The sequence below is a fragment of the Tursiops truncatus genome, chromosome 10, assembly GCF_011762595.2.
Source record: "Tursiops truncatus isolate mTurTru1 chromosome 10, mTurTru1.mat.Y, whole genome shotgun sequence".
NCBI lineage: Eukaryota > Metazoa > Chordata > Mammalia > Artiodactyla > Delphinidae > Tursiops > Tursiops truncatus.
The window spans coordinates 14,356,468-14,481,419 of NC_047043.1; the positions used below are offsets into that span (position 1 = coordinate 14,356,468).

The 124,952-nt window shown below is 38.7% G+C and overlaps 1 long non-coding RNA gene and 1 pseudogene across 1 annotated transcript; both read right to left on the bottom strand.

Moving 5' to 3' along the window:
* Positions 1 to 335: 335 nt before the first annotated feature.
* LOC141279689 (uncharacterized) lies at positions 336 to 89,722 on the bottom strand. The gene is made up of 4 exons (XR_012334354.1): positions 89,632 to 89,722; positions 12,737 to 12,811; positions 5,309 to 5,383; positions 336 to 360 (listed from the first exon to the last, which is right to left on the bottom strand). It is a non-coding gene; the product is annotated as an uncharacterized lncRNA (long non-coding RNA).
* LOC109551563 (dnaJ homolog subfamily A member 1 pseudogene) lies at positions 67,184 to 68,482 on the bottom strand (annotated as a pseudogene).
* Positions 89,723 to 124,952: the final 35,230 nt, after the last annotated feature.

Here is a 124,952-nt window from a genome sequence, read left to right on the forward strand (position 1 = left end):
CCCAGGAAATGTTATTTTGAGGAAACGATTAGGGGGTGAACTGCCAAATAAACCATGGCTGGGGAAACTTCGGTGAAAAGACTGGCAGTGAACAGTAAATGTATTTAATTGCAGATTGAAATACAAAGCAAAAGAGGAGAAACTCAAGGGGTAAAGTCTAAAAGCAGCGGAGGTGGTTAGGACTCACAGTATCTTTGAAGGGGCCGAACCTTGATTGGAAGTGAGATACTCTCTTCATTATGCAAAAGGTTGAAGGAAAAGCTAATTAGATGCAGGAAGATGGTCTCTGTGTTCTCTGTGAAGCAAAAGTCAAGTCCATACACTGAAAGTAGACGCCTAGTACTGGGATAAAGCTTAGTCCTGTAAGAGAAAACAAAAACAAAAACAAAACAAAATTGTTTGGGATAGAGTGGGAGATCAAGGTTCCAAAGAATCACAGTAGAAATACGTATAAGAAGAGTTTGCTGTTTAAGGAAAACTTACAATGCGTCTGTTAAAGTGAACTATTTGTCATGAGGTGCTTACATTTATTTTTTCTGTAAATTGAATGTTGAATAGTATACAGAAGTTCAGGACAGACTTTTATATAATTTTGTAGCTGCAGATATACTACTTTGCTTGTTTCTTATGCAAATCCATTCACTTAGTTTCATTGTTCTACTATATTTTGACACACTGAGGGTAAGGAGTATCTTCCCTATTGTACTCAGTCCAGTACTCTGCTCTCTTCAGGTGTTTATTCAATAAGATTTGATAAATTAGTAAATGAAACACACCTATATTATTCTGTTCTGCCTAATATTTATTTTCTAACAGTCATTCCTAAGGATTCACATGAAATAATTCTTACTTTTATTTATTTATTTATTTATTTTTTAAGATCTCTTTTTTTAAAAAAATAATTAATTAATTTATGGCTGTGTTGGGTCTTCGTTTCTGTGTGAGGGCTTTCTCTAGTTGTGGCAAGCGGGGGCCACTCTTCATCGCAGTGTGCGGGCCTCTCACTATCGTGGCCTCTCTTGTTGCGGAGCACAGGCTCCAGACGCACAGGCTCAGTAGTTGTGGCTCATGGGCCCAGTTGCTCTGCGGCATGTGGGATTTTCCCAGACCAGGGCTCGAACCCATGTCCCCTGTATTGGCAGGCAGATTCTCAACCACTGCGCCACCAGGGAAGCCCCAATTCTTACTTTTAATAGTCACTTAATTTTCAGGCTCTGAGATAGTAAAATACAAACTTGAAATTCCTGGTGATGCTTAGAATAAAAATTACAATGAAATTTATAAGTGCTAAACTATACATTTCTGACTTAAGCCAAGGTATAATATGTGTCTTAATAACTCTCATCCAGAAAGTCCAGTGAATTTTTTAATAAAATAAAAAGCCATATATGAAAGTGTGTATGGAAGACTGTTCATAAGTCATGCTCTAGATGGGCCAGCCAGGTAAGTATTCAATAGCAGATATGAATTTAAAAGGCAACTTGGCTAGTCATTTTAAGATGGTTAAAAAATCAGGCACATAGAACTGTAGGACTGTATTAGCCAAGGATGAAATTCTCTGGGAGCTTTAAATGAAATTTGAATTGTTTGCTTATTGATATGGCCAAAATAATATTTCCAAGGCTTCCTTACCAGTTCCCTACTGACTCAGAAAGAATTTTCCAGAGCTATTCTCTCAATCTAATTGCAATTCAACCAATATACACTTCACACTGTTTTCCCTACAAAATCTGAGAAGTTTACATTTGCTTTATTGTTAATTTACTGTGAAAATGTCATTATTCAAATATATCACACTGTTCAGACTGTGTTTCAAAGAGCACAAACTTTGGAACTGAAGAGCTGGGCCCCAACCTCACTGTAGTATATACTAACCATGGGACCAGGATATAACAATACCTTCTTTCTAGGATTGTTGTTAAATATGAGTAATAGTGTGATAAAACACTTAGCAGAGTGCTGGGTGCTTAGCAAGTGGATGATGAATGGTAGCTATTCTTATTCTTACTATTTCATGGCAAGAAATTTTATTAAGGTTAAAAATCTCAGAGAAACAAAACATCCACAAATCTCAAACAGCCATCTGTTTCAAGCAGCGTTCATGCTATGAAACTCTAGCTCACTGAAATGATTTGGATCCCGTCTAAAACTCACCATAATGAGATTTGGCTTGCACCAGAGAAAAGCCATTAATGACCTAATTGTCAAATCTAATGGCCTGTTTTCAGTCATGTTCTTATTTATTTCCTCTGTGGCATGTGATGCTATTGACTATTCTTATCTTCATTCATTCATTTGGATTCCTCAAAAATGCTTTCTCCTGGTTCTTCTCTTGTTTCAGACTCCTTTCTTGGGGTTAGGGTTTTGAAGGGGCCTTTTCTCTGCTTCCTGGTCTCATCTTCTGTGCACACTTCCCTTACGTTCACCAGGCAGAGTCAATACAGTTCAGCAAGGCTTTATTCGGTATTTAGTATGCACTTGCCCATCTTCCAGGTATTGGGGTCACAAGGACAACGAGATTGGAGAGGTAGAAACTCTCAGTGCTCCCTGTGTTGAATTATTTTCCTTTCTGAACGCATAGGAGGTGATGTTTTTCAGCCCTTCTCTGGAGATTGAGCCAGGTAAATAGTTCTGATCCTGAGATGTGAACGCAGTTCATGGGTTGAGGCATTTAAGAGCCAGCACGCTACTTTCTGTTTCTCTTCCCATGCTGCTGTGGCCCAGGAAATGATGTGTTGACCTGGCAGTGTCACACAGTGGAGGGAGCCTGGGCCCATGATTTCCAGGTGGAAAACATTTCTACTACCTTGCATCAGATTTTGTAGGATTGAGAAAAAAAAACTTGTACTAAGCTGCTGAAATATCAGAGTTTATTACATCCCATTTTATCCAATCCTATATTAAACCACTATAGTATGATATTCTTAGAGGAAATGGGTATATGTATATAAACAGATACTACCAATAAAATGTGCAGAGTGCCATGACGGACTAATCACAGGGTGCTTTTAGAGACTTGAGGAGGGGCAGTGAACTCATTCTGAGTGGAGGGTATTTAGGGAAGATGTGACTTCCTGGTTCTAATCCATTTCTTCCCATCCTTCCTCTCCATCCTTGGGTCCAACCTTAAGGAGATGCCAGGGGAGAGAGGGCTACGCCAGGCAGCAGTGTGCCTGGATTACTGTGATCAAGAAACCAAAGACCCAGCATCCTTTTTTCCCCTCAGCCCAGGTTCATGATGCCTGGGGATTTCTTTCAAGCTGTGATGCCTGAAAAGACCAGATAAGATGTTGAGGATACCCAGCTTCATGACTTTTTTTTACTTAGCTCTGCTCAGACCAAGGTCAGCCAGAGAACTAGCTATGTCTTAAAGCTCTCTTGAATATACACTCTTGAATTAACTCCTTTATTTGTCTTATTATTTCCATTTAGTTCCATATTTTTTGTCTGTGTTCCTAACACCCCACAAATTTCTCTCTAGATCTTCCTGTAAGGTAGAGCTAATTGGAAAACATGCTGCCTCTATTCTGTATTCATTTACATTTGATTTTTCTCATTACAATGCTGTTATTACGAGGTTTGTTTCTATTGCCAGAGAAAATGTTAGTTTAGCTCATTCTTTACCTCTACTTGGCCAGAATCCTTTTGGTATTTTGTTAATTTAAGTTTTTAAAAGTTAAAAACATGTGAGTCATTCTACAGTTATAACTTTTTTTGTTTGTTCTCATTTTCTTTCTCTCTTCTCAAGATGGGGCTGTCCTATAGCTTCTCCCGAATTTTATTAATTTAACTTCTTGATGTTCCCCTCTTCTTACATCTTGGATTTCTCCCATATTTCTCCTCTGATCAGCACCTTCCACTAAGCTGCAGGTTATGTGGGTGAGGTTGAGATGAATGTGGAGTATCTAGTATTTATCCAAGTGAACAAGAGTTAAAATATCATTCCAAACAGAGCATGGGCATGAAACACCATGGAGGTCTTAAGGGAACTGTAAATAATTCGGTACTGAGCAAGCAAATATAAAGACAGAGGTATCTTAATGTCTCATTCCTGGGTGTTGGGGTTAGTCTTGTTAAGTGTTGGCTGAGTTACAACTTAGAATTGGATCCAAAGAGTTTTTAAGTGTTGGTATATGATGTTCACGTCCAAAGCAAACAAAGATTCCAAGACTGGAACATCAATCTTAAGTCAAAGACTGTTAGAAGAAAGTCTAGATTCACCAGAAAGATTAACTATAAATGCTAAACTCAAAAGGCCATAGTGGGATCCAAGTTGAAATCCCAGAGGCAAAAATGTAGAGTCAGGAGAAGATGGCATTGGAGCGAAGTCAGGTATGGATCAATTAAGGGGGCTGAGGCCCAGAGTGAGAGTTCTAAAACCTAGTGGGTATTTATTGTTTGCCTTCATGAACTGGTGGGTTCAGAAGAGGACCATGGTGGCATCAGGTTGTGTTACAGGCCTAGGGCAGGGCAAACATGTAGGAGGTAAGGCTGGAAAGAGAGCTATAGATCATATCATGGAGAATTCTTGGCTAAGGGATCTATAACTCATAGGCCATACAGAATCAGTAAAGGGTTCTAAACAGGGATGATATATGGTGAGATTTGCATGGATGGGAGCCTTCAAGCAGCAGTGTGAGGGTTGGACTGGTGGAGCATGAGATAGGAGGCAACAGGATCCCTGATTAAGGGGCTCCTGTAGTTGTTCAGGTGAGAGAAGAGGAGGCTGACTAGGGCAGTCAGTAGGGCAGTGAGCACTGGGTTTTTCCTTAAGGTGGGCAGATTTAGAAGGTAGATTCAATAGCATCTTTGTCTTATTGTATGTGTGGTGGAGGGAAAGGGGGGCGGTCAGAGTTGGCTTGCAGATTCCTAGGTGGATGGTGGAGTCAGCAGCAGTGATAGGGAGGTTGAGGGAGGAGAAGCTTTCAAAGATGTTGATTTAGTTTGGGACATGATGTTTTTGTGGTTCTCACATATCTGGGTGCAGAGGTTAGCGATCCATTGGAACTACAAGTCAAAGCTGCAGGAAGGGAGAGCATAGAGATAATTTGGAAATCCCATCAAAGAAGGCAGACTCTCACCCTGAGAGGCAATAGAGTGAAAAGTGGGCTGAAGACCAATCCTCCGATTTTAGATTAAAGACATGAAAGCAAACACCTGGAGGAAAGAGGGAGGATGGCATCAAGGGCCAATGTGAACAGATTTGTCTTGAATAGCCGAGGAGGCACCTTTGTCCACTGAGTCTGGACAGGCCCAGATGGGAATAGGAACAGCTATAGGTGTTGGGTCAAAAGTTGAGAAAATTCACCTTCACATCTTCCTGATGGAGTAAGAGACATTGTTTTCTGCTATGCATCAGAGCAGAGGTCAGCAGACTCTTTTTCTGAAAGGACAGATAATCAATAGTTTAGACTTTGCAGGCTATCTGGTCTTTGCCACAGCTACTCAACCCTGCTATTCTAGTGGGAAAGTAGCCATAGACGTTACCTTAAATGAATTCTGTGTTCCAACAAAACTTTATTTACAAAAGAGGTAGTGGGCTAAATTTGGTCTGCGAGCCAGTTTGCTGACCCTTGTATTGGAAGGTTGAGGCTTGAAGTGAATGTTGGAATTTTGGAATAGTCTTTGTGGGAAATGAGAGTAAGTGTTGATCAGTGACAGGGAGAGCGTACAGGTGGAGCTGAGGGTCCAACTGACATGTAAAAGGATGCTGGTCCTGCCTGCATTGCTTTGCGAGCGTCTAGCAATTCTTTGTTACTTCCTGCTTTGTGATCCCAGAGTGTTGCTTACACTTCTGGCTGATCACAGATGCCTCTCCCCCTAGATTGTGGACACTTTGAGGGCCAGGTTCTTATCTCACTTACTATTGTAACAGCTTGATTCCCCTCAGTTTTCAGCTAATCATCTTATCCTTTAGTTGTAAGCATTTGCCCCTCACCTCCCTGTGACACAGGGAGAAAATTTTCCTGGACCTGAGCCGCAGTTGCCAGGCCCGTCTCACTTCATGTTGGGTCCAGCCAGCCCCGTCTTATCCTTTGAGGACTGGTGACTAATGCGGTGACTGTTAGCTGGTCAGAGAAGCTGAAGTCATGCAGCAATTATGGCTCCACACACACGCATCCACTGTTTTATCTGTTTTTCTCCCCCCCATCTTCCTGTCTTTGGAACAAAAAATTTCTCTGACTTCACATGGCCAACACAGCTGTCCAACTGGCTGCAAACACAGAAGTGAATGAAGTCAGTGAAAGGATGAGTCACTGCACAACAGTGTCATTTACACTCTCCTCCATCCCCCCGCTTCCCTGCCCCAGACTGGGATGTACTGCTTAGGAAGGAGCTCTTTGCCACATCTCCAAGGGCAATGTGCAAGGAAGAGCATTTTAGGGGAGGAAGTCACTCCCTTGGCTGAGTGGTTTGGTGGTGCTTAAATACTTTCTAGAAAAGGACAGACAACATGCAATTCACAACTCAAATCCATACAATTTAGTTATAGCTTAATAGTGTTTCCTGAGTCATGACACTGAGTGAACCTATAACCAAGGCAAGCTCACAGGAACCAATGGAAATCTTATTCCCTGCTGCTGTTGTCCATATTATTTCATGAAGCATCCTGAAAATGAGTATCCTTGCAGGGCAGAGGGCACTGCTTGATAATCTAAATTGAGGCTCTTAGTTTTTTATCATGATCAGTTGTTTTATTGGGGGTCAGTACTGGCATGGATTTAAAAGCTATGCTGAATAGTAATGTCAATGATGTTATTAATAAACAGTTTATTTTCTCACTGTGATCTCTGCCTTTCTGTTGTGTATTTCTCCCATCGTAAGGATGACGCTGTTCAGAATATGAGACGCTTAGACTGGTTGAAGTTTGTCATAGTTCTCATGTTGACTGTGTTTCCTGCTTTTCATGCCTTCAGTCAACCGGCTGTAATCATCGCCCTTGTATCTCCCTCTTTCAAAGTTCTCTTTCCTCCTCTTTGTGATGGGCCTCCCCGGGGACTGCACTTGGATTCTCAGACTGAGGAGGAGAGAGAGAGCAAGACTGAAGCTAGAGGAGCAGCTGCTGGTCCACCCAGCTGCCAAGGCTTGGCAGCAGGTTCCTGGGGAAGCAGGAGGCACCTGGTTCACACAGGCCCAGCACAGCTGGTCCAGCTTTTGACTGGCAGAGCGTGGCTTCCTTCGTCACCAAAGTGACTGGCCCTGTGATCTTGCTACAGCCTGCTGAAACCGAGAGGGATGCAGTGAAAGCAGTACACCTCAGCGGAGCAGGTGCAAGTCACATTTCACTAATGAACAATGGGCACTTTGCACTCAGGGAGGCTTTGATCTGAGCGCTAAAAAGCCCTTCTGTTGGACAGGATGTTGGCTGAGGCAGGCAGCAGTAAGAAGCATTGGGAAGGATCCTTTATCCAAGAAAGTCAGTGTAAGAGCAATCATCAAATAATACTTGCAGAGTGTTTGACTCCATTCTCCATTCTCAGAGATCTCCTTGGGATAAAGTGATGCGTTTGTGGAATTCTTTTAGTTGATTCTGTATCTGGACCATCCCGAAATGAATAAAACATTTATTCTATATTAAACTTAAGTCTGTCTTCTACCCATCAGTTTCAGTCCTGCCTTATGGGATTATATATAAAACAGTTCTATTTGAGGAAGACAGCACCCATGTGAGAGCCTCCCACATATTTGAAGAGCACTCTTAGGTCTTCCAGGAAATGTTAATAGGGCATTTTTAATAAAAATAAATTTATAAATAATAAATAAAATAAGATAAATTGCTATCTTCATGTACTAAATGGTGCATTCCTCCTTCACAGTGACCTCAAAGGCTCTAGGCAAATTTATTGTCTCTTCCTCTAAACAATCAGCAGAATTGTAGGTTTTTGTTATGTTAAAAATTTTATTTAACTCATTAATTAAGTAAGTAATTTATTTAACATCTTTATTGGAGTATAATTGCTTTACAGTGTTGTGTCAGTTTCTGCTGTATAACAAAGTGAATCAGCTATATGCATACATATATCCCCATATCCCCTCCCTCTTGCATCTCCCTCCCACCCTCCTTATCCCACCCCTCTAGGTGGTCGCAAAGCACCGAGCTGATCTCCCTGTGCTATGCAGCTGCTTCCCACTAGCTATCTATTTACATTTGGTAGTGTATATATGTCAATGTTACTCTCTCACTTCGTCCCAGCTTACCCTTCCTCCTTCCTGTGTCCTCAAGTCCGTTCTATATGTCTGCATCTTTATTCCTGTCCTGCCCCTAGGTTCATCAGAACCATTTATTTAGATTCCATATATATGTGTCAGCATACGGTATTTGTTTTCTCTTTCTGACTTACTTCACTCTGTATGACAGACTCTAGGTCCATCCACCTCACTACAAATAACTTAATTTAGTTTCTTTTTATGGCTGAGTAATATTCCATTGTATATATGTGCCACATCTTCTTTATCCATTCATCTGTTGATGGACACTTAGGTTGCTTCCATGTACTGGCTATTGTAAATAGTGCTGCAGTGAACATGGTGGTACATGACTCTTTTTGAATTATGTTTTTCTCAGGGTATATGCCCAGTAGTGGGATTGCTGGGTCATATGGTAGTTCTTTTTTTAGGTTTTTAAGGAACCTCCATACTGTTCTCCACAGTGGCTGTATCAATTTACATTCCCACCAACAGTGCAAGAGGGTTCCCTTTTCTCCACACCCTCTCCAGCATTTATTGCTTGTAGATTTTTTGATGATGGCCATTCTGACCCATGTGAGGTGATACCTCATTGTAGTTTTGATTTGCATTTCTCTAATGATTAGTGATGTTGAGCATCCTTTCATGTGCTTCTTGGCCATCTGTATGTCTTCTTTGGAGCAATGTTTATTTAGGTCTTCTGCCCATTTTTGGATTGGGTTGTTTGTTTCTTTGATATTGAGCTGCATGAGCTGCTTGTAAATTTTGGAGATTAATCCTTTGTCAGTTGCTTCATTTGCAAATATTTTCTCCCATTCTGAGAGTTGTCTTTTCACCTTGTTTATGGTTTCCTTTGCTGTGCAAAAACTTTTAAGTTTCATTAGGTCCCATTTGTTTATTTTTGTTTTTATTTCCATTTCTCGAGGAGGTGGGTCAAAAAGGATCTTGCTGTGATTTATGTCAGAGAGTATTCTGCCTGTGTTTTCCTCTAAGAGTTTGATAGTGTCTGGGCTTACATTTAGGTCTTTAATCCATTTTGAGTTTATTTTTGTGTATGGTGTTAGGAAGTGTTCTATCTTCATCTTTTAGAATTGCAGGTTTTTTAAATAATGGAAAAGATGGTAGAGATCATCTTTTCTAAGCTCTTATTTCGCAGATTGGGAAATGGAGGCTCATGGATGTGAAGTTGCATAGTAGTTCAGAGCTGAGATGAGAAAGCAAGCCAGTCCAGGTCTTGTGCCTTTTTGTCAAGTTGCCTTGGTGATGTCTGCGATCAAGTGCAGGAGTGACTGTGATTCTGTGGTAGGCAATGTGCAAATTATCCGTCCCACTCTTTAAGCACACAGGACGTTCATCGACTTACTTTCCTTTCCCCACAGCCAGGTCTCAGAGGATGACCTGATATGAGACTGTGTGAATTTCAGCTAATGTATTTCTATTCTTGTGAGTATTTGAATTCTTTCCTCTCACTTTTCATTGAGGAGTGTAGAGTGTTGGGCAAGGGATTTGAGCTTCATCAAGTAGATGAGGGAGGGGCAGTTAGGCAAAGGAAAATACCTAACTGGGCATGTGCATTTGAGAGAGGGTTATGCAGTACTGAAGCATGCAAGGAGAGGGGTAGGAGCATGGAGTAGGAAGGGATATATGAAAATCCACGGGGGAAGGTAGAGAGACATGGATTCAAAGCCTAATGTGGAAAGACTTTGAGCCACTGTGGCAGCAAGGGTCCATTGTGTCTGGGAAGGTTTTCTGTATTCCTGTTCTTAGTTAGACTCAGAACAAGTGGGAATACAGTGTTTCAGAGAGACAGACATCACTGTTTTCAAATCCTTGTTATTGCTCGTGGATCAGAAGCCTGTTTAGGTTTATCCTCTACAGCAGGTTAACCGATTCTAGTGGTAACCCTACCGGAGGGATCCCCCACCTAATATGCCTCCTCTCCTTGTCAGAACTGGCTCAGGACCCAAACAAGGTCAAACCTGGGGCAATCACACCTCTGTGATTCTACTGAACAGGGCTAAGAAAAGCAGGGACTATACTGTAGGTGTTGAAAATACTTCACATTTTCCTCTTTTTCGCCTTCTCTCACAGAACTTATCTGTCCCATGTGTCATACCCTCTGGACCTAGCTGTTTGTTAAGGAACTAATCAAATAATTTTGCAAGGAACATTAGGGTTTGCTAAAATACAATGTCATTATCAGGAAACATTTGGTATAGAAGTGGTAATGGGCAAGACAAGTGAATTTGTTGAAGAAAAAAAAGGGGGAAGATTGAGTACCAGGGTTTATGTGTGTGTGTGTGTGTGTGTGTGTGTGTGTGTGTGTGTGTGTGTTTGTGAGAGAGAGAGAGAGAGAGGGTTAGAGAGGGAGAGAGAATATGAATCAACCTGAAAAAACTATCCCCCCATAACAATCATAGTTCTAAGGCTGAGGATATATTACAGATCCCTCTACTCTATGTATGCCCCCTTAAGTACCTGTAATTCTCTTTACCACTATCAGAAAATCATTACCCTCCAATGGCCTGCTATCTGTTTAGTCTCCACTTTTGCTCAGGGGTTTCCAGAGTACTCTACTCCTCAACAACCTTATTTTTACTAATGAATTATATTTGAATCAGCAGATTGTGTTTTCCTTTTTTTGTTGGAATTTGTTATTTTGAATTCAGTTGGCATTTGCTTCCATTAAAAGAAAAGTTTTTGAGACTATATCCTTCCCCTTGCTATTTTTAACACTTGAAAATATATAGTTGAGTTGACAGTGGTGGCCCGGTTTCGCTGCTTACTTCTACTTTTGATTTGAATTCTGCTTTTTATTCAAAGTCTTCATGGTGGATTTGGGCCCTTTAAATCCGAAATGTTCTTGCTCTTTGGCCTATTGGTGGGCCACAAGCATTGCTTTCCTAGGCTCTGAGTTGATGAATGTTGATTATTTTTCTTAAGATTTTCTCAGAAAAGTTGGGAGGGTTATGAGTCGGTGTTTAGATCGTCCCACAGATTTCACTGTGCTTCCTCTTAAATTTTCCATTTCCTCTAGCATTTAACATTTACTTTGCCTGTGTCTTAAATTCTTTTGTCTCTTTCATAATTCTTTTATTATTTTTTTCTTTGCTGTGGTTGGAAAGTTTGCACCGGGGTTTCAACCTTTATGCTGATGTTTTGCAGTTTGTATTTTTTAATTGTTTTGCAATTTGTATTTTGACTTTTGTTGCAATCCCAAATTGCATAGATGCCTATTCTTGCCCTCAAGATGTAGCTTTATAAACCATTTAGGTTTGCTTGTTTACTCATTTCTTCTTCATTTTCATCCAAAAATTCTTGGGTTTGGGTGGGTGAGCAGATGGTAGTCCTCAAAAGCCTTTCTCTTCCATTTTTGACTCACTGGTCAGTTTCTCATTTGTTTTTTCCTTCAGCATGGCTCAGGTCTCCCTGCCACAGAGTGTGGGGACAATTGGAGAAGAACCTTGAAATCCATCACATGGTGAAAACAAAATTCAAGGAAGAGCATGTTTCATTTTTGTGGGGAAGTAGAGAGCAGATGGAGGGAGTTGGCGTAGAGCAAGGTCTTTTTTGCCCACCCATTGAGGTCTAGTCTCATTTTGCACACGAAATTGTTCTCAGCCTGTGGGCCTTGGAATACTTCCTCAGAAATCCCAAAGCTTTTATTGTCTGTCTCTCTCCTCTGTTAATTGGGATGGGGTCTGTATTCCATCTCCAATCAGCTTGAAATCCTTTCAGAATTAAAGATTGTCTCCCATCTCCCCAGCCTCTAGCACAGCAGAGTCTGGAATATAATTGACTGTCAATATACATTTGCTGAACAACTACGTAAATATGTTTTTTCCCCAATACCATGTATGGTAGGCATTCAGTAACTTCTGTTAACAGTTACTAATAACATTTAAAAATCACTGGCCATCTATAGCTCTACACTTTCTTGGCCGTATGAAACCTATCCATTTTTCCTTGATTATATCTAATTCTTGATTTTGTCTTTTGGAAATAAATATTAAAAAACTGGGATTGTTCAGTTTTTTGGATCAGTTTTCTCTTTTTATGAGAACAAGACTATAAGGATAGTTAGCACATTAATTATGTATTTACTAACACACTTGGCTAGGGTGAGTATTAGCTCTGAGATTGTAAAGGAGAAAGGTAGGGAGTCATCAGTTTATTTTATCTGGGCAGAGAACCATCTTACCTTTCTTTTATGTGGTTCCTACATTAATCAGTAAACCAAGCAGCTCAGTGCTAGATCTCTATTCTACTGCGTTCTGTGTAGATGCAAGAAAGGTAGTGCTTTGTTTCCTCTCTTGACGGCAGATAATTCAGGCTAGCCCAGTATTATCCTTGGCAATATAATGATTACTTGAATAGAAAATCATAATTAGATGAGTACTTTAACTGATGCTCACTAGAGATAATTGTGTGTTTAAAGCTAAAATCCAGGGGACAAAATTCAGTGCTTTTGAGCAGTTCTGTTAAAAAGGTAATACTATCCTTGTGTATAAAATGGTGGCATAGCCATTCTTCTCATATCTTAGTATACCTGCCTCTTCTTCTCATTCTCCAGCCATTCCTCTATCAAGTGTTTCTTTGATTAAAATGTGTCATCTTGGATCATCTGAAAATTAAATTGCAGATTACGTCAATAAAAATATCTGCAGAGGGCTTCCCTGGTGGCGCAGTGGTTGAGAGTCCGCCTGCGGATGCAGGGGACACGGGTTCGTGCCCCAGTTTGGGAAGATCCCACGTGCCGTGGAGCGGCTGGGCCCGTGAGCCATGGCCGCTGGGCCTGCGCGTCCGGAGCCTGTGCTCCGCAACGGGAGAGGCCACAACAGTGAGAGGCCTGCGTACCGGGAAAAAAAAAAAAAATCTGCAGAATTTGGGGTTGAAAAATAATAGAGAAATAATAACTAGATTGAATACCTGGCACATAGTGGATGATCAAAGCTATGAGCTTTATAAATGAATGTGAATGCTGACCACACAGATACAAAATGAAAGGCAGCAGTACGGGAATGTACACGCAGATCAAATTTTTTTTTTTTTTTTTTTTTTTGCGGTACGCAGGCCTCTCACTGTTAGTTTATTTTTTTGGTGGTGGTGGAGGGTGTGTTTCTCTAATTAAGTCATTTAAAAGTCAGGTGAAAAACAAACTTTTCTTTTTTTTCTAGGAAAGGAATGAATCCCTCATTCCAATATTGTGGTTATTTATTTAAACATTTTTAATGGAGTATAATTGCTTTACAATGTTGTTTTAGTTTCTTCTGTATAACAAAGTGAATCAGCGATACGTATACATATATCCCCATATCCCCTCCCTCTTGCATTTCCTCCCACCCTCCCTATCCCACCCCTCTAGGTAGTCGCAAAGCACCAAGCTGATCTCCCTGTGCTACGCGGCTGCTTCCCACTAGTTATCTGTTTTACATTTGGTAGTGTATATATGTCAGTGCTACTCTCTCACTTCATCCCAGCTTACCCTTCCCCTTCCCTGTGTCCTCAAGTCCATTCTCTACGTCTGCATCTTTATTCCTGTCCTGCCCCTAGGTTCATCAGAACCATTTTTTTTCTTTTTAGATTCCATGTATATGTGTTAGCATATGGTATTTGTTTTTCTCTTTCTGACTTACTTCACTCTGTATGACAGACTCTGGGTCCATCCACCTCACTACAAATAACTCAATTTCGTTTCTTTTTATGGTTGAGTAATATTCCATTGTATATATGTGAACACATAGGTTGCTTCCATGTCCTGGCTATTGTAAATAGTGCTGTAATGAACATTGTAATACATGACTCTTTTTGAATTGTGGTTTTCTCAAGGTATATGCCCATATATGCCATATATGCCCGTATGCCATATGCTGGGTCATATGGTAGTCCTATTTTTAGTTTGTTAAGGAACCTCCATACTGTTCTCTGTAGTGGCTGTATCAATTTACATTCCCACCAACAGTGCAAGAGGGTTCCCTTTTCTCCACACCCTCTCCAGCATTTATTGTTTGTAGATTTTTTGATGATGGCCATTCTGACTGGTGTGAGGTGATACCTCATTTTAGTTTTGATTTGCATTTCTCTAATAATTAGTGATGTTGAGCAGCTTTTCATGGGCTTCTTGGCCATCTGTATGTCTTCTTTGGGGAAATATCTATTTAGGTCTTCTGCCCATTTTTGGATTGGGTTGTTTGTTTCTTTAATATTGAGCTGCATGAGCTGTTTATATATTTTGGAGATTAATCCTTTGTCCATTGATTTGTTTGCAAATATTTTCTCCCATTCTGAGGGTTGTCTTTTTGTCTTGTTTATGGTTTCCTTTGCTGTGCCAAAGCTTTTAAGTTTCATTAGGTCCCTTTTGTTTGTTTTTGTTTTTATTTCCATTACTCTAGGAGGTGGATCAAAAAAGATCTTGCTGTGATTTATGTCAAAGAGTGTTCTTCCTATGTTTTCCTCTGAGAGTTTTATAGTGTCTTGTCTTACATTTAGATCTTTAACCCATTTTGAGTTTATTTTTGTGTATGGTGTTAGGGAGTGTTCTAATTTCATTCTTTTACATGTAGCTGTCCAGTTTTCCCAGCATCACTTATTGAAGAGGCTGTCTTTTCTCCACTGTATATTCTTGCCTCCCTTATCAAAGATAAGGTGACCATATGTGTGTGGGTTTATGTCTGGGCTTTCTATCCTGTTCCATTGATCTATATTTCTGGTTTTGTGCCAGTACCATATTGTCTTGATTACTGTAGCTTTGTAGTATAGTCTGAAGTCAGGGAGTCTGATTCCTCCAGCTCCAGTTTTTTCCCTCAAGACTGCTTTGGCTTTTGTGTCTCCATACAAATTTAAAGATTTTTTTGTTCTAGTTCCTTAAAAAATGCCATTGGTAATTTGATAGGGATTGCATTGAATCTGTAGATTGCTTTTGGTATTATAGTCGTTTTCACAATGTTGATTCTTCCAATCCAAGAACATGGTATATCTCGCCATCTGTTTGTATCATCTTTAATTTCTTTCATCAGTGTCTTATAGTTTTCTGCATACAGGTCTTTTATTCTTTGCCTATAGGTATTTTATTCTTTTTGTTGCAGTGGTAAATGGGAGTGTTTCCTTAATTTCTCTTTCAGATGTTTCATCATTAGTGTATAGGAATGCAAGAGATTTCTGTGCATTAATTTTGTATCCTGCTACTTTACCAAATTCATTGATTAGCTCTAGTAGTTTTCTGGTAGCATCTTTAGGATTCTTTATGTATAGTATCATGTCATCTGCAAACAGTGACTGTTTTACTTGTTTTCCGATTTGGATTCCCTTTATTCCTTTTTCTTCCCTGATTGCCATGGCTAAAACTTCCAGAACTGTGTTGACCAATATTGTGTTTCTTTGATTAGTGGAAGATGCTCTCATTGTCTGTCAGCTACTGGGTGTGTGCACTCAAAGTTAATCTACATCACTAAATAACAAGCATATTCTTTATAATTGTAGAGGACTAGATAGAATTATTGAGTCTTGACCTTGTGCCCTAAGGACCAAAAAAGTTACAGTCATTTAGAGATAGTTCCAGAGTTAAAGTTTCACCATTTAAAATGCCCACATCCAATTTTTTAAAGTTCACATTGGTATCATTAGCTGAGTCTTCTTGCTATGTCTCCAGAGACAGAGACAAGGCTCTTAAGCGACATTTGTCCTAATTGCCTTGTTTGTATTAACGTCCCCAGAGCTTTTAACTTGTTTGGAAAGGTTCCTTTTTCTTTGTTCTGCCTCTTGCTCTCCAAATGATTTGAACATCTGTTGCATGTGGGCTCCTTTCTGGGCCTTGCACTGTGACTTTGCTCTTAGGAGTTTTCAGCTGTGGCTACAGAACACTATAAAAATTGATAGAAAAATTTAGCCTGACTCTAAAATTACTTTTTCATGCCCACATCCCACCACTCTCTCTCAAGTGTGATGATTTTCCTGTCTATGCCCTGAGCATTCTCCTCTCCTTGTCTTTGCTCTGTGGTTAACTCTACTTAGAAGGTCTTCTCCCAGCTCCGCCTATTTAAATTTCTAACGATTCTTCAATGATCAGCTAGTAGTTCACCCTCTCTATGAAATCCTTCTGGATTCGTGCAGCTGGAGACACTGTCTCCCTTCTTCTCACTCCCATAGCTATCCCATGACTCCTCGAGGCCATCACCATATACTGCCAGTTACTCTTACTGTGCCTTGGTGTTTATCTCCCAGTATTCCTAGGCTATAAACATCTTAAGAGGGCTTCCCTGGCGGTGCAGTGGTTGAGAATCCGCCTGCCGATGCAGGGGACATGGGTTCGTGCCCCGGTCCAGGAAGATCCCACATGCCGTGGAGTGGCTAGGCCCGTGAGCCATGGCCACTGAGCCTGCGCGTCCAGAGCCTGTGCTCTGCAACGGGAGAGGCCACAACAGTGAGAGGTCTGCGTACCGCAAAAAAAAAAAAAAAAAAAAAACAGAACATCTTAAGAGGCAGAACTTTGCTTCCTTGATGGTTTCCAACCAAGGGCTGTCTCGAAGAAGTTGCTCAAAAAGTTTCATTTGTGCAAGACACAAATATACTTAGGAATAAAATGATTTTTTTACTAGACTGAATGTTTTCCCCCATTTTCAACTGGGTTTTGAAATCATATAGACACAGCCAGCTGTATAATGTAAAATAATTTTCCCCCCTTCCCAAAACACGATATGTAAACTGTCGAAATCATGAATATAAAGAAGCACAAGTATGTGTGTAGGTATGTGCCTGTGCTTTGGGGGAAACATAAGTTCAAGTTTTGGCGAACTGATTTAAAAATAACAATAACCTCATAGTGTGTGTGGCCTGTTATTTTATGCAAAGTATTTTGTGTCTTGGGAGAGGTTGTCTTGGTGTTCCCTGAAACCTGACACATATATCACACCTCTAAGCTTGGCTTCAATTCAGATTTCCTAGAGTTACAACTCTGCCCCTTATGTGCTGACTCACCACCACTGTTCACTCTTGTTAAGTTTTCTGGCACCAGCACATGTTCTGTGACTTTTTTTGTCTCCAAAGGATACATAGTCACATCAGAGAAGAACTTTCTCCAACTGCTTTCCGCTTAGTGCTGACTAATTCCAGAGTACTTTTAGAGTTGAAGAAAATGGTTCTACACTCTGAGTTAAATTTAATTGCTGTTTCATAAACTTTCTCTGAAATTCTGCTTTTCCTCTTTGGGAAATAAGGGATCTTTATGTTGCAGACTTTTTCATTTGATTCCTGAAACTTCAGTAGGGAATTTAGATATAAAGAAACAAATTCTATTCAGAAAATCCACCCACTGCATGTAATAAAGTTATTTATAACAAGAAAATTCAAAGAAACAAAGCACAGACCCTGCGCTCAAGGAATTAAAGGCATCAACAGATATTAAAAAAAATTAAAGCATGTGTTGTGTCAAAAGGAGTATAATATAGGTTTTATAAAGAAAATAGAAAACGAAGCGTTTAGTAGTCTCAGAAGAATGTTATCACAATTAGATCGTGTGTGAAAAAAATTTGGAGATAGCTTAACGAAAGTGAACATTTCTTTTGAAGGGTGATGTCAGTGGTAGTTACATTATAAGGTTATTGTATGCAATAAATGAGTTAATAGAGATAAGGCATTTGGAATACCGGCTGTCACATGTTAAGCCGTCAGTTTGTGCTATTTTCAATGATCATTTTTCATTTCTGTGAGCTATTTCAAACCTCTTTACAAATAGTTGCTATATTTCCACATTTCCCAAGCAGGGAGAACTACCTGGTAATAGTCATTCCAAGTATATAAAATATGCTACTAAGAAGGATTATGCCACTGAGAGCTATCACAGTTAAGAAAACAAAAATTCTTAAGGCTTCCTTACATGTTCACAACAATTTAAAGGAAGAAAAGTTTAGTATCAGACATGTATTCTGCACAGAACAGATGTCTGATGGACTTTCAAAGACTCACGTAAATTAAGCAGATCTTGATGATGCGCAGTACTGAACCTAACCGGTTAATTCCCAGATCCCTGTGTAAATTGCCATATAGCTTTGTGCCAGATGAATAATAACAGGAGCTGAGTCTTCTGGATTACCAGAATCAGAAGACATAAACTGAGCATGTTATTTCTTGCTATGTCAACAAAAAAACAAATTGATTACTTGTTTGATGTTGTTATGTCGGTGATAGATAATGTAGGTGCAGCCACTCACTCTCAGTTTATTTTTAATTACACAGCATGGTCAGGGTGTTACAGTGGGGAGAATTTAGCCGTGTGACCTTGAACCAGTTATTGCCAACACTGGGCATCAGCTCCGGCCTCTCAAATTGGAATGTACCTCTGCTGTTCCCTTCCTAAACTAAAATGCTGTGGCTCTAGAGGATAGAATTATACTATGGATACTATAGAAAATGGTTTACCACTCATTTGAAAGTTTCTTTTAAAAGGAATAATTTAAAGTGTGTGTAACAAAGCACAGAGCATTGCTCAATGTTGACTTGTCAAAAGATTACAATTTAGCTCTTGAAATAAACGTTTCCCAAAATAACAGCATTTGGGAAACTTTGAGCTCTTTTAGTCTTTTCACAGGAACTAAGAGGTCTTTCACATCACGAAGGCAGAATACTGAGTAACAGAAGAGACAAGAAGTCCTCAGTCTCCATCTCTCTGCCTGGGGACCCACTGGACTATTATTAGCATGGGATACAAAATAGATTTGGTAAACATTGGAAAAGTCTTGCCAAGCAGCATCTCGAAGACATATGGTCTTTTGTAAGTGCCATGATCAGTATAAACAAGCAAGATGTTCTAATTAAGAAGAAATCTTTGTAAGGCAACTTGTTCTATAACTTAGCACTGAGGTTCTGAAACAGTCAAAACTTTGGGGGTTGGGTAACCCTATTCCTTCTTCCATCCAGACTGAAACAGAGAGCTGCCATCTCTACTTTGACCACTAGAGGGAGGGCAACTACGTGGAATTACTCAGCTAAGGGGGTGGTTTCTCTAAGCGACACAGTCACCCTTGCCTCCTCAACCTGGTCTTCATAACAAATCAATCTATCATAGAAACTGATTTTCTTTGGCTTTTTGAGAGAATGGAAGTGTAGGGGGATGTGTTTTATCAGTGCATATCAGCTCCATCTTTTATATTCAGTGGGGTTATCGTATGGATATTATTTTCTTTTTATAATTTATTATATTATTATTATTATTTGGCTGTGTTGGGTCTTTGTTGCTGTGCACGGGTTTTCTCTAGTTGCAGTGAGCGGGGGCTATTCTTTGTTGAGGCGCACGGGCTTCTCATTGCGGTGGCTTCTCTTGTTGCGGAGCACGGGCTCTAGGGAGTATGGGCTTCAGTAGTTGTGGCATGTGGGCTCAGTAGTTGCGGCTTGCGGGCTCTAGAGCACAGGCTCAGTAGTTGTGGTGCACGGGCTTAGTTGCACTGTGGCATGTGGGATCTTCCCGCACCAGGGATTGAACCCGTATTCCCTGCATTGGCAGGTGGATTCTTAACCACTGCACCACCAGGGAAGTCCTGGATATTATTTTCTTATTTTTATAAACCTCACTAATAAGCTTAGTACAGAGCTGGTTGAATGATGGAGAGAGGGAATAAATGGCCATTCTTCTAATCTGCCCTGCCTTGTGCAGTGTGCCTGGATTTTCCTTTATAAGATTATCTCTTTTGAGTTAAAGAATTGATTATAATGATTTCATGGGATCGAGGTTTGACTAAAGTAACTTTGCTAATCCTCCCAACCCTAACATTCTATGATTCTGTATCTCCTCAACTGGAGTATTAACTTCTCAAGGGTAAGGAACTATGACTTAAATATAACACCTACTGCCAAGGCTGATCCCTTAACAGATGCTCACTATAACAGTTCATGATCAAAATGATTGCTAAAACTGGCTTGTTTATATGATTATTTACCATCTAGGAGCACCATAAAGAATGGGACATAGTTTTGATTCTCAAGGCATATAACTGTATCTCCTTGATATTTTTAAAATCTGTCGAAACTCAGGATGGTAGTGGTTAAACAAAATGGTCAGAAATAGTACTCCTGTTGTCCTCACTATTACCATCTTCCCCAACGTACCTATAAATCTATACCTGTCATAGGTACACATATTCCATACAACACACACACACACACACACACACACACACACACACACACACAGAGTCTCAGATTCTAAGGCAAAAATCTTTACCAAATGGCATTATGCTAGATAACAAGCAATTGTGTAAAGACTTTCTCATTCTCATAAAGCTATAGTAAGGAGTACAATAAATTTAAAAAAACTATTTATGATTCACTAGTGAGAGAGGTATTTATAGGTCTTTTATAACATCATTCAATTACAACATAAAAAAGTAGAGACTCGGAAAAAGTTTAAAGATGATAGTGGTAGTAAAAATCATCTTTCCTCTTTTTGTTGTTGTTTTGAAACAAAGGAAAAACTGATGCTGAGGAATCACACAAGTACGAGAACTCAGGTCTCTTGGCTCTGAGCCCATTCTGTTATATCCTGCAGTAGAAATATCAGTGCAAGCTGTCCCTAGCATTTAGAAGTTAATATTTCTACCAGATTGTGAAGCTAAACTGTGTAAAGACGTAGAATCTGGAAAGGAAGCTCAGTTGGAAAATATTGCTAAGGGAAAATGAACCAAGACACAAAAAGTAAGGCCTCAATAAAGAGTGTAATTTTAATAGGAAACAAAAATGCCTAAAAATAAACTATGGAATGAGAAGACTTAGTTGTTACTAATTTAGAGCTATTAGTAACAAAGATAATAGACATTAAATAAATACATGGTTTATATCCTGCTTTTGATTGAGTCACAGGAGGAACTATGAATGAGGACATAAGGATAGAACTGAGGCTGCTTTGTGCTTAATTTGACACTGCCCCTTTAATATAAAGAATGCAAAAATATCAAAACCTGCTATAGGGGCTTCCCTGGTGGCGGAGTGGTTGAGAGTCCGCCTGCCAATGCAGGGGACATGGGTTCGTGCTCCGGTCAGGGAAGATCCCACATGCCACGGAGCGGCTGGGCCCGTGAGCCGTGGCCGCTGAGCCTGCGCGTCCAGAGCCTGTGCTCCGCAACGGGAGAGGCCACAACAGTGAGAGGCCCGTGTACTGCAAACAAACAAACAAACAAAAAAAACCTGCTGTAATTATCTTAATACTAATAATAGAGTTGCTGGCTCTGTTTGGTGAGACTACAAATTCAATTAATTCCAATGCTGGTTCCAATAAGCTCTTTATGAATCTAAAGAAATTATTAACATGGCAAAGTTTGAAAGATTGAATCACAATAACAATTTCTTGCAAGATTTTTGAAGCTTTGAGCAGGTTTGCTTTCATGAAAATAACAATCTATTAACCTAATGCAGTAGAAAGAGCAAGCTGGGAAGAGAGGGAGCAAAGGGATGGGGGATAACAGGTAGGGAGGAAATAGCACGCCTCGTTCTTATTTACGCACCAAGTGAAAGTCAATGACAATGTGAGGTTTTTTTTTTTTTTTTTTTTTTACCCCAGGCTGACCCCAAGAGGATAAATTCTGTTTAGGATCTATTTTCTAAGACTAGGATATTTGACAACTGAAAAAAGCTGTGGCCTCTTTTGGGTCCATGTGTGCAACTGTAGATAAACTGGCTCCATCAGTCTGTACATTTGGCCACCAAGATTGGACAGAAGTTTTGAACTGGCATACATGGTATTGGTGGTGCTGCTGGTGGCAGCAGTGAAGAGTGCTTCTATAATCTGACAGTAAAGAAAAGAGTGAAAATAATTGTTCCAGAAAGCCCTTCAAAAAAAGATAGCAGTAAAGTCTCTACTGGTTAATTAATTGATTAATTTAGGTCTAAATATTATAGGTATCGTGGCATAATACTCCTACTTAATTAGGAATCAATACAGTCTTCAAACCAGGGATAGCTAGAGGCAAGTCTCATCTGTAGCCTGAGTCTTTATACCTTTAAAAAAGTATTTTAGGTTTTCATGCCTGAATTAAATTATTTGTCTCTTCTATTTCACAAGAAGGTATAGGGGCCAGCGTTTTCCCAGTGTCCTATTACACGGTATAAGAGTTGTGCTATCCTTGCTATAAAAATGCCTTCTGCAAGTCATATTGTCACGTTTCCGTCCCTTAGCCATTGAGGATGTTTGTGTATCACATCACCCTAGGCTGGGACAGGTTCCTTCTTGTATGAGTCTGAGCTATTTCTTCAACCACCCTGGCTGATTGACCACGTACTGATGAGGTAACTGGCCAAGTCTCTCTTTGCTGGACATGATAGCTCCCGAGGCTTCACCACCAATACTGCCAGTTTGCCACTTGTCAATTAGGTAAGCTGAGAGCCAGTGCGGCCTATCATTTTTCTGCAGGGTGACTGCTTGGCTGCTCTGCTGGCATCCCATGACTACTTTGTTCTCATGTGTAGATGCCTTGGGCTGCTTGCTCAGCATACTGGAAAGGGCTGGTCTTTCCTCCCCTAGTTAGGGACAGGATGGCAGAGCCTGCAGGCAGGGAGCTGTTAGAATGACCATTTCTTAAATACAATCAAGCCCTTTCTTTATGGTCTTTTCCTGTTTCTCTCCCCCAGGACTCCTTTCTGTATCTATCAGGGATTAAAGTGGTGCCTTAGGCACTTCAAAGTTGAAAGGAAAGTTGGAGGGGGGGGGGGCTTTTGAAAATCCTGTTGCCCCGCTCTCCACTCTGCCCAGTACTTGTGGGTTCATAGGCCTCACTTCCATCTGGTCTGGCTTTCTTCCTGGAGTGAAGTAGTCATGGGACTGGGTGGATTGGCTCAAGGGAGTGGGGAAGCTTTTTTCTTTCTTTTTTTTTTTTTTTACATTGTACTTATTTTGAGTCATTGGGAGGGGAATGGAGCTTAAAAATACCCTTTTTCCCTAGTAACATAAAAATGTTCATTATAGTAAGTTTGACTACCGATGAGAAGAGAAAATGGAAGGGGGGTAGTAAGAAAACTGACGTCTTAGGTTCTGAGCAGCAGTTAGATCGGTGTGGTCTTCCAGGCAGTGGGGTTTCTCCTGGCGTGCCTTAGCATGATCAGATTTTATCACCGCCTTTCTTTTCTGGTTCTTGGAATCAGAGAAGCGAGAGGGATGATTTCCCACATTGCCAGGTGAGTCCCCTGTTTTTATCAGGAGACATATGTGGGAGAATTTTTGGAATCTCCCGCTTATTATTGTTCTTTCAAGATCCTAAAAAGAGAAGAGGGGAGAAGTAAGAAATCAGACGGGGAAATGACTCTGGGCATCCCTAGAGGGAACCTTACCACATAAGGCTGTCCCATGAACACTGCCACCAAGAAGGTGATTTTCTCCAGATCCTGAATTTGACAGGTCCTGAACTTAAAAAGACCCCAGAATCATGACTGTTGCATATTGGAAGTGTCCAGTGGGCCAGAAGAACCTATGACACTATGCGAGCAGTCAAGAGGGAGAGAATTGAAGCAAATGTGCTCAGGTAATCTCTGAAACCCACACTTAACCAAAGGGTCACTGAGAATGACTGACTACCCAGCACCTTTCCACCTGGTCTTGAGCTAAGGCTGCTTCCAGTGAGCCAGGAAAGTAAATAACCTTGGCTTTGGGGTAGAAGAGAATTTGTCCACTTGGTCTCAGCCTGCCTTAGTGATTCCAGTGGCTAGAAGGACAGGACAGGATCTGTGAGAGAGGAAGAATGCTGAGGAGGAATGCAAGGAGTTGTTTCTGGTGATGGAGCAGCTGGCATCCTGCTCTCACTGAGATTGGCCGGCCCAGGAGGATCTTATTTACTGCACAACTGCTGCCTCCATAGTCACTGGGACAGGAGCATTGTGGGCCAGGAGAGGTGAGATGGAGCTGGAATCAATGGAATCATTGCTTTTTGCCCCAGCTTCAAATAGGAGGCTGTTGCCAGCTGCCTGTTAAGGTTGAACCAGCTGCCACCAAGAAAAGGGCCAGCCTCTCCTTCTGGTTCATCTTCAGGAGATGCACCAGCTACAGCCTGCAGGTCTCTCTCTTGGTCTTCTGCCCAGAGGGAATGGACAGGCTGCCAGGTAGGCCTTTGGGATAGTTCTCTTTATGGGAGGCCAGAGGGAGAATTTAAAAGTATGGTGGAAAAAAAAAAAAAAAAAGTATGGTGAGGGATTCAGCAAGAACAGGGTAGAAAATGAAGCTAGATTAAAAAAACAATGAGACAAGAGTCTTCTGTGGAATTATCCCCAAATCGAAGAGTTATGAAATTTATCATTTAGAGATATTGGTTAGGTGATCTCTTCCATTCAAGTAATCAAGGGAAATTAAAGCTGTTTTCCCCTTCCTCAGCCCTTATGCTTCCTGTAAGAGATTCCACTCTACCCCCTTCTTTGGATAAATACCCAGGTTTAGGGGTGAATAGTCTCTTGGATGGTAATATAAATAATACCCATTGAGGCCAACTTTCCAACAAACTGCGAGAATTAGCTGGGAGTTTCAGTTTGTTTGCAGGGAAATCTAGAAATAAACCAGGGGTGCTAGAACCAAGGTGAAATGGGCATGAGAGTGGGTGAGGCACCTATGGAGAGGAATATATGCCCTGCTTTGATTCGCCCGTTTGTTCTTGGTTCAGGAAAATACCAAGACTGGCCATTTTCAGGGACTTCTCATGAGGCACTGGTATCCTCTGTAGGTCTTTTGTAGAGTTTTCTGGCTTCTGGCACCAAGGAAACTCCTGGGAGAAGACAAGGCATAATGGATTTGTTGGCTGATTTTGTTCCCCTCGGGAGACAGGTGACTGGTTACAACATAGTGCTGACCTTTGGAGAGCTGACTTTCCATGTTGACACTTGGAGTGATTCACTGGGAGAGAAACCTTGTGGAGTCCCAGAATTTAATGGCTTTTTATTCCATTTTATTTTGTTATTCCCTTTTATTCAGCACAGCATTGGTTTTATTGGCCTGTGGCTCCAATAAAACTGTGCATCACACAGTCGTAGCACTCCCTGTTATGTGTACCTTTGGATTCCCATGTGTAAAGCCGGTCAATGCCACATAGTCTTTTCAGGGTGCACCTCTAGATTATGGCTTCTGTCCAGTTGCTTCACAAGAGAGCAGGGCAATATTGAGAGTGGTAAATATTGGGAGGCTGAGATGTTCACATCCCAGTTTGTTCTATAAAGAGCCACCACAAAATAAACCTGGCTTTGGGGGCACAAACTTTCATTCCCTAGACTCTTCTGTTTATTCCCTCCAAATCCTTTTATCTTGGTTTATGAGTCTAAATGTGATGCTAATAAGCATTCCCCTTGAAAAGCGTCTCTCACACGTTGCCATAAGAGATTGAGATCTTAGCTGATCCTTTTATTGAGAACATCTGGAAAAAAAAATATGACTTGAGTCTCTTTTCCACAGTTCTGGAGGTGAAGTAGTAGGCCCTGGTTTTTGAAATTACCAGCAGCCATAAGGGAGAACTTAGGATTTTGACAGGATAGTGGAATTGGGATTTGAAAAAGTGTAGAAATACCATTTTGAGATACTATCAACACCATAACATTTTCTGTATGTTCCAGCAGAGTCACTGGGATGGTGCTGTTGTAGACACATTGGGCATGGTTTACGGGGAAAATGTTAAGCTGTGAGGCAGTTGGTTTTTCCCTTAGATGATAAGCCAAACAGAAAATCTCAGGAAGATGAGAATACAATGGATGTTGGCATTTTAATAAGTATAGTTTTGGAAACATAATTAGAATCATGCATTTGAGAGGCAAAGATTAATTAGTGGAGTAAATGACATCATATATACATATGTAGCTTATGGCTGGCTCCAGTGCATCATGAATTGGTTAGTATGGGCTCACACATGGAATCACTTACGGCTCTTTGAGTAGGCAGAATGGAAACCTTGTATCCTGGACAACCTACTATTGACATACACCACTGGAAAGCTGGCTATCTTTCTTCCTCTACGTCTTAGAGGAAGAGAGATATGGAGGTCTTCCTCTCCATTCTCGCCCTTGCAATGTATGGTTGCAGTATTGGGTAGTAGGGATGGGGTTGAGGGTAGAAGTGGATGTCTCCCTGTTTCCCATCTTCACATATAGGCTGCTTTGAGGCTGGCTCAGTTCTTTGTAACTTCAAAACTCTGTTTTCCATCTAGGCTGAAGAAATTCCATAAAAAGTTATGTGATTCATGCAAAAGAATGAAATTGGACCCTTACCTAACACCATACACAAAAACTAACTCAAAATGAATCAAAGGCCTAAATGTAAGATCCACAGGTGTAAAACTCTTAGAAGAAAACATAGAGCCAAAGTTTTACCAGTTTGGGTTTGACAATGATTTCTGGGACATGACACCATAGGCACAGGAAACAAAAGAAAAAATAGACAAATTGGTCTTTATGGAAATCAGAAAATTTTGTGCATCAAAAGACAATGTCAACAGAGTAAAAAGGCATCCCACAGACTGGGAGAAAATATTTGCAAATCATATATCTGATAAGGGATTAATATCCAGCATATATAAAGGACTCTGAAGCTCAACAACAACAAAAAACAAACAACCCAATTCAAAAATTGGCAAAGATCTTGAACAGACATTTCTCTAAGAACGTACTCAAATGGTCAATAAGCACATGAAAAGATGCTCAACATCATTAATCATAAAGGAAATGCAAATCAAAACTACAGTGAGATACCACCTCACACCCATTAGGATGGCTGCTAACAACAATAGCAACAATAACAACAACAACAAAAATGGAAAATAAAAAGTGATGGCTAGGATATGAAGAAATTGGAACCCTTGTGCAAAGTTGGTGGGAATGTAAAATGGTACAGTTGTGGAAAACAGTATGACGATTCCTCAAAAAATTTAAAAATATGATTACCGTATGAGCTGGCAATTCCCACTTCTGGGTATATCCCCCCCCAAATTGAAAGCAAGGTCTTGAAGAGATATTTGTACACCCATGTTCATAGCAGCAGTTTTCACAATAGCTAAGATGTGGAAGCAACCTAGAGTCCATTGACAGACAAATCAACAAGTAAAATATGGTATATATTGGGTTGGCCAAAAAGTCCATTTGGGTTTTTCCATAACATCTTAAGGAAAAACCTGAACGAGTTTTACAACGTGAAGAGAGTTACGGAGATGAATGGTGGTGATGGTTGCATAACATTATGAATGTATTTAATACCACTGGAATGTACTCTTGAAAATGGGTAAGGCAGTAAATTTTATGTTATGCCTATTTTACCACAATAAAAAAATTGGAAAAAAGGTATGTGATTACTTACTATGTTGCCCTTTGTACCCTCATTGGCTTTGTATACACATTTTACATGTATACACACACATTTTTATCATAGTTGACAAAACAGTGGATTTAATAAGGTGTTAACTTGGATTTTAGAAAATCTGAGTACTGAACAATAGGTGAAGTTATGTAAATTAGTGTATATAAATGAATTAATATATAGGCATTACAATTATGTTGACAAATAGAAAGCACTGAATATGTAATATTAAGTGCCAAGACCAGAACACAGAACTATATACTGTGGTGATCTCATATCTGTAAAAATATGCAGAGAAAATAAACTTACAGGAAATATAACAAAATGTAAACAGTGGTTATCCATTGGCAGTGAGTTGAAGGTAATTTTTCTTTTCTGTAAAACACTTTCTTCATAAAACATACTCTTTCTATAATCAGAAAAAAAATTTTATAATGAAAAATAGTCATAAAGTGAGTATTTTTTGTTTAGATAACACTGGATGTAAGTGTCTCCTTTACACCTGGTCAAAGGGTTGACTGACTATACCTGAATAATATTTGAGAATCAGATTCCTGATCAAGAATATACCACTATTATGAAATACATGGTTTCTAAAGGTAAATAAGATCTGTCTTACAATATTTTGACTTCCAGTGCCTTGTGCAGGCACATAATCTGCTGTGAATTGGAGGCCTGCCAGCTTGGGCAATACAGCTTAACAAATGAGGTTTATAAGCCTTTCTTCAGTTCCTATTGGTAGCATTTTCTTACTCAGATGTAAATACCACAGCTGGTGAAGTGGCAATATTAATTAACGTTGGGAAGTAGGTTGGGGGATATGAAAGAAGAGTCACTAAAACTGTCATAAGCTTTGACTGCAGGTAAAAAGCAGGTGGAAAGGTAGATAATGCTTTTCCTCCACCCTCTGAGAGGATAGATAATATTAACTGTCAACATATAGAGGAGAAAAAAATCTTGCTTTAAGAGCTGACCATGGAGTTTCCTTTATGGGAAAGTTCCATTGTTTGGCTTGCTATCCGTGTTGATAATTTTGGTTGAGGAAAGAAGGCCTTCATGGCCCAGTTGTTATGAATGAGAGAGATCTTATATAAACAACTCTGCATGAGAATTGAATAGGGCATTTGGAGTATAGGGGCAAGTGAAGTAAGCAGAGAGGAGAAGGAAGGAGGAGGAGGTTAAGTGTGTGTAGGTCATGGTTGTAACGCAGAGAGTCTTAACAGAAGGCAGGAAAAATTCAGCAGTGGTGGTGGAGCGATGGTGGCAGATGACAGCTACGGAACTTGTCCAAAGAGGAACAGAAGCCTCTCTTCTGTTGATCTGTGCCACATTGTAAATAACCATCCCACTTCCTCAGCCAGCATTACCTTGAATTTTCAGTAAAGAGTCTACTACATCCCATCGCCAGGTATGAGTATTCTTTTTGGAAGATCATGAAGAGAGGGCTATATTCCATAAATGGGTTGACATAGAGAGGAAAGGAGAAGAAGAGAGGAGAGAGATATTGTTAGGATTTTAGTAGAGAATTGGAACCAAAGATGTCAAGGAAAAACATAAGTTTCCCAAGAACCCCCAGATGTTGAGAGGCATGCTGCACTGTCCAGGGTAATTAGAATGAGATTTGAGATCACAGTTTCAAAGGCAGGGTCACCCCAGTTGACATCTGTGTTACATTTGTACTTTTAGAGAGGCAGATTATTTTTTTTTTTTGCGGTACGCGGGCCTCTCACTGCTGTGGCCTGTCCCGTTGCGGAGCACAGGCTCCGGACGCGCAGGCTCAGTGGCCACAGCTCACGGGCCCAGCCGCTTCGTGGCATGTGGGATCCTCCCGGACCAGGGCACGAACCCGTGTCCCCTGCATTGGCAGGCGGACTGTCAACCACTGCGCCACCAGGGAAGCCCTAGAAAGGCAGATGTTTAATAGTTAACACTTTCAGATTGATTGATTAATTGATTTTTCGCTAACAAAATGCCCAGCTCAGGAAAAGCTCAGTCTGAAGTTTGGATTTATATCAGTTCATAGGTTTAGTCTTTCCCTGCTTGTTTTAAGTAATACAGTTTGTAGATGAGATTTGCAATTGTCAATTATCTGTTCTCCTGCCAATATTAAAAAAAAGGCATGGAAGAATATAACCATAAAACATTTAATCAGTTAGAAGAATGAGGTTTATTTCCCCCTACTGGGTCATGTTTTCCAAATAGTCTTCAGAGAGTTTAAGTTGATTAATATTTGTCATGTCAAAACCACATAATTGCAGTTCAGCCCATTAGTATGCCCATAGTCTTACGGCACAGAACAGAGCAATCAATTTATCACTAAAACTTCATTTGTTTACTACCCAAATAAATAAAAGAGCAGGATTGGAAATTATGTCAATGCTGTTAGTAGTGATTTTGGGGGCTCTTATTTTCCCTCAGTAATTGAGGTGTTGGATCCAGGATATTTCTGCTTGTGAGAGCCAAATCCATGAGTATTCTACTGCAGCACATCCCATCAGCCATTAATCAAGGTATTTAAAAGTGAGGGTGAGAGACCTCATTCTGGACAGTTCAGTTTCTTATTCATGAGTTCAGAGAGTTTTCTTTTTTTAAATGCCTTTTTTCCTTTTCCACTCTGTTTTTTATTAGATGATCTCATTTTGGGGGGAGCAACGAGGAAAAATGAGTACACAGGGATTATCTGTGCTTAGAAATGCACGTTTATGGAAGTGCAATTTCAGGTTGAAGTATTATTAGACAAACTAAGTATGGCATACTAAAAAAGCAGTAGAAAGTGGGAGATTTGGCTTTTAGTTTATACTTTATTTATTGCAAGCTCTGTGATGTTGGGCAAGTTACTTAGCTTTTCAACTCCTCCTTATCTAATTACTGGATGGGAATAATAATACATGTCCTACCTGAAGACACAGGACTAAGTGATCACCTGTCTACCTGAGCTATATAGCACTTTCCCTCTATAGCCCCTTACTGTACTATGTTTCTTTTTCATAGCATGTATCTCTACCTGGTCTTTTACTATAGGTATATCTATTTTCTGTTTATCCAAGTAGAAAGTAAGCTCCATGAAAACAGCATTCTCTCTGTGTTATTGTTACCAGTGCTAGGGCAGTGACTGGCACGTAGTGTATGATCAAGAATATCTGTGGAAAAGATGAATCCTAGCTGTGCAACCTAGGATTATAAGATGGAATCTGATGCAGCGTGGTGGTTAAGCTTTGTTATCAAGACGTCATGGTTCAAATCTCAGCCCCACCACTTCCTGGCCGTGTGACCTGGGGTTAGTTAATTAGCTTCTTAGGGTTTCAGTTTTATCTTTTGTCATGGGTAGAATGGGCCTAACAAGAGTACCTAACTCTGAGTTGTTATGAGAATAAATAAAATAATTCATGTAAAGTAAACAGCACAGGGTCTGAATTCATTGTCAATTGTCACTATGAGTTTCTGGATTCATAAAGCATGGACTCAGCTTATCCACGCTAGAATGAAAAAATTAGATGGTGCCACAGTCAAGACTTAGAACGACAAAGGTTTACCGTTGTTATCTCATAATAAATGCTATCTCCTGGTAATCTCAGTTTTGAGGTATAGTTATGTTTGCTGTGTTTGCAGGCTGAATGAAGACTCTTTTACAGTATGACCTCTCGTCACTATCTTATTGCACGGTGAAAGTGACACTCAGGATAGCGGTGAGCCAAGCCGAAGTGGCTGATGAATTACTTTGGAGCCCATGGGTCACGAGGAACCTGAATAGGATCACTGTCTGGGCAGCAGTGATGGTGGTGGTGTTGCTAAAATGGGAAGAGGACACAGTCAGGTGGCCCTGAGCTTGTGTGGGACCCAGCAGGACTGGGTTGTGCCTCTGCTCAGAGCTGAGCCTGTTCCCCTGCTGCCTTAGATCCATGGAAACCTTGATAGTGAAAGGAGACTAGGGATAAGGAATGGGAAAAGGGAGGAAGCTAACCTTTACTCAGTACCCTTATTTGTCAGGTACTGTCAACCCTGTCAATAACTTAAAAAGTTGTTATCTCATCCAGTCTTTATCATAACCCTTGAAATAGACATTTTGTTTATTTAATAAAGACCTGAGGCTGAAGAAGGTTAAACAACTCATTCAGGGTCAGCGGCAAGCAAGAGATGATCCACAAGTTTGAATGTAGACCTCTCTGACTCCAAAGACTGTGTCTTTCATTATGGAGGTCTGACTTGCAGAGAAAGGGTCAGTACTTGGATCTAAGAAACCCATGTGGAGAACCAGCAGCAGAAGGGGACACTGAACAAACTGCCGTCTCCGGTGGCTCCTCTGCCTTCCAGCCCTGCTCAGCATCCAGACTGGACACAACTTAAAGCAGAGACACATAGGCTGATGGAGAAGCAGAGTTCGGGGAATCAGGGAAGTTTTCTCTGCCTCATCCCGGCCCCTCACCCCTTGACTGAGATGATTTAGGTGCTCTTCCTATACATTACCATAAATCATTTGTGAGTGAACCTCGCTCTGTACCTGACACAGTGTTTTCTACCTATTTCCTTCACTGTCTGCCTTCTACTCTAGTATGTGATCTCCTTAGTCATCATTTTGTCCTTAATACCCGATAATATTGCATGTCATGTGGTTGGTGTTCAGAGTTGCTGCAGAGCTGAGTGAAGGTAATGGATGGGAGTAATGGTTGGAGTCGGTCTCGAAAATATCAGCAGCTCATGTCTTACTTCCTTTTATGATGACTGTTTTAATATCTTCCCTCCCATGACCTTCTACCCTCCTGCCCCCTACCGTTCTTTCTTGTACACAGGAATAAAACTGGTTACAAAAGCAAGGCCACTGTTTTCTCTGCTTGAGGGCCTAAGAAGAAGGTGGTGGAGGTGGTGGACCCAGGGCTGTTTTGCGTCGCAGTTAAGTCTACTCTGGACAGGCCAAGAGGTTATGCATAGGTTACGAATGGTTTGCCAGAGCTGGAAAATATCACAGAAGCTGATGACTTGAGAGATGAAGGGTATGTAAGAGGCCAGATCCACTGATCATGGGCAAGAAATAAACTTAGGCACTGAGGTTGCTCCTTATGGTATTTTCTTTGGTTAAGCATCATATTTTAATTGACTGCCAGCAATTTTTATGTGTATTTTATAAAATCCTGCCCTGAAGCTTAGATTAGGGAGCCAGTTTAGCAGAGCAGTTATGAGCATGTATTCTGGAGGCATTATGCGTTCAAACCTGGTTCCGCCACTTCCTGGCTCTGCTTGACTTTGTTAAATTTACCTAGACTCTGTACCTCAGTTTCCTCATCTGTAAAATGGCAGTGCTCTGAGGACTAAATGAGTTAATACATAGGACACACTGAGAACCAGGCCTGACACTTAGGAAGCATTACTGAGTGCATTATTATTGTAATTGTTAGTACTATTATGCAGCCTTCAAAACTTCACAGCAGCATTGTAATGCGGATTTCAAAACTGATGATTTGCCTGTCCAACAAGATACATTGGAGACCGCTGTCCACAATCGTTCCTAGTTTTAAAGAATGGAAAAAGCAAATGACTAGTGAATAACTTAGTATAGTGGAACAATCACTAGACTCTACCAGATTTAGAGTTGAAAGTTCTACCACTCTAGCAGCATGATCTTGGAAAAGTACCTTCAGCCCCTGGTCTCAATTTTCTTTCCTTTTCTTTAATATGAAAGGGTTGAATTAGATCTACGATGACAAGTAAGTGCAAACAAACTGCTAGTCCACCCACCTGTGACCATGGAAGTCCTGGCGAATAGATACATCAGCATACTTGAGACTGGTAGGTAGTAACACTTGAGAAATTAAGCATTGTAGAACCAGAGAAAGTGACTGTTTTGACAATATGAGGAAGGAAGAATTTTGAACATCCAGACTACTTCCTTACTGGATCTTATTTCAACCACTTGGAAATTTTCTTCCAGAGTCTAAAGAGCAAGATTGCTACATGCATGAAAAATAGACTGAATTTGCTTACTCATAACAGGTTAAAGCACTAGTTTTAGCTTTCTACTGACCCAGAGATAAAGGTTTTGCGAGGGATTTGGGTCCGCAGTTCTGCATTCATCAAGAACCGAATGCCCCAGTAGAAAACTCTAGACTCCTCCCTGTGAAAGCAGTGAGGGAAGGCCTTTGCTACTGACATCAAAGGTGTTCTTTTTTTTCTGAAGTTTCGATCATAACTTCATTGCCATGCTTGTATTACTTATACCATTTATAGGTCCATATTTTCTGTGGCAGTTCTATAAAAACCAATTTTATACAAACCTGGAAATGCAAAGAACTCTCTTGCTGGGAAGCGCTGGTACTACTGGAGCAGTTTTGGGCTTTCCTTAAAATTAGATTTGTTTAAGCTTCTCATTTGCAATTTTTTTTTTTTTTTTTTAAATAGGAAAGTCTTTTCTCTTTGTGGTTCTTTGAGACTAGGTGAAACTAGAGCCAAAAGACAGTAGCAGGAGAAATAAAGCAAACCAGTTATTGGGTGGTAGGGATAATAGAGTAAGGTTAGGGAAGTGAGTCTTCTAGTTCTACCAGTTTTGTAAACTTACCCACGCCCCCCACCCCACCCCCCGCCCCCGCTCCCGCCATGTGTTAGCATCCTTGTATGTCTCTGTCATTAAGTTTATCAAAACTTTCCTTGGACAGAATGAAGAAACCTGCTTAGGAACCTGACCTACTCACTAACTCTTAGGGGCAAGTGACTGGTTGCTCTTAAAGTGCCTGCTCATTTGGACAGCAGCCTGCTCTCCAGGAGTGGCCAAGTGTGATGAAATCACTCCCTGAAGAGCTGATTATCACCCACCGTGATAATCACGGGGCAGCTAACATCTGAGCACTGGCTAAGCATTAAGTGCTTGGCCACGCACACCATGCACTTCCTCTGTTAGTCTCACAACGCCCCTATGCGTTCGGGATGACTGTCGTTCCCATCTTACGGATGGGGCATCTGAGGCTTAGGCTAGTCAGATAACTCAAGTTACAGATGGGCTCATGCAGCTAATATGTCTGGAGCTGGGATGTTGACTCTACAGGCCATGCTATTAACCAATTTATTATCAACAGTATTCCAGCATTTTTCTGAGGACAACATTTGATAAGGGTTGTTTGATGACACAGTCAATGAAATACCGTAATTGACAAGAGGGATGGAGGGGGTCCAGTGTTTTTGTTTGTCCTATAAATGACATACCCTATTTTCTTTCTTTTTATAAACTTATTTATTTATTTTTGGCTGTGTTGGGTCTTCATTGCTGCGCATGGGCTTTTCTCTAGTTGTGGCGAGCGGGGGCTACTCTTCGTTGCAGTGCGTGGGCTTCTCACTGCGGTGGCTTCTCTCGTTGCAGAGCATGGGCTCTAGGTGCACAGGCTTCAGTAGTTGTGGCACACGGACTTCAGTAGTTGGACTCGAGGGCTCTAGAATGCAAGCTCAGTAGTTGTGGTGCACGGGCTTAGTTGCTCCGCGGCATGTGGGATCTTGCCGGACCGGGGCTCGAACCCGTGTCCCCTGCATTGGCAGGCGGATTTTTAACCATTTTGCCACCAAGGAAGTCCCGACATACCCTACTTTCTTGAGCCTCTGCTTCTTCTGTTTGATTATGTTTATGTCTTGAAATCAATGGGTTCTCCTCAAAAGTGTGATAAGAAATCTGAGAAGGAAGCAACCCTGCAGAAGAAAGGGAACTATGACAGGCTGATAGTGAGTGTGGAAATGAAAGCACAGAGGTGTCCCTAAAGTCTAATTGCTAGTATTATACTCCAGAGGGAAACTTTGATACTAAGCATCAAGAATTCAACCCTCCTCATCATTTCACATATTGGGCATATAGTTTGTGCGAGGATTACAACCTGAATCTTTTTAGGTACCTCTGGTTTCTGACACAGCAACAGCCTTTGAATCACTGAGTGTTTTTGTCACTGCTGCTTAATCTCTGATGCAGCCAGTTTATAGACGTGAGGAGTTTTTACTTTATCTGTTCCAACCACACTCCCACTTTCTGCCTTTGTATAAGGAAGAAGCTTTGACTCTGTTGCTCGGTGCACGTGTGCAGATGTGTGTGCCCCGTTGTGTGTGTGCATCTGGACATTCTTGAAGATGCCGGAAACAATGGTGAAAAGTGTGGGAGAGCGAAGACCTTTATTGCGTAACAAACCGAAGGCACCAAGGAGGCCGCGTTTGTCGTGAGTTAAAAGGTTTATACAAAGATTTTCTTAGTAATGTCTAAGATTTAATAGGGTAATTAACCTTTCCAAGTGTTAGTGCTGGATTATGGGATCAGCTATTATCCCTGGCTGCAGAGTAATCCTCTGTGTGTTGCTATGAGCAGGACTAAGTGAAGAGAATACTCAGGTTGCCAAACAAAGATATGGTCGCAGCCAGCTTGTTTAGGTTTTTAAATGCATTTTCTGGTGCAGTTAAAAGAACCCCTGTTTCTGTGAGACTATCATTGACCTTTTACAGCCACTGAGTGGAGGGGAAAGGCAGAGAAATAAATATACATGCTTTGTGCTTTTTATTCCTTAACAACTAATTATTATTTTTAAAATAATGACAGGCATAATCATTGGAGACTTTATTTTAAGCCAGAAAATACAATTTAACAGGAAGAAAGACTTGCAGGAATAGGGCAAAAGGTTTTCATCTAATTCTAAAAGTTCTGCCTCTTTCTCTTTCCTTAATTGAAGTTAGTGAAAACGGCCAAACAGTCCAGCAAGCCAACAAAAATCGAAGGGGAGACACCGCAGCTAATGAGACTTGGCTATAGCCTTTAATCAAGGTTGATTATTTAATGTAGCCAATCAAAATATTGATTACAGATAGATGACTTTGTTATATATGTATATACATACATATATATATGAAAAAAGTTCAGGACATACTATACCATGTGCGTTGAACCCTGAAGGTATAATGATGGTGTTGCAATTCAGCCAGTGGCCTCTGCTCTGGCTTTGCTTAAACTTCCCCTTAGCTTTGACTAGGATTCTGCTCTGACTGTGTAAATGAAGGAGTTATTCAGGACTATATGTCTATTGGTTTGGCAACTGGTTGTAGTTACTGCTAATTTTCCCCAAACTGCTCCAAATATTTTGTTTACATGAACTCTTGTAATTCTCAGCTGTTGTATCACTGCTCAGGTAAAAAATAGTTCTCTTTTGGATTGTTACTCCTTCCCTGTCCATGGGGCCACACTCTTTGTGTTGGCTCCACTGTTATGATTGGCTGCTTGGCATAGGAAGGGTCACTAGGTTTGTTCTTTCTTGAACAGTGTCTGTATTTTGGCCTTAAATTCTACTTACGAGTGAGATCCAGCAGAGGATGTTGGTGGGTGGTGGGGAGACATTCTGTAATTTATTTGCCTTTTATATAGAAATGATATGAGGATGATGACTTACACAAGGTGTACCTAGTATTTTCCTGTGTAGGGCAGGGCAATGTGTTTTATGGAGAATTTTAAGGGCGAGGAAAAACTTGCACTGGGTGTTCTGGTGATCTTAAAGTCACATCAGTGCTTTAGTTATATCCATATATATAGTTATGTCTCTCTCTCTATCAAGAGGCCAAACTTCCAGTACCTGAGCTGTTGGGAAGAAGGCCTGTGGAGAAGGGAGATGTGCTCGTGAGAGCAGGATGAAGATCAGGATGCATGTGAATATCAATCGCCCTGCATGCCACCAAAAATGGCTCATGCAGCAGTTTGGGCTGGGGTGCATGCCAGTGTAGTGTAGCCCCCATATATTAGGTGATGCTCGCCAGTAACATTCCCAGACTGCTGCTACCATTGGGGCAAATATTACCCAAGGACAGTCATGATATTATCCAATGAAGGTCGAATAAGAAATTGTGTTTCCTGTCCAAAGGGGATTAAAATGCTCTTTTATTGTCACACCACACAGAATACTGGTCATGGTGGAGGAGGGATGAATCAGGGTGGTATTTGTAAAAAAGTGAGTGAGAGAGCTACAGAATCAAGCAGTCGTTTCTGTTAATAAGTAGAGGCAGCAGTCAGCATTTTGCACACTTTGTACATGTTGCACAGCATATTGATGGGAGAAAAATCTCCTGGAGGAATCAGTTTATAAAGACTCATGATTTAAAATGAGTTGCTTAGCCTTTATGGATGAAAAGCTTGAGCTTTTGGGAAACTCTTAGGGACAAGCATATTGAAGGTGTTCCAGAGCAAGATAGGGACCAGCAGCAGAGGATCAGCACACGCTGGAAAAATTCAGGTTGGAAAGGAGAAGAGACTGTTTGCTGGACGAGGAGGAACTGGTTTTGAAGAAGTAGACGTTGTGTAATCTCTATTATTGGTTTATACAAGTGTGTGCTTGTGGGTCTTACTTCATTGTGTGTGTTTTAACATATCCTCTTGTTGTCTTACTAAAACTCTTAGTGTTGTTGAAAACCCGGTCTGGGTAGACTCGTTTTGACAATTCCAGGCAAGTTTCTGGGTCCCTTAGTGGCCCAGGCAAAGAAGTAGAAGCTCCAATAGAAAGCTGCCATGACAGGTTTAACTTCTGAGTGGATGTGCTCAATTCTGTCACAAGTGGGCAGTCACTATGATAAATCCTCATCTAGACTGCATCTGAAATATTGCCAAGGACACACTGTCAAGGTGGGTGGGTAAGAATCCTTTTATGGGCTTTTTTTGGGCTATTGCATAGGTGAGGAAAATGGGGGCAGAATAAAGAGGGTGAGATTGGGAGAGAGGGTGGGCTTCAGTCCCCTTGATGGAGAGCTGGATAGAATACGACTTCATTCTGCCACAATCATTTCCCTTCTTGCTAATGATGAGGTCAAGTATCCATATGATGGAAATCAAAGAATTTTAAAAAAACTTCTTCAGTGGGTTCATGGCAACTCCAAAGCAGGTCACCAAGAATAATGAAAGTAAACAGAGAATCCATCTTCCAATGATGGGAAGAGTGACTACACTCTCACATTAGTTAAAATTAGTTTCTAATGTTTCAAAAAATTTCCAATTGCAGAATCACTTTATGGATGTCAATATATTTATCAACTCAGTTTATGATAGTTCTGGAAATTTCTTCATCTCAAACAGAGGTAAATAATGATGCTACTTTACATGGAGGTTTTTTGTTTCCTTTTAAGGTTTTAAATTTATTTTAAAAGATAATCCATAGCCATAGCAAAAAGTCAGAATAAACCGTAGTAAAAAGCATATTGTCTAAAAACCCAGAACATACAAAGAAGTATAGCGAGGGGCTTCCCTGGTGGCGCAGTGGTTGAGAATCTGCCTGCTAATGCAGGGGACACAGGTTCGAGCCCTGGTCTGGGAAGATCCCACATGCTGCGGAGCAACTAGGCCCGTGAGCCACAACTACTGAGCCTGCGCGTCTGGAGCCTGTGCTCCGCAACAAGAGAGGCCGCGACAGTGAGAGGCCCGCGCACTGCGATGAAGAGTAGCCCCCGATTGCCACAACTAGAGAAAGCCCTTGCACAGAAATGAAGACCCAACACAGCAAAAATAAATAAATAAATTTAAAAAAAGTAACAAATGTTCAAAAAAAAAGTATAGAGTAAAAAATTAAGTTAGAGTGATTTTTAAAAATTTTAAACTTTTTTGAACATAGAGTTTTTGTGCTGCTCTCCTGCATTTTAAAAAGATAAACAGAAGCTTCTTTTTGTTCTGTTCTGTTTTTATTTTTTAGCTAAGGGTATTGGTCAAATTGGTCTACTTCTTGATAGTCCTAGAAACTTTCTAATCTTGGAAAGTGGTGCATCAGGTGGAGTTTTGGGCAAGTTATATGTACAGTTTTAAAAAACTGGTCTACTCTCTTTCTTGGGACTATCCATTTTTGCTTCCATTCATTGTTTTGGTTCCTAGTCGACATGGTTGAGCTTTACACATATGTATTTTATATATATATATACACACACACACACATATGTGTTAGATAGATATATATATGGGTTAACAGAATGGCTGATGGTCCCATTCCAACTCTCAATTGGAGATGATCACCTGAGGGATTTGTGATACTAAATAGGAACGTTAGTTCCCATTTTGCAATCCAGCTCTGGTGTTAAATATACACTTCTCTGGAGCATCCCTCAGCTTGGAATTCTTTCTTCCTCCCCTGCTTCCCCCTCTTCCCTCCATCCCTTCCCTTTCCCTCTTCCCCTTCTCCCTTCTTTCCTCCCTCCCTTCCCCCTTTCTCTCTTGTGTCCTTTTTTCCTTTTTCTTTGCTATTTTGTGTAGAATTCTTTTTTTTTTAAGGTAGATAAGAGCTCTGATTCTTGGAACAAGAAACACAATTTTAGTGCCAAGTGAGGTAATATCATTAAACACACACAATTAGCCAAGGTGCTGAGGAGGAATAATTTATAAATTATGAAATTACCAGGGAGTAATTTTATGAAGAGAAATAGCAATTTTATTATGCTATCTGCATATGTCAACATACACCCACGTGCATAGACACGTGACTTTTTTATTCCCAAGTGCCTACTCATATTATAGGAAGAGGCCTTAGAGATGATTCAGTTTATCTACCTTACATTATAGAAGAGGAAACTAAAGCCCCAAGAAGTTAGGCTACTTGTCCAGGGTCACCAAGATACATCTGTCTGAGCTGTATTCACAACCCAGTCTTTGGACTTCTAAACTTCTCCCATTATATCACAGGATTATGTATTATTTGTTTTGTATGTGTTTTTCCCAATCTTATTTTGAAAATAAAATACCTATAGAAAAATTGAAAGAATGTTAAATACTATGAACACCAATATATTCTTTATCAATTGTTAACATTTTGCCACATTGGTTTTTCTCTGTTTCTGTCTGTCTGTCTCTCTATGCATATGTAAGATATGCATATGCATATCTTTCTTTTTTACACTTTTTACACTTTCTTTTTTCTAAACAGTTTGAAAGGACGTTGTGAACATCACTCTTAAATAGCTCAGGACATGTTTCCTAAGAACAAAGGCATTCTTCTACATAAGCACAATAAATTATCCCAATTTATCATCGATATACTATTATTATTATATCACATTCAGTCTATACTCACATTTCCCAACTCTCCTTGTAATGCCATTTAGTTATTCTTTTTTCAATCTAGTGATCCAAGTAAGGATCACATTTGGCATTTAGTTGTCTTGTCTATTTAGTTTCTTCTAATCTGGAATGATTCTCCCATTGGTTTATTTTATTTTTTTTTTAATAAAGGGTCTGAGTGATTTCCACGATAATGTGCTAGGCTTTTTTTTTTTTTTTTTAATATGTTGGGGGTAGGAGTTTATTAATTAATTAATTAATTTTTGCTGTGTTGGGTCTTCGTTTCTGCGCGAGGGCTTTCTCTAGTTGTGGCAAGTGGGGGCCACTCTTCATCGCAGTGCGCGGGCCTCCCACTATCGCGGCCTTTCTTGTTGCGAAGCACAGGCTACAGACGCGCAGGCTCAGTAGTTGTGGCTCACGGGCCAAGTTGCTCTGCGGCATATGGGATCCTCCCAGACCAAGGCTCGAACCTGTGTCCCCTGCATTAGCAGGCAGATTCTCAACCACTGCGCCACCAGGGAAGCCCCTCCCTTTTCCCTTATAAAAGCCCCTTTAGAGTCTTTTATAACACTGACAGTTTTGCAGAGTCAAGTCCGATTGTTTGGTTGAATTTGGATTTGTCTGGTTGTTTCTCCATGATTAGCTTCAAGATAAACATTTTTAAGCCCAGAGCTCTCCACAGGTGATGTTATGTACTTCCCGTTGCATCACACCAACAGGCATGTATTGTCAAATGGCTCTATTATTGTTGAGACTAATATTTACATTTCTTTTAAATAAATCTGTATGGACATTTAGAGACACTTAAAGGTCATGAAAAACACTATAAGGAGAAAATCATCTCAGCCTGAGAATCCTATATATTTGTGATAGAAAAAGTCATGTAGTCAAAATAGACTCAGAAGCCAATTTTGAATCCCTCAGAGCAGTATGTCCTCTCATGGCTGTGTTTATAGGTACTGATTTATCCAACTTTCTCTGAATTCAGAGCAGTTTTATAACTACACCGAAACTATATTTCATCTGATTAACGCTGGCATTAGCAAAATCCTTAATTAGAGGTCAGTATTCTATAGTGAGAAGCAGAGTGCAGCCTGGGGGCCGAGTTCCATAGAAGGATCGTTAAGGATTGTGCAGCGTTGGAGAAGAGAAGGTACTAGGAGACAATTCACTGGTTTAAAGTTCATCTTTTATTCTTCTTATTAAAAAACAAGTCAGCAGTCACTTATCACTTAATTTTGGAGAGATAAAATGAAATGAATATGTTTTCTTTAACATGTGATTATAAATTTTAGTCATTTCTCCTAAGCTCAGTAGGGAAGTTTTAAGGAGTAAAAGGGAATTTCTTCTCTATCCTTGGACTAATGGACTTGCTTTCCTGAACACTTTCATCTTAACTTCTCTGCTTTGCTCTTCGCTTTGTTTTCCTTATCCCCCTGCCTATCAGTCATTTTGTCTCTAGCCCACTGATCAGTTCAATGCAAATCTAGTCTCTCCTGTCCTTGAACCTCATTTTATTATACTTCATTGATGTGTCACCTCTCAGACAACTCTCAGGGGAACACCCTCTGCATTAACTTGTCCTTCTCTTCTCATATACGTATGCCTTTTATACCCCTTATCCTACCTCTACATATGGGATCTGGAAAATTGCCTTTTTCTAAAAGTCTGATATCTGGGATTTAGTTTTCTCACTGTCAGTGTAGTTTTATTAATAAATATATGTTGGGTCACAGCACAATCTTAGTTTCTTCTATATGGGAATCACTTTTTTTCTCACCTCATACTATATATTTCTACCATCTCATGACACTTTTTATTGGAGAAATCACTAACATATTACAAGGCTCAAATCAGAATGGGTTTGCTCACTGCTGCTACGCATAGAATGGTATTAGTTCTGACAGTATGGTTTCATAAAAAGAATTCAGTGTGTTAAGTGTGTATTGATATTTCCTACATTCACATGAATTCTGTGTTCAGGACTCACAGGGATGCATTTCAGAAGTGAAGGGGGGCTGCTTTACATACGGCAAATTATCTTCTCCTTCTATCTCTCATCCTTAATAAAATTTATCAGTCTTGCATGCTCAGGGCTCTGCTATGAGCTAACTATGATTTAACCATTAATTCATGACTGAAATCCTTTTAGGGAGCAGTGACAATGCCTTTAAGTATGGCTGGAAAGAACGTATGGCAGAACACAATTAGGAAGATATATTTTTGAGGGGTGGTGGTGGTGGAGAAAAGGAGAGCATTTCTTAGGTTTTACAGATTATAACATAATTTGACTGACTCATTATCTTTCTCCCTCATGTTATTCTGTAATTGGGATCAATTTTCATCATTTTTCTTGACTTTTTAACTGGCTATTATAAAAATGCGCCCAGATCCTGTAAGTTTTGGTAAAAAACAGAACCCCTCAACCCATTCTTTAAAATAGAACCTGTTGTTATTCTTTTACTTGTAAAAGTAATTTACACTCTTTATAAGAAATTTAGTATCTAGTGTGTCACAACCATATTATTTTCGGTGTATTTTCTTAGGCTTTTCTTCCAGTGAAGAGTTTTGCTGATTTGTATAACATGGTTGTTATTATATAGACTATGCACATTTTCTTTTTCTTTTTTTGATAAATTTATTTATTTAATTTTGGCTGTGTTGGGTCTTTGCTGCTGCTGCACGAGGGCTTTTCTCTAGTTGCGGTGAGTGGGGGCTACTCTTTGTTGCGGTGTGTGGGCTTCTCATTCCGGTGGCTTCTTTTGTTGCGGAGCACAGGCTCTAGGCATGCAGGCTTCAGTAGTTGTAGCATGTGGGCTCAATAGTTGTGGCGCGTAGGGTCTAGGGTGTGTGGGCTCAGTAGTTGTGGTGCATGGGCTTAGTTGCTCCGCAGCATGTGGGGTCTTCCTGGACCAGGGATTGAACCTGTGTCCCCTGCATTGGCAGGCAGATTCTTAACCACTGCGCCACCAGGGAAGTCCCTATGCTAGTATTTTGATGGCACTCTGGCAAAATTCTAGATGAATTGTTCATCAGGACTCTTCACAAAAGAAAAACTGACCATTTAAAACCAGAATGAGTCCACAAACAATTTATGTCAAAGTAACTATTTTTACATAGGTTATTAGATTCAAAGATGGAAAGAGTTCTGTGAACATAGGCTATTTTATTTCCACAGGGCATGCATTGGAAACTTTTATATTCTTGCAGGCAAGAAGGAGAAGTTTGGGCTGGGTGATAATCCTGTTAGGTGGATTAACAACTGGTTAAAGAGCTCATACACTAGGATACTGATTGATGGGAGCCTTGAGTTGTGTGCAGCAGGGCTCCAATATAAGGTATAGTTTAATGAACATTTTTCTAATTACTAGAATGAAGAGATCAAAGCCTTCTTACCAAATGTGTGTAGGTCCCAATCTGGGAACCTTAATGAATGTGCTAGATGAAGGAATCTTTAAGAAGAGAATCTCAATTGATGGAAAGTAGGCCTACATATAAAGTATAAAGAGCTTAGTTTAAAACAATGAATTGAGCAATTACAAGATGGGAGTCTTCATGCAAGTAAAAGGATTGAGTGTCTTTATTGTCTGAAAGCTCTACATAAGGAAAGAGTATTATATCCTTATTTGAATCAGCAGAGTAGAAGAAAACAGAACCAGTAGTATACACAGACACAGACACACACACAGACACACATAGACACATAGACATACATGCATTAATTGGTGGATGGCTGGTAAGTCTGAAATCAGGCAAGCTAGAAATTCTGGCAGGAGACAGTGTTGCAGTTTTGAGTGTGAAGGCAGTCTGGAGTCAGAATTCCTTTCTTTTATGGGGACGTCCATCTTTTCTTTAAGGCCTTCAATGGATTGGATGAGGCTTACCCACATTTTGGAGGGTAATCTGCTTTACTCAAAGTCTTCCCTTCACAGCAACATCTAGATTGGTGTTTAACCAGACAACTGGGTATCATATCCTAGCCAAATTGACATAGAAAATTAACCATCACAATATTATTCATGTAATATTGAGTTGAGGTGATAGTTATCATATTCAGATCAGTTAATGGTAAACATCTCATAATTTGGGTTTAGTTCTGGGTAAGAGTTTATGAAACTCATTCTCACTGGAACAGGTCAAGCAGTGAGTTTATTGAGTTGGTGAAAAGCTAGGAAGACATGTCATTTAAAGAATAGTTGGAGGAACTGCGATGTACTTAGAAAGAATAAAATCCAGAAAAGCTCTATATTACTCAGAACTCTTTTGGTTAGAGATGACTCATACTGACTTATGCAAAAAGTAAAATGGATTGACTTATGTAAATAACTGAAAAGGTCGGGACTAGGCCTGGCATAAAGTTCAGCTGATATCCAGGTTTCAAACCATGTCGTCTGATCTCTTTCCTCTATCTTTGGCTCTGATTTATTTGGCTTCCTTCTCAGGCGAAAACCCTCTCCATGAGGTGGTGCCTGAAACTTTGAGTTTGCATCGTTTTAAAACTAACAACCCAAAGCAAAAAGAGAGCTTTTCTTTCTCAAAGGTTCTGTAAAGAAATAAGTGGAATTGGGTCTCATTGATTTAGTTTTTGTCAAATGCCCAGTTATAAGCTGTCCATTGGGACAGGAAATTTGTATATGTTTATTGGCCATTCCACAAGTGTGTAGCTCCAACCCCTGCAAAAAACCACATGGGTTAAGAGTGAGGAAGGTGTGGCACTAAGGGAAAACTAGATGCTGTTGCCAGAAGAAGGGTAAGAAGAAGGACGGGTACTGGCTAGCAAAAAATGATATTCTTCACTATGAATGACTTGATAATTATTTTTCAGACACTTGTAAGGCTATAATGTATTAGAAAGTTTAGGATTTTGCTATTTATCCCCAAAGGGAAGAACTGGTATCAGTGTACAGAAGTGAAGGGGAAACAAGATTTTGTCGTTACATAAAGAATAATATTCTCATAGAGTACGAGTGTGGTGTGTGTTGTAAGGTAACTTATGCCTTGTCCCTAGAAGAATTTCTGCAAAAACTTGATGGATATTATAGAGGTGACTCCTGTTTTGTATTAAAGAATTGCCTAGATATATTCGACAATCCTTTCTGTTTCCATGGCTTCATTATTCTGTTTTCTACATATATGTGTGTGCCAGTACATGCACACAACCTTGTGGTTATTAGATCTCCCAAGAGGGAAATTTAATCCAGTTGCCTGATGAGGGCATTATTTAATGTCAATTGTTTTTAAATTGCTACTTCTGTGCCTACTGAATCAATTCCATGTTTCTAGTTCTTCTTAAGTAGCTGTACATGTGGCAAAGAAGATACAGTGCTGATTAAGGTTAAGGAATTGGGAAGACAGAGGGGTGGGGTTCACTTTATCCTCATGTACAGGTCACTTCCCCAAGCAGATAGAATATTCAATTTCCACTTTAAATTTCAGTTCTAGTACCAAACACTGAGACTGTAAGGAAGAAATAACACTAAAGGGAAGCCCTCAAAGATAATTTCATCATCCACAACACCAGGCTGTTCCTGGCATTATGACTAATAAAACTCAGCTAAAAACATGTTCTAAATATTTTTATGTGCAAAAAATAGAAAATTGTAATAAAATAATGGCTGTTATTTCAAACCATGACTATAGAATGCCCCTGGGACAGAAATGCCTAATTATGAAATAAAACAACTTTTGTATCCCTCAGGCAATGTTTTCAAACTATTGCTCTCTCCAAAGTAGTCACTATAATTAGTCCAATTCCCTAGAAGAAATGAAAAGTGTGGGGGAATTCATTTAGGGCTATAGCTCTGGGCTGTGTCTTGGATTGGGACCAAATGGACTATTAAAATGTGTGTGTGAAATAAGTGTATCAGCACTGTGGGTCAGAGGATTACTTCTAGCAGGAATTACTTGATATTATCTTTGAGTCATGATATTCATATGTTTTCAGCAGGTAGGCTGAGAGTTATGATTTCTAAGACGAGTTGGATGACCTTTGATGGAAGTTTATTCCCAACACTGGTGAGCTGTGCCATCTCTCCATGCCTCAGCTTTCCCAGTTCTCAAATGAGGTTAAAAATGTCTACCTATTTAGAAACAGAAAAGCTTTAAAAAAACTAATGGGCAAGGAGGGAGGAAGAACTTCAAGATTTCTCTTCTGTTTCCCCTGGAAATATTTTAAAGTACTATAGTACTCGATGGGAAAAATACTCTAGAATTATAAAAACCATTATTAGGATAAGTATTTTATATTTTGCTACCTAGAATTTAAATCCTACTAAATTACTTTTAAAGACATTTTTTTCAGAATTATTTTGTGCTTTATTTGTTAGGAAACATTATATGTTCATTCTGTTTTAAAGGCAGGCAGTGCAGTACAGCATTTAAAGATGAACTGGACACTTTCTAGCTTTCAGAGATCAGCACTATTTTTCGCAAGCTAGGATGCTGTGTCTTCTATGTGGATTTCCTTTTCTTGACTTGAGATCTGTAGCTATGGCTTCATCCTCTTGATTTGTTCTCAGAGTGGGAGTTGAATACAATCTGTGTCAGTTAAGGTCCTGGCAGGATATTGGGTAATTTGAATAGAGTTTAATAAGGGGACGATTTACAACAGTGTGTTCAGATTGTAGACAAACCACAAGGTACAGTCCAGAATGACTAGAGGGGTTCTCAGAGCCCTGAAAGGGAGAGAAGTAGGTGGAGAGGGCTGCTTGACAGGAGCTGTGACCTTCAGTCTAGGGACTAATCCATCCTGTGGTGACAGCAGAGAGAAAGCTGGGTGAATGCGTACCTGACCTTCAGCTTTTCCTCTTTCTGATTTCCTGTCTACACTAATGGGTTCTCCTGTTAGAGAGTGTAAGAAGCTTGCTCATGGAATAGTCTACATTGATATCTGTCTACCCTCTGATTTCCTGTCTACTCTAATGGGTTCTCCCCAGGGAACCCAACCAGCAGCCAGAGTGTGAGAAGCTTGCTGATGGAGTGGTCCGTCCAGGTCAGCCTCCCAGGACACACAGTGGAGAAAAGTGCACAGTGGATTCATATAGGGCTAACAGAAGAGATCCGGAACAGTCTGTAGTAGTATCCTTTTCAAAAGGAGAAGTGGAGAAATAGGTTGCTACCATATTTGACTAGATTTGAAACAAAAGGTTTCATTGTCTTGTTACAGAATAAAACACACATTCAGGCCTTTAGTCAAGGGATCGCCTGAGAGTTTATCAAGCCAGGGCTTTCTGCAACAAGTGCTCTGCACCACCCAGTCTTGAGTCTCCTGCTTGCTTGAGTCTGGTTTTTATTTCATCTTTTGCAACATGAAAGCAATTTGTCTGCATTTAGAAATATCACATATTGGGACACTTTGAAAGACTCTTGTCTTAGAATCATCAGTTTTCAAAAGACTGTGGAGGTGTAAAGAAGAGAACATTAGAAGACTCAGAGACCTCTGAGGGTGACAGTTCAGAATAAGAGATGATTTTAAAGAACATCCATGGCAAAAAGGAGTATTCAGGAAGATTCCCTGTCTTTTTTTTTTCTTAGAAAATTCAATGAAAATGAAACATTATAAATGGTTAACACTAAGTCCAGAAACCCAGACATCTTACTCTTTTTCACTTTTCTTCTCTCTCTTTCTTTAAAATTAGGCAATTAATTTCTTCTGGTAGGATTTTCTCTATGTCTTAAATATTGGCTTAACTTAGAAAGGCTGAGTAATTTCAATAATCACTTTATAATTATTATGTGATTCTACTATCTTAAAATTTTAATATGTCACTGTACCAAATGCAGTAATTTTATAGGAAACATATATCTTCAAATAAAATATCTTTATGTATTTTAAAGGATTTCTTTAAATACTAAGATATGTCCATTTTTATTTCCTATCAAATTTCTATTCCTTTTCTCTCCTTTACCCTAAAGCTCAAATCTGGGGAAAATGGTTTTGATTAACTCCATGGTTTCAAAGTTTTCACAGTTTACTCTTGGATCACAGATATAGTCTGAGTATAAATAACACTGTATCTGTAAAAAAGTATCTTGAGTCTAGAGTGGAGAGAAGTTATGTGGATTCAAGGTGTCGTTATTAACTAAAGGAATCATTATTCTCTGAATTCAGCCATGGTAGGGGTTGGCGCAAGAAAGACCCTCAGTGAGACGCTCACCTCTAAAAATGTGCACTTTATTTTACAATTAACAAAGTAAACAGGTACTGTTTGAATTGTAGACTGAGTGCCTGCAGACGTTGGGTATGTTCTCTGTGCATGAGATGTACTGTTTGATCCAGGGAACAGTATAGAAATACATCTCTGGCTCTGAGATGCTTCCCAAGAAGATAAAATAGGATTTGGTCTACTAGATTGGACATCCAGTCAGGCTATGATGGTAATTTAAACTTTGTGGCTGCCCTAGAGTTGTGAGCTCACAGAGATTAGTCCCTGGATTGCCCTTCAGAACCCTCTCTACCTTATGAGCCATAGAACTGTTTTCCTTTCTTAGTTTATCATGACCAAGAGGTCACAAGAATCAGAAAAATCTAACTGGAGGTTAGTCGTAGCCAACTGAAGACTGACAAACCCTTAATGAGACTTGAGATAGATCTTCCTTTTCATTTGTTTATTTATAAGAGCTGCAGAGAAAAGAGGTTTATTGATATCTCAGAGCATAATTGGTCTTAAAAAAGCTATCAGTACAGTGGAAACCAAATTGTAGAAGAGAAGTTAATTCATTTCACTAAGTAAGCATCTCCTCTTGCTTAACTATCCTAAAAAACGAAGCACAAATAAGTTACTAGGAAAGTGTGAAGTCAACTTGATGTGGAGTTTACATTCCCAATCAGACAAATTGGGTTATTTCAGAAGCTCTTTCTGTGTGATGTGGTTGATGTAGGAATCATTGGAATGGAGTGTTATTTTTCTGGTTTATTTTACTTTTTTTGATTGGGTTTGCAGAGGAGATGCAAAAATCAGGAGAAGTTTGTGGTTGACTTTTATTGGATTAATTTTTTAAAAAAATTTCATACCTGAAGGTAGAGCTCTATTTCTATGAAATTGATGTGCTTTTAAAACTAAAACGAAGAGTTATTAAATGTGCAGCCATCTAATTTTGAGATGATGAGGACCTGAGTGAAGAGGGCAGAAGTAGGGATGAAAAGGTGAGAGGGAAGCAAGAGATATTAAAGAAGAGAATTGGCTGCATGTTGGGCTGAGAGGTAAATTGAAGATAATTCCAAGGCTTTGTGTTTGTGGGTAACTCAGAGAATCATATTAACTTTAATAGAATAGAGATGTTTGAGGAGCAGTTATCTTTAGAGGGTAGAGGTGAGGTGGGGAAAAGATATATAGTAGAATCTTGACGTTTACAGATACAACTTTTGCAACATCCAATAGTTCAGACTTTACAAATTTTCATGTATTAATTTGTAATTGAGATGATAACTCCTTCATTGAATTGTTGTGAAGATTAAATGAGGTAACTTGTATAAAATGCTTAGGGATAATGATTATGATGATCATTATCACAAAAATGTTAAGAAAGCATTTGAACAATTCCTCTTGTGGTAAGATTTTTACAAATATTAACTAATTTAACACCAATGGCTCTGTGAAATAGGTACTGATATTATTATTTTACAGATGAGGAAATTGAGACATAGTGAGAGGTGAAGCAACTTGCTTGAGGTTACATTAAGTGGCACAGCACAGACTCAATTCAGGTAGTCGGGCTCCAGAATTTAGCTCCTAAGCACTCTCTTCAGTACACTCCGGGGAAAATTAGAACTGACTATTATACAAGACTGAAATGCAATAGAAAATATTCAGTGGTTGAGTGATCCTAGCCAACAGCCCTGCATTCATACCTCAGTTAGTAAATCTCATAAATTTGAGGATGCTCGAAGGATCCTGGGAAAGTCAATGGGTCGATGAGTATAAAGGAAAAGACTTTTAACACTTTGTTATGGAAATTGTAAGGACACATGTTCAGTTCTTTCAATACCCATAACAAAGGAATTCCTAGTAATATAATAATAATTTCAGCTATCTTGATATTAATTTATTTGACAAATATTTTTTGAGCATCTATCACAGTGCTAAGCACTGTAGGGCATTTGATGGAGAAGAAGAAAATTCCTTCTCTTAACAAGCTTACTGTATGGTGGCAGAGACAGATGAATGAAATGCAAGTACAATATAGTGAAGTAATTACTAGGTGGAAGTAAGCACCAGCATCCACTAACTTGGTAGTGTCAACTAACTTGGTCATAGGAGGGTCAAATATAAGGCTTTTTGGAAGAAGTGATGTAAAATACAGAACTTGAAAGATGAATAGGAAATGAGTGCAGGTGAAAGTGTGAGGGGAAGTGGAGAAATGAGAGAGAATGGATTGTGCCTGTGAAACTGCAAATAGGTCAATATGATTGAAAGATACAGTTTTCTGGGGGTGAGCAACAGGTAGAGATAAAGCTGCAGAAGTGAGGCAGTGGTCAGCTCAACAAGACCTTCTAGGTCATGGTGAGGAGTTTGATAATTAACTTGAGGGAAATGGAACCTATGCTTGCAGAATATCTGGAGCATACAGGTATGCTGGTCTAGTACGAATCTGGAAGGGCCTTTGGAGAGTATATTTTTATTTACACCAAATTTATATTGAGCACCCACTGCATATATAAAAGATTGTAAACTATGTGATGGAAAGATAAACTTGTACCTAAATTTTAGCATGCAGCATGCTCTTCTAATGACTGCAGTTTTATTTTGGTGCAAACTTAAGGACACATGTGTACGGTCAGATTTTTTTCCACTACCAAATCACCAGTTATTTGTGCAGGTAGGCAGGTGAACTTGATTTCTAGTCTTAACTGTGCTCTGTGATGCCGGGAGAAATCACTGTAGGCCTTGGTTTTCTCATCTGTACTGTGAGAAAGTTGAAGTAGTTCATCATTAAATTTTCCTCTAAGCTCTAAAATTCACCTGTTTTGGTTTGAAAGTTTTCAAACATTCCAGTCATGTGAAAAGTGACGAAGTTTTACAATACACTATTATTTTATGTTTTTCCCCTGCCTCTCTGGGTAGCTTCAGTGGTAGTTCCGTTGAAGAGAGGGGCTGAAATAATAGCAGGATATTCAAGTCAAGGAAGAATAGAGACCATCATATTCATTCCCACACGTTACACATGAGGACCCTGAGGCAACCTAGTTATGCGTCTTACCCAAATTCTAGTGATGGGTCAGTGGCAGAGTGAAGTCTAGAGCCCTGAGGGTTTCTCACCCCAAATGAGTTATTTTTCCTCTATTAGGGGTCACTTTCTTCACCTCTTCCAGGATATATAGGGTGCTGTCTTAGGTAATAAATTTGGAAGAAAGTTTGATACCATGGAAGATTTCAGATGTTCTTAAGTAGAAGTGATTGTATCACTGCTAAGTAAGGGCTGCTGTTTATTTTTCTGGCTTCAAGCTGCTTAAAAAATATACATATATATCATAATATATATTCTGTATATATAATAATATATGTAATAATATATATATATGTATATTTACTCCCTTATTCTTCATGAATGATTACCCCTTATGCACTAATGTTTCCCTCTCTGGTTTCTCTAAAAGAAAGATCCTTAGGATGGTTTGCAGGCGCTGGGGGGGCAGCCAAGTTTGCATTGAGGGGCAAGGGGAAAGTTTCCCCCAGGTGTCCCGTGCTGAGGGCAGGGGCACTGGGGAGTGGTGTGGACGTGGTCCGAATGGTGACTGGCTGTTGGAGTGAGAAAGCCATGTGGATGACAGGCTCTTGGTGCTCCAACCAGGTGTCAGGGCTGTGCATCTGAGGTGGGAGAGCCAAGTTCAGGACACTGGTCCACAAGACACCTACCAGCTCCATGGAATATCAAATGGCGAAAATCTCCCAGAGATATCCATCTCAATGCCAAGACCCAGCTCCACTCAACGACCAGCAAGCTACAGTGCTGGACACCCTATGCCAAACAACTAGCAAGACAGAAACACAACCCCATCCATTAGCAGAGAGGCTGCCTAAAATCATAATAAGGCCACAGACACCCCAAAACACACCACCAGATGTGGACCTGCACACCAGAAAGATAAGATCCAGCATCATCCACCAGAATACAGGCACTAGTCCCCTGCACCAGGAAGCCTACACAACCCACTGAACCTACCTTAGCCACTGGGAACAGACACCAAAAACAATGGGAACTATGAACCTGCAGCCTGAGAAAAGGAGACCCCAACACAGTAAGTTAAGCAAAATGAGAAGACAGAGAAACACACAGAAGATGAAGTAGCAAGGCAAAAACCCACCAGACCAAACAAATGAAGAGGAAATAGGCAGTCTACCTGAAAAAGAATTCAGAATAATGATAGTAAAGATGATCCAACATCTTGGAAATAGAATAGAGAAAATGCAAGAAACATTTAACAAGGAACTAGAAAAGCTAAAGAGGAAAGAAGCAACAATGAACAACACAATAAATGAAATTAAAACTACTCTAAAAGGGATCAATAGCAGAATAACTGAGGCAGAAGAACGGATAAGTGACCTGGAAGATAAAATAGTGGAAATAGCTACTGCAGAGCAGAATAAAGAAAAAAGAATGAAAAGAGCTGAGGACAGTCTCAGAGACCTCTGGGACAACATTAAACACACCAACATTCGAATTATAGGGTTCCCAGAAGAAGAAGAGAAAAAGAAAGGGACTGAGAAAATATTAGAAGAGATTATAGTTGAAAACATCCCTAATATAGGAAAGGAAAGAGTTAATCAAGTCCAGGAAGCACAGAGAGTCCCATACAGGATAAATCCAAGGAGAAACATGACAAGACACATATTAATCAAACTATCAAAAATTAAATACAAAGAAAAAAATATTAAAAGCAGCAAGGGAAAAACAACAAATAACACACAAGGGAATCCCCATAAGGTTAACAGCTGATCTTTCAGCAGAAACTCTGCAAGCCAGAAGGGACTGGCAGGACATATTTAAAGTGATGAAGGATAAAACCTACAACCAAGATTACTCTACCCAGCAAAGATCTCATTCAGATTTGATGGAGAAATTAAAAACCTTACAGACAAGCAAAAGCTAAGAGAATTCAGCACCACAAAACCAACGCTACAACAAATGCTAAAGGAACTTCTCTAGGCAGGAAACACAAGAGGAGGAAAAGACATACAATAACAAACCCAAAACAATTAAGAAAATGGTAATAGGAGCATACATATCAATAATTACCTTAAATGTAAATGGATTAAATGCTCCAACCAAAAGACATAGACTGGCTGAATGGATACAAAAGCAAGACGCGTATATATGCTCTCTACAAAACCCCCACTTCAGACCTATGGACACATAGAGACTGAAAGTGAGGGGATGGAAAAAGATACTCCATGCAAATGGAAATCAAAAGAAAACTGGAGTAGCAATTCTCCTATCAGACAAAATAGACTTTAAAACAAAGACTATTACAAGAGACAAAGAAGGACAGTACATAATGATCAAGGGATCAATCCAAGAAGAAGATATAACAATTGTAAATATTTATGCACCCAACATAGGAGCACCTCAATACATAAGGCAAATACTAACAGCCATGAAAGGGGGTATCGACAGTAACACAATCATAGTAGGGGACTTTAACACCCCACTTTCACCAATGGACAGATCATCCAAAATGAAAATAAATAAGGAAACACAAGCTTTAAATAATACATTAAACAAGATGGACTTAATTGATATTTGTATGACATTCCATCTAAAAACCACAGAATACACATTCTTCTCAAGTGCTCATGGAACATTCTTCAGGATAGATCATATCTTGGGTCAGAAATCAAGCCTTGGTACATTTAAGACAATTGAATCATATCAAGTATCTTTTCCGACCACAGAGCTATGAGACTAGGTATCAACTGCAGGAAAAATTCTGTAAAAAATACAAACACATGGAGGCTAAACAACACACTACTTAATAACCAAGAGATCACTGAAGAAATGAAAGAGGAACTCAAAAAATGCTTAGAAACAAATGACAATGAAAATGCAACGACGCAAAACCTATTGGTTGCAGCAAAAGCAGTTCTAAGAGGGAATTTTATAGCAATACAATCCTACCTTAAGAAACAAGAAACATCTCAAATAAACAACCTAACCTTACACCTAAAGCAATTGGAGAAAGAAGAACAAAGAAACCCCAAAGGTAGCAGAAGGAAAGAAATCATGAAGATCAGATCAGAAATCAATAAAAGAGAAATAAAGGAAACAATAGCAAAGATCAATAAAACTAAAAGCTGGTTCTTTGAGAAGATAAACAAAATTAATAAACCACTAGCCAGACTCATCAAGAAAATACAGGAGAAGACTCAAATCAATAGAATTAGAAATGAAAAAGGAGAAGTAACAACTGACACTGCAGAAATACCAAGGATCATGAGAGATTACTACAAGCAACTATATGCCAATAAAATGGACAACCTGGAAGAAAGGGACAAATTCTTAGAAAGGCACAAGTTTCCGAGACTGAACCAGGAAGAAAGAGAAAATATGAACAGACCAATCACAAGCACTGAAATTGAAACTGTGATTAAAAATCTTCCAACAGGGCTTCCCTGGTGGCGCAGTGGTTGGGAGTCCGCCTGCCGATGCAGGGGACACGGGTTCGTGCCTCGGTCCGGGAGGATCCCACATGCCGCGGAGCGGCTGGGCCCGTGAGCCATGGCCGCTGGGCCTGCGCGTCCAGAGCCTGTGCTCCGCAACGGGAGAGGCCACAACGGTGGGAGGCCCGTGTACCGAAAAAAAAAAAAAAAAAAAAAAAAAAAATCTTCCAAGAAACAAAAGCCCAGGACCAGATGGCTTCACAGGCGAATTCTATCAAACATTTAGAGAAGAGCTATCACCTATCCTTCTCAAACTCTTCTCAAATATAGCAGAGGGAGCAACACTCCCAAACTCATTCTACAAGGCCACCGTCACCCTGATACCAAAACCAGACAAAGATGTCACAAAGGAAGAAAACTACAGGCCAATATCCCTGATGAACATAGATGCAAAAATCCTCAACACAATACTAGCAAACAGAATCCAACAACAGATAAACGGATCTTACACCAAGATCAAGTGGGGTTTATCCCAGGAATGCAAGGATTCTTCAATATACGCAAATCAATGTGATACACCATATTAACAAATTGAAGGAGAAAAACCATATGATCATCTCAATAGATGCAGAGAAAGCTTTCGACAAAATTCAACACCGATTTATCATAAAAACTCTCCAGAAAGTAGGCATAGAGGGAACTTTCCCCTCATAATAAAGGCCATATATGACAAACCCACAGCCAACATCGTCCTCAGTGGTGAAAAACTGAAAGCATTTCCACTAAGATCAGGAAGAAGACAAGGTTGCCCACTCTCACCAGTATTATTCAACATAGTTTTGGAAGTTTTAGCCACAGCAATCATAGAAGAAAAAAGAAATAAAAGGAATCCAAATCAGAAAAGAAGAAGTAAAGCTGTCACTGTTTGCAGATGACATGATACTATACATAGAGAATCCTCAAGATGCTACCAGAAAACTACTAGAGCTAATCAATGAATTTGGTAAAGTAGCAGGATACAAAATTAATGCACAGAAATCTCTGGCATTCCTATACACTAATGATGAAAAATCTGAAAGTGAAATTCAGAAAACACTCCCATTTACCACTGCAACAAAAAGAATAAAATATCTAGGAATAAACCCACCTAAGGAGACAAAAGACCTGTATGCAGAAAATTATAAGACACTGATGAACGAATTAAAGATGACACAAAGAGATGGAGAGATATACCATGTTCTCGAATTGGAAGAATCAACTTTGTGAATTTGAGTCTACTACCCAAAGCAAAATACAGATTCAATGCAATCCCTATGAAACTATCAGTGGTATTTTTCACAGAACTAGAGCAAAAAATTTCACAATTTGTGTGGAAACACAAAAGACCCGGAATAGCCAAAGCAATCTTGAAATGAAAAACGGAGCTGGAGGAATCAGGCTCCCTGACTTCAGACTATACTACAAAGCTACAGTAATCAAGACAGTATGGTAGTGGCACAAAAACAGAAATATAGATCAATGGAACAGGATAGAAAGCCCAGAGATAAACCCACACACATATGGTCACCTTATCTTCGATAAAGGAGGGAAGAATATACAGTGGAGAAAAGACAGCCTCTTCAATAAGTGGTGCTGGGAAAACTGGACAGCTACATGTAAAAGAATGAAATTAGAACACTCCCTAACACCATACACAAAAATAAACTCAAAATGGATTAAAGACCTAAATGTAAGGCCAGGCACTATCAAACTCTTAGAGGAAAACATAGGCAGAACACTCTATGACATAAATCACAGCAAGATCCTATTTGACGCACCTCCTAGAGAAATGGAAATAAAAACAAAAATAAACAAATGCGACCTAATGAAACTTAAAAGCTTTTGCACAGCAAAGGAAACCATAAACAAGATGAAAAGACAGTCCTCAGAATGGGAGAAAATATTTGCAAATGAAGCAACTGACAAAGGATTAATCTCCAAAATATACTAGAAGCTCATGCAGCTCAATACCAAAAAACAAACAACCCAATCCAAAAATGGGCAGAAGACCTAAATAGACATTTCTCCAAAGCAGATATACAGATTGCCAACAAACACATGAAAGAATGCTCAACATCATTAATCATTAGGGAAATGCAGATCAAAACTACAATGAGATATCATCTCACACCGCTCAGAATGGCCACCTTCAAAACATCTACAAACAGTAAATGCTGGAGAGGGTGTGGTGAAAAGGGAACCCTCTTCCACTGTTGGTGGGAATGTAAATTCATACAGGCAGTATGGGGGACAGTATGGAGCTTTCTTAAAAATCTAAAAATAGAACTAACATACGACCCAGGAATCCCACTACTGGGCATATGCCCTGAGAAAACGATAATTCAAAGAGTCATGTACCAAAATGTTCATTGCAGCTCTATTTACAATAGCCAGGACATGGAAGCAACCTAAGTGTCCATCAACAGATGAATGGATAAAGAAGCTGTGGCACGTATATGGAATGGAATATTACTCAGGCATAAAAAGAAATGAAATTGAGTTATTTGTAGTGAGATAGATGGACTTAGAGTCTGTCATACAGAGTGAAGTAAGTCAGAAAGAGAAAAACAAATACTGTATGATAACACATATATATGGAATCTAAAAAAAAAAACCAAAAAAAGGTCATGAAGAACCTAGGGGCAAGACAGGAATAAAGCACAGACCTACTAGAGAATGGACTTGAGGATACAGGGAGGGGGAAGGGTAAGCTGGGACGAAGTGAGAGAGTCTCATGGACATATATACACTACGAAACGTAAAATAGATAGCTAGTGGGAAGCAGCCGCATAGCATAGGGAGATCAGCTCGGTGTTTTGTGACCACCTAGAGGGGTGGGATAGGGAGGGTGGGTGGCAGGGAGATGCAAGAGTTATGGGGATATATGTATAACTGATTCACTTTGTTATAAAGCAGAAACTAACACACCGTTGTAAAGCAATTATACGCCAATAAAGATGTTAAAAAAAAAGAGAAAGATCCTGTTTCCTCCTTTCCCCACCTCCTGTTCTCTTACATCAGCCACTAAATGATCTTCCTCTAGTTGAGGAAGCTGGCAGCCTCCAATCTGCAGCCTTTAGATAGCCAGCTAATTAAGGGGAAAGCAGGTGTGGATGGGTCTATTCAGCCTGTAAGTAAGTGCCAGAAATTAAAGGTATTGGTCTGTGAGCGTTAGCAGGTGGATGCAGTATTTTATACCTTTTATAAAGTAGGGGAAAAGGAGGGGGGTTAGAAGGCGTTAAGGGTCGGGAAGAAAAAATGACTTTTTATAACTAAAAGCTCTTCAAAAGAGAATGTGTCTACTTCTGAAACATTGTCTTGTTTGGGATTAATCCTAAAAACATATAATTGCCTGCCCTAAGGGTGTAATGTTTCCTGAGTACGGCTCCATGATCTGTATGGCATGGGCAAAAATAATTCATGGTCTCAAGCTGATACTGGCATAACTCATGACTGACTGCAGACATAAGTGCCTGTGTTCTTTTGTGATTTCTGTTCTCCATTTCTTACATATGCTCAAATGCCCAGAGTTCCCTATCTGCAAAGCCCCTCACTTAAATGCTGAGAAAAAAATATGATCTATTGTTGCACAACTTAATGCATTACTTAATGAAGCGATGTGGAAATAAAATTTATATGAGGAAATGAATTCCTGGGAGCGTACTTCTCCCTTTGTCATTTCTTTTTTCTTCCCGATTTTTCCCCCTTTCTTTTTCTTTCCTTTGTGTTTAATAATTTATTTTAGCAATTCTTAACTGGAGGACATTTTTCAGTAGAGTGTTATGGCAGAAGACCACAAGAGCATCATATATTATGCATTCAAAATACATTAATACACGGCTGAAATGCTAACCCGTACAATGGAATAATTATAGTGTATCTTCATTGAAATTGTACACATGGCTTTGTGATCATGCTCATTAATTTAGGTCTAAATGAAGCAAAATTATTCTGCATGGCTGCTGAGTTAATTTATGTGATATAAGTAAAGAAAAGTTAAATAAAGTGTGATGGAAAATGAGATTGCAGGCAAGCAATTAGGTCCAGAGGAACAGGTTCACTCATCTCCCCAGGCTTGCTGCCCTCTTGTTTACAAAAATTATTCATGTTATTGCAAAAATTTGTTCATTTTAAGACTGTATCATGGAATGTCCTGATGGAAGTTCTGAAGCATCTTATTCACAGCTAAATTTTAGGGGGGAAGAGTAATGTACCAGTATGATGGTTGCTTTTGCTTGGAGCTATTCAAGTATCCAGGTAAAACAACACAAATTTGTCTATTGATGTGAGCCTGAACTCCTGACATAATGGGAAAAATGCTTTGCTCTAATGAGTAGTATTTTTAGGGATCTGAAAATCTTACAAGTAGAGTGCATATTGTATATTCTCTCTAGTAGTCAAAGAAACTTTTTTCTCAATTGAGGAGGAAAAGGTGTCACCATGATTTTTTAATAGTACAGCAATTTATGTATGATGTGTCTTCGGAAAAGCTACCCCATTGCCTTCTACCTTATTTTAGCCCGTTTCAGGGTTTTTCAAAGTGGTAACTAGTTTCAGTTTTGTGATCAGTGCGATAATAGTTGTCTTACAAGACAGAGGAATGATTATATTTCTATATTTAGAAAAGAAACCGATTATGAATCCAAATGCCATTTGAAAGCATCCACAAAAGCCTCTCTCCTTCGTTTACTATACTTCGTTTACTTCGTTTACAGTCTACTTTGTACTCCTCAGATCCATTGTCTCACAGAACCAGTTGTAAAGACGGTGTAAAGACTTTTGGTCAGAAGGAAAGAGGAAGAGAAGATAATAAAGAATTTAATGGAACAGAGACTTGCACATTCTGAATTCATTTAACAAATCTCTACTTTTTATTTTCATCATGAAGGGAGCAAATGTCCATTTCCCTCTTTGCCTTTCATTTTATTCTGCTATTGCTGATGGTTTTCTTTCATGCTGCTTTACTTGGTGTAGAAAATACAGTGTCAAGGATTCAAGTAAATATACGGTTAAATCTTTGTTCTCAAGATTCCAAAGATCAATGGTAATATTTTCTGGCACAAATATTTAAACTTTAATCCTATAGAGTATTTTATTTGTCCTCTCTATTCTGTGTCACATGATTTATGCAATCCTTGTCTTGGCTTGAGGCACTTGAAAATAAGGTCTTTTTTTGCATATCAAGGAGTGTATGAAGTTCCAAATATTCTCTCAGATATTATGAGATCAGTTGGGGGAAAAGTGCTGCCTCAGCAGAAATGCTGTAGCTGTCACTGATTTGTGGAGACATCAAAAGGGAAATGAAGGGAGACCAAAGACTGAATAAAGCAGTCATTACAACTATAAGTAATCCCAAGAACAAAGTTTTACTCATTTATAGTTTCCACAGTTTTAGAGAGTTAGTGCCTGGGGTTTTTCCTTGGCCCCTTCTGTTTGTGTACAATTATCTTGAGACTGATTTTCCAGCAAATAGTATGCTCAAAAATGGGAGTAATTCATGAGAATGTATTTATTCAGTGACTCATTAAAACTACATTCACATTTTTACTAAGTGATACAGTTTTGATTTTCTATGTGAACTGTTTGGCATAGCATTATTGACTTATATTTGCTTTGAATATTTATACTTAATGCTTATGAAGCTTTGGCCTCTATTTCCTTTAAATCATCAGTCTAACTTTAATTTTTGTTTCCTTAATATAACTGCCTTCCTCTACCTCTCTCTCCTTTTTCTGTTACCTCTAGTTCCTTGTCCTCTTCTTAGGAGATAGGGAACCAACCCAGTTTTACCTAAAATTAAAAACTCTTGCCTTGGAAAGCATGCTCTGCAACTATTCATGATTCCCTGTGCTGACTCATCATTCTCTCCCAGGATCTCTGCACCACCCTACATCCCTAATGGTGTCCTACCTTAACCTTTCACCTGACTCTGACTCACTTAACTCTGGCTTTAGGGTCCAGGAGTACATGGTAAGTAGTTTCTCCCTATTATGGGTTGAATTCTGTTGCCCCAAAAGATATGTTCAAGTCCTAATCCCAGTACTTGTGAATGTGACCTTATTTCTAAATCATCTTTGTGGATGTCAGCAAGTTAAAATGAGGTCATACTGGATTAGGATGGGCCCTAGTCCAATGACTGATGTCCTTACAAGCAGAGGGAAATTCGGACACAGACACACAGGAAGAACAACATAAAGACAGAGGCAGAGATTGGAGTGATGCATCTATAAGTCAAAGAATGCCAAGAATTGCCAGCAACCACTAGAAGCTATGCAGAGGCACAGACATATCTTCCTTTACAGCCTCTAGAAGAAGTGAACCTGGCTACCACCTTGGTTTTGGACCTCTAGCTTCAAGAGATGAGAGAATAAATTTCTGTTTTTTTTGAGTGACCCAATTTGTGTTAATTTGTTATAGAAGCCCTAGGAAACTAATTTAACTTTCTTTTTATATATTTTAAAAGTTATGTAGTTTTTTTTCTAGTTTAAAAAGAAAGAGAAAAAGAGATTCTTTTTTCTTGCTTCAATTACTATGACACTTTTACTGTATTTTAGGCTTCATTGAGATAAAATTGACATATAACATTGTGTAAGTTTAAGGTGTACAATGTGATGATTTGAGACGTATATTTTGTGAGTGTTTATCACAATAAACTTAGTTAATGCATCCTTTACCTCATATAATTACAACTTTGTTGTTATGATGAGAACATTAAAGCTGTACTCTCACAGCAACTTTCGAGTACACAATACAGTTTTGTTAACTATAGTCACCATGCTGTGTATTAGATCCCCAGAGCTTATTCATCTTATAACTGAAAGTTTGTACCCTTTGACCAACATTTCCCATTTCCCTCATCCCTAAACACCTGGCAACCATCATTCTACTCTTTGTTTCCGTGCATTTAATGTTTTTATGTTCTATTTATAACTGAGATCATACAATATTTGCCTTTCTCTGTCTGCCTTATCTCACGTAGCATAATGCTCTCAAGGTCCATCCATGTTGTTGCAAATGGCAGGATTTCCTTCTTTTTATTGCTGAATAATATTCCTGTGTGTGTGTGTGTTTGTATGTGTGTGTGTGTGTGTGTGTGTGTGTGTGTGTGTGTGTGTATCATATCGTCCTTATCCATTCATCTATCAGAGGACACAGGTTGTTTCCATGTCTTAACTATTGTAAATAATACTGCAGTGAAAATGGGAGTGCAGATATCTCTTAGAAATCCTGATTTCATCTTCTTTGGGTATATACCCAAAGTGGGATTGCTGGATCACATGGTAGTTCTATTTTTAATTTTTTGAGGAAACTCCATAATGTTTTCCACAGTGGCTGTACCAATTTACACTCCTACCAACAGTGCACCAGGATTTCATTTTCTCCTCATCCTGGCCAGCATTTGTTACCACTTGTCCTTTTGATAATAGCCAATCTAACAGGTATGTGGTGTATCTCACTGTGGTATTGATTTGCATTTCCCTGATGCTTAATCATGTACCTTTTCATGTACTTGTTGGCCATTTGTATGTCTTCTTTGGAAAAATGTCTATTCAAGTCCTCTGCCCATTTTTTAAAGCAGGTATTTTTTTTTTTGCTACTGAGTTGTATGAATTCCTTATATTTTGGATCTTAGCCCTTTATCAGATGTATATATGGCTTGCAAGTATTTTCTGCCATTTTTCAGGTTGCCTTTTCATTTTGTTGATTGCCTTTTGGTGTACAGGAGCTTCTAAGTTTGATGTAGTCCCACTTGTTAATTTTCACTTTTATTGCTTGTGTTTTTGGTGTCATATCCAAAAAAAGCATTACTAAGAACGATGTTGAGGAGCTTTTTTTTTTTCTTTTTGCGGTACGCGGGCCTCTCACTGCTGTGGCCTCTCCCGTTGCGGAGCACAGGCTCTGGACGCTCAGGCTCAGCGGCCATGGCTCACGGGCCCAGCCGCTCCGTGGCACGTGGGATCCTCCCGGACCAGGGCATGAACCAGCGTCCCCTGCATCGGCAGGTGGACTCTCAATCACTGCGCCACCAGGGAAGCCCTCAAGGAGCTTTTCATCTTATGTTTCTTCTAGGAGTTTTACATCCTTAATCCATTTCAAGTTAATTTTTGTGAGTGGTGTAAGAGAAGGGTCCAATTTCATTGTTTTGAATGTGGATATCCAGTTTTCTCAGCACCATTTATTGAAGAAACTATTTTTTCCTTATTGAGTATTATTCTTGGATACCTTGTCAAATATTGGTTGAACATATATGCATGTATTTATTTCTGGGCTCTCAATTCTGTTCCATTGGTCTATATGTCTATTTTGAGGCCAGTACGATACTGTTTTGATTAATATTGCTTTGTACTTCAGTTTGAAATCAGAAAGTGTGATGCTTCCAACTTTGTTCTTTCTCAAAGATTGCTTTAGCCATTTGGGGTCTTTTTTGTTCCATGTGAAATTTAGCATTTTTTTTCTATTTCTGTGAAATATGGCATTGGAATTTTGATAGAAGTTGTATGTAATCTGTAGGTTACTTTGGGTAGTATGGACATTTAAACGATATTAACTCTTCCAGTCCATGAATATGAGCTATCTTTCAATGTGTTTTTGTCTTCTTCAGTTTCTTTCTTCAACGTCTTATGGTTTCCTGTGTATAGATCTTACATTTCCATGTTTAAATTTATTCCTAAGCATTTTATTATTTTTGATGCTGTTGTAAAATGGGATTATTTCCTTTATTTCTTTTCAGATAGTTCATTGTCAGTGTATAGAATCCATTGATTTTTGTATGTTCATTTTGTATCCTGAAACTTTACGACGTTTATTAGGTATGGCAGGTTTTTGTTTTGTTTATGTTGTGGAGTCTTTAGAATTTTCTTTATACAAGATTATGTAATCAACAAACAGATAATTTTAATCCTTTCTTTTTGATTTGGATGCCTTTTATTTCTTTTTCTTGCTTGATTGTTCTGATTAGGACTTTCAGTATTATATTGAATAGAAGTGGTTAGCACAGGCAGCCTTGTTTTGTTCCTGATCTTAGAGGGAAAGCGTTCAACTTTTCACCATTGAGTATGATGTTAGCTATGGGTTTTTTGTATATGGCCTTTATTATGTTGAGGTACATTCCTTCTATACCCAATGTGTTGGGAATATTTATCATGAAAGGATGTTGTATTTTGTCAGATGCCTTTTCTGCATCTATTCAGATGGTCATATGATTTTTGTCTCTCATTCTAGTAATATGATGTATCACATTTACTGATTTGCGTATACTGAAACATCTTGGCCCCCCAGGAATAAATCCCAGTTGATTGTGCTGTATTATCCTTTTAATGAGCTCTTGAATTTGGTTTCCTAGTATTTTGTTGAGAATTTTTGCGTCTGTATTTATCAGGGATGTTGGCCTGTAGTTTTCTTTTCTTGTAGTATCCTTATCTGGCTTTGGTATCAGGGTAATGCTGGCCTTGTAAAATGACTTTGGAAGTGTTAACTGTCTCTTCAATTTTTTGGGAAAGAGTTTCGTAGAATTTATCCATGAAGCCTTTTGGTCCTGGGCTTTTGTTTGTTGAGAAGTTTTGGTTACTGATTCAATATCCTTACTTGTTATTGGTCTGATCAGATCTGTTTTTTCATGATTAAGACTTGGTAGGTTATGTTTCTAGGAATTTATCTATTTCTTCAAGGTTGTCCAATTTGTTGGTATGTAATTGTTCATAGTAGTCTCTTATGATCCTTTCTATTTCTGTTGTATCAGTTGTAATGTTTCCTTTTTCATTTGTAATTTTATTTATTTGAGTTGTTGCTCTCTTTTTCTTGGTAAGTGCAACTAAAGTTTTGTCAGTTTTGTTTATCTTTTCAAAAACCCAACTCTTAGTTTCATTGATCTTTTCTATTATTTTTCTATTCTTTGTTTCATTTATTTCTGCTCTGATTTTTGTTATCTCCTTCCTTCTGCTAACTTTCAGCTCAGTTTGTTCTTTTTCTAGTTCCTTAAGGTATAAAGTGAGGTTGTTTATTTGAGATCTTTCTTTTATCTTAATGTAGGCATTTATCCCTATAAATGTCCCTCTCAGCACTGCTTTTGCTGCAACCTGTAAGTTTTGGTATGTTGTGGTTTCATTTTTGTTTGATCCCAAAGCAGGGTCTTCTTGGGTTGCCCCAAAAAGCTGGGGAAGCTGATTGTTCACCCTACTCTTTCTTTCCCTGTGAGGGGAACTCTTTGTAGCCAGGGAGTTTCTTCTTGGCACTGAGCAAGGCCAGGTTGGGGGATGGGATGATTCAGGTAAAAATGAAACTATTTTCCTTCCCTTTTTGTGCGGGAAAGTTTTTTGTTTCAATATGTTTTTGAAGTGTCTCAAGTTTTTTGTTTCATTATGTTTTTGAAGTGTCTTAAGTAGACTCCAGAGCTCTCCAAGTATGTTTTGTTTGTAAATATCTGTCTAAATGTTGATCCTTGTGGGGAGATGTAGGCTGGGGTCTCTTACTCCACCATCTTGCTGACGTCACTCACTATGATGCTTTTAACTAGTTACTGTGAGTCAGAATCATGGAAACTCACAATTCAAGGCAAGGGAGCTAAGGGATTGTCTAACTAGAGTTTCATGGCAGGCAAGTGATTTGCCAATAGTCACACTGTTAGTAGTAAAGTAGAAAGAAGACAACCTGGTATGATAGAATATACACAGATCTTAGTGTCACATAGACTTCGGTTGGAATCCATCTCTACAGCTCATTACTTACAAAAATTTTTAAACTCTTCTGGCCTTTAGTTTCATCACTGGTAAATGGAAGAAAACCACCTGCTTCTCAGGAATATTGTATGGAAAAAGGAATTGTCTTAGTTAATTCAGGCTGCTATTAAAAAAATAGCATAGATTGTGTGGCTTAAACAACATTTATTTCTCACAGTTCTGGAGGCTGGGAAGTCCAAGATCAGGGGGCAGCATGGTCAAGTTCTAGTGAGGGTTCTCTTCCTGGCTTTCAGATGACTGCCTTCTTGCTGCATCCTCATAGAGAAGAGAGGGAGAGGGAAAAGAGATTGAGAGAGAGCTCTCCAGTCTCTTCTTTTTTTTTTTTTTTTTTTTTTGCTTTTGAATCAGTATATTAAGGAGACATTCATACATTTCAAGAATTGCTTAAATTCTGATATCCAGATTTAAGCTTGTGAACATATGACTTTAAACATACAATTAAAGCTATTCATAATTTGCTATTCTACTAACATTAAATTACAGTTACTTTGGAGCATAAGTTAAATGGTTTAAAGTAAGCCTGTAACATACCTTCAAAACACCTTCCTAACTCATACATGCAAAATACTTCTCATCACTCTAACTTCTAAGTTACCCTGCTCCAGAAGTGACTACTCTAAACTAAGGCTTACTGTGGTCCAAAGAGAAGGAAGAAAAAAAAAAGTAACCAGGACCAATAGCTAGATATATTAAAAAAAGATGGCGCAGCAGAAGGGAATGCAATCCTACAAGCACAAGCCCTCAAGAAGCAGCATGTTATATGATAAACCCCTTCTTTAGAAAGGTGTCATTTCTATCACTGATACCACAGGCTAAATTATATAGCATGCCATCTTCAAGTAACAGTTGAGGCAATAGAATAAATGCAGAGGCATCACAATGAATCCCACTTAATACCACTATACAGACCAACACTTCTCTACAAATTCTTCGTCTGACTGCCAGTTCAATACAATTTTAACTTCATAGCTTAACAATTAAGGGTCATACACTGAAGCCAATACATATACCTGGCATTTCAGTCTAAGCTATTCCATGTACATAGCTGAAATCAATTACAAAGTATGGCCTAACAACTGCTAGGGGAAATTTTTTAAAGTAGTTTTTACAAATATTAAACTTATCTTGCACACTGAAGTCATCATACATACAGGGCAAAGTCAGAGCTTTTATATTCGAGTTTATTCTTCATTTAACTTTTAAAACACTACTATAATTGAATATTAAAACAAACAATAGCAAGTAGTGAGCATGTTATGATTATAGTCCTTCAATCAATCACTACTGCAAGTAAAATGCCAGCAGTGAGTGTTATTCGCTGGCCCCATTAGGAGGTCTGACACTGAACACCACCCCGGAGATGATGTTCATCATCCTCATGCTTCTCCATTGTAATGGCGCCGTCTTTCCTGATTTGGATCAAAGTCCACTAGTTCTACCTGGTCCATTTCATCAGTCTCTTCTACTTCCTTCCTCTCAGGTAGGAGTTTTTCCAGCAAAGAGAGTTTATCCGAGGAGAGAAAACCATTCTCAGGAAAGTTTACCTTAAATTCAATGATTAGGCGACCCTTTTCATATGGTCTACGATAAATTGGCATGCCTTCATTTAGCACACACTAGATATCTCCATGCTTGACAATCTGACCTGGATGAGAAGTGATGACTATGGTTCGGTTGTCAAGAGTAGATATTGGCTTTTGGAAGCCACACAATGCCTCAACCAGCTGTATGTCCATACACATGAAAAGGTCTCCTCGTCGAGTAAAAACAGCATGGTCCTTCTGATCTAAAACGATGATAATATCTCCTGACTCCAGTCCTGGTTCTTGGTCTCCTTCACCATGGAATGTTAACTTCTGGCCATCTTTCATGCCTTTGTCAATATGAACTTCTAGAATTTTCTTCTCTCGAACTATCTTCCTTCCATTGCAGCTTTTACATCAATCTTTAGGACTGATCCGCTCCCCATGGCCCTGGCACTCCATGCAGATAGACTGAATTTGCTGAACCATTCCAGGTCCTATCTGATGAATTCTTATTTGCATTCCAGTACCTCGGCAATTGGGACAGCACTCTACTGCTCCTTTCTTACCACCTCCGCCTTCACATTTGTCACAAATCACATTCTTTTGCAGAGCTAGTTTTCTTGTTGCACCATTGTATAAATCTTCTAAGGTTACTGTGAGTTGATGCACAACATTTTTACCTCTCCTTTCTCTCTGCATCCTGCCTCCTCCTCCAAAAAACATATCGAAGATGTCCATGGGGGAGCCAAAACCGCCACCTGCTCCACCTTGCTCTCCTGCTCTCCTCCTTTGTCATATAATTCCCTTTTCTTTGCATCAGAGAGCACTTCATAAGCTTGAGAAATCTGTTTAAACTTCTCTCCTTCATTTGGATTCTTATCAGGGTGGTACTTCAAGGCCAGTTTCCTGTAAGCCTTTTTCAGTTCTTCTTGGGTGGCATTGGGTTTGACCCCCAAAACATCATAATAAGTGGTTTCTTTCACCATTTCTTACAGTCGGTGAGAGGGCCGATGCCGGTGTGGGGGAGCGGGAAGGAGCGCGTTGCCGTGCGCAGCTCGGGCAGCCGCCGCTCCGCCGCCTTTTCACCGAGCGTTCTCTCCAGTCTCTTCTTTTAAGGGCACTAATCCCATCATGAGGATCCTACCCTCATGACCTCATCTAAACCTAAACCTAATTACTTCCCAAAGACCCTGCCTCCCAATGCCATCACTTTGGAAGTTAGGACTTTAACACATGAATTTTGGGGTCACACACATTCATCTCATAACCTGAATAATAACTTAAAGTCCCTAAAGAAACTGGCTATGGAATACTTGACAAATGTATGTTTTCTTCTAACTTCCTCTTTTTGTCTGTAAGTAGCCAGTGAAATTTTCCAGCTCTCTGTGTTGGGGCATTGCATTAGATCATTTTCTTTGTGAAGTGGTGCTGGTATCTGGTAAGTGACTGCATGTTTAAGATACCCATAGTATCCAAGGACTGGTACATGCCAATACTCTCTTTCACTCTGGCAGTAGAAAGCTTGAAAATGGCAGTAATTGTTTTTATGTTTACAACAGTTTTTATGAATGTTTGGAGAGACAATTTTTAAGTAGCTTGTTGTACCTCTTCCCTGTTTAGAGTCACTACTGAAGCCTTACTAGAAATGGGAAGTTTGCATGGTGTAATGGAGAGAGCACTACTTTAAGTCAGTGCTTAAATCTGACAAATTTGAATCTGTATTTAGGCTTCATCAGATACAGTTTATAGTGTTTGGAATATTATTTCACCTTCATGAAGTTCGGTTTCGCCATATCTCAAATGGAGCTGAAAGTTTATTTTTAAGATCAAATGGGGTATATGTGTGTATATATCTATATATCAGTGTAAGGAATTGAGGAGGGAAAGAGCTATGACAGAAAGGCAATGTTCTTGCCATATAATATGTGAAGATAAAACCCTAAGCTACTCACAGTGTGACTGTGTGCACGTCACTCATCCCCCATAGGACCCTAATGCAGTGTCTTGATTCATTTGAAATCAGTGTGTATTCACAGAATGCCTGGCCTGTTTAACACAGCATAGCTGAAATCAGAGCTCTACCTTATGTCAAGGTTTTATCCTACCAGGTGGTCTTTGAGTTAATTAGCCATCTTGAATACTGTGCAAATGTTTTTACTGAATTCTTAAAATAAGACCCCAAAATCTACCACTTAGCTTGGGACTATGCAAAAAGAGTTTACTGAAGCATGTCCAGATATTTCATAACTAATATACTGTTTTTACCTTTATTAGCAAAGGGCAAACAGAATTCTAAGTCTACCCTTTAGTTACACCCCCTTAGTTCCTATAAATGTCTTAGAAATGTCCCCAGTCTCAGGAAACCTTGGTATGAGAAGCTCTACTTAGAATCATTATCTTGGATAGGTAGAATGAGTTAGCTAATCTTCACTGCATACTACCAGGGTCATGCTGTGGCAAAAGGAGGGTAGCAGACACACACTTGGATGACCCCCTAATGATCACATCCTTGTGTAATCAACTCCCCTTGAGTGTGAGTGGAAGCTGTGACTTGCTTCTAACTGATAGAATATGGCAAAGGTAATAGATGTCACTCCTGTGATTATGTTATAGTATAAAATACTGTCTTGCTGGTAGACTAGCTCTTGAGACTCTCTCTTTCTCACTGGATTTAAAGAAGTTGGCAGCCATACTGGGGGGGGGGGTGGTCCATGTAGCAAGAAGCTGGGGGAAGCTTTTAGGAGCTGAGGGTGACTTCCAGTTGACAACCAATTAGAATCCTGGGCCCTTGGTCCTATTGTAAGGAAATGAATTCTGCCAACAGCCTGAGTGAGCTTGGAAGTGGATTCTTCCCCAGTCCAGCTTCCAGATGAGATGATAGCTCCAGCTGACACCTTGATTACAACCTTCTGGGGCCCAGAGCTGAGGACCCAGTTAAGTTGTGCTTGGACTTGTGATCCACAGAACACATGACAAAATGATACGTATTGTTTTCAGTCTCTAAGTTTGCAGAAATTTGTTACCCAGAAATAGATAATTTATATAATAAAGTAGATATTCTATTTTATGCAATTTTCTCTCTCTATATATATTTATAATTGGAAAAATAGATTTGTTTTCTATATTTAAAAATATTTTCAAGTTACTTTCTTTTTAGTATAAGAAGCAAAGAAAGCAGTAATAGTATCTTAGCAAATATTATAAACCACATCTAAAGTACTATGCTCTTAAACCTGCTCTAAGCCTTTAAATGTACAAAGCAGGTGTGAACTTTAAAAACAGTTTTCTACCCCATGTGTGTAGTCTGCTACACTAACATTTGGGGTTGGGAGGGAAAGGAGACGTTATGAAATGTTCATTGATGTGTGATACACTGATTGCATATGACAACTTCCTTTCAGCAAGATATAGTGCATTCAACCATTTTGAGTTTTATTTAGTATTTTTTCTCCCAGAAATCATTATAGATGCTTTTAGTTTGGTAACAGACAGATTGGCAAAAAAATAGATGATTGGCAAAAGTCTGGGCTCTGGAGATCTCATGAATTAGGTATTGCCCTTGTACAGCCTCAAAGAGTTTCCATAGGTGGGAACTTGCCTTTCTTCTTGGTGAGTCCCAATATTCTCCCGGGTTAAGCCCGGGATAGGAAGCCGGGGCCCAAGTACTAAAGTTTAATGAGCCGGTCATGCAACAACAGGAGATCCAGCTCCTCGGAGTCTGAGATGGTTTCTACTTCACAGCACAAAGCCACTTAATAGGAACACATAAAACCTTGCTTCTATTTTTTCTTCAAGAGAATGTACAGAATTTATCAGAAAAGGGAATACAACTCAAATTCACAGAGTGTTTCTTCTTTTTAAACAGCGTATCAATGAATACAGGCATACCTTGGAAAAACTGCAGGTTCAGTTTCAGATCACCACAATAAAGCAAGTATCACAATAAGGTGAGTCATATGAATTTTTTGGTCTTCCAGTGCATATAAAAATTATGTTTACACTATACTGTAGTCTATTAAGTGTGCAATAGCATTATATCTAAAAAAATACATACATTAATTAAATACTACTTTATTGCTAAAAAATGTTAAGTTTCATCTGAACTTTCAATGAGTCATAATCTTTTTGCAATAGTTACATCAAAGATTGCCGATCACAGATCACCATAACAAATACAATAATAATGAAAAAGTTTGAACTCTTGTGAGAATTACCAAAATGTGACACAGACATGAAATGAACAAATGCTGTTGGAAAAATGGTACCAATAGACTTGCCTGACACAGGATTGCTACAAATCTTCATGCCTTAGCTGCATGATGGAACCTCCTGAGAGATTTAAAAATCCCGATGCCCAAGTCTTACTACAGAATTATGTCAGAACCTCTGGGGCTAGGTTGAAGTCATCAGTTATTTTTTTATTTTTTATTTTTTGTGGTACGTGGGCCTCTCACTATTGCGGCCTCTCCCGTTGCGGAGCACAGGCTCCGGACGTGCAGGCTCAGCAGCCATGGCTCATGGGCCCAGCCACTCCGCGGCATGTGGGATCCTCCCGGACCGGGGCACGAACCCGTGTCCCCTGCATCGGCAGGCGGACTCTCAACCACTGCGCCACCAGGGAAGCCCCATCAGTTATTTTTGAAGCTTCTCAGGTGATTTTCAAGGTGAAGCTAGTGTTGAGAATTATAGGGACTTTAATTTCTATTTTAGACTCACATTTTCACTGTAGTCACACATTTGATGTCTTGAACTGAAATGTAATTCAGGTAAAACTCAGGAAATAAGCAAAAACACACAAAGAAACTGATAAAACCAAAGGACAAAATAACAGCAGCAGGACTTCCCTGGTGGTGCAATGGTTAAGAACTGCCTGCTAAAGCAGGGGACACGGGTTCGAGCCCTGGTCCGGGAGGATCCCTCATGCCACGGAACAACTAAGCCCGTGCACCACAACTACTGAGCCTGTACTCTAGAGCCCATGAGCCACAACTACTGAGCCCCCGTGCCACAACTACTGAAGCCCACGCACCTAGAGCCTGTGCTCCACAACAAGTGAAGCCACTGCAATGAGAAGTCCACTCACTGCAGTGCAGAGTAGCCCCTGCTCACCACAACTAGAGAAAGACCACATGCAGCCATGAAGACCCAACGCAGCCAAAATAAATAAATTAAAAAAAAATAACAGCAACAACTATATACTTTTATTCTCCCAAAGGTGCATTTACTCTTTCATCAGACACTTTATGTGCACCTATTTTAATTTTCATACCCTGCTAAGGACTGGTATTGAGGAACAACGACCCAGGCCCTGACCATACAGAATTTTGATGTATATAAATCAATAGTTATAACTTCAATAGTAGAGTTATTATTGAGTAATAAGTAGAGTGTTAGATAAGCATAGAAATGAGGAATATAATACAGATAGGGCTAGGGTTATGAGAGCCTATGGAATGAGTTGATACTTGATTTGAGTCTCAATGGAAGGAGATTGACTCAGATGGAAAAGCAGGGGAAGAGCATTAATAATATGATGGAACAGCATGTGTGAAGGCATAGGGGCAAAGGAAAAACATGGCCCTTGTAGGCAGAATAATGTCCCCCCCGCTACTCCCAAAGGTGGCCACATCTTAACCCCTGGAACTTGTGGACATGTATATTGCATAGCATGGGGAAATTAAAGTTGCAGGTGAAATTAAGTTTACTAGTCAGCTGACTTTAAAATAAGGAGGTTTTCTTGGATTATACAGATAAATCTGTATAATCTGTGTATCAGATAAACCGGATAAATCACAAGGATTCTTTAAAGTGGAAGAGGGAGACAGAAAGGAGGTCAGAGTCAGAGAGAGATACGAAAATGCTACACTGCTGGCTTTGAAGCTGGAGAAAGGGGCCAGGAGCCAAGGAATGCAGATGGACTTGAGAAGCTCAAAAAGGCAAGATATCAGATTTTCCCAAAGAGCCACCAGAAGGAATGAAGCCCTACCAACACCTTGATTTTAGGCTTCTGACCTTCATAACTATGAGGTAATAAATCTGTGTTTTTCAAGCTACTAAATTCTTGGTAATTTGTTACAGCAGCAGTAGGAAGCTAATACAGTCCCTTGCAGGGAACTCCAAGTGGAGTTACATTTGTGATAAAGTGTTAGTGAGCTGTTGAATGACTTTCAGCAGGGTAGGAAATGAAGCAGAATCATATTGTAGAAAAGCCACACCTGTAGCAGTGTTGATAATGGTTTGGAATAGGGTTACATGCAGAAGGGAGCAGGATATGAATAGAAAGATTAGAGGGGAGACTAATGTAATTTGAGCAAGACTAGTAAAAAGAATGGTAATAGTTGCTTTTTTTGAGGACGTCCTTATGCATAATGTTGCATTTTACACCTTAAATTCTAATTTTTAAATCTTAAAAAGACCCCTCTCAAATGAAGTTTTAATACCCACATTTTATGGGTGAGGAAACTGAGGCTCAGAGAATTTAATAAAGTTGCACAGGATTATACAACTAATTAGTGGTGAGCTCAATTTGGAACCAGGTCTGTTGACCTCAAAGCCCATGGATTTTCCAGTATATCACTGTATCCAAAAAGAAAGACAGATAGCAGCTAACCTGAGAATGAATGAGAAGATTTTTAAAAGTGCAGGAAATCAGGGCCACTGGAAACAGTCTATAGCACTAGAGAAGCATTTGAGGGTTTTAGAATAGTAAATGAAGTTCAAGAAAATGAGCCTCAGTCATGAAGGGAAAAAAAGGTTAAACACTGACTTTGCTTTTTTTCTATTAAACATTTAAACTGTTTATAACTGTACCATCAACATTTAATAAGGATATAAAATATTTGCTGTCTTTGAGGGTCCGTACTGTTTAGTACCGTCTGATGGGTGAGGATTTAGCTGATATAAATCAGTGCAGAGTGGGTGCAGCTGGGTGTATTAGGTAATAGAGTACAACACCAAGTGGAAATCAAGAAAGATGGCTTGATTTCTGGGACATGTATTTCTGTAGGATAATAAAAGAAGTCACGGTCAGGGAAGTTCATAGATGTACTCAAACATCTACATAATTATGAAGGATGACCACGTGTGTGGTGGATGAACTTCAGCTCCTTTAGTATGTTGTCAAAAATCCTAACATTCTAATTGTTCTCAATAAGGCTGAGGATCACTGAACTATGCTTTGTTCATTTCTGCTTCTTCAGTGCCTAATAGGGATTTGTTAACTTGACTAAATGCATATTAAAGTACATTTTTCATATAATTATTACTGGTTTTGGTTATATGCTGCTGCCAAGATTTTAGCCCTAATCAATTATAGCTCCAGTCCATTTATTTAATGATATCTTAAGAAAATCTAAATTCTTAGTTCGTACTATTAATTCATAATGAATATTGCCTGAGATAAGAGTGACTTTGATTGTGCTAGAATGTTTACTTTTATAATCCAAAGAGATTATCATTAAATTATATTTGCTTCCGTGGGATATGGTGTGTGCTATAACTGTGATGTCTGGTTTGAGTGTGATTTGGCTCACAAGGCCACAGTGGTGTGAATGTTTTCTGTGGATTCATGCAAAGAATTGAAAAAGAACATCTGAAAGGAGAGAAAAGCATAGATAGGGCTTCACCTCTTTAATCTCAAAAATGAACACACACCAGTGTTAACATGGACAGAGAGACACGAGATCCCCAGAAAGGAGAGTGAAATTGATGAGCTGACTCAGAAAATGCAGAGCAAAACAAAACAGCACAGACTAAAAAGTAGAAAAGCTGTCAATAGGTCAGAGGTTTAGAGATGCTGAGTTGAAGAGATATGACAGACTACTGAGACAAAGAAATTCTGCTCACTCATTACATGGATCAATAAGAGGGAGGCCATTAAAATACGTCCTCTTGTATGTGTTATAATACATCTGTCTAAAATCAGGCTCACTTCAGTTCCCAGACTGTTCATCTTTCAGACACAAGTCTTTTTTTTTTTTTAATAAAGTTTCCCTTTATTTGAGATTTTTAAAAAAAATTTCTTATTTATTTTATTTTTGACTGCGTTGGGTCTTCGTTGCTGTGCACGGGCTTTCTCTAGTTGCAGCGAGCCGGAGCTGTTCTTCGTTGCACTGTGTGGGCTTCTCATTGCGGTGGCTTCTCTTGCTGTGGAGCATGGGCTCTAGGTGCGCGGGCTTCAGTAGCTATTGCACGTGGGCTCGGTAGTTGTGGCACGCGGGCTCAAGAGCACAGGCTCAGTAGTTGTGGCACAGGGCTTAGTTGCTCTGCGGCATGTGGGATCTTCCCGGACCAGGGCTCGAACCCGTGTCCCCTGCATTGGCAGGCGGATTCTTAACCACTGTGCCACCAGGGAAGCCCCAGACACAAGTTTTAAATCAAGCTTAGCTTGTGCTGAATCCTCAATATACATGCTTTCAAGGATTAGGTATGCATTAGGCGTTTATTAAATGCTGAGATTCAGTGAATACTATAGTAGCTAACATTTAGGGCAATTGGATTTTTTTTTTTTCCCAGTTTCTGGAGGTCCTCTTAGTTCAGGGGTCCCCAAGTGCTGACTCAGAGACTAGCTGTCTCAGAATCATTTTGAAAGAATATATAAAATACAGCTTTGTAGCTCCCTCCCCTGGAGATTCTGATTCAAAGTGTCTGAGAGTGCCCAGGCATCTGTATTTTTATAAGTGCCTGGAGATACAATGCAGGTGTTGGCAAACTTTTTCTGTAAAGGGCAAGAAAGTAAGTATTTCAGACTTTGTGGGCCATGTGCTCTCTGTTATAACCACTCAACTCTACCATTGTAGCCTGAAAGTAACCATAGGCAACACGTAGACAAATGAGCATGGCTGTGTTCCAGTAAAACTTTATTTACAACAGGCAGCAGGTTCCTCAAACAATTAAACATAGAAATACCATATGATCTAGAAATTTCATCCTAGACATGTACCCAAAACATCAAAAGCAGAGACTTGAACAGATACTTGTACACCCATGTTTGGAGCAGCATTATTCACAATTGCCAAAAGGTGGAAGCAGCACAAGCTTTTATCAGTAAATGAACAGATAAGCAAAATGTGGTACATACATACGATGGAACATATTCAGCCTTAAAAAGGAATGCAATTCTGACACATGCTACAACATGGGTGAACTTTGAGAACATTATGGAAGTGAAATAAGCCTGACACAAAAGGACAAACATTGTATGATTCCACTTATATGAAGTATCTAGAGTAGTCAAATTCATAGAGAAAGAAAGTAGAATCATGGTTACCAGGGGCTGGGGAGGGGAGAAATGGGGAGTTATTGTCTAATAGATACAAAATTTTGGTTTGGGATGATGAAAAATTCTGGAGATAGATGGCTGTGATGATTGCATAACAATGTGGATGTACTTAATGCCATTGAATTGCACTGAGGAAACGCAAATGGTGGATGTTTGTTATGTATATTTTACTATAATAAAAGTAGATTAAAAACATAATTAAGGAGCAGAAAAACAAAAAATAAAGAACAAATGGCAGAAGACACGGATTTGACTCATGGTTATAGTTTACCAGCCCTTGGTCTAATGGTTAGCCAGCGTAGGGAATCACCAGTAATAGTTTATTTCCTTTTGGATTTAGTATGGCAACCAAACCTTCACTTTTCTTTGATTTGAATTTTTTTTTTTCAAAAAGGAGAATTTCTGGTGTTTAACATTGTTACACAATCTTTGCCAACTTCTACGGAAAACAAGTTTCTCTTAGTGTCATATTCAGATAAAATTACATACTGTATTGTTATGATCTACTTTCATCTTCCAAAATCCATCTGCCACTAAATACTAGATAAAGTTTTCCAGGAGGAAATATTCCAAATGCATTGTATGCCTTCACTGTTTATTTCTCTCTTTGTCTATGTGTCCTTTGCCCTTGATTCTTGTGTCAGTTAAATTGCTTCTCTTCTTGGGCTTCCCTGGTGGTGCAGTGGTTGGGGGTCCGCCTGCCGACGCAGAGGATACGGGTTCATGCCCCGGTCTGGGAACATCCTGCATGCCACGGAGCGGCTGGGCCTGTGAGCCATGGCTGCTGAGCCTGTGCGTCTGGAGCCTGTGCTCCGCAACGGGAGAGGCCACAACAATGAGAGGCCCGCGTACCGCCAAAAAAAAAGAAGAAATTGCTTCTCTTCTCATACAGACAGAGAGGCTGGAAGTGTTCCTCCCCAACTATTCCTTGTTGAACAGTGGCGTGGAAGTCTGTCTCTGTCTTCTATGGAGACAGTTTGGCGATAAGTATTCTTCTCCAAATGCTGTTGATTTACTTATCTTTCCCCAATGATAGTTTAAATATCAAACTTTAACAAAGTGCCTATTCAGTTAACGAATTTGGAATGAGTGAATTTGTACAAATTAATATGGTTTTATTATTTATAAAGGAATCACCCACTATTTTTATATATAAAACTGGAATGATGTTTAACATGAGGCGATCATGGCTGTTTTATCTATAGAAATTTCTTCAATACAGCAAAATTTTGTACTTTAAAGACTGACATAAGAGTGAAAAGATGTAAAATTAGTTCCCTTATTCAGAACAACATCCTTCGTTCCCTCAGTTTTCTGACCCAACATCTGAGAGAAGTCAAAAAATTACATGTTTCCTAAAAGCTTTTGCACAGCAAAGGAAACTATAAACAAAACAAAAAGACAACCCTCAGAATGGGAGAAAATATTTGCAAACGAATCAACGGACAAGGGATTAATCTCCAAAATATATAAACAGCTCATGCAGCTCAATATTAAAAAAACAACCCAATCCGAAAATGGGCAGAAGACCTAAATAGACATTTCTCCAAAGAAGACATACAGATGGCCAAGAGGCACATGAAAAGCTGCTCAGCATCACTGATTATTAGAGAAATGCAAATCAAAACTAAAATGAGGTATCACCTCACACCAGTTAGAATGGGCATCATCAGAAAATCTACAAACAGCAAATGCTGGAGAGGGTGTGGAGAAAAGGGAACCCTCTTGCACTGTTGGTGGGAATGTAAATTGATACAGCCACTATGGAGAACAGTATGGGGGTTCCTTAAAAAACTAAAAATAGAATTATCTTGTGACCCAGCAATCCCACTACTGGGCATATACCCAGAGAAAACCATAATTCAAAAAGACACATGCACCCCAATGTTCATTGCAGCACTATTTACAATAGCCAGGTCATAGAAGCAACCTAAATGCCCATTGACAGACGAATGGATAAAGAAGATGTGGTACATATATACAATGAGATATTACTCAGCCATAAAAAGGAACGAAATTGGGTCATTTTTCTAGAGATGTGGATGGACCTAGAGACTGTCCTACAGAGTGAAGTAAGTCAGAAAGAGAAAAACAAATATTGTATATTAACGCATGTATATGGAATCTAGAAAAATGGTACAGATGAACTGGTTTGCAAGGCAGAAATAGACAGATGCAGAGAACAAAAGTATGGACACCAAGGGGGGAAAGTGGGGAGGTGGTGGTGGTGATGGGATGAATTGGGAGATTGGGATTGACATATATATATACTAATACATATAAAATAGATAATAAAAATAGCATGTTTCAATTAGTTTGGTAAAATAATACATTTATTATTTAGGGAACAGATTAATACTGAAAGAAGTATACTGATTCAATTGGTAAGTTCTTATTTTTATTTTTTTGCTCTGTTAGAGCAAAAAAATCCCTTTTCCTGTATTTGTCACTATTGCTTACACACCTCAGATTCCCACAACTAATGGTGGGAGTAAGGAATTAATGTAAGAAGGTGTGTGTGTGTGTGTGTGTGTGTGTGTGTGTGTGCGCGCGCGCGCGTGCATGTACGTGTGTGTATGTGTGTGTGTTGTATACTGAACATGCAGTTGCAAAGCTGTTTAGCTTGAGAGCAGTCAAAGTTCACATACATCTCCATGTGTTGTACAAGTTAAAGTTTGTGTACCTAGCCTTATCATGTTCCTAAGTTTCACTTCCGTTCCACTGACAGATTCTGGAGTGGGACACGGTTATACAATCTTGGATAGTCTTCCAAGAGTTGGCTCTTGTTTTAGAACTTGTGTCGCTGAGGGACATATCTGTGGTGATATTGAGGCCATCTGAGTGAGTCTTGGCCTTCACAAATTCGTGTGCTTAAGTACAGGTACTGATGTGCTTCCTTCATTCCCACACTTATGCAATAGTAAGAATCAGCACTTTCCTTGTCCGTGTAGGCAATGTGCTAGAGGTGCCAGGGGCAAGGAGCTGAAGAAGGCACGATTAGAGGAGTAAGGGCCTTGACCTGGATTAATGATGGTGGAAATAAAAAGGAGTGATTGGGATAAAGAGTTGGTGGATGAGATAGCAGAGATTAGAAAAACAGCAATGGTAACATTTTACTGGTAAAGGAGCTTCTTTTGTATGCCAGGTCTGTGCTAATTGCCTAAACTCTCTCAGTCCTTAACAACACTATGAAGGTTCTGTTATTATGCCCATTTTACAGGGAGGTTGAGTAACCATAATTACAGAGCTACCAACTGTTGGAGCTGGAATTCAAACTCCGAGTTTAATTTCAGGGTCTAAGCTCTTAACCATATGACCAATCTATCGCACCTCTTAGAATGCTCGTCTTTGTATCTGTTTCATGTATTATTTCTTAAGCAGTTGGTGTCTAACTAGAAAGAAAGGTGTAGCAAATCCAGATCCAAAGTACAAGGTCATCATAATTAGTAAAAAAGTGACAATACAGGGGGGCGTAGCATGGAAGTAGATCAAGTATAGATGGACTATAATTTCTAACTCAAGGAAGCTTGTACTGATAGATGTATCCGTGGGAGTATTGCTTAATCTCTCTGAGCCTCATTTTTCTCAAGTGTGAATGGGTGTTAATTATATTATATAGTTTATAGTATTATGAGAATTAAATGAGATAATGCATGAAAAGTGCCTTGCAGAGGATAGGATCTCAATAAAGACTGCTCTATTTTGATAATGATTAAGATGAAATGTGCTGGCTAACTCCATACTGCAGAGTTATTCTGTTATTTGATTCTGGTTAAATAAATGATTGGTGATTATTGTTCATCATGTTTTTCTGTGGAACGCTTATTTGCTTGCAGAAGGGCTATGGAAGTTGTGAACTAACATCAAAACGAAAAAGCGTGAAAGAAAATTAAACAGATATTTATTGAGTAATCAAACTATCACTGATTTTTTTTTTGTGGCAGTGATAGAACATAAACAACGTAATTTAAATTGCATTTCAAATCATAACAATAATTTGCAGTGTTTTAGAGAACATATTTCCTTCCCAAAGATGTCTGAGTGCTTTGCTGAAATATCTTAAAAACTCCCAGGGCTGAGTTCAAATTATGGCCCTCCCATCTCCTATGTATCGGCTATGGGGTCCTGGCAAGTCTTTTGCCTCCCTATGCCTCTTTTGCTTCATCAAACAAAACGATAATAGGCTCAAATTAATGAAGATCTTAGTGTCAGGCATTTATTTCACATTAATAACAACTAGCCTCCTCTTTTCCATTGACTCGCAAATAATACCAAACCCACTAAGAAAAAGTTTTCTTTATTCTTTCCACAAAACAAAAGAGTGTCACAGAGGCCTCAATATCTGGGTCTCTTGTTTGTCATATCGGTTTTGAAAAAACCCTGCTTTCTTCAAGAGTGATGAGTCCAGCACCTTAGTTAAACAGCTTGCTTACAGGTTTTGTGATTTTAAAAAAGGAACACATTTCACAAATGAGAAACCTGTCTTGTAGCTGGTAGCTCTGTGGTGCTAGGTGACATGGAAGGGCATTGCTCTCTTTCTTGCCCAAAGCAAACTTCTAGGGCCATCTTTGTGACTCAGGTCTGATAGCCAGTGGCCAGCTGCCAAGAAAGCTAAGGCTGGAGGAGCTACCTTCAGCTTCTTCCCACCCTGGAAACTGGTCAACCTGACCCAAGCATATTGTTGGTGTTTTATTGAAAGGGTCGATTTGAGGAATGTTGGGTTTGCCATGCAGTGTCATGCCTCAAAGCCTTGGTTTCCAGCCTTTATTTATAAGCCTAATTGTTGCTATGGAAATTCAATATTTAAAGAGGTAATTATTGCTGATCTTGTTGCATGTGTCCGTTTCTGATGTCCAGCTGTTAGCTCTTTAGCTCCAGTCTAGCAGATTAATTACTGCTATTGATTACTTTGAGCTTCTCTCTTCACACCTGCAGTCTGTGTAATTAGCTGGTGGCCTCCTCTGAAAATTAGAAGCAGTTTCATTCTGGCACTTTGCCATTTCCCAGCCATGTGCACTGCACTGATGAACAAAAGCAAATCTATTTTAAATAGAGATATCTGGGTAATGAACTCTTTGTGTTTTTGAACTATCCGTGGATAATTCAAATTACCCTCTGTTAGCAAATATTGTAACTCATTTGATGACTATCTGCAAAGAAAAAATTCCAAAACACTGGTTTTTATTCCCATTTCCACCTTGTAGAAATTTGCTCCTGTGTGTGGTTTAAAAAAATCAAAACAACTTTCTAGTTCTGCTGCCGAGGGTAGTGGGGTACTGGAATAGATTTCCTAATGGAGCCCAGTGGAAGCAGATGAGTTTCACTCGAGTATTCCAGGCATCCAGATATCAATGTTCATCCTTTCGTTAGATTCACACTCCTAGTCTGAGAGACAAATCACCATTCTTGGGAGTCATTGTTATACATCGGGGATAAAAAATTTCCTATTAAAAATGATTTAGACAGAGATACGAGAGAGATATTATTGCAGGAGTCTTCAAAATTTTCTTCCCAACTTTATTTCAATTAGTAAGATACTTTTCCTTTCTGTTCATTGGAAACCAAATCTGACATTGCCAATTACCAACATCTAGACTTTTGCCTCCAATGTCCTATGATGATACTTTCTTATCTGTCGTGTGGTGCTGCCTAAACACTCAGGAAATACAAGTTGGTAGTAGAATTAGGAGTGGACTTCCCAAGTAATGGCATGCAGTGATTACTAACATGGCCAGCTGTTCTTTTCTATGCTGACAGGGTCCCACTAATGTTCCCTTTAGCTATTTAACTTGTGTTGAGTTATTATACTAAGGGTTATTGCTTATTGTAGGAAAAAATAAAGTGCTTTCCTCCTGCCCATGGCATGCATCTGCCAGCTTTCAGTTGACGCTTTAAGTGGATACGTATGTCCCAAAGCCCACCCAGCACATGGAAGGAAAAAAGTTCAGAAAGTTATTACTTGTCAGAAAGATGAAAATATGCCACTTATCTCAAGCAAATGCATTTGTTGGGTCACAGCAATGTGAGAATGCTTCATCAGCTCCAATAAAGCTTCTGTGGAAGCAACGAAACGCAGCTTGCTTCTGTCTGGGGAGTCAGGTGGGAGATGGGCATGAAGCGGGAAAGAGTAAGAAGAGTAAGGGCATTCACTCATCAACTCAATGGACCTTTGGGGCATCTAATGGGGAGGCTGAACACTGGCCCTCAGACCAGAAGGTCCCCAGCTGGAATCTCATCATTTCCACTGTTTCCAGATTAAAATTTAAATTGTGTGCTGCCATTTGGAGGCCTTCTGGGCAGGGTCTCACAGAGTCACCAGTTATTAGGAATGTCTCCTATTATCGCAACCCTAAAAGCTATTTGAACAGCAGCCTAATGTGATTGTGATTTCCAAGGACCATTTGCTGTTATTGCAGCTCTGCTCAGATGTGAGTGGGAGCAGCTAACCAAAGTTGCCTTCTCACAGTACCAGAGAGGAGAGTCTGAAGCACCAGAGAAATATTTTGCTGGTCATAAATATAAATTCACCCCAAATAAACAATCTTCTGTTTCCCCAGTTTGGGCAAGGTCATCTCTAATTCTGACAAATAGTGACATCTTTCCCTACCAGAGTATAAATTTTAGAAATTCGCACTAATTACAATTTCAACTCAACTGGAAATATGAAAGTTTTAAAGGGGTGTAAAATACAAAGTGGTAGTTGTATAAAACATTCCATACTTAAGAGATTATATAAAGCCTTTCAAATGACAGGAATTTTTGCATACATATGCATGTATGTTTATACATATATAAATATATTTATTTTGGATTTTTTGTTTTTGCAAAATTCAACATGCTTAACCTATGAAAATCTGAGGCTGTGCAGAGTATATGTATCATGAAGTTGGACATGTCACAGATCTCGCTGGTATACGGAGCTGCTTCGGCCATTGGTTTTCCAGCACCAGCAGAAGAGAAATAAAAAGTCTATCAAGTTAGGTTTTTTAAACCTGATTTTTGAAACCAATTAAGTTTTATAAGTCATGATGAAGGCTAAGTATTGTTGTTGTTGTGTTCAAAGTTACAGGGAGTATTTAACAAGTGCTCTATTACACCATCATAGGGTACACGAAAAGGCTAAGTGAAATGAGAAATGAGAATTTATCTAGTAAATAATAAAAATACTGTAGCTGACATGTATCAAGTGCTTGTCATGTGCATTGTGCTACGTGCTTTGATTACATCATCTATTCTAATCATCACACAAACGTATGTGTATTATGGATGCTGTTCTCTGGATGATGGGGACACTGTGATGAGGATGAAGCTGAGAGATTACATAACTGGACCATGGTTAGATCTGGTAAGTAACTTCACTTGTCTACCAAGCCAGACTTTTTACTACTTCTGGACATTTTATTCCAGCTATGCAGCCTTGATGATATTTTGCTCCATTTATCTGGATTCTTTAATATTTGGATCAGCCAAATGAAAAATCTACTCATAAGCCTGGTGTCTTTGGGCCCAACTAATATTACTTAAGCCCTAGTCTAACATTTTGATTTTCCTCAATTTATTGTGACTTATTACAAGTAGTTGTGCTAGGAGTGGCAAGATCGTGTTATCTTGTCTGTAAGGAGAGGGCTCACGTTAATGAAATGTGGGGATGGAGCAGAACCAGGCATTTGTGCAACTGTTGCCTGATCCGGGTCAGGCAGAATGTTCAGTGACTGTCTTAAGTTCTCTTGTGGGGAAGCCTTTTTGCTGGAAGAATCACAGACTAGTATTTATTCTGTTACTAGAAATGCAGGGAAAATCTCCCTCCCCCCAACTTTGCTGTTGTGTCTTTCTTACTGTGTACAATTACTCTTGTTTCACTTGGATGCCTGAAAAATTTATTTTTTAAGGAAACAATCAGAATAAGGTCTCCCTCTTTATGTATAATATGCATACATAGTGTATTTTGCTTTTTCTTAAATATATTTTGTTATATATGTGTGTGTGTTGCTGTTATACACACACACACACACACACACACACACACACACACAGTTCCACACAGTATTTCTAAGACGTTTTCTGGCAAGGGCTTTTGAGACAATGAAGGGCAGAGCCTTCTCAGTGTCAGTATATGTGTAGATATCTTCAGATTCTATGAAAGCATCTTCATTTTTTCAATCATGGATTACTGTTTGAAGGGGAGCTGTTTTATGATTTGTAGCACACGTCAGATAACCTTCAAGGAATTCTCTTGTGAAAACATAGCAAGTCAGATTTTCCTGATCTTATGTTTTCCCTTTCTATGTCTAATAATATCCCATCCTTAGCATCAACTGTCACCCTAATGAGCTGAAACTACATTAGCAAAATCTTAGGCAGATAAATTGACTCAGACCTTGGTTTGATGGTCTTACTTAAGACATTCAATTAATTCTGTTTTGCTACAAGCTAATTTATGACTTTGTATTTATTCAAAAAAAAGTTGAAGATACAAAGCTGTGGGAGACAAAATAATGAATTATTCTACCTTCCTTCATGTGCTCATCATGTGCTCACTACAGTAAGGGAAGAAGAGAAAGAAGAAAGACATACTTTTGATGTTCGGTATGTGGCTATTTTCTTGTCATATCAGACAGTCTTTAATTGGTATAAACATATTTATATCCCTCTAGGAGATACTAATTAGTGTAATAAATGTTGGCTTATTAATTATTGTTAAAATTTTTTTTATTTACCCAGTAAATAGTTTTTATCACTTTTTTTCCTTTCCTGTCTCCTTCCCTTCCCCCCCACCCTCCTTCCTTCCAAGGTGACAGTTGGTTTAGTGTGGTTGTAAACTTGTTTTCTTTGTGGTGTATAATGACTGGCAACTTGATAAAGCTGTGATATAGTAACAGATATTATTATCCACTTTTCTATGGAAAATGTTAATAATTGATCTGTACACGTTGAGAGAGAAGAGAAAGATCTGAGAATTTTAAAGTAATTTACAGCCCTGTGCCACACTTGGTGTGTTTCTAATGAGCTTCTCTGGATCTACAGGTAGCAAAAGTTTTTTCTGCTGATGTGTAGGGCAACTTGTCAAGACATCTTGTAGGGAATTGTGTTCAGAGAAGGTCAGCCAGGGAATAGAGTTGCATTAGGTGATGCTGTGGTACATAATTGACTTACTCTGTCTCTGGAAAGTGATAGAAGGTGAGGTTGAGAGGAAGCTGCCCCTTCTCAATTCCCTCTCCCTATTTTTTACTTTATTAAAACTGCTTTTCTTACACCTCCTTCTACTATTTCTCTTTCTTTTTGGCATTCTTGCAGTCTAAAATTCTAACCGCCACTCATGTTACTTTTGCTGCTGAATTAAACATATGAAATGTTTCTTATAACAATCAGCACCAAATGTCCAGACTGCTCGCTTTTATAAGCCTATATTTTTCGTGTATTTTCCTAAGGGCAAGCAACAATTGTGTTCCTCTCCCTAGCATGACAGCCAGGGCTATTGTGTGAGACAGGTTAATCTTGCTATGCTGCAAAAGAAAGCCATATTCCTTGAGATTCTTTGCTGTGGTTTTTTGCTATCTCCACTCCTATACTTTGGATGACTAAATGTATCCACCAATCTCAACAGATGTTTCCCCACCCTGGTAATCGATAACCATGAACAAAATATGCATTAAGCAAAGTCATAGATTTTCCAACATTTCTTCTTATGCCAATTGGGAAAAAATAGGTACCTAAAATGGGCAAATATCAGTCAATTGAAAATAAACTCAGTCTTCATGGTATGAAGGAAAGTAATTGTATAGTGTATTTATTTTGCTGCATTTAAAAAAATGTACTTTGAGGTACCTGCTATATTGCACAGTATTTTATGAAACACCTGCTTCATTCTATCCAGAGAAGTCCAGAAAGTGGACTTGTATAGAATAAGTTATAAAATCAATTGCTGATAAGGTGATGTAGGTATTTTAACAATGTAGGTGAAAAGTAGAGGCAAATTAAGACAGTAAATATACAAAGATACTCAAGAAATTGATTTTTTCTTTTCATTGTTGAGAAGGTTTCTAAGGCTGTTTTGTGAGGCTTTGTTTATACACAGGCTGTGCAGTGTTCTTGCTGGTCTGATTTACCTTGCATTTTCCTATTGGAACTTCTGGAAAGAGAGCTTCCCTCAATTTTTCATAGGAGGAGAGAACCTGAAAATTCTTTCAAAGCCGTCAGTTCTGTCTACTGTAAAAAAGGACATGGAAGACTAGGTGCCTCAGGGCTTAGCATGAGTTTGTCCCGTGTCACACTGGAGCGCGCCATTGGAACATCTTGTGTCATGTCTGGTTTTAGAGTCTGAAGAAATGTAGGGAGCGAATGAGAGGTGGTTCTCTTGAGCTCTTGGAAGTAAGCCATATATCTGAGGTTATAGCTTAACTCCCCTGATCATCTGGATGTTTAAAAGGTTTGATTTTTAAAGATCATTTTATGGGGAAAATGGTGACAAAGGCAAAAAAGGTACTGTGGTTTTTTTCCCAGAGGTCTCCTGAGAAGTGCGCTCATGCCCATTTCTCCAGGCTGAATTGTTCTCTGGCTGGTAGAGACAGTGGGAGATAGATTGGCAAACACGGTGTGTCCAGGCACAATGTGCTTGTGGACAGAGGACATCTTGATCATTTCTCTCTGCCATGACTCTTCCAAGTTTTACTCTTCTATAATCACCCTGAATTAGATACTAATATTTAAGTGTCTTCTTAGGGCTTGGCAAAATTAAAAATAAATTTGCCGCCAAGGAACCAAGAAATTAAATATCTACTACCAGGCATGGCAAACTTTCATGGACTTCTGTATTAGATAAGTCTTTATATCTCTGACTAGCATGATTCAGCACGATTACATTTAATGTGGGCCAGGCTATAATACCCCCGTCCTGCTCTCCCAGAGTTTTAAAACTCCAGGACAGCTACCTCGGCTCCCTCCTCTTGCACCCTTTGCCTTCCAGACAATGTTTTGCCTGTTGACTTGATGATCAAGACTGGCTTGACTTTCCGGACTCACCCTACATGTTGTTTAATCCTCTTTATTATGTGCAATGTGAAACCATTATTCATTCTGCCATTTAAAAGGTAGGCATAGAAATATGTCGTATTTAAGTCCTGATGTTAATTTAAACTTCCCTGTATAGGGTATCTTCTGGCTATGGCAACTCCTGCAGATTTTCGCATTTATACTTTTATGCATAATTAAAAGAAAAAGACAAAAGTTTGAGTTAATGGTTATTCCAGCAATTTCTAGTAAGGAAATATTGAATGTGGTTATTCCAACTATAGGCTGAAAAAAAGGTTTATATTAAAGTAAAAATTTCTGGCTATTACCTGAGTGCTAAAGTGATAAATTTGAAGACTGATCTTCAAAATAATCTGTCTCCAAATTTAGTGAAACAATAAACTAACTATTCTAAGACATGGTCAGAGAATGGATATTTGGGTTAAACAAAATTGACCCTAGAAAGGACCATGTAGCATGGATAGTATTATTTTGCATAGGAGGAAATAATATATACTTGACTAAATCGATATGGAAGAGAATTTAATCTTTTATTTAGAAAGCTTTTGAATTTTGAAATACTTTACAGTTATTATTAGGTACAATACTTATTATATTGACTTTTATGGAAGGTATACTGAGTGTATATAGAGTATATATTTTAAAACTTGGGTGTCATTATATTTAAATAGTTGGGTATTTGCAAGAGATGGTGACGTTTTCCTTTGGATGAAGGTATAGTGAGGGCAGTCCTTTCCTCCCGTCCCCTCTCCTCTCCTCCTTTCTCCTCTCCTCTCCCTTCCCCTGCCTCCTCGGTTCACAAATATCTATTTTCCCTTCTCTGAGCCAAGTATGGTGCTATGGAGATACAGGACTGAATAAGACATACAAGTCAGTCACCATCTACTTAGTCTCTTAAACCTAGAACGAGAAAAGTCATTCTTAATTCTTTTTTTCCTCAACTCATATCACCTCAGAAAGCGTGTTGACTCTACCTCCAAAATATGTAACCTGGATCTGTTATACCAAATCAACTATTATACTCACCTGCTCTAATCCAAGGCATCACCGCCTTTCACCTAATCTAGTACAATTTCCACCTAACTCATCTCCCAGTATCACCTATGGCCTTCTTTATCCTTCACCTTCTAATAGCTAAAGTGATCTTTAAAAATATAAATCAGATCATATAATTTCCCCCATTTTTTTAACCCTCCAGTGGCTTCCGTTGTTTTGTATCATACTTATGAATTCCTAATTCCTTCCATTGGCCTTACACACTGTGCCCCCTGCCCACCTTCTAATACGCCATTTCCCAGGGGACATTCATGCTGTTTCAAGCTTGTGCCTGCCTCAGGACCTTTGCCTTTGATTTTTCTTCTACCCAGAATGATCTTATCTTTTGTCTCTTATCTTTATAGCTGGCTTTATCACTTCATCCTTGTCTTCGCTCAGATGCCAACTGCCTAGAGAGGACTTCCATCACTTGTCCCCCTCCCTGCTTAGTCTCCATCTCTATCACATTGCATTGTTTTATTTTTCTCTTGGCACTATTGTTAATCAAAATTATTTAATTCATTTATTTGTTTAAACACTTCTTATTTTTCTCTTCAACTAGAATGCAATCTCTATGAGAGCAGGTACTTTCTCTATTCTGTTCATTATTATATCCTTAATGCCAAGAACAGTGTTTAACACATTCAAAGCACTCAATAAATGCTTTTTTGTATAAATAAGGTCTGTGCCCATGTGGATCTTTCACTTTAGTGGCTAGTTTCCCATTTCCTTTTGTAAACCTGATAAAGCCTGGTGGCTTCTATCTAAGAAACTTGTTTCAGTAATTTTACAAAATTCAAGTCTAATTTAACAAAGACATATTAGTCTGTATGGGTTGCCATAACAAATACTGCAGACTGTGTGGATTAAAACACGAAACTTTTTTCTCACAGTTTTGGAGGCTAGAAGTCCAAGATTAAGATTCTGTCAGTGTTGGCCTTGGCAGTGATTTCCTGGATATGACACCAAAAGCACAGGCAACTAAAGAAAAAATAGACAAGTGGGACTAAACTAAATCAAACTAAAAAGTTGTGCACAGCAAACAGTCAACAAAATGAAAAGGAAACTTATGGAATGGGAGAAACTATCTCCAAACCATATGTATGATGAAGGGTTACTATCCAAAATATATAAGGAACTCTTATGACACAGTAACAAACAAACACACAAAACAAATAACTTGGTTAAAAAATGGGCAATGGAATTGAATAGACATTTTCCCAAATGAGACATAACAAAAGACCAACAGATATTTCCTATCTGTATGAAAAGGTGCTCAACATAACTAATTATCAGAGAAATATAAATCAGAACCTCAGTGAGATATCACCTCACATCTGTTAGGATGGCTTTTATTTAAAAAAAGCCAAAAATTATAACTGTTGATGAGGATGTGGAGAAGAGGGAATCTTTGTACAGTGTTGGTGGGAATGTAAATTTTTGCAGCTACTAATAAATAGAAACAGTATGGAGGCTCCTGAAAAACTAAAAATAGAACTATCATATGGTTCAGCAATTCCAATTCTGTGTATATATATCCAAAGAAATCGAAATCAGGATCTCAAAGAAGTATCTGCATTCACATGTTCATTGCAACATTATTCACAACAGCCAAGATATGGAAATGACCTAAATGTTCAATAAATAACATGTGTCATATATATACACAGTGGAATATTATTTAGCCATGAGAAAGAAGGAAATCCTGCTGTTTGTGACAACTTGGGTGAAACTTGAGGGCATAAGAGAAATATGCCAAACACAGAGGGAAAAATACTACATGATACCACTTATATGATGTATCTAAAATAATAAATTCCTTTTAGTAGAGAGTAGAGTGGTGATTGCCAGGGGCTGAGTGGGGAGGAGGAAATGGGAGGATATTAGTTAAAGGGCTTAGACTTTCAGTTATTCAGGATAAATAAGCCATAGGGATCTGCTGTATGGTGCAATACCTATATTTAATATTACTGTATCACATACTTAAAAAGTTTCTAAGATGGTAGATCTTCTGTTAAATGTTCTATCACACACACAAAAAATAAATAGGAGGGTGGAAGGATACTTTTGGAGGTAATGGGTAGGTTTATGGTATAGATTGTGGTGATGGTTTCATGGCTATATACTTATCTCCAAACTCATCAAGTTGTAGACATTAATTATGTACAGCTTTTTGTATGTCAAAAAATTTAAAAATTAAGTGTGCCATCAGCATTGATTTTTGGTGAAAGCTGTCCTCCTGGCTTGCAGATGGCCACTTTGTCACCGTGTCCTTACAGTGCACACATGGAGAGAGCTCTCTGGTCTCTCTTCCTCTTCTTCTGTGGACTAGTCCTATTGAATTGGAATAGGTTCCCACCCTTATGACCTCAGTTAATCTTAGTTACCTCCCTAGAGGCCCTATCTCCAAATATAGTCACATTGGGGCTTCAACATAATGAATTTGGGGGAGACACTTCAGTCCATAGAAAAGGGTGAGGAGAAAAGCACTTTGATTTAGTTGCTTAAACTATAATGGATTTGTGCAATTCTGCACAGGAACAAGTTTTTTTTTTTTTTTAACATCTTTATTGGAGTATAATTGCTTTACAATGGTGTGTTAGTTTCTGCCTTATACCAAAGTTAATCAGCTATATGTATACATATATCCCCATATGCCCTCCCTCTTGTGTCTCCCTCCCACCCTCCCTATCCCACCCCTCTACATGGTCACAAAGCACCGAGCTGATCTCCCTGTGCTATGTGGCTGTTTCCCACTAGCTATCTAATTTACATTTGGTAGTGTATATATGTCCATGCCACTCTCTCACTTCATCCCAGCTTACTCTTCCCCATCCCCATGTCCTCAAGTCCATTCTGTACGTCTGCCTCTTTATTCCTGTCCTGCCCCTAGGTTCTTCAGAACCTTTTTTTTTTTTCTAATTCCAGATATATGTGTTAGCATACAGTATTTGTTTTTCTCTTTCTGACTTACTTCACTCTGTATGACAGTCTCTAGGTCCATCCGCCTCACTACAAATAACTCAATTTTGTTTCTTTTTATGGCTGAGTAATATTCCATTCCTTATATGTGCCACATCTTCGTTATCCATTCATCCGTCGATGGATACTTCGGTTGCTTCCATGTCCTGGCTATTGTAAATAGTGCTGCAATGAACATTGTGGTACATGGCTCCTTTTGACTTAAGGTTTTCTAAGGGTATATGCCCATATATGCCATATATGCCCATATGCCATATGGTGAGTCATAAGGTAGTTCCATTTTTAGTTTTTTAAGGAACCTCCATACTGTTTTCCATAGTGGCTGTATCAATTTACATTCCCACCAACAGTGCAAGAGGGTTCCCTTTTCTCCACACCCTCTCCAGCATTTATTGTGTAGATTTTTTGATGATGGCCATACTGACCGGTATGAGGTGATAACTTCACTGTAGTTTTGATTTGCATTTCTCTAATGATTAGTGATGTTGAACATCCTTTCATGTGTTTGTTGGCAATCTGTATATCTTCTTTGGAGAAATGTCTATTTAGGTCTTCTGCCCATTTTTGGATTGGGATGTTTAGTTTTTTGATATTGAGCTGCATGAGCTGCTTGTAAATTTTGGAGATTAATCCTTTGTCAGTTGCTTCATTTGCAAATATTTTCCCCCATTCTGAGGTTTGTCTTTTTATCTTGTTTATGGTTTCCTTTGCTGTGCAAAAGCTTCTAAGTTTCATTAGGTCCCATTTGTTTATTTTTGTTTTTATTTCCATTTCTCTAGGAGGTGGGTGAAAAAGGATCTTGCTGTGATTTATGTTATAGAGTGTTCTGCTTATGTTTTCCTCTAAGAGTTTTATAGTGCCTGGCCTTATATTTAGGTCTTTAATCCATTTTGAGTTTATTTTTGTGTATGGTGTTAGGTAGTGTTCTAATTTCATTCTTTTACATGTAGCTGTCCAGTTTTCCCAGCACCACTTATTGAAGAGGCTGTCTTTTCTCCACTGTATATTCTTGCCTCCTTTATCAAAGATAAGGTAACCATATGTGCATGGGTTTATCTCTGGACTTTCTATCCCGTTCCATTGATCTATATTTCTGTTTTTGTGCCAGTACCATATTATCTTGATTACTGTAGGTTTGTAGTATAGTCTGAACTCAGGGAGCCTGATTCCTCCAGCTCCGATTTTCTTTCTCAAGATTGCTTTGGCTATTTGAGGTCTTTTGTGTTTCCATACAAATTGTGAAATTTTTTGTTCTAGATCTGTGAAATATGCCATTGGCAGTTTGATAAGGATTGCATTGAATCTGTAGATTGCTTTGAGTAGTAGAGTCATTTTCACAATGTTGATTCTTCCAATCCAAGAATATGCTATATCTATCCATCTGTTTGTGTCATCTTTAATTTCTTTCATCAGTGTCTTATAGTTTTCTGCATACAGGTCTTTTGTCTCCTTAGGTAGGTTTATTCCTAGGTATTTTATTCTTGTTGTTGCAGTGGTGGGAAACGGAAGTGTTTCCTTAATTTCTCTCACAGATTTTTCATCATTAGTGTATAGGAATGCAAGAGATTTCTGTGCATTGATTTTGTATCCTGCTTGGATTCCTTTTATTTCTTTTTCTTCCCTGATTGCTGTGACTAAAACTTCCAAAACTATATTGAATAATAGTGGTGAGAGTGGGCAACCTTGTGTTGTTCCTGATCTTAGTGGAAACGGTTTCAGTTTTTCACCACTGAGGACGATGTTGTCTGTGGGTTTGTCATATATGGCCTTTATTGTGTTGAGGAAAGTTCCCTCTATGCCTACTTTCTTCAGGGTTTTTATCATAAATTGGTGTTGAATTTTGTCGAAAGCTTTCTCTACATCTATTGAGATGATCATATGGTTTTTCTCCTTCAATTTGTTAATAGGGTATATCACGTTGATTGTTTTGCGTATATTGAAGAATCCTTACATTCCTGGGATAAACCCCACTTGATCATGGTGTATGATCCTTTTAATGTGCTGTTGGATTCTGTTTGCTAGTATTTTGTTGAGGATTTTTGCATCAGTGTTCATCAGTGATACTGGCCTGTAGTTTTCTTTCTTTGTGACATCTTTGTCTGGTTTTGGTATCAGGGTGAAGGTGGCCTTGTAGCATGAGTTTGGGAGTGTTCCTTCCTCTGCTATATTTGGGAAGAGTTTGAGAAGGATAGGTGTTAGCTCTTCTCTTAATGTTTGATAGAAGTCGCCTGTGAAGCCATCTGGTCCTGGGCTTTTGTTTGTTGGAAGATTTTTAATCACAGTTTCAATTTCAGTGCTTGTGATTGGTCTGTTCATATTTTCTCTTTCTTCCTGGTTCAGTCTCGGAAACTTGTGCCTTTCTAAGAATTTGTCCCTTTCTTCCAGGTTGTCCATTTTATTGGCATATAGTTGCTTGTAGTAATCTCTCATGATCCTTGGTATTTCTTCAGTGTCAGTTGTTACTTCTCCTTTTTCATTTCTAATTCTATTGATTTGAGTCTTCTCCCTTTTTTTCTTGATAAGTCTGGCTAATGGTTTATCAATTTTGTTTATCTTCTCAAAGAACCAGCTTTTAGTTTTATTGATCTTTGCTATCATTTCCTTCATTTCTTTTTCATTTATTTCTTATCTGATTTTATGATTTCTTTCCTTCTGCTAACTTTGGGGTTTTTTTGTTCTTCTTTCTCTAATTGCTTTAGGTGTAAGGTTAGGTTCTTTATTTGAGATGTTTCTTGTTTCTTAAGGTAGGATTGTATTCCTATAAATTTACCTCTTAGAACTGCTTTTCCTGCATCCAATAGGTTTTGCGTCATTGTGTTTTCATTGTCATTTGTTTCTAGGTATTTTTTGATTTCCTCTTTGATTTCTTCAGTGATCTTTTGGTTATTAAGTAGTGTGTTGTTTAGCATCCATGTGTTTGTATTTCTTACAGATTTTTTCCTATAATTGATATCTAATCTCATAGCATTGTGGTCAGAAAAGACACTTGATACAATTTCAATTTTCTTAAATTTACCAAGGCTTGATCTGCAACCCAAGATACGATCTATCCAGGAGAATGTTTCATGAGCACATGAGAAGAATGTGTATTCTGTTGTTTTTGGATGGAATGTCCTATAAATATCAATTAAGTCCATCTTGTTTAATGTATCATTTAAAGCTTGTGTTTCCTTATTTATTTTCATTTTGGATGATCTGTCCATTGGTGAAACTGAGGTGTTAAAATCCCCTACTATGATTGTGTTACTGTCAATTTCCCCTTTTATGACTGTTAGTATTTTCCTTATGTATTGGGGTGCTCCTATGTTGGGTGCATAAATATTTACAATTGTTATATCTTCTTCTTGGATTGATCCCTTGATCATTATGTACTGTCCTTCTTTGTCTCTTGTAATAGTCTTTGTTTTAAAGTCTATTTTGTCCGATATGAGAATTGCTACTCCAGCTTTCTTTTGATTTCCATTTGTATGGAATATCTTTTTCCATCCCCTCACTTTCAATCTGTATGTGTCCTAGGTCTGAAGTGGGTTTCTTGTAGACAGCATATATACGAGCCTTGTTTGTGTATCCATTCAGCCAGTCTTTGTCTTTTGGTTGGAGCATTTAATCCATTTACATTTAAGGTAATTTTCAGTATGTATGTTTCTATTACCATTTTCTTAATTTTTTTTGGTTTATTATTGTAGGTCTTTTCCTTCTCTTGTGTTTCCTGTGTAGAGAAGTTCCTTTAGCATTTGTTGTAAAGTTGGTCTGGTGGTGCTGAATTCTCTTAGCTTTTGCTTGTCTGTAAAGCTTTTAATTTCTCTGTCAAATCTGAATGAGATCCTTGCTGGGTAGAGTAATCTTGGTTGTAAGTTTTTCTCCTTCATCACTTTAAGTATGTCCTACCACTCCCTTCTGGCTTATAGAGTTTCTGCTGAAATATCAGCTGTTAACTGTATGGGGATTCCCTTATGTGTTATTTGTTGTTTTTCCCTTGCTGCTTTTAATAATTTTTCTTTGTATTTAATTTTTAATAGTTTGATTAATATGTGTCTTGGCATGTTTCCTCTTGGATTTATCCTGTATGGGCCTCTCTGTGCTTCCTGGACTTGATTAACTATTTCCTTTCCCATATTAGCGATGTTTTCAACTATAATCTCTTCAAATATTTTCTCAGTCCCTTTCTTTTTCTCTTCTTCTTCTGGGACCCCTATAATTTGAATGTTGGTGCATTTAATGTTGTCCTAGAGGTCTCTGAGACTGTCCTCAATTCTTTTTATTCTTTTTTCTTTATTCTGCTCTGCGGTAGTTATTTCCACTATTTTATCTTCCAGGTCACTTATCCGTTCTTGTGCCTCAGGTATTCTGCTATCGATTCCTTCTAGAGAATTTTTAATTTCATTTATTGTGTTTTTCATTAATTGTGTTTTTCATCACTGTTTGTTTGCTCTTTAGTTCTTCTAGGTCCTTGTTAAACGTTTCTTGTATTTTCTCCATTCTATTTCCAAGATTTTGGATCATCTTTACCATCATTATTCTGAATTCTTTTTCCGGTAGACTGCCTATTTCCTCTTTATTTGTTAGGTTTGGTGGGTTTTTGCCTTGCTCCTTCATCTGCTGTGTGTTTCTCTGTCTTCTCATGTTGCTTAACTTAGTGTTTGGGGTCTCCTGTTCACAGGCTGCAGGTTCCTAGTTTCCGTTGTTACAGCCTTGTTAAATGTGTCTTGTATTTTCTCTCTTCTGTTTCTGAGATTTTGGATCATCTTTACTACCGTTACTCTGAATTCTTTTTCAGTTAGGTTGACTATTTCCTCTTCGTTTATTTGGTCTTGTATGTTTTTACCTTGCTTCTTCGTCTGTAAGATTTGTTTTTGTCATTTCAATTTTTTTTTTTTTAATGGGTGGTACTGTATTCCTGTCCTACTGGGTGTTTGGCCTGAGACATTCAGCACTGGAGTTGGCAGGTAGTTGAATAGAGCCAGGTCTTGGTGCTTAGATGGGGACCTCTGGGAGGCCTCACTCCCATTAATATACCTTGGTGCCTGAGGTTCTCTGTTAGTCCAGAGTTTTTGACTTGGAGCTCCCACCATCGGAGCTCAAGACCAACCTCCGGCCTGGGAACCAAGATCCTGCAAGCTTCATGGCATTTTAAAAAAAAAAAAAAAAAAAAAAAAAGAGAGAGAGCAAGAGAGAGAGTGAGAGATGGAGAGGAAGGAAGGAAGGAAGGAAAGAAAGAAAGAAAGAAAGGGAGGATAAAAAATAAAATAAAATTAGAAAGATAAAAAATATGTTACAAAAAATAAAACTATAATTGAAACAACTGCAGCAAGGTAAAATAAAACCACAACAGGAAAAAAAAAATGGCGGGTGTGGGGGGAACAAGCCAAAAGGAGAGAACATAACGAAGTATAAAGAATAAAATAAAATTAGAAAAATAAATGATTTATTAGGGAAAATAAAAATATAAAAGGATCAGAACAATGAATCAGCAAGGTAAAGCATAACCCCAATCTAAAAGAGGAAAAAAGAAAAAAAAAGGAAGCCTTGGCTAGGGGGGCAGAGCTTAGGCGGGGGTGTAACTTAGGCATAGGTGGGGTTTAGGGTGGGATGGGGCCTAGTCTCAGGACCTGCATGGAAAGGGAGAGGCAGCACGTCCAAAGGAGGGCCTCTGGAGTGTGGAGTTCTGGAGTTTCTCATCCTTTCTTCTTTAGGAGAGAATTTTGGGTGAGAGGTGATTCCCTTTAATTCCATTTATTGCCTATTTCGGTCGGTATGGATATTTAGGGGGTACTTAGGATGGTTTCTAGGTAGTAACATTTGCATACTGTTTAATAAGTAACATATTGGTGGGACTAGAAGATTTGGAAACTCTCCACCACCTATACTCTGTTTTTATACTCCATTTTTAGGTGTTTCTTTACTTATGTTACAAGGCTTCCTTTATGTTAAACAAATAGGAAAATTAGCTGGGCAGAATCATGTATGAATTAAGTTACTGTCTTACTTTATGCCTTTTCAGGAATCTGAAGAGGAATAAATGGTACTACATGGGTAACAGTTTTCAGCGGCTGAATAATTTAATAAAAAATATTACATAGATATGGCTATGATTACATATGCACAGGATAAAACCCAATAAATATTTAGGATAAGCCAAATTGATATAAAGTTAGAGAGGAGATTGCTTAAGCACTGAGAAGTTGCTGGAGCAATTGATGGTAGATTGGAATTTTTGAAAACCTTCACATAGACTTTGACAAACCGGTTGCTGCACTTGTAATTATGACAATGTGGGAGAAAGACGAAAACATGATGACACATTGATTGCCAAGTCTAACTTAAGAACCCATATAAATATTATGGAGTATAAAGAAATTGTCATACACATAGTCAAATGGAATATATCTAAATTTGAAAGTGAATTGGCTGGGATGGGGTGAGAGTGTTTTTCACTAGGTTTAAAATGTTTTAGAAACTTGAAGAAAGTAAAGCTGCATGTCCTGTGAGATCTAATTCTTTTATATGGGATCCATCTGAATAAATGAGCATTTTTTTAAGTGGCCAATACTGTGTATTCCAGCTGCAGACTAAATGATAGCTTCATTTCAAGCCTCCTGACTGCCATGGAACCATCTGGTGTGTGCTCATGTGTAGGAGTAGGTGAGACTCCAGCTAACACTAAAGTCTTAAGGTAGTCTAAGTTGTTTCTTATTTACCACTTCATATCACACCTGGGTACAGAGACAGAATTACAACTGAAGTCCGAATCTCTTCCACCTATATTTAAGTGTATTCTTTTCTGCTTTTTCACTTACATAAAGGTGTCCATTTTTAGGGAAATAGTTGGAATGGAAAAAAAAAAGCAGTTATATTTGAAGAAATCTAAACTCTAAAGTGGGAAAGATTTTATTTCATTCACACTTGGAGGTTTTCCCCAATTATTGCTTTGGATCGAGGGGAAAAAGGTTTGCATATGCTTCTGCCCCATGTGCAACTTTGAGCAATGTTCATATGTTATTTGAAATGATTATGCTAAATGTCTGTGAGAACTTGAGTCTTGGTGTGGATATATAGTGAGTCTATGGGACCCAAAAGAGAAAAACAGTAAGAAGATAGGAAAGGCAAGGGAATTTTGAAAATGAAGAGCTAGTATGAGATGGGCAAGTAGGGAATTAAATGAGAAATTGGGTGGTTTGAACAGATTGTGTATTATATTTTCCTCTCTGAGACCCCTAAGATCTCTTCTTATACATTGCATGGGGAAAAATAACCTTTGCTTTCTTTTCAGCTTCTTAACTATGCACTTTCATCATTGATGTATGTTCTTTTAAGCTTGGCTCAGAAAAGAAAGGGTAATATAATACAGGAACTTAGCATAGTGACTGGACACTGGTTTTGGATCTGCCACTGGCCAGGAAAGACACAAAGTAGATCATTATTGATGCATACTATTAGTGCTAAAATATACACAGGACTACAGTTGAAAAGATTAGTAGAATACCTAGCACATCATCTCTTCTCTTTTTATAAATCATGCTACAAACAGAAACAGCATCTTTCAGAAATGAAGACTGTCTGGACATGTGGCTGTGCTGTAGACAAGCTTGGTCTAGGGGCTTGTAGTCATTGCTGCTTTGTGACTTTGAGACCCTTGATTGTGAAGTATATTTACAGACTGCAATTTACTTCTAAATAGCGTCCTTTGTATTCAAGGACCTGTGGAGGCTTGCAGTCTGTGATAAAATTGTTTTCTTCATATAATTATACGACAGACATCACTGTATCTGTCAAGATTTTGGTCAGTAGAGCCAAGCAAAATCCATGTGTTTGAGTAATGAATTTAGACACATTTTGTTTGTGAGAATGACTTTGTTATGTACTCTTCCCCTATCCTACCCCAACTGAGAAACCTACTGGCTAACATATATAATTTCGAAGTGGAAACATCTTGGCTTTTAAAGTCTGAAGCTGCTAGTCCATAAACATTGAGCATTTCTTACTGATGACACTGTGTTATGTCTGATGGGGCATCCAAAAAGATAAGGCATGATCTTAGCTGAAGGAAGCTGCCGGCTTGGGGAAGTCAAGCTAAAATATGGATTTAAAAAAATAACTAATTTTGTAAGATATTTTGTGATAAAGTACCAAGTATATGCTATTTAATAAGTAGCTTTGTTATAAAAGGCACATACCTTGACTGCAGAGTTTAGAATGAACTTCATATAAAATGGAGCTAAGTGTTTCTACCAGGAGGTTTGAGAGCCCTTCTGTCTATGAACTGGTATATGGATCATTCTGTTTCTGAACCAGATAACTGTGAAAGATCATTGAAAGCAAGTAGATGGAACCTGTACTGGAAGTTAGAGTTATTAAAAGTATTATGAGAAGTGTGGATATTTGAGGCTTACTCTTGAGGACCAAGTAACAAGTATTTAGATATTTCCACATTTGTGACATCATTTTTATGTGATCTCATTGGGCGATTCATAAACAGGTCACAGAAGTTGGAGAAAAGCCAACAATTTAACCCTTTGTTACATCCACTGATTTTGCTCTACCCTATAAGAGAACTCTGCCCATCAGAAAACCAGTTAAGACAGGTTTTGCCTGTTGCTCTGCCCCCAGAAAATATAGTATGTAATTTCCATGCAAAAAAAATGCATCAAAGAGAGAAACAGCAGCTTGGTGACACCCTCATAATGGAGTATGGCCAAGGCAATTGTTGATCTCTTACGGCTTTTTGAAGAGTTAGCTCAGCAGTTAAGCTCTGGATAGGTCCACCCTTCTGTTATTCAGCCAGCAATCTGCTCCCTCCCAATGAATGGAATAAAAGCTGAGAGGCAGAATTTCATCTTTGTTCAGCTTAGAAACCTGTCTCCTATAAGCTGGGTCCCTTTCTTCTCCATTAAAACCATTTACTACCAAGGAGCGAAAAAAAGATCTTGAATGTGTAGCATAATGATCATACCATCAGCTATAAACCTCACTTGGCAAATTTTTTTGTCTTTAATTGAGTACTAGGAGAGCCTCAATGTGAATGCTATGTGCAAATCCATTATTCTTAGAACTGCTACCTAAAATTAACACTGCCCAATGGAATTCAAAAAATATTTATCAAAGAAGCAACAGAGTAACAATTACCATTATCCCCAACTAAACTCCTCCTCCGCCATGTTTTCATCAAGAGAGCTGTGTTGTTACTTCAACAGGCACAGTGTTGTGGTGACTTTTGTGATACAAATAAAGCAAGACTAAAATTCTAATTGTGAAATTTAAAAGGAGAGTAATTGCTTAGTGTTGGTTAATTCCATCTTTGTGTGATGACAGCAGCTGCGTTTCCCTGCCTTGTGTATTTTAACAGATGGCATTATTTCTTATGGAGTGTTACAGTAGCAACCGAGGTGATACTCAAGGAAAATTCTATGACAGTGTGTTAAGTAAGATATTATTGACAACCCTGCTGCACGGTGAGGCAGAACTGCACGTCGTGGATCTCTTCTCACCTCTGCAGCCCCCGCCAAATGGTTTCCATTTGCAGCATGTGGGACCAGAACAGAAAGATGAATGGAAAATTGTGTACTTTTTCAAATTCACTTGTTTGCATATCATTAATAGGCTTGGGATGAAGGCCCAAATTTGGCAAAAAGGTGCATTTATCAATCCAGTATCGTACTGTTGTACCTTTCTGCCAAAGGTAAGAAAATGGAGAGGCACTGGTAGACCTGAGTTCTAGCCCAGGATCTGCTACCAGTCACTAGTCTCTGGATTGTTTTCATTTGTGTAAAAGGCTGCAGTTGGACTACGATGAAAGTCTCCAGGGCCCTTTCTACTCCAACTGTCTGTGGTTCTGAAAGTCCCGAGCTTTGTGCTTTTGTGGCACAGAAGACAAAGTGAATAGAATGGAATCTAGATTACTCTGTGTGCTACTGATATTGGTGTAGTATAGTGTGGATAAATGACAAATGGGTCACAAATCAGGAGATCTGGCCATGGTTCAGCCATGACACAGGTCAGTGAGTTAGACTGTGTCAGCTTCCTGACCTCCTTCACAAGGAGGTAGTAGTCAAGGTCTAATAGGATTATGCTACTGAAAGATGATTAATTAATTCAATAAACATTGCATAACTTCCCTGCACTAGAAACTGTGCCAAGTGCTGGGGGTTCAGTGATACGTAAAGCATGGTTTTTGTTTTGGAAGAGGTGGTTTAGTTGGAGAGACAGATAAATAAATGGGTAATTACAGTAGAGTATAACAGGGGCTTTGACGGGCACAAGTACAGGGTGATATAAAACTATATAGTAGGGGCAGCTCGGGGCACAGAAGGTGTCTGGGAGGAAGTGGATACTACGCTATGGCAAATATAGGTAGAAGAGGGAGGGACAAACAATAATAATATGACAAGAAGCTTCTTGAACCAAGATTCAGAAATCATTATGGTTTGGTTTTCCTTCACTACTGGTCTTAAAAGTAGGAGCCCACTAGAAACTTGCATCTTGATGGGCAAGGAATGGTCTTATTTAACTATTCTTGTAATAATTTATATATATCCTGCCTCATTTCTAAAACAAATGGTTTTAAAGGCTTGAAAAATGATATTTAAGAGAACACCACCATTAACTGTTAGACTGTAAACAGGAGCTTGAAAAATCCTCTCCGGGCTTTCCCCTTCACAAATGCTGTGTGAGATCCCAGGATTTTTACGGTGTGCTTTGAAGGGAGGTATAGATGGATCTACTTTGATTGGTAAATGGAGAAATGAGAGTGGCTTTATATATAATGTGAACTTTTGGTTTTCTTTTATAATCGACAAGAAGGGCTGCCAGCTTGTTGCTCAGTGAATAATAAATCTGACTCACCGCCTCTCCCTGTAGGCTGACCCTCCTCCATACTAATGTTTGACATTTTACAGTTTAATTAAAATCACCCTTTAAACAGCACACCACCAAGAGAATGATAGAATTTCTTCCTGCAATATGATGCTGAGTAAAGGGCAATTCACCAAGTCTGCCATTGTCTGCGCCACTTTCCATGGAGCTACATGGAGACCTAAGAGTGTTAGTGAGATCTTTGGTGAGAGTGTGGGTGAGTGGGAGAGAAGAGACCCCCTGACTTTGGGAACAGAAACTGACTCACATCTCTGAGCTTGGTGAGAGGATGTCCTGCTACCTCATTTCTCCTTTAAGTCTTTGTTCTTTCATGAAACTGCAAACAGTAAATGCCATGGTAACCTTTGTGAACCCACCTACTTCTGCAGCAGAGTTAACTGTATTTGTATTTTGGACCCACAGTACCCTCCAAGTTAAAAGAAAGAGCCACAGAATAGGACGGTGGTCTTTGCTTGCGGTTTGATATTACAAACTTTTACGTATTTCTAGTGTTCAGACCTAGAACTCCAGACCCCCATCTTTGCCTCTCCTCTTGGATGTCTTAAGGGCACCTGAAACTCAATGTGGCTACACTGAATGAATGTTATCTCCCGCTTCCCTTAAATCCTCCCTCTGGGGTCTTTGTTTCAGTGTTTCAGAGTAACAACAGTGTTCTTTCTCGTGATTCTTTGTGGAACAGCAATGTTTACGTTTGGATGCAAGCCTTGACCCTCCTTTGCACCTTCCCAGTCCCTGCAAGGAACCTGGGCATCAGCTGGCACCAGGACCTCAGAGGGGAAGAAATTTGATTTGTTCTCAGTACAGAAAGCTACTGTGTTATTTCTCTCCTGGACAAGAAGGGGAGAAAGAAGAAAGAGGAGGAAATTGAGGCAAAACTAAGAAAGAAGGAAGGAAAAGAGGAAGATAGGAAGGAAGAGAGGAAGATAGAGAGAAATTGAGATGAAGGGACAGTGAGTAGAGGCGAATGGATATTTTAAGGAAAGAAATGTTTGAAGTTCTCAATGAAAGCTGTTTGTTCTAAAATATAAACTCTTCTTCATCTTCATTGTGAAATCTTGTACAGGATGTAAATAAATGTGTGTGTGTGTGTGTGTGTGTGTGTGTGTGTGTGTGTGCAAACCGGTGGAGGAATTGCGTTTCATGTCCAAGTTGACAAGGAGCACATCAGAGACAGCAGGAGAAGAGAGGGAATAAAAACAAGTTCAGAGGATGGATTGTTCCTAGGATTTATAGCAATCTTTTGAGGACAATGGACTTGTACAGACTGTGGAATTGGAGTTCCAAGGCAATCACACTCAGATCTTCAAGATAACTGAGACCCCATGTATCATCTGAGTTATCAGCTATGTCTGCTGGATAAGGCAAAACACATAGGATTTGACCTTGACAACCACGCACACCCCCCACCCCACCTCCGCCACCTTCCCTCATCCTCCATATCTAGTCTTCTTATTGAGCTTGGCTGTTCTCTCTGAATTACCATTTATTTTTGGAGCCTGGAACTCAGAAAGTGATATTCTCCAGGCAAAGTAGATACTTTTGTTCAGAGTATCTGTAAACAGGAATGATCAGGCTATTAGAAGTTTTTTGTAGGGGGATCAAAACCCACTGTGGGATAATTCCACCCCAAATCACTTTAACACATAACTTCTAATGATGAGGTTGAATCAAAAGGAGCACCAAGGTTGCACTACAATGTCTTTAGCAGACCTGACTATGTTGGATTAAAGGTGGCTGAAAATAATTTGCTGCGCATCTTGTCAAGGGGTGATGTCTACTTCTCCTCTCCTTGAGTCTAGGCTAGCCCTTTAATTGATTTTAGTTAACAGAACATGAAGGAAGGATTTCTGTGAAACAGGAGGAAGCAGGTGGAGCCTGGGAGGTGCCACCAGAGGAGGCTGCCTGCGTGTGTTTCATTTTCAGGAAAGAGGTCTGACTGTCTGGGGGGGAAATTATTCTTCCAGATGAAGGAACCATTTGTGGAAAGGGCTACAGATGAGAGAGAGAGGGGGGGGGGAGGGGGAGGGGGAGGGGGGGGGAGGGAGGGGGGGAGGGAGGGGAGGGGAGGGGGAGGGGGAGGGGGAGAGGGAGAGGGAGAGGGAGAGGGAGAGAGACGGAGAGAGACAGAGAGAGAGACAGAGAGAGAGACAGAGAGACAGAGAGACAGAGAGAGAGATACACACTGGGGCACCAGACATGTGAGTGAAGACTTCTTGGACTTATCCTAGCCTACTCACCAGCTGAATGCTGCAAAGTGAATGATTTCAGCTGATGTTACATGGAGCAGAATAATCACCCAGCTAAGCCTAGTTTTAAATAATGACCCAGAGAATTCTGAACAGATAAAATGGTTGTTGTTTAAGTGACTAAATTTGGTATCATTTTTATGCAATAATAGATAGCTGAAATGATGATATATGGAGGCAACAGAACTAGACCACATGGTTCTAGAGGAGATGCTTTTAATAGTTCTGCTGAGGTTTGACCATCAATGTCATGCCTACCCGAAGATATGTGACAAAGTGGAAGTAATAATGAATACTAATGTAGTTTCTATGGTTTATTCAGCACATTCTCATTTAATCCTTCTGACTATTCTCTGAGAGGAGCCTTATCTCATTTTCAGATGGGAAACTGAGTCTCAAGGGCCACATAGAAGTAAGTTGTATTCAAATCCAGGTATTCTGCTTCTATGTTGTTCTTTCCCAAATAAGTCTGGAATCAGTCAAGGCAAGACTGAAAATAGCTTCCCGTTAACAGTTGTTGAATATGGAGTGACAGGGGAACTAGGCAAGTTTCTTTCAGTACTTCACTAACGTATATCACGTAGTCTGTGCTATTGTTGTAATTTGACCAGTTGCTTGATGAGAAGAAGTGGCAAGGGTAAAATGGAATTCTTGAACCAAACTAAGTAAACACAGAACTGCTGCCAGAATCTAGATTGTCTGGAAATTTGTATTCCAAATAATTGGCTCAAAAATTTGCATCAGAGGTTTACAGTGGAATTAGTTCTTTAAGAAGAAGCCAGTCATAATCAACATGTTCATCCTGTGACCTTACAAAGTAATTATTAAATTTGAGCTAAGGCTTCTTTGTTACTTTCCATGATAGAGAAAATTATATCTCTTTTGGATCATGAGCAATAATGTGGCATGTGTAATTCTACTTCACTTGTTTTACAATTGTGATCAACTTCAGATTAAAATATCTTCTGTATCCAGAACTTAGGAGTGAACAATTTCTAGGTACATTGCTTATAGTGTGACCTAGATAATGTGATGACAGCCTTTGAAAGAACATCAAGACCACTCCATATATGTGCCATCTCAGTATGACAGCTTGAATTACACACACAGCTTTTTCTGTATTAATATGTGCCCAAACATCCCCCAAACTCACTTTAAAACATGGACCAATCTGAGATGTTTTATGGTTGATTATACAATTTGACCAACTGGGAAAGATGGGCCAGGAAGGTATTCTTGGATCAAAACTCAAAATGAAGGAGGCACAAGGCAATAGGACTTACATGGTAAAGGTTACTCAAGCCACCATGTGTAGTAGATTTGAGGATAGCACTCAAGTTATAGTTATAAATACCAGCCACGCCACTCAGCTCTATGTGTAACATAGAATGGATGTCAGCTTTTGATTATCAAACATTTCAAAGGCAAAGCCATAAAGGGAGCTGTGGAACTCCTTTACCCTAGAGATTCCAGCTATTACCACACGTGTTGGTTCTGAAAATTGACATGTTAAAGAAGGATAACTTCAATGGAGTTTAATGGCAGCATAGAATATTTGTATCCAAATTTCTTTATCTGGGCTCTTATTGTTTGGACATTTAACACGCTTTCATATCTTATTTTCTCCCTGTTGAAAGCAATCTTGTACTGGAAATTGTAAATAAGTCTTTATATACCTACACCATGATTTTCCTGGTGGAACTTTCTAGAATTAGAATGGCTGGGTGAAAGTATTAGGCATTTTAAATGAATGGTTATATAGAATATCTATTTTTGAAGTGTCTGATGTTTAGGAGAGTCATTATCTGCCATACTGGTTAAATTTACCTTAAAGTGAAAATAATCCAGATTAACCTAAATATTAAAAATAAAAAAAGTGAATGGTAGGGGTACCTGTTTGGCAATGTGTGTAAAGAAATGTAAAAGCATACTTGTAATAAAGCTGTGTCTAGTAACACTGCTTATTTGGAAAAAAAAAAAAGAGTATGCTATTGCCAGACACTAATATATAAAAGACAGCCAGCCTCCTAGAGTTGACCCTAGAAATGAAAACAAGATCTCTATGATGACATTTCTTGTATTTTAGGGAGATCAGGGTTAAGTATCACACAGCACTTCCTGATAGACACAAACCTGAGTCATAGTTGGAATAAGGCTGTGATAATATTAAGGCACCAATAAATATTTAATTTTAATGTTCGTATCAGTGCCAAATATTGCACCTGGAGATAATAGCTGATTGGATCTGAACCAAGGGATGAATGAATGAACGCTGGCTGTGAACACTGATTTATGAATGTTTTACTTTATTTAAACTATTCTTTCAGACTACTCCTCCAAATCTATCCTGTGCTGTGGTTTGTGACTTTGGTTTTTCAACTGTTTTCTGTTTTTACCTCTACCTTTAGAATCTTTCATGTTTTCCATTCCACCTACTGGGGATAAATGTTTATTGTCTTGCTTTCTGATACGTCTTTCCTTTCCTTTGCATGCTATGACAAATGCTTTGTTTTGCTTGGACACAAATGATACCTGAAACATGTTGATGACATACTAAAGTTTCCTTCTATTTTGTCTCTCCTTAAATATCAAAAGGGATGTTGACCCAAAATACAATTCAGTTACTAAAACCACTAAAAATAAAATGAAATATTCTTTCATATTTGGAGTATTATCAAATGCTTCCTGCTTTTTGTTTTTCCTCTGTCTTCTCTGAAGAGGGAGAGGATTAAAGAAACTGAACTTAATAGAAGGATTGTTCAGAGAAAACATGTTTTTAGGTAACTTTATATATGTGATAAGTTGAATCAGTTGCCACATTACTCTTAAACAATTCCTCTAATTGTACTGGATGAGTCATATCTAAAAAATAGTTTTATTACTTTAAATCTGAAACATGCTGGTTATTTTAAAAACTCAAACTATCAGAAAAGTATAAAGATTAATATGAAAATAACCACATGGATTACTTCACCAAGGGATAACCACTGTTAATCTATTGATGAAAACTCTTTTTGATATCTCTTATGAATGCCTACATACACACATATGTGCCTGTACACCATTTTAAATAATTGGGATCACACTATATATACTGTACTTTATATATATATTTACCTATAGTGTATATTTGTACTGATTTTGAGCATTTTTTCATGACAAGAAAGATTCTATATTACTTTTAATGGTTGCAGGATATTGCCTTATTTATCCTGTAATTAATTAAAGTTTAAGAGAGAAAGAACACATTCTCTTTCCTTTCTCTTTCTTTTTTCCCTCACTCCCTTCTTCCTTTTTTTCCTTTCTTCCTGCTTAGGTGCCAGCCAAAATGGTCTCTAGAAAGGGTATATTAATTGAAAGTTTCATCAACAAATCTTAAGTGCCTGATATTCTATTCCCTTTTCAGTTCAGATTTTGATATTTTTTTACCTTTGCCAATCTACTAGTATGGTATATAGTTGCTTTAATTTGCATCTCTTTTGGTTATAAAAAAGAACATCTTTTCATGATTGCTGACCATTTTTTAACTTTTTCCTTTGAGTAATTGCCTATTCTTGTCATATTACATTATTTATTCTAAAGAATGTCTTTGAGCTTTTTGCATATTAAAGATAATTTTTTTGTCATATGCTTTATGAATACTACTTCCCAGTTTGTATTTTTATTTAAAAAATATGTTCAGTACGCTTCATTTTCCTCTTATAATGAAGTTCTTGGTTTTATGTGGTAAATTTGTCAGTGTTTTTGTTCTATGCTTCTGAGTTTTTATGATATGCTAAAAGATTTTCCCCACTATGTGATTATTTAAAACAAACAAAAAACCCTCCTAAATTTCAGCTAGCAATTTTATGGCTTAATTTTACTCTTTAAATAAATGAGGTAATGTTCCAGCATTATTGTTTTCTCCTCCAAATGAATATTTTTTTGTCCTGAACAATTGGCAATATTTTTCTACCATATGACCAGTTTATTGGCCCAATGACTTTATTGAAGAATAATTGGGAATGTTTTTGAACTCTATTTTGCCAAGTTTTCAAGTTATTTAATTGGGATTTTGAATGGGCATTTGAATAAATTTCTATAATGTTTTAATTGAATTCAGAGTATGACAAGAGAAGTTTATGTTTTTATAATGCAGTTCTATTCCAGAGAACATTTATTCATTTATTTATTCACATCTTTTTTCTCTTATGTCCTTTAGTAGGGTGTTGCAAGCTTGCTAATCATTATGCCAGTTTACTAATATGTTATCTAGTTGCTTTTTTATTTCTTTGATAATAACTGAGAAAGAACATCTTTTTATATTACTGTTGATCACTTTCTTCTTTGGGGACTTGCCAGTTTATATCCTCTTGAGTTTAAAAAACATAATTTGTAAGAATTCTTTGCATACTGAGTCTAGTAACCCATTGTCATATGTTTTGTAAATATTTCCCAGGTTGACTTTGTTTTCCAAATATGTTTGTAGTGCTTTTATTTTTCCGTTGTAAGGAAGTGTTTTATTTTATGTAGTCAATTTATCAGTCTTTTCGTTTAATGTTTCCTGGTTTTTATGATGAAAAAATGTATTAAGTTTATTCTGGTGTGGTGAGACCTTTAAATTTCAATCATTCTAATGGGTGTATAGGGGTATCTCATTGTGGCTTTAATTTGTCTCTGATGAGTAATGATGTTAAACATCTTTTTATGTATTTATTTGCCATCTGTATATCTCCTTTGGTGAAGAGTTTTTTCAAATATTTTGCCTAGTTTTTATTGGATTGTTTTATCTTATTATTGAGTTGTACAACATCAGAATATATTCTAGGTACAAGTTTTTTTGGGGGTATATATTTTGCAAATATTTTCTCCTGATCTGTGTCCTGCCTTTTCATTTTCATTATATGGTTCCTTGAAGAGCAAAAGACTTTAATTTTAAGTCCAGTTTATCAATTTTTTCCTTTTATGGATTATGATTTTTGGTGTCCTACTTTAAATATCTTTGCGAAGCACAAGGTCTCTAACATTGTGTTTTATTCTACAAGTTTTATAGTATTAGCTCTTATATTTAGTTCTATGTTCTTATCTGAGTTAATTTTATATATGTTGTGAGTTGTCAAATTTCATTTCTTTTTTGTACATAGCTATCTAATTAATTGTTTCAGTATCATTTGTTGAAAAGATAATCTTTTTTCCATTAAATGGCTTTGCAACTTTGTCAAAGATCAATTGACCGTATATGTGTCAGTTTTTGTTGTTGTTTTTGAACTCTATTATCTTCCATTAATCTATACGTCTATCTTTATGGCAACCACACTATCTTGATTACTGTAGCTTTATAATAAGTCTTGAAATCAGGTAATGTAAGTCCTCTTTGTTCTTCTTTTTAAAAATTATTCCAAAACCTTTACCTTTCCTTATAAATTTTAGAATCAGCATGTCAGTTTCCACACAAAAGCCTGCTAGAATTATATCAATTCACATGTTGTGTAAGAATCTTCTAACCATATATTGTTACTCACTTCTCCAGGCACTTCATGCTATTTTTGTCATACATTTTACTTCTGCCTTTGGAATGAACTCAGTACATTTTATTATTTTTGCTTTAAGCAATTATCCTTTAAGCTGATGTAAAAAATAAGAAAAGTACCTTTTATATCCACCTATATATTTACCATTTCTAGTGTTCTCCATTCCTCTGCTTAAATCCAAATTTCCTTTGGATATCATTTTCCTCTTGCTTGAAGGACTTCCTTTATCATTTTGTATGACAGCCATACATTCTTTCTGTTTTTGTATATATGCAAGTGTTTCTATTTTGCCTTTGATTTTGAAGGACATTTCCTCTGGGTCTATGGTTCCAGGTTGACAGCTGTGTACCTTACAATTGTTGCCCCACTGTGTTCTGGCTTGCATTGTTTGTGATAAGTATGCTGTCATTCTTACTTTTTTCCTCCATAATTAATGCACCATTTTTTCTCTGGATGCTTTTAAGATTTTGTCTTCTTCACTGTTTTGAAATAATTTTATTATAATGTGTCTTTTTCTTTTTTATTAGGTGTCATTTTCTTTATCTTCCTTGTCCTTGGGTCTGTTGAAACTAAATTTATAGTTTTAATCAAATTTGGAGAATATTTGGCCATTATTTTTAAAAAATATATTTTTTTTCTCCCTCTTTCCTATCTTTCTGGAACTCCATTTAAATGTATATTTGAATGATTGAGGTTGTCTCACAGTTCCTCGATATTGTCAACACTTTTTTCTCCCATCTTTTTCAGCTGAATCTTTTGCTTCTTTCAGGTATAAAAATATATCATTTTTTAAAACAGTGGTAATTTTACCTTCCTCCTTTCCCATAATTATATTCTCAAAAAGTGTTTAATTGTATATATATATTAAAATGTTAAATAATGGAGTTAGTAACAAATTACTATTTATTATTGTCCTTGACTTTCACAGGAATGATTCTGGAGATTCACTATTAACCTTGAAGCTGACATGTACTTTGAGTTTAAATTTTTATCATGTTATGGGAGTATCTTTCTATCAAATGCCTTCTTAGCATCTGGTGAGATAATATTATATTTCTCCGTTGGTCTTTTAATATGGTGAATTTTCATGATACATTTTCTAATAATGAACCGTTGTTGTATTCCTGACATGATCACCACTTAGTAATGATTCATTAGTTATTCTTTCAGTGTACTGTTAGATTCAACTTGCTAATATTTTATTTAGATTTTCTTTTATTTTTTTTTTGCTTTATGAATAGGATTGGTCTTTGTCCAATGCTTGATACATACCTACATGTAATTTGAGTACACAATACTTTGCTGTTAGATATCAATAATGTTAGCACTCTTCCTTCCAATTTTTTTTTTTAAAAGCACTTTGTGTCAGGCACTGTGTTGAGCAAGAGTAATTTAAAGACAAATATGCTTTGGTTTCTGTCTTGGGGGAACACACCATCTAGTAGGGGAGTGAAACAAGGAAATAGACATTTACAAAATGATGTGAAAGTGCAATAGTAGAGGCGTATTCCTGGTAATCTGGGAGTACAGAGTGAATATTTATGGCATCTATGTGGCCAGAACATATGGTTGGTCAGTAAACACTGGTTGAATTGAACTCACCTTGTTTAGAAGAGAATTTTTAGGAGAGGCTTCACAGGAAAGTTGACTTTTGATATTATTGATAAATAAAGTTCCTTTCTCCTGAGAAGAACAAACTACAAAAACCACTAGAAGGTAGAGAGACCCGATTTTACTGTATCTTTCTTTTTTATAATCAGCACCTGCAATTTCAAATGGAAATTTTTTTTTGCCTTTGTGAATTTGTTATGAGTCATAGTTTCTGAAGTGGTTCCAAATCCTTTGTCAAAATCAACTAAACATGGCTACGCCCTGAGTTCAGAAAATAGTTTAATCGGTAAGTGGTTTGAATTCCAGAGGAATTTAGTTGTGATTCTTACCCTTTAATTATTGGAAATTATTTAGATTTAAAGGAAACAATTCACATGTTCTTCATATCCTATGTTTATTTTTCTTATATGTCAGCCTTCATATCTATTTTACCTATTTCCTTTATTCTTTTTCTACTGGTCACATTATATAGGATAGGAAGGGGGAGAAAGGAACAAACATGTATTGGTCATCTATACTGTGATCTATGCTGCCTGACAGTTCACAGCAATCCTTGAAAGAATATTCTTGTTTTCTTCATTTTCTCAATTGCGATTTACTCACGGGCACATGACTTAGTTATGGTGAGCTAGAATTCTTTTTTTTTTTCTTAAACATCTTTATTGGAGTATAATTGCTTTACAATGGTGTGTTAGTTTCTGCTTTATAACAAAGTGAATCAGCTATACATATACATATATCCCCATATCTCCTCCCGCTTGCATCTCCCTCCCACCCTCCCTATCCCACCCCTCTAGGTGGTCACAAAGCACCAAGCTGATCTCCCTGTGCTATGCGTCTGTGAAGCTAGAATTCTAATGCAGATGTGTTGGAGTCCAAAGACTACAGCCTTTCTACCATACCATGGAAAGAATTTGGTTTCAGAATGAAATAGATGTTTTTATATATTTATGATATACTTATGCCTTTATCTATGCAGGTCTAACAACTATTAACAAGCTGAACATGTAAGAATCCCTTGGTAATTTGATAAAAATGCATAACAGGGGTTTACCCGAGACTCTTGATTTAATTAATCACTTGAGGTGCCTTGGAATCTGCATCTCTAAGAAGTTCCTCAGGTGATTCTGATGTCCCGCCAGCTTTGGAAAGGAAAAATTTATGCCACTGTCCCAGTGGTAAAAATTATGTATGGATGTGAACTCATTAATACCTCTTACTGTGATCTTGGGTATTATCTATGGAGTCTTTGTCATAAGAGTTGAAATAGAAAGGGTGAATGTCCCCTGTGAAAGAAAGTGCTGACTCCCCACAGCATCTGGGGTCTTCATGGGTGAACCCAATGTAAAGATGTTATTTCTTAATGGAGATTCCTGTTCATCATCTTTTTCTAGGACAGTTCTTCTCAGTCCTGGCTGCACATTAGAATGGCAATGCCTCAGCCCCCAATAAAATTGGAATCTTTGGGGTGAGGCCCAAACAGCAATATTTCTTAAAATATTCCAAATGATCCTAATGCATAGTCAGGGTTGAGGACACTTTTCTCAAGTCGGGTAAAGTGATTTTGGGAAATGGGCTTCTTTTTTCTTTTGGAAATTGGGAAAAATCCTAATTAAAAATGTTGAAGGGCTTCCCTGGTGGTGCAGTGGTTGAGAGTACGCCTGCCGATGCAGGGGACATGGGTTCGTGCCCCGGTCCGGGAGGATCCCACATGCCGCGGAGTGGCTGGGCCTGTGAGCCGTGGCCGCTGAGCCTGCGCGTCCGGAGCCTGTGCTCTGCAATGGGAGAGGCCACGGCAGTGAGAGGCCCGCGTACCGCAAAAAAAAAAAAAATAAATAAAAAAAGTTGAATATTTTCCTTTTTAATTTTCTTTTTCAAAATCGTATACATTTAAGGTGTACAACTTGCTGATTTGATACACATATATAGGGAATGATTATAGCAGTCAAGTTAACATATTTTCTCACATAGTTACTATCTTTTTTTTTGATGACAACACTTGGAATCTATTGTCTTAGCAAATTTCCAGTGTTCAGTACACTATTATTAAGTTAGTCATCATGCTGTACATTAGATTCTATACTTATTCATCCTATATAACTGCAACTTTCTACCCTTTGACCAACATCTCCCTGTCTCCCCCTCCTCCTCGCCCATACTCTTCTACTCTCTGCTTCTGTGTATTTGACTTTTTTGTTAGATTGCACATATAAATGAGATCATGCAGTTTTTTTACTGTCTGTGTCTGGTTTATTTCACTTAGTATAATGTCCTCTGGGTTCATCCATGTTGTTTCATATGGCTGAATCTCCTTCCTTTTTAAGGCTAAATTATATTACATATATACATATATGTATACATATATATATATAAAAATATTTTCTTATACATATATATAATATTTTCTTCATTTATTCATCCATAAATGGACATTTAGGTTGTTTTCATATCTTGGCTATTGTAAAGCTATTGTAAATAATGCTGCAATCAACATGGAAGCACAGATACCTGAATTTTTTTTTGTTTGCATTATTGACATTTTAAATATGAAAAGAAGTCAGGGATAAAAAGGTAACTAATGAAATAATATGTCTAACTGGAGCTTGTATTCTTCCCATCAACTTTACTCGTCTGAAACTACTACAAAAACACCCCATACTTTTATGCATTCTAAGATGTGTCTTGGGTTTTTAGGTAATCTGGAGGTAATTGTAGATGAATCTATAAGAAACATGAAGTTTATCACTGCTGTTTTAGGCTTAAATTGATCAACTCAGTTTTCTCCCACGTGTGTATTCTACAAATTGTTCATGTCAGCTGTGGGTCAGACACTCTATGGGATACGTAGGGTACAACTGAAAACAACACAGTTGTCGGCCTTGTTGCTTTCTAATGGGGCAGAGAGAGAGACAAATGAGATAAATATTACAAGATAACTAGGGAATGCTATGAGAACACTTAGGAAGAGAACCTCACATAAAAACATTTCAGAAATCCCCCAAAGTTCATTATCTTGCATTACCTGTACAGAGGCAAGAGAAAGAAGATATGGGATAAAATGAGTATTTCTCTGTGACAAAGGATCAACACATAAACACACACAAATACAACTCTCATTGTATGTGTGTGTGTATGTAAATTTTTGAATGATGTCCTAGAAATCTTTGTAATGGTTTTTATGTTCTATTTTTCATTTACCAATAACACGGTTTCACATTATACTATTATTATTCACTGTATAGAGATAAGGCAAATAAGATGGTAAAATCTGCACTGCCATCCCCACCTCTTGCTCTTCCATAATCATTCCGAGAGGTTCGAAGGCTGGGACTACAATTCTTATTCCGTGAGTTTCAGATTTGGGACAAAGCTTGCTGCACTACATTGACTCTTAGAATGAAGTGTTTGGGTTCCCCTTTTTATGTGAATAAACTTTATTGTTAATTTTTATGATATGTTTTCTTTTATTTTACACCTGCTGATTATCTACACATCAAAGGGAAGTTGGATGGCTTATATTTTCAATGATATTTGAAGATGGCTATGCTAACTGTGGTATTTCCCAAGCATTGCAGACATCTTTCTTTTCATTTCTAAGTATTGCAAATGCCCTTTTGTAACACAAAACTCATTTATAACCATTGAAATGTCATTTTTTTCCTAACCTTTTTTTCTTGAAAGTTTGAGTTCAGCTATTGACAAAGTTTTTTTTTTAATGCCCTGAGGATTTCCATTCAGGATAAAAAAAGAAAGAAAGAAAGAAAGACCACTTAACAAGAATGGTATTGTCTCCATGAATAGATATGGCAAAAGAATAAAGTCAATGTTAGGATTATCATTCTTGCCAATAGCCTTTCAGGTATATTTTGTAGACTAAATTGAGGGTGAAGGACAAGGAAAGGCTGGAAGGCATAAGCACAGGCATTCTTTTTTGGCTCAAGATACTTCAAACTCAGCTAGGGCAGGATTTTCACTTAAAAAGAAGTTTTTCTTCTAATGATCTCTTTAGGCGAAGATAACCCACCAACTGATACCAAAAAGCTTTTTATATTAGATGAGGGTGGAGTTATAACTGAAGAAGGATAAAAGCAAGTCTCTTCTCCAAAATAGTCTTGGTATTTTTATCCTTTGGAAGCCTACTTGAGTGCCCAGATAAATCTGTGTTAGCCTTCTTTATCTTTATATTGATAACAATATCATTAAAAATTTAAACAAAACAATAGAGGATGTTTTTGTTGAGTTATGAAAGGTAGAAACTTTCCTGTTCTTCTGACAGGTTCTAGGTAGATGCTTCTAAAATAAAGCATTTTGAATACAAAATGTGTACTTGGTTCTGTGTTAGTGTTGACTTTTAGCATAAACAGATGCTATTCCTCAGTCCTGTTCAAAGGGGAAACAACAATTTGAAGACTTTGCTTCTCTATCCATTGAAAATGAATTTCAAAAATTATTCACCCTCCAATCATGCTTATTTGTTAAAATTTATCAAATCAACACTCTCTGCTGGTTTAAATTTCTATGTATCTTTTACTTCCACAGTATGACTTTTTTTTTTTTTTTTTTTTGCGGTACGCGGGCCACTCACTGCTGTGGCCTCTCCCGCTGCGGAGCGCAGGCTCCGGATGCGCAGGCTCAGCGGCCATGGCTCACGGGCCCAGCCGCTCCGCGGCATGTGGGATCTTCCCAGACCGGGGCACGAACCCGTGTCCCCTGCATCGGCAGGCGGACTCTCAACCACTGCGCCACCAGGGAAGCCCCACAGTATGACTTTTAAAAATACTGAGGCGTTTTTCTGTGATGCTGCACCTATGAAATGTTCTATAGTCCGGAATTATCGATTGTGGCGAGTCATACAGGAAATGCTAGGTTATGACTCTTTGCCAGTCTTCCCTGAGACTTCCTTTTATCCATCCTCATGTAACGGCATGATACTTTCTCAGCACGGACACTGCAGACAGAGGTGGCTACGTTTCTCCTCCCAGTTCACATCCTGAAGAGGAAAAGAAATGCTCTACAAGCAGGTTGAACTTCAGAGTTTGCTCCAAGAGAGCAACAGTTTACATTTGTCAGAGTAAAAGGAAGACGCACGGTAGAGGGTGAACGCTGGGTGCTTGGAGTTAAGTGCCACTGCCCCCAGTCTAATGGGTAATAGCGTCATTAATTCTGCTGATTAACTTGGCCTTGGGGTTCATGGAAATGACATCCACCTCCTTTTTTTTAAGCTCAAACTGCGGAACGAGGGAACATAAAAAAACAAGCTAATTAGAGAGAAATCAGGAGAAAAGAAGCAGAGAGAAAAGAAAGACGGTTTGAGCATTAATGAGACTTGTTTGGGGAGAGAGTGTGACAGGCTCTTCAAAAGCATTATTGTCAGATGTGTCACTATTTCATAGCTGGCGAGAGCTACCTTTGAGCTTCATGCTGATAGTTAATGATTTGAAACTATAAAAAGATTGAAAAGGTAAAAGGGAATATGTCAGACTCAACTGGATTTTAATGAGCTTATTTTTTTTCCTAAGGAAAATAGCCTGGAAAGTATAGAAAGTTCACGTTCTTTCTATCCCTCACTCTCTGGATTTTCATTTCTTTCTTAGAGATACAGTTGGCAAAGGAACAATGGGCGAAGGATATCAAAGATCTAAACTCAAAGATCTGGGACGTTTTACTTTTCTGAGAAGATGGGTGGTACTGAGGGCAGCACAGGGGTTTGAATGACACAGTAAGGAGAGATTGATGGAGAAGACAGCAATAGCACTTGTTTGTTTTTTGGGGGACGTGCTGAGCAGAAGCCATCTTCACGCTGTGAGATGTAACAAAGAAATCCAAAGTGATTACCCAGGTTCATTTGTCAGTATCACTGCTTCAGCTATTGCTGTGTGCAACGATGAGATGACAAGGCACTTATTGCTGGTGGTTGGTTATTAGTCGCATTATAGGAAACATTAGAGCAGAGTAGGATACATAGACCAGGGAGACAATAGCTTTCTGGGCTCAGAACTCAGCAGGGTAGCCATGTCATTGAATTTGGTAGTGCCAATTTAATTAAAAAAAAATAAACTGGAAAGAAACTTTGAAAATGAATTCTGTGACCCCATTTTTACCTTAATAGTAGCTGTCAGGATTTCACTCCCTGGGCTCTCAGTTACGTGTTAGTAGGCTGAGCACACAGAGGAGGCTCACGTATGTTCAAAAGAATTGAATACTAGTGGGAAAATCAGAACCAAATTTCAATTTTTTTTCTAGATGATTTTCTTGTGGTCCTTGAAACATTAAATTCTGATTATGGTACAGTACCTAGGAACAAATTACTAATCAGGCACCAGGGTCAAATCAACTGCCTTACTAATGAGTTTCTGATGAATTCCTTTCTTAAATAAGATACCTACATTGCTGATTTGAAAGCGGTAGCCCAGTTCATTGCAAAGCAGCAGGGCTGCATATAGAATAGGGACCTGAATTCTTTTTTGTTTCTTCACAATTCCTCTTCCAGCATCCACTGACGCCAATAAATCTGAATTCACTGTGTGCCTGTAGTTGAGCTTGCTATGTCCAAATGTGTATTTTTTGGTCTACTTACCTGTAGAAGGATTGTAAACAGAACAGAATTGGAAATAACCACCTGAAGAAGATTTTGAGGGCAGGAGGGATTATTAAAAAAAAGAATTCTACTTAAAAACTTTCTATTCTAGAGTTTCAGAACACATTAAAACACTAATTCATTCTCAGATCAACCCCATATTATTGTACTAAGATAATTCTGCTCTGGGATAAATGGAGTCATGGAGGTTTAAATAAACTTCACCAGGGTTTTAGTCATTCTCCAATTTAAGACTAGACGCTTAGATATGTATTTCAGAACTTCTCTGACCTGCTCAAGGCACTATGTGTACACTCTTATTAATTTTAAATGACTTTTCTCCCAGATACTGTGGATTATTAAAATAAACTCTTTTGCAATGGCAAGCAAGATGGAGGCCCCTTAAGCCTCTTCTTTGGTGCTGGGTGTGGACAAAGTTCTACATGAAGCGTGGAAGATAGTTTTACAAAGCTTATTGGAGGAAATAAGAGTTGGTTCCAACTGGAAAGGGTGTTGTTTCTTGAGGATTGTTATTTCCCTGATGGCTTAAATTAGGAATTCCCTCTTGAAGAAGCCTTTCCTGATCCCTAAGAGCTCTGTTAAGTATCTCTCCTTTGTGCTTTTCTGTCATTGCACTTAGTGCATTTTATTAAAATTGTTCATTTACATGGCTGCTCTTTTCTATTTGAGGATACAATACTGAGAAAAACATAAGTACAGGTTTAAAATAGTTGATCTCATTTGTCAGCAGAACTTTAAAGGAAGAAACAATAGATACATGTAAGTCAGTCTCGGTCTTTCTACCATTTTCCCCTGTTCTTTGTCTTTTTAAACTCCTTGACCTCTCCCCAGTTTCCCTCCGGTCTTATTCACAGAAAGTCTTGGAGACGCTATTCATGTTCCCTGTATTCTCTCTCCTGCCCATCACTGACTTTTAAGTGACATCTAAATTGCCAAACAATGTACGTTTGCAAGCACAAAATTTAATCCTCCATTAGTATCTTGTCTTTCATAGGCATGCTGTAGAATATTTTGAGAATGTTTTTTTGGGAAGAGAAAGTACTTGATTTCAGAAGTGACCAAGATAGTTTCCAATAAGGAAAGGAAAATGGAGGCCCACACATTGCCTCTTTTCTGAGTTGCTTCCATGGGATTTAAAATAAGTTCTTGTTTTAGTTGAGTGACTCGGCAGGCATACATGAGGTGCTGGGTAGTTTACAAATCCCTTCATGAATATTTCCATTAAAATTCCACAGCAATCCTACGAGCCAGGCTAGACAGGATCTTTAATTCCTATTGTGCAGATGGGCAAACTGAGGAACAGAGAGTGTCTGGTCCAGGGGTGGGTAGGCGGGCAGCTGCTGAGCGACGGGGCTGATACTCGACACCTAGTCTTCCTGCTTCGGTACATGTTCTATTATACAAATCTAGACACCAAAGTGAGCTCTTCAATTTGCCACAAGTTTACTGTTAAGATATTATTATTATCGGTACATTTTGTACCAGGAGCGCCTCAGAAAAGGGTACTACATAAATGAATCTCAAACATTCACTTTTTTTTGTTTGTTTTTTTGTGGTGTGTGGGCCTCTCACTGCTGTGGCCTCTCCCGTTGCGGAGCACAGGCTCCGGACGCGCAGGCTCAGCGGCCATGGCTCACGGGCCCAGCCGCTCCGCGGCACGTGGGATCCTCCCGGACCGGGGCACGAACCCGCATCCCCTGCATCGGCAGGCGGACTCTCAACCACTACGCCACTAGGGAAGCTCTCAAACATTCACTTTTTAATGGCTATTCCTAAAGGTAGACAGTCTTTCTTCTAGAGGTGTACAGCTGTTAAATGGCCAAAAATAAAGGCACATGCATGAGTTAAACGGCACTTGATTTAGGAGGAGCTCAGTGTGGCTGGATATAAACCTGTGTATAATTTCAATTTAGAGAGTAAAAGAAAAAAATAGTTTCTAAAAGTAGTTATAAAAGAAAAAGATCATCTTGACCATCCTGAACAGAATAAGTGTCTTAATGATACAAGGGCTAAGCAAAGTGCCAGTGTGTGTGTGAGAGTGTGAGCATGTTTGTGTGCGTGTTTGTGGATCGATAAGATTTGCCAGATTTTTGCCAGTGGTGCTAACTAGGAGAGTTATTGAGCACTCACGGTGAGGGTTCCAGGGACCCACAGCTGGAAGCTGTGTGGGTGCAGCTTTCTGGTCGCTGGCCAGCAATATTTTGCGATGCGCTGGCAATGACCACTTTTAAATAGAAACATGATTGCACTTTATTTTAATATTTCTCCCTTCTATTTTTTCCCGCTACTGTAAATCAACCCTGCTCTGAGCATGAAGTCCTTGCCAAGGTTTCCGGTGACAGGTTTAGCTCACTGGGATGAGTCTTTTCAGTGCTTGGAAATACACTGAGTTTACTGCAATTGGTTTAGTTCACATGCCTGAGTGAGAAACTATTAACCACGCAAAGCAAACTTTTGTGACATTTGGAGATGAACTGTTTCTCTACTCCCAAGACCATGGCAAGTAGCAGATCACTATGTGACCAAATTAAGACTATCCCCTTCTTCTGGTTTGCTGTCTTGCCCTGTTGGTTCTGGGAGGATTCTATGATAAATGAAGTCATTGGGAATAGAACAGATCCCTCTTCAGAACAGTAATTAAAGTAGCTTATACTTAGGTAACACTCTGTGTCAGACATTATTCTAAAGGCTTTCCATATATTGATTCATTTAATCTTCATACCAACTCTGTGAGGGAGGTACTATTATTATGTGATTGTACAAATGGGGAAACTGAGAGACATGTGAGTTAAGTAATTTGCTCAAGGTCACATAGTAAATAGAGAAGCCAGGATCTGGACACAGAGAATCTAAGATTAGAGTCTGTCTTCTTGGCTATACAGCATTCCATCTTAGAAGTTTGAGACTATCTCTTTTTATACTAAGGCAAGACCAGCTTCCCCACTCTCTTCACTTGCTATTTGTGTACATATTTGTTTCCTCAACAGGACTTTGAGTGTTCTAAGGGTAAGAGATAGGTTTTTAATCTCTGTATCTGTCCTTGCCATCCAGAACTGGGTTTTTGTATAATAAGTATTCCACAAGATATACAAAGCAGACACTTCAAGGATTTGAAAAAACTATGCACCAAAATGTTTGACAGTGGTGTGGAAGATCAAAATAATTAAGAGATTTCTTTAAAGACTTAAAGAGCAATAAATTCAGCATAAAGAGAATTAGCCAATGTGTTAATTTGTAACACATTTTCCCACAGGACCAGGGCTCAAGTAAAATTTCTTACCTGGTCTTAAACAGACCTAATCAAATCTATTCTTTGTATCACAAATACAAGAACATTATTTCTATGCAGAGGCAGCATCCTTAGCAGTTTTCCTTGGTACTGGACAACACAATTCTTGTTTTTGAAATAACCCATGTCTTTAGCGAGTTCCCTTGGGGCTTGGCTTTGCCCAATAAATTCATCTTCATTTTGTTCCTCGGAACACTTATTACAAGCCCAAATGACCCATAACTGATAATATATTTTATAAAGCACCTGGCTCTTGCTCCTGGTTCTGTTACCTTAGGAATAAATTGACACGATTTTCATACTGATTTTAGCTGGCTGCTCATATAAAGAGGTCATCAGGACTGCCCTTTGCTTGTAAGCCATTTGAGATGCCAAACCTCTATTAGAACCCGTTTCTCTTATTTTTTTGTGTCAAGTTTGTAAAATACTCATCAAAAATAAAGTTTAAACATGGAAAGTTTTACTTAACACTGTAGAAGTCAAAGCAATGAATTAGGAGTTAAGAGTTAGTGATTTTCATCTCACATTTTCCAGTGATTAGCTATATGACTAGCTGGGTGACCCTGAGGAAATCATAGTGGGATAATTTTCCTTATTAATGAAACCAGACAGTGAAATTAGATAATATCTTTTTAGTCTTTAGTTTTCAATAAACCCCCTTTCCCTGCACTCTTAACACCACCGCTTTCCACCAGAGATTTGAAAGGGATAAAACTATAGTGGGAAATGCAAACTTTGATATGTTCCTTTGTTAAGAATGAAAACCTTCTAACTTTCAAGTTTGTTGAACCTTTCGGGAAGGAGTTGATTGGTTTCACATGTGCAAGTTTACATTTTGGATTTTACATTTCAGAGCACCAGAAGTTGACCTGAGAATTAAAACTTATTAGAAGATTCCTTTCTCTACTGGTGACTTTTTGAATGATCTCAAGGATGCTTGCATGCTATGGTCACTAAGGATCCTTCTAACTCTACGTTTCTTTGTAACTGTATTGTCACTCCTACTCAACCTGCAAACTGACACTGTTTACCTTCCCATGTTCTCCAAATCCTTGCTACTCAAGGTATGACTGTGGATCAGCAGCGTCACCTGGGAGCATGTTAGGACTATAGACTTACTGAAACGGAAGTTTAACAAGGTCCTCAGGCGATTTGTATGCACATTAATGTTTGAGATGTACAGCTCTAAATCACGGAGATTGTTGAAAGTTCCTCTGTCTTAAAATCTCAGTGTTCTGTTTAATGTGGTGCTACCTGAATCAAAATTTATTGGTATACTAGAAACTCAGATCCTTGAGCTTAATTCCTCCATTAAAACAGAGTATGTGTGGTAGGCGAGAGGGGCTGTAGCCTTATTTTCAGCACATCCTAGGATGCTAGTTTCTCAAGATGGCACAGGCCCACAGCAAAATTTGGGCTTTGATGCATTAGGAATTAATTGACTCAAGTTGCATATAGAGAGGCATATCCAAGAAAGTGCAGTTGTGTAGGTAAGCTGTGTGCGAGAGGGGCAATAACATGATCCAATGCTTTGCAGCTAAGACTAGAGCTGAAGAACCATTCAAAATTTATGTGGCACTTAAAAGCCATTATCACTCCTCCCCTCATGTCATAAAACGTTGGATTGTTTATCAACTAACCTTGTAGGACGTTATTATGTTCCCTCTCTTGTGATCCACAAGGTGCACTCTGACTCCTCTGCTTAATGAGGAAAGAACAATGGGAAAACTGCTCTTTAGCAAAGGGGTCCTTTCTTGGTGTTCTCCTGCATCCAGTTCCAGATTAGTCTTTCTCTTCCTTTTTATCATCACTTTGTCTGATACTCAGTCTCTCCTTGGTGCTCCTGAACCCTGAACCAAGCTGCTGGGCGTCCGGTGCTTGTTTTTTCTCTCCTACTTCTCATCTTCCTTCACTCCTAAAACCTGTTCTTCATTATCCCTCAAATTGTGTCATGTTAAATGACTCAAGGGTCTCTTTTCTCTGGAATATCTGAATTTTAGCAACAAAATCCTGTCTTTCTCCAAGTAATTGTCTCTGCTAGAGTCCTTCAGTACAGGTGAGTGAAGGAGACAACATTGAAAGAGGATGGCAGCAGCAGTCTGTTCCAAATGCCTCTAAAACTCTTTGCCTGGACGTTACCCCTTTGTACTCCGTCCGTGGGTCTGATCGAGTCACAGAGAGGATGGGAAGCTTACTTCATGAAAGCTACACTAGAAGGTTTTAGAAGTGTAAGGAATGCTATGTTTAGATTGAAGATGGTCACTGTAGGACAGTGGACTTGTGTCCTTGGACCACACAGTATCAGAACACTAAGGATATTAAGCAGAATTGGTGGTGGACCTTGATGGGGAAGTTGACCTCCTAGGAAGCTGGTGGATGAGGCTGAGAAGCAGTTCAGAGGCCCGTGGAATGGACTCTGCTCTCCCTCTGACCGCTGCTGAGGGTAGCTTGAGGTGAGTGTTCATTCTTTCCATTAAGGACCTAGAAATGGTTGGTGTGTGCTTCTTTATGTTTTCTTCCTTCGTCCACACCAGGACAAGGGCTCCTGTATCTGGCGAAACCCTTTCTTGTGTGGGCAGTGCATTAACCTGTGCCGCTCCTTGGTAGAGACTCTGGGGTTCATGGAAACAGGTTGTATCTGCCTCTGCTCCTTGTGGCCGTGTTGCCTCCAATAAGTTTGTAACCTTGGGTAGATTAATTGGGATCTTAATCTAATCTTACAGTGAAGCTGTGTTGTGACTTCTGCCTGCCTTCCTGTGGCCCATCTGAAGTGCTCAAGTCTTTAGTCTTGAAAGAGAACTCTTCAGCCATGTGTGTGGTAAATTTCCAAAATGTCCACATAGTTAAAAGATAATTGATGTTTATGGAGCATTTATACTATGTTGAATAATATCTGAATTATTCGACACACATACCATATGAAGCAAGTTCTACCTTTCCTATGTTACAAGGGAAGAAACCAAGAGAGATTTGAAACCTTGCTTAGAATCACTGAGCATGGTGAGATTGTTTTACTCAGCCGCATTGTTTCACTCCAAAGTTCTGGCCCTGAACCTCATATGCTTTGTCTGTTGGTGTACTAGTTACATTAACACATGACAACAGAA